The sequence below is a fragment of the Phasianus colchicus genome, chromosome 9, assembly GCF_987193195.1.
Source record: "Phasianus colchicus chromosome 9, bPhaCol1.hap1.1, whole genome shotgun sequence".
NCBI classification, from domain to species: domain Eukaryota; kingdom Metazoa; phylum Chordata; class Aves; order Galliformes; family Phasianidae; genus Phasianus; species Phasianus colchicus.
In genome coordinates this window covers 3,012,512-3,154,878 of record NC_143444.1, presented here as the reverse complement: position 1 = coordinate 3,154,878, position 142,367 = coordinate 3,012,512, and the positions used below count along the sequence as shown (strand labels likewise).

The 142,367-nt window shown below is 49.4% G+C and overlaps 5 protein-coding genes across 5 annotated transcripts in view; all 5 read right to left on the bottom strand.

The window, feature by feature from the left end:
* Positions 1-66,463: 66,463 nt before the first annotated feature.
* LOC149916744 (uncharacterized) lies at positions 66,464-81,605 on the bottom strand. Its single transcript, XM_090145766.1, has 6 exons — positions 81,227-81,605; positions 77,927-79,141; positions 76,455-76,525; positions 68,890-70,746; positions 68,562-68,631; positions 66,464-66,639 (listed from the first exon to the last, which is right to left on the bottom strand). The coding sequence occupies exons 1-6, from the start codon at positions 81,603-81,605 to the stop codon at positions 66,464-66,466; spliced, it is 3,768 nt and encodes a 1,255-aa protein (XP_090001892.1).
* Positions 81,606-82,157: 552 nt separating this feature from the next.
* LOC149916743 (uncharacterized) lies at positions 82,158-97,305 on the bottom strand. The gene is made up of 6 exons (XM_090145765.1): positions 96,927-97,305; positions 93,627-94,841; positions 92,155-92,225; positions 84,584-86,440; positions 84,256-84,325; positions 82,158-82,333 (listed from the first exon to the last, which is right to left on the bottom strand). Exons 1-6 carry the CDS (start codon positions 97,303-97,305, stop codon positions 82,158-82,160), a joined length of 3,768 nt encoding a protein of 1,255 aa, XP_090001891.1.
* A 552-nt stretch (positions 97,306-97,857) lies between these two features.
* On the bottom strand, positions 97,858-112,975 carry LOC149916742 (uncharacterized). Its single transcript, XM_090145764.1, has 6 exons — positions 112,597-112,975; positions 109,297-110,511; positions 107,852-107,922; positions 100,284-102,140; positions 99,956-100,025; positions 97,858-98,033 (listed from the first exon to the last, which is right to left on the bottom strand). The coding sequence occupies exons 1-6, from the start codon at positions 112,973-112,975 to the stop codon at positions 97,858-97,860; spliced, it is 3,768 nt and encodes a 1,255-aa protein (XP_090001890.1).
* A 552-nt stretch (positions 112,976-113,527) lies between these two features.
* On the bottom strand, positions 113,528-116,619 carry LOC149916741 (uncharacterized). The gene is made up of 3 exons (XM_090145763.1): positions 115,954-116,619; positions 115,626-115,695; positions 113,528-113,703 (listed from the first exon to the last, which is right to left on the bottom strand). Exons 1-3 carry the CDS (start codon positions 116,617-116,619, stop codon positions 113,528-113,530), a joined length of 912 nt encoding a protein of 303 aa, XP_090001889.1.
* An 11,666-nt stretch (positions 116,620-128,285) lies between these two features.
* The window catches only part of LOC149916740 (uncharacterized), a 15,121-nt gene continuing 1,039 nt past the window's right edge, over positions 128,286-142,367 (bottom strand). The window contains exons 2-6 of the mRNA XM_090145762.1: positions 139,728-140,942; positions 138,283-138,353; positions 130,712-132,568; positions 130,384-130,453; positions 128,286-128,461 (exon numbers count right to left, since the gene is read on the bottom strand). Of these exons, the coding sequence (XP_090001888.1) occupies positions 128,286-128,461; positions 130,384-130,453; positions 130,712-132,568; positions 138,283-138,353; positions 139,728-140,942 (3,389 nt within the window). The remainder of the gene's footprint in view (positions 128,462-130,383; positions 130,454-130,711; positions 132,569-138,282; positions 138,354-139,727; positions 140,943-142,367) is intronic.

Sequence of the window (142,367 nt, the reverse complement as noted above, 5' to 3'; positions counted from 1 at the left end):
CACTTCAACCAAGTCCAAGGTAGCACCTTTTGTATTCCAAGTTTAAGCCTCTGCTCAGAATACCAGTTTCTACTAATCTGTTTTACATATCCTACTTTGCATTCGTGTGTGTGTTTGTTGGGGGAGGTGGGAGGGGAAGAAAAAGAAAGAAGATAAGAAAAAGGAAAAAGGAAAAGGAAAAGAAAAAAAAAATAGAAACAACAACATCAAAAAAAAAAAAAAAATTCTGAGAGCACTGAGTGCTACTTCAACATCCTCTGTAGATTGACTTTGTGCCTCCGTGATTAACACTGATAATAACCACCAGCAATTTACTCCAGACTTTCAGCACAGCCTTTTGAAGACAGCTGGTACCAGAAGCAGGGACAATCCTTCTTTTTCTAATGAAAAAGACTAAGAATAAATCTGCACACTCTTTCTGAAGAACATATCCAGTCAGCAAAGATGCAAGATGTTCTCTGTCCTCTGCAAAACGATCCACATAGATGATCTTTCTGTAAAAACAACAGAAAAAGTACTTTCCCTCCCAGGTTATCCTGGCGGACTGGAGACTGGCAGATGTGATGCCCATCTTCCAAAAGGGCTGGAAAGATGATCTTGGTAGCTACAGACCTATCAGTGTCACCTCGGTGCCAGGGAAGGTTATGGAATGGATAATCTCAGGAGCCATCATGGACCAATTAAAGGTCAGCCAGGGGATCAGGCCCAGGCAGCATGGGCTCATGAATGGTCCATCCTGCTTCACAAACCTGATTTCATTCTATGACAAGGTGATTTGCTTAGTGGATGAAAGTAAGGCTGTCAGTGTGGTCTATCTGGACTTCAGTAAAGCCTTTGACACTGTCCCCCACAACATCCTTATGGAGAAGCTGGCTGCCCATGGTTTGGATGGGCATAAGCTTCGCTGGGTGAAACACTGGCTGGATGGCTGGGCCCAAAGTATTGTGGTCAGTGGAGTTAAATCTAGTTGGCTGCCAGTCACGAGCAGTGTCCCCCAGGGCTCGGTACTGGGGCCGCTCCCATTTGACACCTTTATTAATGATCCAGATGAGGGGATTGAGTGCACCCTCAGTAAGTTTGCAGACGACACCAAGTTGGGAGGGAGTGTTGATCTGCCTGAGGGGAGAAAGGCACTACTGAGGGACCTGGATAGACTGGATCGATGGGCCATTGTAAACTGTATGTGTTTCAACAGGGTCAAGTGTTGGGCCTGCATTTGGTCACAGCAACCCCAGACAACCCCACAGGCTTGGTGAGGAGTGGCTGGAAAGCTGCCTGGTGGAATAGGACCTTGGTGTACTGATGGACAGTGGGCTGAATATGAGCCAGCAGTGTGCCCAGGTGGCCAAGAAGGCCAGTGGCATCCTGGCTTGTATCAGGAATGGTGTGGTGAGCAGGACCAGGGAAGTCTTCCTGCCCCTGTATTTGACACTGGTGAGGCTTCACTTCGAGTGCTGTGTTCAGTTTTGGGCACCTCAGTACAGAAAGGACATGGAGGTGCTGGAGCAGGTCCAAAGAAGGGCAACAAGGCTGGGGAAGGGCTTGGAGAATATGGCCTTTGAGGAGAGACTGAAGGAACTGGGGCTGTTCAGTCTGGGGAAAAGGAGGCTGAGGGGAGACCTTATTGCTCTCTTCCAGTATCTGAAAGGTGATTGCAGCAGAGCGGGGCTGGTCTCTGCTCACTGGTGTCAGGTGACAGGAGGAGGGGAAATGGCCTCAAGTTGCACCATTAGGAAACACTTCTTTACAGAAGGGGTTGTTAAGCACTGAAATAGACTCCCCATGGAGGCGTTGAGTCACCATCCCTGGATGGGTTTAACAACCATCTGGATGTGGTGCTCAGGGACATGATTGAGTGGAGGGTTGTTAGAGTTAGGGTAGGATGGCCAGGTTGCAGTTGGATTTGATTATCTTGAAGGTCTTTTCCAACTTCAATGATTCTATGATTCTATGATTGATCTTGAACTCTGGGTTACCATGTAAGGTGTATCATATGTATGTGATATATCATAGCATGTTATAGAATGTTATTGGCAGGAGCATGTTCTATTGCAGTGGAAGGAATGACTGGAAGCTGTGCATTCATGCACTAATCACAAAAAATCAAGATTTTTTTGCTAGATCTGAAGACCAGAGGAGACCTTTCTGTTACACAACAATTTATTGTTACTTCCAGAAAACAAGGCACTAACTCTCTCATTTGCAAGTAGGCACCAGAAGTGATCCCCTGTCACCCATTTGCACAACAGAGAAGATCTGTTGTATCTGCGGAGGAGAGCATTCTCAGCTACTCAGATTTTCTCTGATTTTTACTTCATTAGATCCTTGTTTGTAAGAATACTCACAATTTCTTTTACAGAATTATTTTTTCTGTGCATTCTACCTATTCCTCCATTCCAGTTTCTCTCAGCAGTCAGTCTGTACTAATTCATATCTTTTGCACAGCTAAAGAATCAATGCAAAATATGTTCCCCCAGTTCAAAAAGAAATCTTATCTTCTCCTATGTTTTTTCTATAGAAAAAAAGAAACTGTCATCCTCTAATTAGTTGAAGTCTATTGTTTTATACAAGCATAGCTTTCCTCTTTATTGACTGTGGGGATCTCTAACAGATGTTGTCAATGACATTTTTAGGCTTTGGGGTAAAATCCTGTATCAAATTTATAGGACATATCATCATTTCAAGTTGTGACCTATTCCTTAAGCTCATTCTACAGAAGAGTTCAGTGTAAGGATTGTTGGACTGGATTCGAGTTTCTCATATGGATCAGGCAGATCCCAAAGAGAGCACCAGTGGGAGCTGGTCTGTGAATCCTTCCTTTTCCTCAGAGAAAAGTGAAATGAAGGACACAGGAGGAGTGCAGCTCAATTTCTGGATCTTCTTGAACAGTGAGCCTGGTGCCATCATTAGGACACTGTCCTGTAACCAGCAGGTTCTCTCCTAAAGACAAAAGATGATCTTTGGTTTCAGGGCTGCAACTTCTAGCTCTTATTTCGCTTGGAAGTTTCATATATCATCAACACATCAAGATGCACTGTTCACTGTTTAAAATCTCAGATTTTAAATAATTCAATGTTCAAAGCATTAAACAGATGCTTTTTTTTTTTTTTTTTCCTTTGCAATCTATTACTTTCAAGGTTGGTTATTTATCTCTTCATTGAGTGCCCATGGTAACATGATCTTAAGATGCACTTCAGCCTCACAACTGTTAAGGCTTACAATAGCTCATTTTGTAAAGCCTGGAATACCACAGTATCTCTTCCCATTTTCATCACTGTGTTGCTATATTAATTGTCACCACATTAATATGTGATATTGTATAAACCATAAAAGTTTATGAATGCATTGTCCCCATACATGCTGCAGAGCACCCCAGGGATCTTTAGAGTGAAGCAGTTTAGACATCAGCCTTTGCTCAAGGCTGTATTCAAAACCACAGCCAAGGCCTTGTCAGCAGAAACATTTAGTTATTTCACCTGCATATTAAAAACAGCAAGAAGATAGAAAAGCTTAATGGCTTTTGTAATCTCGCTGCAAATGCATACAGGAGAGATGCTTAAGTTTTAATACATTTTTTGCAAGGTCATTGACCTTAACTTGTTTGAACTTCTTTTTCTCCCCTCCATTTAAGATGGAAAATCAGCTTAAACTTTATTTTATGTCCTCACCTGAAGGGAAAAACACTAATAACGTGCCTTGTATACATAGGGATCAAGTGAACAATCTAATTTAAAATTTCAAGAACAACTGTCAGACGAAAAAAAGTTTCTGATGCTATTCCTGAAGGACAGTAGTCAGCCCTTGAACTCCGTAGGTGGTCTTCATTATGGCGCCTTGGCATACACCCAGATGCTGTGTCCTACAGATACCTCTTAAAAAATGTATGAGGGCCTAGAGAGCACAGCAGGGCAGCAGAAACCTCCTGAATTCTGCATATTAGCATATTCATTAAGCATAATCAATAATTAATATGTCACTCCAATGAAACATATGAGTTAAATTATTTTTTGGCCAAGAATATTCTGAAAAGATTCAAAAATATTCAGCCTTCAGTTTATTGTTCAAAGTTAATCTCAAAGCAGACATTCTGGTACTAACTGCTATCCAGTGTACGTCCTCTTTTCAACATAAGTCATAAGCCTTAAGACTTCTGAGTAACATTAGACATAAGACTTCCCAGCAGAAAGAGAGATTCCTCAACTGAAAATTTCAGCCTGCTGTTGATATCCTCCTCTTCTTAGCTCAAATAGGTCTCAGGGTCAACAGAGGAGGGCAGTGCAGCATACAGGTTGCAGGCAAATACTGGGTTCCACTAAGTGTAATTCCTCATGTCGGTTCACTTATATTTAGAAAAAGACCATCTCTATATAAGGAAAACTATATTCCAAAAAATTACAAAACAAAGCCTGCTTTTGTCATTGGAGTGCAGTGCAACACTCCTAGTGCAACACTGCTAGTGTGAAGCAAGCAGCAGTGTTAACGAGAAGTGCTACCAGCAGAGCATGCAAGAACTGTGAAATAACTTTAAGATGTTATGGGGCAGTGAAGTTCCTATTCATTTTAGAAGTGTTCATCTGAAAGCCTTTGTTATAATTTTGAAACAAAATAATGAATCAACATGGCTTTTTTTTTTTCTTTTTTTCTTTTTCTTTTTTTAATTAGTTAAATATATTATAAACACTTGCTGGAACAGAGGTCCAAATCCAGCCTTCCTCTTCTAAGTACAACAGCTCCCTTGATTCCATCTGCAGTACATGAGCCTTTTACTCACATATTTCTTGGCCATGAGCTATCTTGTACTTATAGCAGAAAAGTTAAAAATAAATATGCTTTTAATGCATTTTCCATCCTCCATTAAATCTTCATCTCTCTTGGTATGAAGTGAGAAGGGTAACAGAACAGCAAATTGCAAACTATTTTGGAGAAATGGTCAGTTTCTCTGCTATCAAGTAGAATAGAGGAGGGAAAAGATGAGATAAAAATGTCATTGCAAACATATTAATTTCCTGCTCTCTATTTGTTGCTTCCTCTGCATTTGTCTAGTAGGATTAAAATGATGTTCCCTCAAGTTTCCAAATCATATTATTACCACTTCAGAAATGTTACAGGACTGTGACATTCATAACAGTGTAAACTGTTTTTCAACAAATTCTGATTTAAAATGCAATTTGAGATGTTAAAATATGAGATGCAGAACGCTACAGAATGATTACATAATACACTCAGGTTTTTCCTCTAAAAATCCATTTCCATTGAACTATTAGCTTTTGAGAATGAAATGGTCTGAAAGACAATTTAATTTCCACAAGAATTATTGGTCTTTGCTTGAAATTGGATATTGGGTTCTGTCATAGATGATTAATTGAGGATGTGATGAATAGCATCAGATATGGAAGTTATACTTTGCATATATAAATAATATCAGAAGTTAGGCATTTTTTTCCATTAAATGTATATGTATATATATTTTGACAACTAGGAAACAAGAAGAACATGAGTGCATTGTCTAAAAATATGATTTATGACCAAAAAAAAAAAAAAATTAACAGTCTAGTCTTGTACCTGCTAAACAAGGCTGTGCTCTACAATACCTCTGCACTAAAACCTTTACATGAATAAACATTCTGAGCTTTGATGTTGATTATCTTTTTTGTTTTTTTAAGAATTTTATACTCTTAATTTGTTATTAGCAAAGTATTTTCAATCAGTTAACAAGATAACACCAATCAACACTGGAATCAACACTGGATTCTGAAACAGGGTAAATCATCACATGTGTCCAGAATCACATACCATATTTCTAAATGTTAACTAAAATAACAGAAACCTTCAGTCAGGAATTCTATTGGTATGCTAAAAATACCTTCTATTTGATAGATATTCCTTTTCAGTTAGCTGCAACTGACAGTGTTTAGCACTTCTTTTTTTCAATCACAGCACATTCAATATTTAATCACAAAAAAAAAAAAAAAAAAAAGATAAAAAACACTGCAATTTATCTTAAAAAAAAAAAAAAACAGAAAAAAAATCAAAAGAATAACCTACTAAAAAAATTTTGCTCTCTATGCCTTCTCCAGAACAAATTCCCCCATCTCATTCTCTTGTTCTACTTAATACACACTTTGCATATCAATGAAAAGCAAGAATCAATCAATAGCTCATTCCTGTCTCTATTAATTTCATGATTATGACTTACCGCCTTTAAGGCCAGAGTGGACTCATTTTTATAACCCAAATGGCACTTCATACATACTGCAGATCACACAGTGTCACCGAGTAATTTCCTTCCTGTAATCATAACTTCTCATATGACTGCATTTATTTATTAGCCAAAGATTCAATTCTGACTTAAAGATTTCCAGTTGCAGAAATTTTACCAGATGCCAAGATAAGCTATTCCCATGGTAAACTGTCACACTTGGTAAAATCTTGGATCTTATTCTTAAGGCTGAATTTTCTAGCTTCAGCACTTGAAATAAACAAAAAACTGTCTAGAGGAGGATAATAAATTGGGCATTTTAATGCATATGCTATTTTATGCATTGGGAATAGCTCTAGATGAAGCTTCTATAAAGAAAACACAGAATTACAAATGTCAATTTCAATAAATAACATATATGAAAAAAAAGGAGAAAAGTATCCTGAATGCAAATTAGTTATTCTTGTCCAATTTTCCCCACCATTCCCAGAGAGCCCAATCCATCATCTTTGGTGTCCTTTAAGTCAGAAGTAAAAGCCTACAAACCTTCCCCATCTCCCCACCTTTTATCTTTGATTCTCCCTTTTTAGTTTTTCTAGGAAAACTGATGGATGATCCCTCTGGAAGCAACCCACAAGTTGTAGCAGTATACAAAGTTATTGGCTGCTATCAGAAAAGAACAAAAAGATCCACAAACATGTCAGTAAAGAGCCTCTTCATCCCATTTTCAGGTAACAGCAAGATCCCAAGCTGAACCCAGGAGCCAGTCCATGAAAATGCTGCACCCACATTCTGCAGAGCCAGAGGGTCATTGTTGCACCCCATTCCAGTGAATCCATATGGAAAGTTTCAGATTCACTTCTCTGGAACGAAATTCCCGGTGAGAAAACCTCTGGTCTCCACCTCATGTTGGCCTTTGTGCAGGATTTTTTTTTTCCCACCTTCACAGAGATAGTTACAACAGAGGACAAGCTGCATAGCCATAGATGTATAAATAAATCCATACATAAGTAAATAAAAATGCGATGATGTCATAACAGTGTAAATTCACTTTTCTGTGATGCCAGCTGCTCCCACCCTGAATGTCATGCATGCCACGTGAGACCAGGACAGAGAGTTTGGAATCTGAGGCAGAAATACATACATGACATTAAGAGTTTCCATCAACATGATGTTTGATTAACAGAGAGGCGTAACAGATCCCACAGCATGGAAATGAAACGTAAAGCATTTATGCCATCAGATTCTTCAGACACTGAGTCAAACAAAAATATTTGTTAGTTACCTTGCTCAGAAATACCTAGATAGAAAAACTGTAACATTTATATCAAACAATTATACACAAGGTGTTTTTTTTTCAAAAGCCATAGCTACAAATTATAACTGTTTTGGCATAAATTGGAAGAGATGCTGTTCAAGAGATGCTGTTCAAGAGATGCTTTAGACTTTTTCTTTTACAGCCTCCCCATTCAAAATTTCTGTACCACATTCATTCATACATATGTTTCTATCTGGCACTCATCCACATTTCTGGGGAAAATGCATCTTTAATTTAAACATGAGGGCTAACACTAAACATGTATTTTTCATGGGCCTTCATGACCCATTAAACTTTCTTCAGATCCATTAGCATTTAATGGTTTGACTAGTTCCCACAGCAGTTACCTAATTGTCTCTAGGTAATTTATAAGCAAAGTCCACTGACTCTTTTATTTTGTCTGTAAGGGCAGAAGCTCTTTTGGAATTGCAGAAATGTTACTCTCATTTTCCCAGATAGGGCACCTGGGATTTTTTTCTGCTTGTGATGCAGAGATTTCAAACATCAGTACCAAAAAGTCATTATAGTCTCTGTGTATTTTTTATATATAAATATTGCAGATAGTTAAAAATATAAATTAGGGAAATGCTCGTGGAATTAAATTTTAAAGTGATAACTAGAAAAATGATTATATTACACCTCTGTAATTTAGTTAATAATCCCACTACTTTTCTTCAGCGTAAACTTGATAGCTATTTTCCAGTTATATTTTAGTCTCTTTCACTCCTTAATTAAACATTATGCAGCAATATATAGCAGTGCAAAACTCTGAGTTGTAATGATAATTGTAATTCATTAAATATTGATCGAATTAAATCTAAAATTGCTTGGATGCCATTCATTTTCTGAATATAAAATAAAATTCCATAACATGCAAATAACTTAGTAGCTGTATACGCAAACTAGTAAAGTATGAAGATGTAATATTCTTAGCAAAAAAAAAAAAAAGTTTTATTTAAATTAAAAACTGTAATTTGAACAAGATGATGATTTCCGATACTGCCCTTGAAAACTTGTTATCGGACTTCTGTCACCAGCAGCTTAATTCAGAATGCAGTGTAAAAAAAACCATGCATAAACGCTTCATCTGCACTTCAGAGTTAGTAAGTGCATATCAAACATCTGATTTTTGCAGATAAGATACTTACATGTAGCATTTCATGCAGAGGCCCCTTGCAGTTACCAAATGTTTCACATTTTAGTGTAATCATTTCACCTTCCTGTGTGGAAGCATCTGATCTAAGACCTGCTGTTTGCATTTTGACCAGGCTGTTGAGCCTCAAGCTGTATATTCTTACACCTACTGATGGCAGTACAAAAGTCTAACTGAGAACAGAGGATTTTAGCAGCTCTATTTGCTGAACATCAATTTCTTCCTTCTGCTTAGGTTTCTGCCTTGCCTGGGATACCTCAAGTGGGTAGGTCAGTGCTGGCGTTCTCATATGGGATTTACTAACCAGTGAGAACCTCCCAGCCTCCAACGTGACTCACAAGTCATGCATACAATGGTTCTTAGGACAAACAGGGCAAGGTGATCATTATTTTTCCCAGGACCTGTATATTGCTCCCACAATGGAGGAATAGCCATCCCAGTGGCAGCTGTGCACCTAACATGCCTTTATTTGCCTCACTTGCCCACTGGTATTGGATCTTCACACTGCTTCTTTTCCCACCATTTTTCCATTACCTTGTTACCTGAAAATTGTTTAGCACTGCCTAATTTAAGAGTCCTGTGTAAAAACCCATTGAGATCTTGAATGTAGTGTCATGGGAGAAGAATGAGTATTAATACTTAGCATACTTTATCACAAACATTTCTTCACATTTTCTGGAAACATCTGTTACTGGCATTATAAAGGAAGAAAAACTAAAATTAATATATTGTCCAACTTGTTTAAGTTGGGAATTTATGATTCTGTATTCTTTTTTGAGAGTCTGTTCACATAAACAGATATTGCTCAGAAACGACTGAGTAGAAATAGAGTGAGGAGAAATTGACCATCAACACAATTTTCAACATATGACATAATTCTATGCAGCTGAAGGGTCCTAGAGGAATTGTTATTATTTTGCTTGTTAGTTCTTAATTTCACTGTGGAGGTACATTGAAGTTACACTTTAAATTTGGGTCATTCTTTCCTTTTCAGAAGGTGACCAAACCTTTATGGACTACAGAAACCTTCCTTTAAGAAGGTCACTATTCAATATACTTTGAACAAAACAACACTATTTTAAAATTCACTTTCTCAGAAATACCCTGTCAGCTCTTATGGTTTACTGCTCGGAAGTCTCAAACTCATATTTAATATGGAAAGAAGGAAAATAAGGGAATCCAAGTATGCTACTGCACAGGATAACACACAAAGCTACCATATCTATGGCTGACCCCTTTCATGTTATCTATAAAGATAGGTGCTGTATTTTTTTCTTGATTTCTTTCTTAAGAAAGGAGCAATATGAACCATGCTGATGACATCTGCTTCCTATTCAGTACTTTTATCCTTCTTTGGAACTGTGCATGTGGGAATGTACAACATATTCCCCAGGACGATTTATCAGTCTGCTTGGGAAAGGACATATTTTGAATGTGTGATGCTGACTTTGATGCTAACTGCACTCTCTTGGATAAGAGACATGGCAACAGGCCCTGTGTTCTCTCAACTCAGATGCTTCACCTTCATGCTGCCTTCACAGACAGTCCAGATTCCTGGTCCCTGGCAGTGCTATCAGTGTTTTTAGCAAGGGCCAAGTCTGCCTGATCTGCACAACTCAGTTTACACACTCGCAGCAGTGGCCATTTTCCTCATCTAAGTTTATTTATTTTATTCTTTATTTGAACACATTTGAATGTTTGATGATAGCACAAAGCCAACACGTCAGTGTTTCAGTTAGGTTTTGCTGAGTCAAGTGTGAGATTTAAATCAAAAGCAGCTCTTGCCAAGGGTTTTGAAGGGAACCAGATGGGTAGTGGCCTTTGTCAGCACCTGGTACAGAGAGAGCCAGGACCTCAGAAAAAAAGACCCCAAAAGCATGCTCTTAAGCATTCCTTTACATTGTGTGAAATACATAACTGGGACACATTCAGTACTGATACCCCCTTTTGTAAAGCTGAGGGACTGCAATTGATCAACGGTAGTGCAGAAAGATGTAATAATCCACCTAGGTCCTGCCTCTGCCATGAGTGATTCATCCTACTCTGATGCTCTCTTTTGCCTAGAGCCTTGGGATGAGGGAATTTTAGGTTGAGCCCCAAAAGAGTTTTAAGCAGTCTCCCTATTGTAACAATTGCTTTGACGAATCAGTGGTCCTGAATTCTTCCTAAGATAAAAGGTTGTTCATAAGAGGCACCCCCACAGTTGGGAGTAGAGATGTTCTGTGCTGAAGGCAGAAAAGCAGCTGGCAAGGCTGAGCAACCAGCACACACAGCAGGAGCAGTCAATGGAGAGTGCGAAAGATGAGCAATAAGCATCTGATGTGAATTGGGAGCCAATTTTATAAAAAGACAAGTTTGGTAGTGAGAATGACAAGCACATGCACAATGAGAGTTGCTGAGAGTAAAATGCTTGACTGTTTGGCAAAATAGCATCTCTGGTGCATCTCCTTTCTAGCAACCTACTGCTAGGACTGGCTGTTGAAACTCAACAATGTTCTCATTTTTTATTTTTATTTTTTAACTGAGAAATTTTTAAAGAGAGATTTCAGTTTATTTCCTTGCAATTTTCATCAGCGATTCTGTGAAGAGCACAGTCTGATGAGATGCACAAACATTCAACAACTAGAGTAAAACCTTGGTATTCACAACCATTTTAACACAGATTTAATAGTCAATATTATGGAGTGGAAAAATAAGTTGTCAAGAAATTAATGTTTACATTATAAATTATTTTTAATATCTATATCAATTGCTGTTATACAGAATTTCACAGAGCTGTGACTTATGGCAGACTTGTACATACCTAGAGGGCAAGTAATACAACAGAGGTAACACAGCAGATTTCTGAGCAATGTCTTGAGCTCTGAATCAAAATTATTTTCTTGTTGGAAAGTTGTATGAACAATCACCACTACAACCTGTTTCTCAGAACAATAATTACATTTCAAAAAAGCAGTGAATATTTGCACTCCCAGCAAGTTTGTGGATGACACCAAGCAGAGCGATGCAGTCGATACATTGGAAGGAAGAGAAGCCATCCAGGGGGACCTGGACAGACTGGAGAAGTGGGCCCAAGAAAACCTAATGAGGTTCAATAATGCCAAATGCAGGGTGCTGCATTGGGTTGGGGCAATCCCAGGTATTTATACAGACTGAAGGAAGATCTCCTTGAGAGCAGCCCTGTGGAGAAGGACTTGGGGGTCCTGATAGACGAGAAGCTGGACATGAGCCAGCAGTGTGCGCTTGCAGCCCGGAAGGTCAACTGTGTGCTGGGCTGCATTAAAAAAGGGGTGGCCAGCAGGAAGAGGGAGGTGATTGTCCCCCTCTACTCAGCTGTTGTGAGGCCCCATCTGCAGCACTGCGTCCAGGCCTGGGGCCCCCAGCACAGGAAGGATGTGGAGCTCTTGGAGCGGGTCCAGAGGAGGGCACTGAGATGGTCAGAGGGCTGGAGCACCTCTGCTGTGAGGAAAGGTTGAGGAAACTGGGCTTGGTTAGCTTGGTGAAGAGAAGGCTCCGCAGAGATCTCACTGTGGCCTTCAGTACTTGAAGGGAGCATATAAACAGGAGGGGGAATGGCTGTTTGTGATGGTGGATAGTGACAGGACAAGGGGGAATGGTTTTAAACTGAGACAGGGGAGGTTTAGGTTGGATATTAGGAGGAAGTTTTTCTCACAGAGGGTGGTGAGGCACTGGAACAGGTTGCCCAAGGAGGCTGTGGATGCCCCATCCCTGCAGGCATTCAAGGCCAGGCTGGATGTGGCTCTGGGCAGCCTGGTCTGCTGGTTGGTGACCCTGTACACAGCAGGGGGTTGGAACTGGATGAGCAGTGTGCTCCTTTGCAACCCAGGCCATTCCAAGATTCTATGATTTATTTTCTCTGAGCAATGTCATAGCTAACACATGACAGCATTTATGCACTTCTTTTTTTGGCAAACCAGTGCTTAATACAGTTTTGTATATTTAGATCAGTAGATAAGCTAAAGGATGTCAATAAAGTCCTTGTACAGACACACGAGGGTTCATTCACATAGTGGTTACCGATCGTGTCAGCTACACAATCCTATAGCAGCTGAGAAATAATGAGATACAAGTCACAGGAAATCCATATTATGTAAGTTAAAATCTAGTATGTGAGTTTTAAAAAGGCTTATAAAAAGACTGCAAATCAAGATAGAAGGACTAGAAGGACTTGGATTTGGAATTTGTACTGAAAACATCATGTGAACTCAGTACATCTTTCAAATGACAACCAAAAGCTCTGCAATAAATTCATAGAATCATAGAATCACCACAATTGGAAAAGACCTCCAAGATCATCCAGTCCAACCATCTATCTACCACCAATATTTACCCACTAAACCATGTTCCTTAGTACCACCTCTACACAATTCTTGACGCAACCACCTCCCTGGGCAGCCCATTACAGCACCTGACCACTCTTTCAGAGAAGACATTCTTCTTAATGTCCAATCTGAAGTTCAAGATGGCATCATCAAAACTCAAAAAATTGTTCTGAAAGTGATAATGCAATGATGGCACTGATGAAGAAAAGCTTGGATCTACATTCATCTTCATGGTAGTTGGTAGCAGAGCAGAGAGTACATTTTCTGTTGTGCATTTCTTCTCTTTCATGTATTGGACTTCTTCTCTTTCTCCATGAAATGAGGACACTCAGAAAAACCTGGACAGCAAGATTAACAAATTACTACAGGAAAATATAATTCAAGGGAAAAAAAAAAAAGAATGCAAGTAATGTGCAGCAAACATCGTAATGGAAACTAGCAGATGTTTTCATTCAGACTACCATCTTCAACATGTACTAATGTTTGTCACAATTTATTTTTCTACTTTGCTATAAATTTTTTTATGATATCTTAGATGGAGGTACTTACTGATGATTAGATTTATGTCATATTCTCTTAAAACTCACAACTGGAGTCACTGTAGCAAAATAAATCCTGACAAACAACTAAATTTGATTTTATTTTTTACAGGTAAGTAGCAGATTCTTATTATAAATATAAAGTGGATTAAAAAAAAACCTCAAGTCTGCAAGTTACCTTTGTTGTGAAACATTGTAGGTACCGGATAGCATTTTTAAAGTTTAATTATACACAATGGGAAATAGGATACCTTTATAACAGAAAATAAACTTGATTAACTAAGGGGCTTCTGTAGGCTAAGTTATATGACCTGATTCTTGTTTACACGATGGTCTATTTATTTTATACTGACAGAAGATGTAATAAGTACTATAACAGAGCCTCAAATACTAGTATAAATTATACTAACACCAACTACAAGCCTGGTTAATATAGGGCTAAATCATCTTTTGAAATTATAATAGATTACAAAAGCTGAATATCTCATTTGTGTTAAAAAGCCTTCAGATAATAGAGGACCAGGCAGTGATGCATAACTAGTGAAATTATATCATACTCTGTATTAAAAACATGCATATATGACAAAAACCTTCAGCTGACAGGGTAGAAATACAGGAAGATCTTTATCAGTCTTGCTCAAGCAAATGAAACATCAAATACTAGGAAAGATTAAGATAATGAATACAAAAGCAAGTATTTTTTGCTTATGAATACTGAGGCCAATTTTTGTTACCAAAACTATCCATTTAAATAACTCAAGAATCTAAATTTGAGTTTGAAACAAAGCTTTAAAAAAAAAAAAAAAACTTAATTGAGAAAATATCCAAATTGATAGAAGATGTCCAGCGCAAGTTTCAGCCTACAAGTGAAAATTTTTAACAGCAGGTAACAGCAAGGTTGAATTAACTTTGACCATGGCCCAAGCAAGCTGAATATGGTATCAGGAAGCATTGAGGTACGTAATTTAAATAATGTATCAATGTGACATACACATGGACGAGTACTAATTCCATACCATTAATGACAGAAAGTCTGCCTATAAATTTTCATTCTAGGAAAAACATTGCTTTGAATTTTACACGTTACTTTGAAAACTGTTCTTTTAAAAAAATCTCTATTAAACTCATAGGCATAGAATATGTTTCAAAGGAACCCTACTCACGGGCTTTAACTTGCCTTCTGTAGAACTTTCACAGTTCAAATTATTTTCCGGTGCATTCTTGCCTATATATTTTCAACCTTCTTCAGTGCTCTTTTAACTGTTACATTATTTTCTGTTATTTCCTTTCTTACTAGAAGAGAGAGAAAAATGAAGAGATTTCAGTGAAAAAACATTTTTAAAGCTCACCTTTATTAATAGCAGAGATTATCACGCTAGGTTATCAATGTTCAACATCATTGTTTTGATTAAACATAATTCTAACATTCAATGGCAATAAAATAAGGATTTCCAAGACACCTTTCTGTGGATAATAGATAGAAATTCTAGAAATAGTTAATGGCTGGGTAGAATCATCTGTTTTATCCAGATTTTCCAGAGATACAGTATTGTGATATGTAGGATGATACATTGATGCCACTGAAGTTAAGCATTTATGTCCTAGGAAAGTACTGGCTTGTGTTTATCATTCACTGTAGTCTAGGAGTCTAATGGCAGACAGGTAATCTAACATGCATTAAAGACGTAAATTATGCAGTCATTTACAGACAAATCTGTTAAGCACTTTGGAAGACCATAATTTAAAAGCCATGACATAATCAAACCTTTCCACTCTTCACCACAGCTAATGCATTCAAATCCCAAACAGTAAATTTGTTAATATTGTCACATCCAGTTTATTCAATGCCGATTATCTGCCAGGGGCAAATCTTTACACTATCAATTCCACTGAGGCATCCTAGTTGTTTTACTGGTATGGAAGATTTTACCCTCGCAGCAGGGAACAGAAATATCTGAAATTTTAGCACTTTTTGAAAGAAAGAAAAAAGAACAGATTGTTCAGTTTTACTTTCCATGAGTGAGTTATAAATTCTGACAGGGGAAGGCTCAGTAATTTAAGTAACATTTCAATCATTAATCACTCAAAAGTATGGACAAGAGAGTTGAGAGTTGCATGAGGAAGAATCAAACTGTATTTGAAGTTTGTGCACAATTTGATAAAACTTTCATGCATCCAGGGAAGCATACGTGGGATCACGAACATTTCCATTTGTACATATACTTTTTTCTAAGCCACAATTTTAAATTTAAAATGACAAATTTAGCAAGCTTTCTAATGCTTGTATAAGCTGCATAAATACATGATCATTTCATACTTAAAATCCAGTTGTTCAAATTATGCTATACTTTCAGCAACCTTGAAAAACCCAGGTTATCATTTCTTTCAGAAAAGTACTTCAAGTGAAAAACAAACAAACAAACAAACAAAACAATCCAACAGTTAACCAGCTCATCTAGTGAAAAAACCTTGGAAGACAAGTGTGTGGATTAAAACCCCGCAGGTGCTGAGCACCACACAGTCATTCGCTCACTTTCCCTCTTCCCAGTGGGATGGGGGAGAATTGGAAAAAGTAGAACTTATAGGTTGAGATAAAACTATTTACTGAGATAGAGAAAATGAAAATAATAATAATTATGATTTATATATATATATATATGTTTACAACAGATGAAGCACAAGCAATTACTCACCACCTCCCATCTGGTGCCCAGCAAGCCGCTGAGCAGTGGAAGAGAATGAGATGCACTCCCTGGCTAAAGCAAATTTCCTCTGCCTGATATTTCCAGTACATGTACCAGAAAAGCATTGGCATTTAGATTATATTTCTGTTTTCTGACTATTAGAATATTCTGTAGTCAGAGCAAATATCCATTATAAATACATCTTACTAAGTTCGCCCATGGTCCTTCAGAAGGACCACATGCAAAATTAGTTGTACTGCTTCTGCTTGAGGATGCTCATGCAAATATTCTTACCTACAAGCAATTTCCAAAGCTCAGGATACCACAGTGGCTATGTTTTTTTCCTATTTATCTAGGATTTTTCTAGGATGAAGGGGTATGTTTTTTGTTTGTTTGTTTGTTCCTTTTTTGTTCCACTGAAAGTGAACAGAAGTAAACAAATACAGTTTCAGAACTGAGTATGGATCAAGACTCTGGAGAGTCTTCTTACCCAGAACAGAAATTCCTTTTGGTCAAGATGTCTCACTTTTGGTGTAGAAAGGTGTCAATTCCAGTTTTAGATCCTTGCTATTAAATTCCTAAAAGGTACACATTCATTAAATGTAACAAATATTCTTTGCAAGTTCTGGAACCTAAACTGATGAAAGCATTACTGATGATGTGGTCATCATTGTAACCTTCAGCTTATAATAGAATGTGTGATGCCATATAACTAAACTTACTTCCACTACAAGTGGGATTCCAGTGAATATGAGTTTTTCTACTGACATCCAAGGACTCTTGAGAAGATCAGAGATCCTCAGTGTGCTTTTTAAAAATAGTCATAGTTCTTCTTGATATATTAGGAATATGCCATTAACTTCTTTCTCAGGATGCTTTCCACAGATTTCACTTTAATACAAAATCTGAAGGTCTTCCTCATTTTTTACCATCTGATAGTTAAGTTAGTATAATAATAATTGAAAAGGACATACTAAACCTCTGAAGATCCTTCTTTTATTGTTGGCTATTAAGAAAGAGCCCCAGCAGACCTATTTCAAAAGAAATAGCAACTCTACATCATTAAACTCTACAAAAAGTGTTCACTGGGAGAACAGAAGCTATTACATCAGTGAGCAATTAAAACCCTCAAATATTTTTCTTCTCACTTTCCAATCACGTGCCAATATTTAAGCATCTGCCAGATAGCAGGTGGTTTGTAAATCATTATCTTTTTAAATTATGTTGCTAATGGCATGTGTGAAATGACTGAAAAATTACATGTTTCCCCTTCTCCTCCATTAAAGTAAAATAAATTGCTGCAATATATTATCTCAAGTTCAAGAGCCATCAAGCACAGACAACCTGTGTTTCCCACATTCCACCCTACTTTCTGGTAGAGCTGCCTTCCCTATTAATGGTGGACAATACATTATGTGATATTTGACTTTAATGACTTCCCTCTACAAGGAATAACTAAAGACAACTAAAAGCATCAACACCAACTGGTCTCTCAAATGGAACATGATCTATTAATTAGGAATGATCAGCTAATTCTTTGAACAATATTGGCAGACAGCAGATGCAATCTGTCTACGAAAACAGCGAAAGATCAGTGCAATAATATAGGGACTTCAATATAGAAACAGAACTACCAAGTTAAACAACACATAAATAGAACTGTCATTTTTGTTTACATCAGAGTGGTGAAGAATCTCATTATTTAAATATCAAAATATGGTCAAACCTCTTGATTTTTGCACAAAGTTCACAATGCTCACAATTGTTCCTTGTTCTCAAAATAACATAGCAAATAAGGAGTCTGCAAATCTCTGTTTCTGCAAGCTTAGTACAAAAAACCCTGTATTTTGGAAACTTATTCTTTCACTTGTACTGCCAACTGCTGAAACTTCTGAGGATTAAACTGCTTTGGAAGTCCTCAGTTTGACTGCTCAGATGATGGGCATGGAAACTTCTGTTTTACTTTTCCAAACAATCCTGCTGGGTGACAAGCAGGATGTTTGAGAACAGAAAGCAAGTATCCAGGATTTCCCTTTCTTCCTTGTCCAGAAGAAAACATATCTGGAGCCATGGAAGTCTCTCAGATGAAACTGGGAGAATGGTGCTTGGAGGTCTGGTATATATAAACATTTAAAAGTGGGGAGAAGCCTCCTACAGTGTATAACCATTCTGTTAGGAAACAATTTAATAGTCTTAAGAAATAGATGGCTTTTGGTGTCTTCACATATTATGAATAAAAGTGGCAAAAAGGACAGAGGGCCAAATGTAAAACTAAGTAGCCAGCAATTAAGGATTTGAACAGCAGGCTGACTTGGTTTTCTGTTGGTAAATAAATTTCAGACACTTCATTTATTTTCCCCATTCTAATTTAATATCACTTCTATTAAATGAATAGTTGCTTCAAAAATTCATACCATTTCCAGATCCTGAGCATTCTAGTTGATTCACATCTTCCAGATATTTTACATCAAGATTATTGCCAGTTAACATGACAGATGAGGAAAGCAAAAGTGTTCATAAATACTGGAGGATAGTTGTCATGTATTTTAGCTCAGTTGCCTTCTGACACAGCCAATAAAGACCAAACAATAGGAAAGATTTATTTCAGAAAGTGATGTTGGTCAATGAAAAAAGGGTGCTGCAGTGCAGACACAAACTCAAGTACCATGCAATACAGAGATTGACAGTTTCTATTTTGCTATCCAAAACAAACAGATAAAAATCATAAACAGTTCAAACTAGACTTATTTACTTACTTATTTATTTCATTTTAGAGGGCAGGATTGGTGCATTAGCAAAATCCTTGCAGCTTCTAATAACTTCATACAGATCTCACACTGTGAGTTAAAATAGCATAGCATCATTACTGATTACCATTATTTTTTGACTGCGTCCATCCTTTATTGCCTTCTCCTTATTACCTGGTAGCATCACAAGATCTGCTTCATTTACTTTAATCAAAAGTTCTCCACAAACATCTCCAGTTAGTACTTAGTCCAAATGAAGCACCCTGTCAAAATCTCTGATGACTCCACTAAACACAGCCCACACAGCACAAAGCCAAATAACAGCAAAATCATAAAATTGCTCTAATAAATCACAGAAAATGGGTTTTCTTCTAAGTATTTCCAGCTTTGTTAATTAAGTGAGCTTGGTTCAAGCTTGTTGAAAGTCTTCAGTGAATTTTAGAGCAAATCCATATATATTGCTTTTCTCAGGCTCACTGCATCACTGTGCATATTGAATTATTTATCTGGAAGGCACAAAGGAGTTCAATATCAGAAAGGATGTGTTTTAAGAGTCTTCTACAGTGCTTTAGTTCAGATTTTCTGTCTAAAACCCAAAGTTAATCATGGCCAAAGCCCTCTAATTTGATTTCTTCGCATCTTATAATAAAGGAATGTGAATGGTCAACTCAGTTCTTAAACCATAACCAAAAAAAGAATCTGCAAAGTGCAGATTCACTTTATTTCTGTATAGCCTTTACCATGGTCTCAAACAATGTGCTGATGAACAGTGAATGCACATCTGGATTTAAGCATGGAGGTACCACATTTTAAGTATATGTATACGATCCAGTAGTATCAAGAGGGGTCCATTATTCTTTCAAATCCCATAAACTGAAAAAGATGAAATAAAAATATGAATAGAAGATTCAGGAAAAAATCATTATGAAATCTTGCTACTGAGACAGTCCCATTTAACTCTTGCACTAGAGTGCTGTTAGCAGATGCAGTGATTCTGGAGATTTTTTTGAGCTGCAACCCCTAGATTTTCTTCCCATTTGCATACATGATCATGAAAGTAGCTGGCATCATGCAAGCAAACAATATATTAGATTTTGCCATGTTAGTTACAGCCTTTTCAGAAAGTTCTCTCTACATTTTTGCTGTATACAAAATTAACCTTAATGTTGTTGATTACATTATGGAGCTGTCACAGCTGATAATGGAAACAAATACTCAGTATAGAATTTACTTTTTGGGTACAATATGTAAAAGCTTTTAAGTAGCTAAAAATCCAGGAAGACTGTCTTTAAAAAGTACATTTTTCTTTCAGAAAAATGTGGACAAGCAACTAAAGGTTACATTTTTAGAGTCATTTACTGAACAAAATATGCAGACAGATTTTAGGGTAGGTGCCTACATTTTCCAGTGTATCTAAATTTGCATCTTTATTCACATGAACACCTTCAGAATCTTGTCCTTTATTATGTTTGAGAATGTAATTTCTGTTCCCCATTTGCTCAAGCTCTCTGAAATGTGTACCTGCTGTACAAGTAGTACTGTACAAGTGAAGAGCACTTGTAAAGCAGTTTAAAAGGTAGTTATACAAACTAAAACAAATAATGCTATAACAAGTACAACAGGACTGTTATTTAAGCTAAAATCACCGTTAGCATTACATTTTTACAAATAGTATCAAATTCCTGTATGTCTAAGATGGAATGTTCCTTAATATTTTCATCTTGAAGTTCTTTATGAGGTCTCTACATTAGCTCTAATGGACTGTTTCACCTTTTACTTTGAGGTTTCCTCAAAATGCTCAAAACATTTCAGTAAGAAATCCCTTCACAGGGAGGAGGACCAATATGAAATCACCCTGAAGTGCACCATATCACCCGCTACCAAGAACTGAGCCACAACACCATGGACTACTACAGCCTAGGTGCTGATGGCACATTTCACTGGAAGCTATCAAAAACATGCCAGTAGAGTATTTTTAAAAATATGGAAGCCCTGACTGGCAACAAGAAACAGTTTTGATATCCAAGGGTGACAGATTATTGTCATCATTACAAGAAGTGAAGTCCTTGATCCGTGTGTTAAGTGTAGTGATTAATACTATACTTTGGACAAACTAATGACTACTTTGCACTTATTTCAGCCTACAACCTTCTGTTCTGTACATCTGAAATTCCACTAACTCATTCTAGTTGCAGAGAAAGCAAAAAGCATGGCAACAATCTCACATGTTACCATATATATTCCAAAACTGAATTATTTTCTCTGGCAAGTATCAGAGAAGACACAAGAAGCGGAGTTGGGGTATAGTCAGGGAGGTTAAAATACTGAATATAATGAACAGCGCATGGACCTGGACTTAACCAGTGGTACTGTCAATTTTCATCATTCTTCATTCGCATTATAGAATCACAGAATTGCTCAGGTTGGAAAAGACCTTCAAGATAATCAAATCCAACTGCAACCTGGCCATCCTACCCTAACTCTAACAACCCTCCACTCAATCATGTCCCTGAGCACCACATCCAGATGGTTGTTAAACCCATCCAGGGATGGTGACTCAACGCCTCCATGGGGAGTCTATTTCAGTGCTTAACAACCCCTTCTGTAAAGAAGTGTTTCCTAATGGTGCAACTTGAGGCCATTTCCCCTCCTCCTGTCACCTGACACCAGTGAGCAGAGACCAGCCCCGCTCTGCTGCAATCACCTTTCAGATACTGGAAGAGAGCAATAAGGTCTCCCCTCAGCCTCCTTTTCCCCAGACTGAACAGCCCCAGTTCCTTCAGTCTCTCCTCAAAGGCCATATTCTCCAAGCCCTTCCCCAGCCTTGTTGCCCTTCTTTGGACCTGCTCCAGCACCTCCAAGTCCTTTCTGTACTGAGGTGCCCAAAACTGAACACAGCACTCGAAGTGAAGCCTCACCAGTGTCAAATACAGGGGCAGGAAGACTTCCCTGGTCCTGCTCACCACACCATTCCTGATACAAGCCAGGATGCCACTGGCCTTCTTGGCCACCTGGGCACACTGCTGGCTCATATTCAGCCCACTGTCCATCAGTACACCAAGGTCCTATTCCACCAGACAGCTTCCCAGCCGCTCCTCACCAAGCCTGTGGGGTTGTCTGGGGTTGCTGTGACCAAATGCAGGCCCAACACTTGACCCTGTTGAAACACATACAGTTTACAATGGCCCATCGATCCAGTCTATCCAGGTCCCTCAGTAGTGCCTTTCTCCCCTCAGGCAGATCAACACTCCCTCCCAACTTGGTGTCGTCTGCAAACTTACTGAGGGTGCACTCAATCCCCTCATCTGGATCATTAATAAAGGTGTCAAATGGGAGCGGCCCCAGTACCGAGCCCTGGGGGACACTGCTCGTGACTGGCAGCCAACTAGATTTAACTCCACTGACCACAATACTTTGGGCCCAGCCATCCAGCCAGTGTTTCACCCAGCGAAGCTTATGCCCATCCAAACCATGGGCAGCCAGCTTCTCCATAAGGATGTTGTGGGGGACAGTGTCAAAGACTTTACTGAAGTCCAGATAGACCACACTGACAGCCTTACATATTGACATCCACTCAGTGGTTTACCTTGTCATACAACGAAATCAGGTTTGTGAAGCAGGATGGACCATTCATGAGCCCATGCTGCCTGGGCCTGATCCCCTGGCTGACCTTTAATTGGTCCATGATGGCTCCTGAGATTATCCATTCCATAACCTTCCCTGGCACCGAGGTGACACTGATAGGTCTGTAGCTACCAAGATCATCTTTCCAGCCGTTTTGGAAGATGGGCATCACATCTGCCAGTCTCCACTCCACCAGGACATCCCCAGTTAGCCAGGATTGCTGAAGGATGATGGAGAGTGGCTTGGCAACCACATCTGCCAACTCCCTCAGCACAGTGGGGTGCAATCAGTCTGGCCCCATGGACTTGTGAGTGTTCACCTTTGAGAGAAGGTTGAAAACCATTTCATCATGGATTATGCAGGGCCTATTTTGTCCTCCATCCCTATCTTCCAGCACAATGGGCTGTGTGCTCAGGGAGACCAGTCTTACTATTAAAGACTGAGGCAAAGAAGGCATTAAGTACCTCAGCCTTATCCTGATCCTTGGTCACAGTGCTCCCCTTTGCATCCCACAAGGGATGGCAATTCTCTCTAGCCTTCCTCCTACTGTTGATGTATTTATAGAAATATTTATCGTTATCTTTAACCTTAATGTCCAAGTTCAGTTCAAGCTGGGCTTAGGCCTTCCTAACTTTCTCCATGCACAGCTTCACTACGCATTTGTAATCCTCTTAAGCTGCTTGCCCCCTTTGCCAAAGACCATAAACTTTCCTTTTGATCCTGAGTTCCAGCCTAAGGTCTCTGTTCAGCCAGACCGGTCTCCTTCCCTGTCAGCTCATCTTCTGTGACTTGACGATGGTCAGCTCCTGCACCTTAAAAATAACTTCCTTAAACTATTCCCAGCTTTCCTGGGTTCCCATGCCCTCTACAACTATCTCCCAAGGAAGCCTTTCAATCATGGTACAAAAGAGACCAAAGTCTGCCCTCCAGAAGTCCAAACTGGCAGTTCTGCTAACTCCTCTCCACGGTTCAACAAGCATTGAAAAATCTAGCATCTCATGATCACTTTGCCCCAGGCAGCCTCCTACCTTTGCATCCCCAACAATACCTTCTCTGTTAAGAAACAGCAGGTCCAGGATTTTACTTCCCCTTGTTGGCTCCTTCACCAGCTGTGTCAGGAATCTATCTCCCACACACTCTAAGAACCTCCAGGACTGTTCCCTTTCTGCTGTATTATAATTTTAGAAGATGTCTGAGAAGCTGAAGTCTCCCACAAGAACAAGGAGAGACTGCGAGACTTCATCAACTGTATAAAGTATTTTATCCACCTCTTCATCCTGTAGCAGACTCCCATGATAACGTCAGTCTTATTGTCCTTCTCTTTTATTCTGACCCATAAGCTCTCAACCCTATAAACACCATCATTAATTTCCATACATTCACATTTTTTTCTTAACACAGAGGGCCACACCACCACCTTTCCTTCCTTGCCTATCTCTTGAATAGTCAGTAGCCATCAATCACAGCACTCCAACATTGCGAGGCATCCCACCACGTTTTCTGTGATAGCGACTGTATCATATAACTTTCCAACTGCACAATGGCCTCCAGCTCCTCCTGTTTGTTACCCACGCTGCATGCATTAATGTATATGCACCCAGGCTGGGCCACCTTTTGAGTGGAAGAAGCCCTAATACCCTCTTGATCATACTCAGGTGTTTCTGCAGTAACCAACCTCACACCAACCCTCGTGTTCTTCCTGCAAAAAAGTGAGTCACCCTCCTCCTTCACCAGGACACAAGACTGTGGGATCTTACTAGCACATCCCTCTCCCACAAGAACTGGCATGTTACATACAAGCTCATTTCTAGTGACCCCAGTTTCATCCCCCAGCCCCCTGCATACCTAATTTAAAGTGCCATCAATGAACCTTGCCAACTCCCATCATAAAACCACCAGTGGGATAAGTTATTAAGCTATTCCCATTGGTTGCCAGCAAGCCTGGTCTCATGCAAATTGAGCCAAGGTCAAAAAAACCTAAAACCCTGCTGAGCACAGCAGGGTTGGAGCCAAATGTTAATCTTTTGGCCCATTCTGTTCAATCCCTCATCATTCCCCATAACTGGAGGGATACAGGAGAACACGACTTGTGCTCCCTAACCCCTGACCAGTCAGGTAAAGGCTCTGAAGTCCTTCTTCATAGTCTTTAGGGAAGTTCTCAGATTTCCTCACTGCCTACTGGAAACAACACTTGGGAATAAAAAACAGAGGGCCATACTTGAGAAAGAAGTTTCTCCCTTACATCTTTAACCCAGACCCCCAGGAGACAGCAGACCTCCCTGTGTAGTCTGCATATTGGGCCTTCTGCTCCTTCAGCAGAGAGTCGGCAATGACAACAACAACCCATCTTTTTTTCTTTGCTGAGGAGTTTTTAATGCTAAGGGTAGTCTGGCTAGACTTTGGTGACACCTCTAAGTTGGAAGAACCATCATCCCCACTGTTGTACAGTTTTCTCCACAGAGCACTGTACCTGTTCTGCAGGGACAGCTGGGGAGGCCAGGGAATCGCTGGGCAGGTGTGCCTGCATCACTGAGCAGGGACCTTTTTTCACTGCCCCTGTCCCCCACTTCATCACCATTCCATTCAAAATCACTTCACTTGCTAGAATTCAAACACTAAAAGTAGCAGTAAACTAGTATGGAGCACTCCAAGTAAACCTCTGCTTCTCATTTTTCAGCTGGTGTCATGCATTTTACTTCGAGATCACAAACTTCACAGTTGATTCCTTGTCTCTAACACTACATTTAGAGCCTTCTGCTCAGCTTGACAGAGTTCATCTCAAATGCTGTCTGAAACTCATTCTAGCACAGTTTTCATTAAGATGTACATGAAATAGATGAAATGGATTTTTTTTTCCTGAAATGTAGCAAAATTTGATCCTTGTACAGCTGAAGGCATCCAGGTTTAGGATTAAAAAAATGACTCAGAAGAGACTGCATTCTTCATTACCAAAGAATTTAAGAGAGATCTTGCTGATAAATTGAAGGACTCCTTGGTTTGGGTTTCTTTTTCAGTTCAGAGGAACTGTAAGACCCTCTCCTCCAAGAAAAAAAAGTATTTTAAGTCATTCTTTCATGTTAATAGATGCTTATAGCACATTCTCAATGCTCTCTTGAAATGTGGAAGGATGATTTTTAAGAGCTCAATTTTGATGATTTTTAATATTATGCACAAATTGCAGATGGTTTAATAGAGCAATTATTTTATAATTAAAATTTATGCCATGGAGCAATAATGAAATATCATAAATAACTTCAGTTGCAATGAGAAAATATTTTTTTATAAAACCACAAATATTTCAATAGATAATTATGTATTTCATAAACAGAATAAGGAGTTGTTTTTGCACAGTTCAATACTTCATCTGAAATAACACCTTGTGAGGAATAGACAACAGAGAGAAAAAGTTCAGCATACAATTTTCCTTCTTTTAGTAAAAAGCAAACTTGTCTCAAAAATCATCACATTCAATAACTGAAATAAATGGCTGTAGAAGTGAATGCAAGTCTAATTATGTACCACAGGTAGTAAATGTCATATTATGTTTCAGTGATTTTGCAGATAAAAGGTTCGTTTCTGTGCTATTTCCAGTATGATTTTATTACTAACACTAATAAATAAGAGAAAATATGTTCTGACTTTTAACAAAATAAAGCTTCTTAAAGCAGCAGTTCATTTTGGTTAATACAAAATCCTGTAAATAGGGACAAAATTAAAGTTTAAAATGTGAGGAAGCAAGATTCCTTCTGCTTAAACCACTACATAAATACACACTGTATTCCTTAAATGCTTACTAGCACTCTAATTCCTTCCAATAAAATTAATTGGCAATAAATTTCCCTGATGATTGTAAGATAAATTTAAAAGAATGAAATTCTTTTTTAAAAAAGCTTCCAGTGACTTTCCAGTATTTTTGAGGGAGACACTCTTCCCTTGCAGTCAACAAGCTACTATTATAATAGTATAGCTTTTTTTTTTTTATTTCCTTTTTCTTCTTACCATGAAGAATGTCTTTGCCTTTACCTAACTAAAAGTTAGTCTCCTAGATTATATAAACGAATATAGCAGCATTGGCTTTTACAGAGCTAAGCCAGTTTACAATTGATGATTTTCCCCTTGCTTGCACACCTAATTCAGTATTAATTAAAATAAAAAATAATTTAAAAAAAATCCCAATTAAAAATTTTACGTTCTCTCCAGCATTATCTTATTTTTACTGACGATACGTGCGTTACAGATGAAAGTCTGACGCTTAAGAAGAGTGACCTCAGGTAGAGGAAGGAAGAGGTCTGGAGGAGAGCTATGAAGATGATCAGAGGGCTGGAGCGCGTCTCCTGTGAAGAAAGATTGAGGGAATTGGGATTATTTAGAATGGAGAGGAGAAGGCTTCAGGGAGACCTCAATACCATCTTTCAGTACTTGAAAGGAGCTTACAAGCAGGAGCGGAACCAATCTTTTCTGCAGGTAGGTAGTGTAGGACAAGGGGGAATGGATTTAAACTGAAAGAAGGGAGGTTTAGATTAGACTTTAGGAAACAATTCTTCACTCAAGAGGGTGGTGAGGCACTGCAACAGACTGCCCAGAGAACTTGTGTATGCCCCATTCCTGGAGGCATTCTAGGTGAAGCTTGATGGATTCAACACTGCTACATTATTCCTGAATCCTGGCCATCCCAAATTCCCACAGACCATGGTATTGATGGTATTCTAATTTTTCTCCCTCACAAAAACCTGTAATGTTTAGCTGCCCTCTAATAAAAGTATTTTCCCAAAAGTGCCACCATTCTCTACCAAGAGAAAACCAAAATTGTTGTGATACTCAGAGCCCTTAAAGAACTGCTTACCCCCTTCCATTCAGGTGAGAAATGCCCCACCTTAGGAAATCTTCAGCGCCAGGAGGAACTGACCGCTCGCTCAGAATTCTACATTGGGTGGACAATTCAGACACGGCCATAGCCGCTTGTTTCTTCTCCTTGTCCTCCCGCACACACTGACAGCAGGTATTCCTGCGTTGCACTGACCTCCTCCGGACAGTGTGCAGTCCCGAGAGGATCTGAGCTTTCTGCATACCGAGGCACTGATGCAGGCAAAGGCTCAGGGTGTCCTGCAGGCCCAGGTTCTGTGGCCAGAAGCGACGCTGAGCGCACGGCATCTGCCTCACACACGGCGGTGTGGAGAAGGAGGCGTGGGATGGAGGTGGCGAAGTCGCCAGCAGCGTCCCCTGCAGCAGCGACTTCAAAGGCCGCCAGCGGCCCGGCCGAGCCCGGCCCTGCTGCTCTCCGCCCTCGGCCCTGGCAGTTAGTGCTGGCAGTTAGTGCTGGCAGTTAGTGCAGGCAGTGCTGGCAGTGCTGGCAGTTAGTGCTGGCAGTTAGTGCTGTTGGTGCAGGCAGTGCTGGCAGTTAGTGCTGGCAGTGTTGGCAATGCAGGCAGTTTCACCAGCGGAGGTTTAGGTTGGAACACAGGAAATCCTGTGTACAGAAGGGCGTGTTAAGCACTGGAACAGGCTCCCCAGGGCGGTGGTTGAGTCACCGTCCCTGAATGTGTTTAAAATCCATTTGGATGTGGTGCTCGGGGACATGATTCAGCGGTGGGTAGTTAGAGTGAGGGTAGGATGGTTAGGTTGTGGTTGGACTTGATGATCTTGAAGGCCTTTTCCAACCTGAGCAATTCCACGATTCTATGACCTGCGTAACCCGAATTGAGGGCTATACGCTTTTTAGAAGGGATAGGCAAGGTAGGAGAGGTTGGGAATTGCCGCCTACAACAAAAAGAGGACAGACTGCAAAGAGCTGCCTCTGAGAAATAGTCAGGCACACGTGGGGAGCCTGTGGGTTAAAACCAGGGACGAGACCAACAAAAGACAGCTGGTGGTCGGGGTCTACTACAGGCCACCGAATCAAGGGGAGCCTGCAGGTGTGACCTTCTTCCTTCAGCTGCAGGAGCTGTTGTGCTCCCAGGCTCTGATCCCTCTGGGGGATTTCAACCACCCAGATACCTGCTGGGGAATGAACATGGCGAGCTAGCTGCAAGTGATCCAGGAGACTCCTGGAGCCCAATAATGGTAACTTTCTGGTACCGGTCTTGGACAGGTCAGGACCAGAGGGGACCAGCTGGTCACCAGTGGTTGCCGAGTTTGGTGCTCATCCGTGCAGAGGAGGTGGTCGAAGATGTTAAGATTGGAGGCAGCCTGAGCTGCAGCAACCATTGATCTCCAGGAACATGGGCCTGGCAAAGAGTGGAGTCAAGACACTGAACTTCAGGAGAGTGAACTTCAGTGACCTGTTTAAGGAATGGTTGAATGAGATCTCCTAGGAAACTGTCCTTAGGCACAAAGGAACGGAACACAGCTGGCAGCACAGTTAAGAACATGCTTCTGAGAGCACGAGAGCTCTCCATCCTCCAGAATAAGAAATCAGGCAGGGGTGGCAGGAAACTCCGCTCAGCTGAGCACGGAGCTGCTGGGAAGGCGGAGGGAAAAGAAGGAAGCAGTGGAAGTGGGGATAGGTGGCCAGGGAAGAACAGAGGGATGTTGTTTGGATGTGCAGGAATGGCATCGGGAAGGCCAAGGCACGGACAGTATAAAGTTCAACAAGGGATGTGGAAAGAAAAAATAAAAAAAAAAAAAGAGTTTGTTGAAGTGCATTATGAGTAACTGGTACCAGGCATGGAAGGAGGGATGGGCAATCCTAATAGCCCAGAGCATATTCTGAAAATGTTGAGGGACCTTGATTCTTCTCTTGCCCAGAACCCACAGGCAATATGCGACTGGGTAGCAGCCTTAAGGGAAGAACAGAAATATCGCTGAAGAAAAGGGAAAGCGGTGGTTTGTGCAGTACTCAGGACACAGCTGGTCACACTCACAAGTACTATGGGCAGCCATGATTCTCAGGAGCCAGCATTATCTCCTCCTTGCAGGAGGTAGTAGGAAAATTACAAGAGCAGCTGGTTGAGGAGCAGCAGCAGTCTCAGCAGCCAGAAGCACTGATGAAGCGCTCGGGGAGGGAAGAGAAGAGGCCTTCTGCCTCTAGGCCAACTCTTAGACTACTGTAGGTAGCCCCGGCCCCACTTCCTTCCAAGACAACAAACATGAAGCCCAACCCTCTCCCTTTAGGAGCTAAGGAAGGTACAGCCCCCGTTGTAGCTGAACTATGCAATCAAGGGATAATAGCACCTGCAAACTCTCCTTGTAACTCTCCTGTATGGCCAGTGTGGAAGCCCTGTGGCAAATGGAGACTTAGAGTGGACTGCAGGCATCTGGGTGCCGAGACTGCCCCTTCAGCAAAAGCAGCCCCAAATGTTTCAGAATTGATTACTGCCCTACGGGAACAGGCTCATCCCTTTCTGGCTGCCATTGATGTCTAAGACAGCTGTTTTATGGTCCCCTTGAGGAAGGTGGAGGACAATCAATTTGCATTTACTTGGAGGAAGTGCAATGCACAGTCACCCGATTACCCCAGGGGTACAGACACTCGCCCACTCTGGCGCTCGGAGCATAGGCACAGAGGCTGGAGAAGCTCACGTTGGACCACGGTGTCTGGGTTTGTCTGTATACCGATGACATCCTCATATGGGGGAACGATGATGTCAACGTAGGGAGTACCCAGGCCTACGCAGTGAGACACCTGAGGAGCCCTGAGCCAGCCGGGACACTTTGGTCTCCTCTCGGTAGGTGCCTGGCCGTGCTCTCACCCCTACAGACACACCGGTGCTCTCCCACAAGGGCTGCCCCTTTCACAGCCCCTCACCCCGAACATCACAGCCCACCTCACACACACACCGGCTCAGCCAGCTCACATTTTGCAAGTCACAAATCACTCTCCCTTGCACGCCCACGCTCTCTGCACTTGCTGCCACCACCGACACATGGATCCATTGCCCCGTGCTCTGAGCCCAGTAGTCGCACTCAGAGACCAACCATGCATGAGTGACAGATGAGACAGCACTCAGGCAGGATAGAATAAATATAGCATTTAATCAGAATTCTACGTTGACAAGATGGAATCAGAATTCTGCATTGACAAGATGGAATCAAAATTCTTCACTGACATGATGGAATCAGAATTCTACATTGACAGGATGGAATCAATCTCTGGGGAGCTGCCTGGTGTTTGCAGCCTCGTGCCTCTCCTCCCGCTGTCCCCTGATGCAGCTGCAGGTGCAAATCCTGCGCAGAGCCCGAAGCACATTCCTGATAATAGCTGGCATCTGGCGGCGAGCTGCTGCTGTCTTCATCTCACCACATGAGGAACCAGAAATGCTTGGTGGCACAGAGGCTGCCTCAGCAGCTTCTTCCTCATGGTTCTCTTCCACACCCTCCATGGTATCAGGGCAAAAACAGGAGGGCGTGGGCATGCGCTCAGCCATCACTGCAGTGTCCCTGGCATCCGGCATGCTGTGAGCGGTGCTGGCATCACTGGCAGCATCGTCAATGATCGCTTCCTCTGCATACTTAATTCCAATACCCCAGCTTTGGGAATCACAAGAGGCAGGGAAGTGGCCATCCGCCCTCGATGTAGTGGCGCAGATGTCCAGCATGCCCCAAGCAGTGTCGGCAGCATTGGCACCATCATCTGCTGCTTGGAGCACGAGAAGCCTGGGCATGCCCACACTGTATGGCTCAGACTTGTTCCCAGTAGACAACATCTGCTCCCTTCTTGCCTCGTCACGGATTCTCCGGATTGCTGGGTGAATTGGAGGACATCCATAGACCTTCCAGTACATCTCTCCGAGATCTTGCAGAATTGATGGTTCTCCTAGAGATTGACTGGAGGACTCAGGCATGGCCATAGCTGGTTCTTCTCCTTCTTCTCCCTCACTCAATGACAGGAAGAAGGGTGCTTCGCTGGCCACCTCCGGAGAGTGCGCTGCTGTGAAACAGTCCGAGTCTTCCACATCTTCAGGCACAGATATAGGCAATGGCTCAAGGTGTCCTCTAAGCCCAGCACCTACATCCAGAAGCGAAGCTGAACGTGATATTTCTGCCTCATCAGACTGGGCAAGACATGCATTCTGCAGGTCACCAGATGACTGTCCTGCAGTTCCTGTCTCAACAACCTCTTCCGAATCATGGTGTACATCCCACATTCCCGCATCCCAGGATAGGAGGTCCCCTGCCACAGGAATGGGGCCCTCCACCATCGATGTTGTGGTGCAGGTGTCCAGCATACTCTGAACAGTGTCAGTAGCACTGGCACTGTCATGTGCTGCTTGGGGTCTTAGCAGCCTGAGGATGCTCTCATTGCATGGGCAGGAGATGTTCCAGGTGGACAACATCTGCTCCTTCCTTGCCTCATCCTGAATTCTACGAATTGCTGGGAAAATTGGAGAATATCCATAAGTCTCCCTGTAGAGCTCTCTGGGATCTTGCAGTCTTGATGGTTCCCCCTTAGCTTGTTTGGACAATTCCAGCACAGGCATAGCTTCTTCTTCTCCCTCGGACACTGACAAGCGGAGAGATGCTGCATCAGCATTCTCTACAGAGCGTGCAGCCTCGGAAGAATCTGAGCTTTCTGCATCTTCCAGCACTGATGCAGGCAGAGGCTCAAGGTGTTCTACAGGCCCTGGATCAGCATCCAGAAGAGATGGTGAACACACTGTGTGTGCCTCATCCGACTGGGCAAGACATGCACTCTGCAGGTCACCAGATGACTGTCCTGCAGATTCTGTCTCAGCAGCCTCTTCCGAATCATGCTGTTCATCCTGCACGCCAGCATCCCAGGATATGAACTCTCCTGGTGCAGGAATGGGGCCCTCCACCATCGATGTTGTGGTGCAGGTCTCCAGCATACTCTCAACAGTGTCGGTAGCACTGGCACTGTCATGTGCTGCTTGGGGTCTCAGCAGCCTGAGCATGCTCTCGTTGCTTGGCCAGGAGATGTTCCAGGTGGACAACATCTGCTCCTTCCTCGCCTCATTCTGAATTCTATGAATTGCTGGGAAAATTGGAGAATATCCATAGGTCTCCCCGTAGATCTCTCTGGCATCTTGCAGTTTTGGTGTTTCTCCCAGAGGTTCTTTGGACAATTCCAGCACAGGCATAGCTATTTCTTCTTCTCCTCCCTTGCATGCTGACAGGAGTGGTGCTGCATTGACCTCCTCTGGACAGTGCGTGGTCTCGTTTTCTGCATTTTCAGGCACTGATGCAGGCAATGGCTCAAGCTGTCCTGCAGGCCCAAGACCAGCGCCCAGAAGAGAAGCTGAACACACTGTCTCTGCCTCATCAGACAGGGCAAGACATGCATTCTGCAGGTCACCAGATGACTGTCTTGCAGTTCCTGTCTCAACAATCTCTTCTAAATCATGCGGTTCATCCCGCACTCCAGCATCCCAGGAGGGGAGCTCCCCTGGTGCAGGAAAGAGGCCCTCCACCATCACTGTTGTGGTGCAGGTGTCCAGCATACCCTGGGCACTGTTGGTAGCACTGGCACTGGCATGTGCTGCTTGGGGTCTTAGCAGCCTGAGCATGCTCAGATTTGGCCAGGAGATGTTCCAGCTGGACAACATCTGCTCCCTCCTTGCCTCATCCCGAATTCTCCAGATTGCTGGGTGTACTGGAGAACATCTGTAGGCCACCTGGTTGACCCCTCTGGGATCTTGCAGTCTCAGTGCTGCTCCCAGAGCTTGTTTGAAGGCTTCAGGCATGGTGGTGGCAGTTACGTCTCTTTCTCCCCCCTCACACACTCTTGGGAACAGCACTGCATTATTGGCCTCCTCTGGAGAGTGTGCAGCCTTGGGAGAATCTAGGTTGCCTGCATCTTCAGGCACTAATGCAGGCAGGGGCTCCTTGTCTTGCTCTTTGCCGCCTGCCTGCCCTTCTGGGCCCTTCTGAGCTGCTCTGGAAGATGGTGTAGTGGCAGCACGAGTGTCTGTGCTGCCCTCCTGAGCATCTCTCCAAGCTGCGTGGACTTTCCCAGCCTTGGTGGTCAGTCCCTGGGCCGTTCCTGCTGGTGTTCTCAGGCTGCTGGTAGGTGCTTGGCGCCCTGGTACTGCCAGCTGCACTCCGGCTCTTGGGCTTGCGGCTGCAGCACAGCTCAGGGACACCACGTAGTTCTGTCTGGGTCTGGCACTGCGACGCCCGAGAACAGCTGAGACTTCCAGGGCTGCACCCCGGCTCTCAGCCCCTGCTGTCCCGTCCTGGACATGCAAGGTTCCCGGAGGTCTCGGGGCAAGGACTGGGAGTCTGCTGCCCCTGATGCCCACGGCACGTGCTCTGCCACTTGGAGATGGTGTGGAAGAGGCTGCCGCTGGCAGAGCAGGCAGCTTGCAGACCCCAGAAGCTGCTGCTGCACGCCTGGGTGCTGCTGCCGGCAGCCCCGCCCGCCTTAAGCGAGGCAGCAAGGGTGGCTGAGGCTGTCTGCTTTGGCCACTGGCACCGCCGCCGGTCGCCGACTCCAGGAACTGCCGCCCGCCCGCCTGCAAGAGAAGCCGAGGAGAAAGGCCGAGTGAGCGCGGTCCTCGCCGCTCGCGCCGCACGCAGCACCGAGGGCAGCGCTCAGCCCGCGGGCGGCTGCCGCCCCGCTCCCCACAGCCGCACCGGCACAGGGCGGTCCCCACGCGGCGCGGGAAGACGTCCGGCCCCGCCTCCCTCGGGCTCCCTACCTGTGCGCGGCGGCTCCCGGAGGCCCGCGCGCTCTCCGGGCCGGGCAGCGGCGGCAGACGGACGCCGCGGAGGGACGAGCCCGGGCTCCGGCCGCCCGGCGGCACCACCTGCGGGGAGAAGGAGAACCGGGATGGAGGCGGCGAAGGCGCGGCCGGCGTCCCCCGCGGCGGCGACTTCGACGGCCGCCGGCGGCCCGGCCGAGCCCGAGCGCCTCCCTCCCCGGCCCGCACCTGTCGGCGGTCGCGCACGCGTGGCAGCCCCGCGTCGGGCTGGCGGTCGTCCTTCTTCTCCCGCTCCTCGCTCATCGCCGCGTCCTCGCGCAGACGCTCGGTCGCACGCACCCGGGGGAGCCGCGTCCTCCTCGCGGAGCCGCTCTCCCGAGAGTGAGCGGCACTCTCTCCGGGGGACTCCGGCCCCTCGCGGCGGCCCCGCGTCACAATGGCCTTGGGGCGCGACGCCGGCCCGCGTCACAGAGCCCCGGCGGGCTCCGCAGCGCACTGCGGCAGCCCTCCGCGCCCGCCTGGGCAGCCGGCTGCCCGGGGCTCGGCGTCGTCCTGACGACGGCGGGCCACTGGCGGCACGTCGCGGCAGCGTGTGGGGCACGGAGCGCTGCAGGCAGGGGCCGCTGCAGGCTCTCCCTGGGACGGTGGGCCTGGATACGGCGGGGCACGCAGTGCTGCCGGCCTCCGTGCTGCTTCGTGGCCGTCTGCGCTGGGCAGGCCCTCCCTGGGATGGCTTGCACGCCCTCGCTCTCTGCACTTGCTGGCACCAGCGACACACGGATCCATTGCCCCGTGCTCTGAGCCCAGCACTCAGCCAGGAGAGAATAAAGACAACACTGAATCAGAATTCTACATCTACAGGACTGGGTTTGTCATCTCCAGGAGCTGCCTGGTGTTTGCAGCTTCGTGCCTCTCCTCTCGCTGTCCCCTGATGCAGCTGCAGGTGCAAACCCTGCGCAGAACTGGGAGCACATTCCTGATGACAGCTGGCATCCGGCGGCGAGCCGCTGCGTGTGGTGCGGCTGCGGAACCTGAGGGGGACAGAGAGCTGTAGGCAAGGGGCAGAGGCGAGGCCCTGCCTGCTCTGTACATGGGTTTTCCCTGGGAAAATGAGCCTGCATATGGCAGGGCGCACACCGCTGCTGGCCTCCGTGCCAGTTGGTGGGACATTTGAGCTGGGCAGGCCCTCCCTGGGATGGCTTTCTGTCTGGGGACGTCCCTAGGCCATCCTCCGGTGCCTCTCTGAAGCACCTGGGGCTCTGTGCAGGTCCTCTGTCCTCTGCAGAAACCTTGGCAGCATGTGGTCTGGCAGCGGTTGCTATGGGAGACAGATAGCAATAGGCAAGGGGCAGGGTGGGCACCAGGCAAGGACCTGCGTGCTCCCCTAGCACAGCTTTTCCCTGGGAGGGAAAGCTGTCCTGGGCACAGCAGAATGGTGCGCATGGAGTGCTGCCAGCCTCCGAGCTGCTCACAGGGCTGATCAGGCTCAGCAGGCTCTCCATTTGGGGACATATCTGGGACATCTTCTGATGTCTCTCTGATACGACTGGAGTTCTGTGCACCTCCTCTGGCCTCTGCGGAAACCTGTGAGGGGAGAGCAAAACCAGCCCTGTAGGTTCCTTGCCAGCAATACTCCAAGTTCCAGGTTATCTTCTCCTGGTTTGTCAATCATGCCCCTCACATGAAGGTAAGCCGGGGTAACCCCGGATGTCCATCTTTCTGCATGGAGCTGGATGGAAAGAAGACAGTACCAGGCATCTCCCCACAGTGCACACTCCAGTACAGCTCCTGTCTTTGCCTTCATTTCACACTTGGTCCTGACCACATGGACTTCCCTCACCTTGTGCTTGAAATTGACTGTACTTTCTGCTCCTTTGCATGCAGATGAATGTCCCTCAGGTCTGGGTCCTGCAGCCACAGGGGAAGCTGAAGGCATGGTCTTCATCTCACCATATGAAGAACCAGAAATGCTTGGTGGCACACTGGCTGCCTCAGCAGCTTCTTCCTCATGGCTGTCTTCCCATTCTTCTTCCACACCCTCCACAGTATCAGGGCAAAAACAGGAGAGTGTGGGCGTGCTCTCAGCCATCACTGCAGTGTTCCTGGTATCCATATCCAGCATGCCGTGATCAGTGCTGGCATCGCTGGCAGCACTGTCAATGGTCTCTTACTGTGTGTACTTAATTCTAATATCCTGGCTTTGGGAAGCACAAGATGCAGGGAAGTGGCCATCCACCCTCGATGTCATGTTGCAGAGGTCCAGCATGCCCCAAGCAGTGTCGGCAGCACTGGCCCCGTCATCTGCTGCTTGGAGCACGAGAAGCCTGGGCGTGCCCACACTGTATGGCTCAGACACGTTCCTTACAGTGGACTACAGGCATCTGGAGGCCAAGACTGCCCCTTCAGCAAAAGCTGCCCCAAATGTTTCAGAATTGATTACTGCCCTACAGGAACAGGCTCATCCCTTTCTGGCTGCCATTGATGCCTAAGACAGCTGTTTTATGGTCCCCTTGAAGAAGGTGGAGGACAATCAATTTTGCATTTACTTGGAGGGAGTGCAATGCACAGTCACCTGATTACCCCAGGGGTACAGACACTCGCCCACTCTGGCGCTTGGAGCATAGGCACAGAAGCTGGAGAAGCTCACGTTGGACCACGGTGTCCGGATTTATCTGTATACTGATGATATCCTCATAAGGGGGAATGATGATGTCAATGTAGGGAATACCCAAGCCTTTGCAGTGAGACACCTGAGGAGCCCTGATCCAGCTGGGACACTCCTGGTCTCCTCTAGGTAGGTGTCTGGCCGTGCCACCCACCACCATGGAATTTCCCTGGGAGGACTGGCCTGGATATGGCAGCGCATGGAACGCTGTCAGCCTCCATGCCACTTGGTGGGCCATCTGAGCTTGACAGGTCCCTCCCTGGGATTGTTTTCTGTCTGGGGATGTACCTGGGCCATCCTCCGGTGCATCTCTGAAGCACACGGAGCTCTGTGCACGTTCTTCAGCCTCTGCAGAAACCTGTGTGAAGAGAACAAAACCACACACCTGTATGCCACTGGCTGGTGATGGTGTGGGTGCCAGGGGTCCAGGGGAGGGATCCCCTTTCCAGGCCCCTTTGATTGAAGGCAAGGCAGGAATAACAGAGGGGCTGTCCACCCTAATGCATGGAGCTGGTTGGAAAGGAGACAGCATCTCCAGGCATCTCCCCACAGCGCACACTCCAGGCACCACTCCTGCCTCTGCCTCCAATTCATGCCTGGTGCTGACCTTGCTCACCTCATGCTGAGGGCCCACATCTTCTGCTCCCTCACATGCTGACACATGCTCCTCAGTCATGGGATCTGCAGCTACAGATGAAGCTGAAGAAATGGCCTCCACCTCACCAGATGGCTCATCGGATGTGCTGGATGTGATGCTGACTGCCTCTGATGCAGCATCTTCCTCAGAGTCACATCCCCAGTCTTCCTCCACATTCTCCAGTGTTGAAGGGCAAGGACAGGAGGGCGGGTGCATGCCCTCATCTCTCACTGCATTGTCTCTGGCATCCAGCGTGCCCTCAGCAGTGCTGGCAGCACTGTCGCTGTCATCACTGGACTCTTCCAGTATAACTGGCAGTCTAACAGTCCACTTTCTGGAGTCACCAGAGTCAAGAAACCAGTTACCAGCCCGGGATGTCGTGGGCCAGATACCTGGCATGCCCTGACGAGCGCCAACATTATTGAATGCGTCACCTCTTGCCTGGAGCCTTCGCTGCCTGGGGCTTCTCACATTCCTTGGCCAGGAAATATTCCAGTGTGACAACATCTGCTCGTTTCTGTCCTCCTCACGAATTCTCCGCATTGCTGGGATCATAGGAGAGTACCCAGAGGGCTCCCTGTTGATCTCGCTGGGATCTGGCAGTCTCCGTGCTTCTCCCAGACCTTGTCCGGAGGATTCAGGCATGGCCATAGCTGATTCTTCTCTTTCTCCTCCCTTGGACATTGGCAAGGGGAGCGATACTGCATCAGTCTCCTCTGCAGAGCTTGCAGCCTCGGAAGAATCTGAGCTTTCTGCATCTTCCAGCACTGATACAGGTAAAGGCTCAAGGTGCCCTGCAGGCCCTGGCTCAGCATCCAGAAGAGATGGTGAACACACAGCGTGTACCTCACCAGATGGGGCAAGAGATGCAACTTGCAGGGTGCCAGATGACTGTCCTGCCGTTTCTATCTCTGCAGCCTCTTCCAACTCTAGCTGCGAGTCCTGGACTATAACACCTCTGGCTGAGGAATCATCAGAAGCAGAAAACTGGCCCTCAGCCCTCGATGTCACACTGCAGACGCTCAGCGTGCCCTGAGCACTGTCAGCTGCACTGGCACTGTCTTCTGTTGCTTGGGGCCTTAGCAGCGGGGGCACGCTCATGCTATTTGGCCAGGAGATGTTCCAGTGTGGCAGCATCTGGTCCTTCTTCGCCTCATCCCGGATTCTCTGGATTGCTGGGTGAACTGGAGGATATCCATATGCCTCCCCATAGACCTCTCTGGGATCTTGCAACCTCTGTTCTTCTCCCAGAGACTGGTTGGAGAATTCAGGCATGGTGGTAGCCGTTTCTTCTTCTTCTCCCTCGCATGCTCTCCAGAAAAAAGGTGCTGCATTGGCCTCCTCTGGAAAGTATTCAGCCTTGGAAGAAGTTGAGTGTTCCCCATCTTCAGGACCTGTTACAGCCAAAGCCTCAAGGTGTCCTCCAGGCCCAGGGTCCGCAGCCAGAAGAGAAGCCGAAGGCATGCTGCCTGCCTCATCAGGTGAGGCAAGAGATGCGCTCCACAGTTTGCCAGGTGAACATCCTGCGGATTCCCTCTCAGCAGTCTCTTCTAATTCTTGCAGCTCAACCTGCACTCCAGCATCCCTGGTTCGGGAACCACCAGAGGCAGGAATCTGAGCCTCAGCCCTCGATGTCGCGGAGCGTACGCCCAGGTTTCCCTGAGCAGTGTTGGCAGCACTGGGCCTGGGCACGCTCACAGAGTTTGCCCACCGTGTGTTGCAACTGGACAACATCTGCGGTGTGTGCTGAGGTCTCGGGGCAAGTACTGGGAGTCTGCTGCCTCTAATGCCACGTCCTCCTCGCCGAGCCGCTCTCCCGAGAGTATGTAGATTTTCCTATTTAAACTTACACATTCACTGTCTAAATGCAAAGACTGACTGTGAAATATCACTTTGTTTAATTACCCTAAGTTTGCACATTGACTAGTGAGGCAAACAAAATGAAGCATTCCAAAACTGTGCTTATCAGAATGTTAAAATATCTTTCAAATTAAGATGGCGTATGAGACTTGGCCTTTTGATCTTTGAAACTACTCACCACTTACAAAGAAAAGGAAGCTATAACTGGAAAAACGGGTTATTTCTTTATCAAGGAGTTTAGATCCTCAAAGAGGCACCAAGTAGAGCTTTTTAATTAAGCTTGCTAAACAAATGCCTAATCTTTCTGTGCGAGTATTTGTTTTGCAGTAAGCAGCCCTTTTTGCCCTTCTTAAACATTGATTCATATCAGAGGCACTGCAAACACTGTATTTTAAGAAGATCATTAAGCCTGATTATTAAGACTGGGAGCAACACACAGAGCCACAGCAATTGTTGTAGCTGTTCCCAGGCTTCTTTGGAGAATCCTCGTGGCTGCTCTGGGTGATAGCTTGCTCCTGGCTGGCTGGAAGAGACTACACCTTTTATCCACAGATGGTACTAGTGGGTCTCAAACCCTCATTCAGCAATCAGCTGGTGAAGAGACAGACAACCAGGCAAATGAGGGCAGCAAGGAAAGACAGTGTGCAGCCTTCAGCAGTGCTTGCAGCGTGGCCACAGGGACACAGCAACTCTGCTGAAAGCTACACAGCATGAAGATGTGCTACGTGTTGTGACCACCGTGGGCTGGAGAAACAGTATGCCTTTAGCACATAGTAGATTTTAACCCAGAAGCACATCCCAAGAGAGGATGTGGTTGACCAGATGTTGTTTGAAGGGTATTTGGGGTGGCCTCATCTCAGGGAGTTGTGCTGTGGTCAGAGTGCAGAGGGACCACGTGAAGAAGCTGTAGGAAGTGGCAATCGCTGAGGAAGACAAACAAGGGTATGAACAATCCATTTAGATACCTCACCCTCTGTTTCAAGGGAAGAGGAAAGCAGGAGACATATGACAGGCCGGCCCCTACAGACCGTGGGCACCACACGGAGCAGATCTCCATTGCAGCCATGAAGCAGCCCATGGTAGGCGCGGCCTGCAGGAGGCCGCAGCCATGTTGTGCCCACAGGAGCAGCCCCGGGCCGGAGCTGCGGCCATGGAGAAGGGCCGCGGTGGGGCAGGAGGGCTGGGCCAGCTGCTGCTCTTGAAGAGGAGAGTGTGGTGTTGAAGCTCTGGGGAAGTGCTGCCCGTGGGGCAGTTTCTACAGGATGGACTCCGGGGTACGGAGCCACTTTAGAGTAGCGCTTGAAGAGCTGCAGTCTGTCAGAAGCCCGTGAGGGATTGGTTTAGAAAAGATGGCTGCCGTGAGAGGGACCCTGTGTGGTGCAACATCAGAGCTTTAGGGACCGACCATAGCCCCAGTTCCCTGCTCCACTTAAGGGGACGACTTGGAAGAGAATGAGTGAATGGGAAAATGTTTTTAGTTTGCTTCTAGTTCCTCAGTGCTCTAGTCTGCTATTAACAGACAGAAACTTACATTCGTCCCCTAACTTGAGTCTGTTTTGCACACGATGGTCCTTGGTGAGAGATCTCCCTGTCCTTATCTCAACTGAAGCTCTCCTTCATTGTATTTTCATCCCTGTTCCTTTAAGAAGGGAGAGTGAAAGAGCAGCATGGTGGAGTGCAGCCAGCCAGCCCCGTTAAGCATACACACGTCTCCTGAATAGCCATGGCACTAGAGTGAAAATCTTATTCAGTGTATAAATTGAGACCACCATGGCTGGTAGTTAAAATCCTGCCAGCACACTCTCTTGTGTTTTGGAAAAAAAGGCTGTTTTTTTTTTTCTCCTGGAAATTTGTTCAGATATATTACTTAAAAACTTATTTCATTTGAAACCTGCAATAGTTTCAGATGCCTATATTGGCATTTTTTCTATTAATAGGAAATATATTGTCACTGGACTATATAGGAAGTGGGAAATAGTGTCACTGGATTTTTGTCTTCTATAAAATGTAAATAGTAATTGTATATAAATGTAAATATATAATAGCATAATATGTGGAATAATGGAAATGTCTATAAAATGTAAATATTTATATGAAGATATAAATTTGGCAGCAAAGTAGACATGGCAGTAATTTTTTGAGAATTGTTTGCTCATACATCTACATAATACAACAAAAATGTTAGTGCTTGTATGACAGCAAATTTTAAGTCCAAATCTGGAAATTCACTTATTTGAAAAGATGGGATGGGGGAGAGAATCAGAAAAAAAATGATTTGGTTGAGATAAAAACTGTTTACTAAGGCAGAAAAATAAGAGAGAAATTACAGTAGTGCTAATAATACATGCATACGTATATATACTTACAAAACAAATGATTCACAAGCAATTATCATCTGCCAGTCTCTCCCAAAGCAGTGGCTGCCCATCTCAGTCAAACCCGTCAGTTTTGAGGTTTTTTTCACCATGTCATACGGTATGGATTACCCTTGTGGCCTGTTTCATTAGAAAATGAAAAGCATGATGCAGCTCCCTTACTAGGGGTTCTGAAGGAGCAGTTAAGGTATAAAGAAAATAGCGATACTGTCGCCCATAGTTTGCCTCAAGAAAAAATCTACCCTCTAGAAGGATTGAAAGAAATGAAGGCAAGGCTAGACAAATTAGAGGCCTCTCCAGCCCAGATGCACCCTTTGATAAAAACCGAATATGCATTCAATAACAGGGAGGATCTAGATCCTCAAATGAATGTTAAAGGAATTCCCTTCTCAGCCACTGAACTAGCAAAATTGAAAAAAGATTTCAGCCGCTCTCCAAAGGAGTCAGAAAATGAGTATGTATGGAGGGTTAGTCTCACTGGTGGAGACCAGATACAGCTAATGGAAAAGGAAGCGGGAGGTTACTGGGGACCAGGAGTATTTTTAAGTACTGGCAACAATGGTGCTCCCTGGTCCTTAACACAGAGGGCTGCCTATTGGGCAGGTGGTCTCAATCCTCTAGAAAAGGGATACCCTCTTGCTATTACTGGAACAGTCGACCAGTTAGTAGAGAGCGTTCAAAAGGCTGCTTGTCTCCAAATGATGTATGATAGAAAGCTGCAGCCACACCACGAATCACCTATGATGATGCCTGTTGATCCTGAGAGAATGACTGCTTTAATTAGGGGGCCTCCAGAGTCATTGAAACCCATAGGCATACAACTGCAAGGAAAGATACAAGCTATGTGTCAGGGAGAGAGAACCCGGGCAGCGTTAGAAGGAACTGTAACATCTAACCATCTGCAGTCAGGGGACGTATGGGCGTGGAAGAAGGCTGTCCAAGAGTTAATCAACTATGGAAGAAAATATGGGTCAGTGATTTCTTCCGCCAGTAAATTTGAGCCAAGGGAAGTAAGACTTGCAGCGGTCAGCCTTGCCCCCAGGCCACCTAGCCCAAAGCTCAGTGGGACTGGAAGGGTTTCATTGTCAGTAAAAACAGATAGGCGGAATATTGATCATAAAGGTAATTGTCTCTGGACACTGGGCTGGCAAAAGGGTGTCCTGTGAGATCTGATGAATGGATTACCCACTGTCAGGTTAGAGAAATTAGTTAAGTGGTGGCCAGAACAAAAGCTCAAGACCTGGAAAGCAAAACCTGAGCAGCTATCCAATAAAAAACTGATGTCTTCGCCCCTCCCAAGTGACCGGGGTGGGGGCAGTGAAGGGTGGATGCATTAGAAAGCTTACCACAAAGGGAAACCAGATCCTCCATTTAACACCTTGTGTCTAAAGGCCTCACCACTCTTGCCAATTACCCCTGTGAGTCATGATCCAGAGGCTGATAAGCCAGGGAAACACTCTTATCTCCCTGGCCAGCCTGTGCGATTGACTCAGCTAACATGAGGCCAGTTCCCTAACCTTAACAGAATCCCTTACCAAATATCCTTGGAAGGCTAAAGACACCCCGAAAAAAGTAATATGAAATCAACACTTCCTCAATTGTTCCCTCATTTTTTAACCATATTTACAAAGCCCAAAAAGGGCAAGTTGGTTCTTGTTTTATTTTACAGAAGATCCCCGTGGGCACTTGACAGAAAGGCTAATTTTAAGGCTGATTTTAACCGTTTGTGTTTTGTGACAGAAATACTGAAGATTTGATCATGCTAGAATACTGAGTATACCTCTTAATTACATTTTTTTGGTTGCAATCATATTGTGTTTTGCATTGTTGTGAGTGTGGGTGGTGATTGATATCAGTCCTTGGATCTGTTAAATTTCACAACTGGGTTCAGAGTTCTTACAGGTCATCCTGGCTTACTGGTACTCCCTGCACAGTGATACCATTTCTTTTGACCCCTTCTTTCACCCCTTTTTTTCAAACTGATTATGATTTGCATGTGACTCCTCCACAGTGTTTCCAAATTCCTAACAAACTGGGAAATGAATCAAGAGGCCCATCTAATATCTGTTAGATGTGGGCACAAAAGAAATCTATCGTAAAGCCTTTTGCACTGATGCTTTTCAGTGTCACACGAGTCCAGGAGTTCCATCCAAAACATGGTTGTTGGAAAGTGTCTAAGTTTTGATAAGAGATGTGTATGTTTCTGGGATTACTCCTCTTGATGGTTTATACTGTGGACTATCCTGCACACACTATCCTGTGAAAAATTCTGTAGACTGTAGCAATACTTGAACTTGCCAAACTAAGATTTATATCTCTCAGCATTTGAATTGCTTTGGAAATGTTCAAGTGGAGAGTTCTCGTGATACTAAATCATCTTAGAAAACATTACATGGCAAGTCCACATATTGTCAAATTGGACTAGATACGCTTTTGATGAATTCACTGAAGTGTAATATTGTATGGGTGTTCATAAACACCACAACCTCTACTGAAGAATTCCCATCTGGATCTTGGCTTACACTGGGAGTTCCTGGGTGGGGAAAGCAGCTGACACAAATAGCTCTATTTGTTTTACTTACTGATTTAATATTATTGGCTATTGTTAAAGGTATGGTTATTGCCAAATGTACAGTTGTCTCTTTTCACTTTCTAATTTTTATTCATTATGGAACGTTCGTGTCACCACTCCTGAAGAGTCACAGGTGGTGTCTGTGGCAAATTGAATGACTCTAATTGTTGTCTAAAAATGGAATGATAATGAAAAAGTTGCTAAACAAATTGCCCACGGGAGAAACGTATCCTTTTTCGTGTGCTGTTGCAACTCTTATGTTTGTTTCTTGTATGGCTCCATGTTTGATTCAACTTTTATACAAGGAGTTGTATCCTCCATGTACTTTGTAACCACTTCAACTGATGATGAACAAGTCCAACAAATCAGGGCAACCTCTGTAACCAAGCCCAAGAAATTCTTCATAACAACTGTAACATTTAACCCCCCTTCCCACTCCTCTTTTCCCTTATGCTTACTTTTTTTTTTTTTCTTACTTTCTTTTTTCTCTTTTCCTCACCACCATGGAGGGTCACTTATGCTTCATTTCAAGCAATCTTTGAGCCACGTGGTGGTGTGAGAATTCTTTGATTTTTTTTTTTTTTTTTTTTTTTGGCTCAAAGCTTGCTTCCTGAGGTATTTCTTGTGATAAGGCTGCCTTGTCTAGGAGATGAGTGATGGGTGTTGCTGTGTGGCAATCAACATCACTGTGTGGACAATTTTAGCTGTTTGCCTTTGGTAGGGAGTGCTCAGGACTGCTTACTGGTGGAAGATATAGCCTGTGACCAAATAACTCCAGCTTGCTATGAGACTGGGCGATGATACCATTGTATCCTGTGAAGGCAAGATACAAGTGGGCACCTCCCTGCTCCCTCTTATCTACTGGCAAGGCCCAGAAGAAAGGAACAAAAGGGGTTCTTTCTGAGATCCCAAAGCCAGAAGCTGCCACTCCAAAGAGAGCTGACTTTGGACTTATAAATAAGTTTGTACTACCACTGAAAAGTTGCCATCATCGCTGTAGTCACTGTCATCGCCAACAGAACAACAATGCTCGGCAACCCACCACTACTGAAGATCAGTGACTGAACTATCATGCTGGATCCATGGTGGTGACTATCTCCCTCTTGCTTCCTATAAAGACTCCTTTCTTCCAGGAAACATTCCAGGCCAGGCTTGATCCAGAGGCAGAAGAGACGGATGCAGAGGTAGGGAACCCAGTCCACCTTGGGGGGTGGAAACAAGGTTGGAAAAAGGTGATCTTTGAGATCCCATCAAACCCATCCCTAGAGGTGTTCAAGGCCAGATTGGATGGGGCCCTGGGCAATCTGGACTAGTATTAAATGGGGAGGTTGGTGGCCCTGCCTGTGGCAGGAGGATTGGAGATTCATGAACTGTGCAATCAAGGGATAATAGCATCTGCAAACTTTCCTTATAACTCTCCTGTATGGACAGTGTGGAAGTCTAACGGCAAATGGAGACCTAGAGTGGACTAAAGGCGTCTGGACTAAAGGACTGCCCCTTCAGCAAAAGCTGCCCCAAATGGGCCTTCTAGGTAGGTGTCTGGCCGTGCTCTCACCCCTACAGGCACAGCGGTGCTCTCCCACCAGGGCTGCCCCTTTCAGAGCCCCTCACCCCCTTCATCGCAGCCCACCTCACACACACACCGGCTCAGCCAGCTCACACTTTGCAAGTCACAAATCACTCTCCCTTGCACGCCCACGCTCTCTGCACTTGCTGCCACCACCGACACATGGATCCATTGCCCCGTGCTCTGAGCCCAGTAGTCGCACTCAGAGACCAACCATGCATGAGTGACAGATCAGACAGCACTCAGGCAGGATAGAATAAAGATGGCATTTAATCAGAATTCTATGTTGACAGGATGGAATCAGAATTCTGCATTGACAAGATGGAATCAGAATTCTACGTTGACAGGATGGAATCAGAATTCGACATTGACAAAATGGAATCAGAATTCTATGTAGACATGATGGAATCAGAATTCTATGTTGACAAGATGGAATCAGAATTCTACGTTGACAGGATGGAATCATAATTTGACACTGACAAGATGGAATTAGGCATCTCTGGGGTGCTGCCTGGTGTTTGCAGCCTCGTGCTTCTCCTCTTGCTGTCCCCTGATGCAGCTGCAGGTGCAAATCCTGCGCAGAGCCCGGAGCACATTCCTGATGACAGCTGGCATCCGGCGGCGAGCTGCTGCTGTCTTCATCTTACCAGCTGAGGAATGAGAAATGCTTGGTGGCACACTGACTGCCTCAGCAGCTTCTTCCTCACGGTTGTCCTCCCATTCTTCTTCCACACCCACCATGGTATCAGGGCAAAAACAGGAGGGCGTGGGCATGCTCTCAGCCATCACTGCAGTGTCCCTGGCATCCAGCATGCTGTGAGCGGTGCTGGCATCACTGGCAGCATCGTCAATGATCGCTTCCTCTGCATACTTAATTCCAATACCCCAGCTTTGGGAATCACAAGAGGCAGGAAAGTGGCCATCTGCCCTCGATGTAGTGGCGCAGATGTCCAGCATGCCCCAAGCAGTGTCGGCAGCATTGGCACCATCATCTGCTGCTTGGAGCACGAGAAGCCTGGGCATGCCCACACTGTATGGCTCAGACTTGTTCCCAGTAGACAACATCTGCTCCCTTCTTGCCTCGTCACGGATTCTCCGGATTGCTGGGTGAATTGGAGGACATCCATAGACCTTCCAGTACATCTCTCCGAGATCTTGCAGAATTGATGGTTCTCCTAGAGATTGACTGGAGGACTCAGGCATGGCCATAGCTGGTTCTTCTCCTTCTTCTCCCTCACTCAATGACAGGAAGAAGGGTGCTTCGCTGGCCACCTCCGGAGAGTGCGCTGCTGTGAAACAGTCCGAGTCTTCCACATCTTCAGGCACAGATATAGGCAATGGCTCAAGGTGTCCTCTAAGCCCAGCACCTACATCCAGAAGCGAAGCTGAACGTGATATTTCTGCCTCATCAGACTGGGCAAGACATGCATTCTGCAGGTCACCAGATGACTGTCCTGCAGTTCCTGTCTCAACAACCTCTTCCGAATCATGGTGTACATCCCACATTCCCGCATCCCAGGATAGGAGGTCCCCTGCCACAGGAATGGGGCCCTCCACCATTGATGTTGTGGTGCAGGTGTCCAGCATACTCTGAACAGTGTCAGTAGCACTGGCACTGTCATGTGCTGCTTGGGGTCTTAGCAGCCTGAGGATGCTCTCATTGCATGGGCAGGAGATGTTCCAGGTGGACAACATCTGCTCCTTCCTTGCCTCATCCTGAATTCTACGAATTGCTGGGAAAATTGGAGAATATCCATAAGTCTCCCTGTAGAGCTCTCTGGGATCTTGCAGTCTTGATGGTTCCTCCTTAGCTTGTTTGGACAATTCCAGCACAGGCATAGCTTCTTCTTCTCCCTCGGACACTGACAAGCGGAGAGATGCTGCATCAGCATTCTCTACAGAGCGTGCAGCCTCGGAAGAATCTGAGCTTTCTGCATCTTCCAGCACTGATGCAGGCAGAGGCTCAAGGTGTTCTACAGGCCCTGGATCAGCATCCAGAAGAGATGGTGAACACACTGTGTGTGCCTCATCCGACTGGGCAAGACATGCACTCTGCAGGTCACCAGATGACTGTCCTGCAGATTCTGTCTCAGCAGCCTCTTCCGAATCATGCTGTTCATCCTGCACGCCAGCATCCCAGGATATGAACTCTCCTGGTGCAGGAATGGGGCCCTCCACCATCGATGTTGTGGTGCAGGTCTCCAGCATACTCTCAACAGTGTCGGTAGCACTGGCACTGTCATGTGCTGCTTGGGGTCTCAGCAGCCTGAGCATGCTCTCGTTGCTTGGCCAGGAGATGTTCCAGGTGGACAACATCTGCTCCTTCCTCGCCTCATTCTGAATTCTATGAATTGCTGGGAAAATTGGAGAATATCCATAGGTCTCCCCGTAGATCTCTCTGGCATCTTGCAGTTTTGGTGTTTCTCCCAGAGGTTCTTTGGACAATTCCAGCACAGGCATAGCTATTTCTTCTTCTCCTCCCTTGCATGCTGACAGGAGTGGTGCTGCATTGACCTCCTCTGGACAGTGCGTGGTCTCGTTTTCTGCATTTTCAGGCACTGATGCAGGCAATGGCTCAAGCTGTCCTGCAGGCCCAAGACCAGCGCCCAGAAGAGAAGCTGAACACACTGTCTCTGCCTCATCAGACAGGGCAAGACATGCATTCTGCAGGTCACCAGATGACTGTCTTGCAGTTCCTGTCTCAACAATCTCTTCTAAATCATGCGGTTCATCCCGCACTCCAGCATCCCAGGAGGGGAGCTCCCCTGGTGCAGGAAAGAGGCCCTCCACCATCAATGTTGTGGTGCAGGTGTCCAGCATACCCTGAGCACTGTTGGTAGCACTGGCACTGGCATGTGCTGCTTGGGGTCTTAGCAGCCTGAGCATGCTCAGATTTGGCCAGGAGATGTTCCAGCTGGACAACATCTGCTCCCTCCTTGCCTCATCCCGAATTCTCCAGATTGCTGGGTGTACTGGAGAACATCTGTAGGCCACCTGGTTGACCCCTCTGGGATCTTGCAGTCTCAGTGCTGCTCCCAGAGCTTGTTTGAAGGCTTCAGGCATGGTGGTGGCAGTTACGTCTCTTTCTCCCCCCTCACACACTCTTGGGAACAGCACTGCATTATTGGCCTCCTCTGGAGAGTGTGCAGCCTTGGGAGAATCTAGGTTGCCTGCATCTTCAGGCACTAATGCAGGCAGGGGCTCCTTGTCTTGCTCTTTGCCGCCTGCCTGCCCTTCTGGGCCCTTCTGAGCTGCTCTGGAAGATGGTGTAGTGGCAGCACGAGTGTCTGTGCTGCCCTCCTGAGCATCTCTCCAAGCTGCGTGGACTTTCCCAGTCTTGGTGGTCAGTCCCTGGGCCGTTCCTGCTGGTGTTCTCAGGCTGCTGGTAGGTGCTTGGCGCCCTGGTACTGCCAGCTGCACTCCGGCTCTTGGGCTTGCGGCTGCAGCACAGCTCAGGGACACCACGTAGTTCTGTCTGGGTCTGGCACTGCGACGCCCGAGAACAGCTGAGACTTCCAGGGCTGCACCCCGGCTCTCAGCCCCTGCTGTCCCGTCCTGGACATGCAAGGTTCCCGGAGGTCTCGGGGCAAGGACTGGGAGTCTGCTGCCCCTGATGCCCACGGCACGTGCTCTGCCACTTGGAGATGGTGTGGAAGAGGCTGCCGCTGGCAGAGCAGGCAGCTTGCAGACCCCAGAAGCTGCTGCTGCACGCCTGGGTGCTGCTGCCGGCAGCCCCGCCCGCCTTAAGCGAGGCAGCAAGGGTGGCTGAGGCTGTCTGCTTTGGCCACTGGCACCGCCGCCGGTCGCCGACTCCAGGAACTGCCGCCCGCCCGCCTGCAAGAGAAGCCGAGGAGAAAGGCCGAGTGAGCGCGGTCCTCGCCGCTCGCGCCGCACGCAGCACCGAGGGCAGCGCTCAGCCCGCGGGCGGCTGCCGCCCCGCTCCCCACAGCCGCACCGGCACAGGGCGGTCCCCACGCGGCGCGGGAAGACGTCCGGCCCCGCCTCCCTCGGGCTCCCTACCTGTGCGCGGCGGCTCCCGGAGGCCCGCGCGCTCTCCGGGCCGGGCAGCGGCGGCAGACGGACGCCGCGGAGGGACGAGCCCGGGCTCCGGCCGCCCGGCGGCACCACCTGCGGGGAGAAGGAGAACCGGGATGGAGGCGGCGAAGGCGCGGCCGGCGTCCCCCGCGGCGGCGACTTCGACGGCCGCCGGCGGCCCGGCCGAGCCCGAGCGCCTCCCTCCCCGGCCCGCACCTGTCGGCGGTCGCGCACGCGTGGCAGCCCCGCGTCGGGCTGGCGGTCGTCCTTCTTCTCCCGCTCCTCGCTCATCGCCGCGTCCTCGCGCAGACGCTCGGTCGCACGCACCCGGGGGAGCCGCGTCCTCCTCGCGGAGCCGCTCTCCCGAGAGTGAGCGGCACTCTCTCCGGGGGACTCCGGCCCCTCGCGGCGGCCCCGCGTCACAATGGCCTTGGGGCGCGACGCCGGCCCGCGTCACAGAGCCCCGGCGGGCTCCGCAGCGCACTGCGGCAGCCCTCCGCGCCCGCCTGGGCAGCCGGCTGCCCGGGGCTCGGCGTCGTCCTGACGACGGCGGGCCACTGGCGGCACGTCGCGGCAGCGTGTGGGGCACGGAGCGCTGCAGGCAGGGGCCGCTGCAGGCTCTCCCTGGGACGGTGGGCCTGGATACGGCGGGGCACGCAGTGCTGCCGGCCTCCGTGCTGCTTCGTGGCCGTCTGCGCTGGGCAGGCCCTCCCTGGGATGGCTTGCACGCCCTCGCTCTCTGCACTTGCTGGCACCAGCGACACACGGATCCATTGCCCCGTGCTCTGAGCCCAGCACTCAGCCAGGAGAGAATAAAGACAACACTGAATCAGAATTCTACATCTACAGGACTGGGTTTGTCATCTCCAGGAGCTGCCTGGTGTTTGCAGCTTCGTGCCTCTCCTCTCGCTGTCCCCTGATGCAGCTGCAGGTGCAAACCCTGCGCAGAACTGGGAGCACATTCCTGATGACAGCTGGCATCCGGCGGCGAGCCGCTGCGTGTGGTGCGGCTGCGGAACCTGAGGGGGACAGAGAGCTGTAGGCAAGGGGCAGAGGCGAGGCCCTGCCTGCTCTGTACATGGGTTTTCCCTGGGAAAATGAGCCTGCATATGGCAGGGCGCACACCGCTGCTGGCCTCCGTGCCAGTTGGTGGGACATTTGAGCTGGGCAGGCCCTCCCTGGGATGGCTTTCTGTCTGGGGACGTCCCTAGGCCATCCTCCGGTGCCTCTCTGAAGCACCTGGGGCTCTGTGCAGGTCCTCTGTCCTCTGCAGAAACCTTGGCAGCATGTGGTCTGGCAGCGGTTGCTATGGGAGACAGATAGCAATAGGCAAGGGGCAGGGTGGGCACCAGGCAAGGACCTGCGTGCTCCCCTAGCACAGCTTTTCCCTGGGAGGGAAAGCTGTCCTGGGCACAGCAGAATGGTGCGCATGGAGTGCTGCCAGCCTCCGAGCTGCTCACAGGGCTGATCAGGCTCAGCAGGCTCTCCATTTGGGGACATATCTGGGACATCTTCTGATGTCTCTCTGATACGACTGGAGTTCTGTGCACCTCCTCTGGCCTCTGCGGAAACCTGTGAGGGGAGAGCAAAACCAGCCCTGTAGGTTCCTTGCCAGCAATACTCCAAGTTCCAGGTTATCTTCTCCTGGTTTGTCAATCATGCCCCTCACATGAAGGTAAGCCGGGGTAACCCCGGATGTCCATCTTTCTGCATGGAGCTGGATGGAAAGAAGACAGTACCAGGCATCTCCCCACAGTGCACACTCCAGTACAGCTCCTGTCTTTGCCTTCATTTCACACTTGGTCCTGACCACATGGACTTCCCTCACCTTGTGCTTGAAATTGACTGTACTTTCTGCTCCTTTGCATGCAGATGAATGTCCCTCAGGTCTGGGTCCTGCAGCCACAGGGGAAGCTGAAGGCATGGTCTTCATCTCACCATATGAAGAACCAGAAATGCTTGGTGGCACACTGGCTGCCTCAGCAGCTTCTTCCTCATGGCTGTCTTCCCATTCTTCTTCCACACCCTCCACAGTATCAGGGCAAAAACAGGAGAGTGTGGGCGTGCTCTCAGCCATCACTGCAGTGTTCCTGGTATCCATATCCAGCATGCCGTGATCAGTGCTGGCATCGCTGGCAGCACTGTCAATGGTCTCTTACTGTGTGTACTTAATTCTAATATCCTGGCTTTGGGAAGCACAAGATGCAGGGAAGTGGCCATCCACCCTCGATGTCATGTTGCAGAGGTCCAGCATGCCCCAAGCAGTGTCGGCAGCACTGGCCCCGTCATCTGCTGCTTGGAGCACGAGAAGCCTGGGCGTGCCCACACTGTATGGCTCAGACACGTTCCTTACAGTGGACTACAGGCATCTGGAGGCCAAGACTGCCCCTTCAGCAAAAGCTGCCCCAAATGTTTCAGAATTGATTACTGCCCTACAGGAACAGGCTCATCCCTTTCTGGCTGCCATTGATGCCTAAGACAGCTGTTTTATGGTCCCCTTGAAGAAGGTGGAGGACAATCAATTTTGCATTTACTTGGAGGGAGTGCAATGCACAGTCACCTGATTACCCCAGGGGTACAGACACTCGCCCACTCTGGCGCTTGGAGCATAGGCACAGAAGCTGGAGAAGCTCACGTTGGACCACGGTGTCCGGATTTATCTGTATACTGATGATATCCTCATAAGGGGGAATGATGATGTCAATGTAGGGAATACCCAAGCCTTTGCAGTGAGACACCTGAGGAGCCCTGATCCAGCTGGGACACTCCTGGTCTCCTCTAGGTAGGTGTCTGGCCGTGCCACCCACCACCATGGAATTTCCCTGGGAGGACTGGCCTGGATATGGCAGCGCATGGAACGCTGTCAGCCTCCATGCCACTTGGTGGGCCATCTGAGCTTGACAGGTCCCTCCCTGGGATTGTTTTCTGTCTGGGGATGTACCTGGGCCATCCTCCGGTGCATCTCTGAAGCACACGGAGCTCTGTGCACGTTCTTCAGCCTCTGCAGAAACCTGTGTGAAGAGAACAAAACCACACACCTGTATGCCACTGGCTGGTGATGGTGTGGGTGCCAGGGGTCCAGGGGAGGGATCCCCTTTCCAGGCCCCTTTGATTGAAGGCAAGGCAGGAATAACAGAGGGGCTGTCCACCCTAATGCATGGAGCTGGTTGGAAAGGAGACAGCATCTCCAGGCATCTCCCCACAGCGCACACTCCAGGCACCACTCCTGCCTCTGCCTCCAATTCATGCCTGGTGCTGACCTTGCTCACCTCATGCTGAGGGCCCACATCTTCTGCTCCCTCACATGCTGACACATGCTCCTCAGTCATGGGATCTGCAGCTACAGATGAAGCTGAAGAAATGGCCTCCACCTCACCAGATGGCTCATCGGATGTGCTGGATGTGATGCTGACTGCCTCTGATGCAGCATCTTCCTCAGAGTCACATCCCCAGTCTTCCTCCACATTCTCCAGTGTTGAAGGGCAAGGACAGGAGGGCGGCTGCATGCCCTCATCTCTCACTGCATTGTCTCTGGCATCCAGCGTGCCCTCAGCAGTGCTGGCAGCACTGTCGCTGTCATCACTGGACTCTTCCAGTATAACTGGCAGTCTAACAGTCCACTTTCTGGAGTCACCAGAGTCAAGAAACCAGTTACCAGCCCGGGATGTCGTGGGCCAGATACCTGGCATGCCCTGACGAGCGCCAACATTATTGAATGCGTCACCTCTTGCCTGGAGCCTTCGCTGCCTGGGGCTTCTCACATTCCTTGGCCAGGAAATATTCCAGTGTGACAACATCTGCTCGTTTCTGTCCTCCTCACGAATTCTCCGCATTGCTGGGATCATAGGAGAGTACCCAGAGGGCTCCCTGTTGATCTCGCTGGGATCTGGCAGTCTCCGTGCTTCTCCCAGACCTTGTCCGGAGGATTCAGGCATGGCCATAGCTGATTCTTCTCTTTCTCCTCCCTTGGACATTGGCAAGGGGAGCGATACTGCATCAGTCTCCTCTGCAGAGCTTGCAGCCTCGGAAGAATCTGAGCTTTCTGCATCTTCCAGCACTGATACAGGTAAAGGCTCAAGGTGCCCTGCAGGCCCTGGCTCAGCATCCAGAAGAGATGGTGAACACACAGCGTGTACCTCATCAGATGGGGCAAGAGATGCAACTTGCAGGGTGCCAGATGACTGTCCTGCCGTTTCTATCTCTGCAGCCTCTTCCAACTCTAGCTGCGAGTCCTGGACTATAACACCTCTGGCTGAGGAATCATCAGAAGCAGAAAACTGGCCCTCAGCCCTCGATGTCACACTGCAGACGCTCAGCGTGCCCTGAGCACTGTCAGCTGCACTGGCACTGTCTTCTGTTGCTTGGGGCCTTAGCAGCGGGGGCACGCTCATGCTATTTGGCCAGGAGATGTTCCAGTGTGGCAGCATCTGGTCCTTCTTCGCCTCATCCCGGATTCTCTGGATTGCTGGGTGAACTGGAGGATATCCATATGCCTCCCCGTAGACCTCTCTGGGATCTTGCAACCTCTGTTCTTCTCCCAGAGACTGGTTGGAGAATTCAGGCATGGTGGTAGCCGTTTCTTCTTCTTCTCCCTCGCATGCTCTCCAGAAAAAAGGTGCTGCATTGGCCTCCTCTGGAAAGTATTCAGCCTTGGAAGAAGTTGAGTGTTCCCCATCTTCAGGACCTGTTACAGCCAAAGCCTCAAGGTGTCCTCCAGGCCCAGGGTCCGCAGCCAGAAGAGAAGCCGAAGGCATGCTGCCTGCCTCATCAGGTGAGGCAAGAGATGCGCTCCACAGTTTGCCAGGTGAACATCCTGCGGATTCCCTCTCAGCAGTCTCTTCTAATTCTTGCAGCTCAACCTGCACTCCAGCATCCCTGGTTCGGGAACCACCAGAGGCAGGAATCTGAGCCTCAGCCCTCGATGTCGCGGAGCGTACGCCCAGGTTTCCCTGAGCAGTGTTGGCAGCACTGGGCCTGGGCACGCTCACAGAGTTTGCCCACCGTGTGTTGCAACTGGACAACATCTGCGGTGTGTGCTGAGGTCTCGGGGCAAGTACTGGGAGTCTGCTGCCTCTAATGCCACGTCCTCCTCGCCGAGCCGCTCTCCCGAGAGTATGTAGATTTTCCTATTTAAACTTACACATTCACTGTCTAAATGCAAAGACTGACTGTGAAATATCACTTTGTTTAATTACCCTAAGTTTGCACATTGACTAGTGAGGCAAACAAAATGAAGCATTCCAAAACTGTGCTTATCAGAATGTTAAAATATCTTTCAAATTAAGATGGCGTATGAGACTTGGCCTTTTGATCTTTGAAACTACTCACCACTTACAAAGAAAAGGAAGCTATAACTGGAAAAACGGGTTATTTCTTTATCAAGGAGTTTAGATCCTCAAAGAGGCACCAAGTAGAGCTTTTTAATTAAGCTTGCTAAACAAATGCCTAATCTTTCTGTGCGAGTATTTGTTTTGCAGTAAGCAGCCCTTTTTGCCCTTCTTAAACATTGATTCATATCAGAGGCACTGCAAACACTGTATTTTAAGAAGATCATTAAGCCTGATTATTAAGACTGGGAGCAACACACAGAGCCACAGCAATTGTTGTAGCTGTTCCCAGGCTTCTTTGGAGAATCCTCGTGGCTGCTCTGGGTGATAGCTTGCTCCTGGCTGGCTGGAAGAGACTACACCTTTTATCCACAGATGGTACTAGTGGGTCTCAAACCCTCATTCAGCAATCAGCTGGTGAAGAGACAGACAACCAGGCAAATGAGGGCAGCAAGGAAAGACAGTGTGCAGCCTTCAGCAGTGCTTGCAGCGTGGCCACAGGGACACAGCAACTCTGCTGAAAGCTACACAGCATGAAGATGTGCTACGTGTTGTGACCACCGTGGGCTGGAGAAACAGTATGCCTTTAGCACATAGTAGATTTTAACCCAGAAGCACATCCCAAGAGAGGATGTGGTTGACCAGATGTTGTTTGAAGGGTATTTGGGGTGGCCTCATCTCAGGGAGTTGTGCTGTGGTCAGAGTGCAGAGGGACCACGTGAAGAAGCTGTAGGAAGTGGCAATCGCTGAGGAAGACAAACAAGGGTATGAACAGTCCATTTAGATACCTCACCCTCTGTTTCAAGGGAAGAGGAAAGCAGGAGACATATGACAGGCCGGCCCCTACAGACCGTGGGCACCACACGGAGCAGATCTCCATTGCAGCCATGAAGCAGCCCATGGTAGGCGCGGCCTGCAGGAGGCCGCAGCCATGTTGTGCCCACAGGAGCAGCCCCGGGCCGGAGCTGCGGCCATGGAGAAGGGCCGCGGTGGGGCAGGAGGGCTGGGCCAGCTGCTGCTCTTGAAGAGGAGAGTGTGGTGTTGAAGCTCTGGGGAAGTGCTGCCCGTGGGGCAGTTTCTACAGGATGGACTCCGGGGTACGGAGCCACTTTAGAGTAGCGCTTGAAGAGCTGCAGTCTGTCAGAAGCCCGTGAGGGATTGGTTTAGAAAAGATGGCTGCCGTGAGAGGGACCCTGTGTGGTGCAACATCAGAGCTTTAGGGACCGACCATAGCCCCAGTTCCCTGCTCCACTTAAGGGGACGACTTGGAAGAGAATGAGTGAATGGGAAAATGTTTTTAGTTTGCTTCTAGTTCCTCAGTGCTCTAGTCTGCTATTAACAGACAGAAACTTACATTCGTCCCCTAACTTGAGTCTGTTTTGCACACGATGGTCCTTGGTGAGAGATCTCCCTGTCCTTATCTCAACTGAAGCTCTCCTTCATTGTATTTTCATCCCTGTTCCTTTAAGAAGGGAGAGTGAAAGAGCAGCATGGTGGAGTGCAGCCAGCCAGCCCCGTTAAGCATACACACGTCTCCTGAATAGCCATGGCACTAGAGTGAAAATCTTATTCAGTGTATAAATTGAGACCACCATGGCTGGTAGTTAAAATCCTGCCAGCACACTCTCTTGTGTTTTGGAAAAAAAGGCTGTTTTTTTTTTTCTCCTGGAAATTTGTTCAGATATATTACTTAAAAACTTATTTCATTTGAAACCTGCAATAGTTTCAGATGCCTATATTGGCATTTTTTCTATTAATAGGAAATATATTGTCACTGGACTATATAGGAAGTGGGAAATAGTGTCACTGGATTTTTGTCTTCTATAAAATGTAAATAGTAATTGTATATAAATGTAAATATATAATAGCATAATATGTGGAATAATGGAAATGTCTATAAAATGTAAATATTTATATGAAGATATAAATTTGGCAGCAAAGTAGACATGGCAGTAATTTTTTGAGAATTGTTTGCTCATACATCTACATAATACAACAAAAATGTTAGTGCTTGTATGACAGCAAATTTTAAGTCCAAATCTGGAAATTCACTTATTTGAAAAGATGGGATGGGGGAGAGAATCAGAAAAAAAATGATTTGGTTGAGATAAAAACTGTTTACTAAGGCAGAAAAATAAGAGAGAAATTACAGTAGTGCTAATAATACATGCATACGTATATATACTTACAAAACAAATGATTCACAAGCAATTATCATCTGCCAGTCTCTCCCAAAGCAGTGGCTGCCCATCTCAGTCAAACCCGTCAGTTTTGAGGTTTTTTTCACCATGTCATACGGTATGGATTACCCTTGTGGCCTGTTTCATTAGAAAATGAAAAGCATGATGCAGCTCCCTTACTAGGGGTTCTGAAGGAGCAGTTAAGGTATAAAGAAAATAGCGATACTGTCGCCCATAGTTTGCCTCAAGAAAAAATCTACCCTCTAGAAGGATTGAAAGAAATGAAGGCAAGGCTAGACAAATTAGAGGCCTCTCCAGCCCAGATGCACCCTTTGATAAAAACCGAATATGCATTCAATAACAGGGAGGATCTAGATCCTCAAATGAATGTTAAAGGAATTCCCTTCTCAGCCACTGAACTAGCAAAATTGAAAAAAGATTTCAGCCGCTCTCCAAAGGAGTCAGAAAATGAGTATGTATGGAGGGTTAGTCTCACTGGTGGAGACCAGATACAGCTAATGGAAAAGGAAGCGGGAGGTTACTGGGGACCAGGAGTATTTTTAACTACTGGCAACAATGGTGCTCCCTGGTCCTTAACACAGAGGGCTGCCTATTGGGCAGGTGGTCTCAATCCTCTAGAAAAGGGATACCCTCTTGCTATTACTGGAACAGTCGACCAGTTAGTAGAGAGCGTTCAAAAGGCTGCTTGTCTCCAAATGATGTATGATAGAAAGCTGCAGCCACACCACGAATCACCTATGATGATGCCTGTTGATCCTGAGAGAATGACTGCTTTAATTAGGGGGCTTCCAGAGTCATTGAAACCCATAGGCATACAACTGCAAGGAAAGATACAAGCTATGTGTCAGGGAGAGAGAACCCGGGCAGCGTTAGAAGGAACTGTAACATCTAACCATCTGCAGTCAGGGGACGTATGGGCGTGGAAGAAGGCTGTCCAAGAGTTAATCAACTATGGAAGAAAATATGGGTCAGTGATTTCTTCCGCCAGTAAATTTGAGCCAAGGGAAGTAAGACTTGCAGCGGTCAGCCTTGCCCCCAGGCCACCTAGCCCAAAGCTCAGTGGGACTGGAAGGGTTTCATTGTCAGTAAAAACAGATAGGCGGAATATTGATCATAAAGGTAATTGTCTCTGGACACTGGGCTGGCAAAAGGGTGTCCTGTGAGATCTGATGAATGGATTACCCACTGTCAGGTTAGAGAAATTAGTTAAGTGGTGGCCAGAACAAAAGCTCAAGACCTGGAAAGCAAAACCTGAGCAGCTATCCAATAAAAAACTGATGTCTTCGCCCCTCCCAAGTGACCGGGGTGGGGGCAGTGAAGGGTGGATGCATTAGAAAGCTTACCACAAAGGGAAACCAGATCCTCCATTTAACACCTTGTGTCTAAAGGCCTCACCACTCTTGCCAATTACCCCTGTGAGTCATGATCCAGAGGCTGATAAGCCAGGGAAACACTCTTATCTCCCTGGCCAGCCTGTGCGATTGACTCAGCTAACATGAGGCCAGTTCCCTAACCTTAACAGAATCCCTTACCAAATATCCTTGGAAGGCTAAAGACACCCCGAAAAAAGTAATATGAAATCAACACTTCCTCAATTGTTCCCTCATTTTTTAACCATATTTACAAAGCCCAAAAAGGGCAAGTTGGTTCTTGTTTTATTTTACAGAAGATCCCCGTGGGCACTTGACAGAAAGGCTAATTTTAAGGCTGATTTTAACCGTTTGTGTTTTGTGACAGAAATACTGAAGATTTGATCATGCTAGAATACTGAGTATACCTCTTAATTACATTTTTTTGGTTGCAATCATATTGTGTTTTGCATTGTTGTGAGTGTGGGTGGTGATTGATATCAGTCCTTGGATCTGTTAAATTTCACAACTGGGTTCAGAGTTCTTACAGGTCATCCTGGCTTACTGGTACTCCCTGCACAGTGATACCATTTCTTTTGACCCCTTCTTTCACCCCTTTTTTTCAAACTGATTATGATTTGCATGTGACTCCTCCACAGTGTTTCCAAATTCCTAACAAACTGGGAAATGAATCAAGAGGCCCATCTAATATCTGTTAGATGTGGGCACAAAAGAAATCTATCGTAAAGCCTTTTGCACTGATGCTTTTCAGTGTCACACGAGTCCAGGAGTTCCATCCAAAACATGGTTGTTGGAAAGTGTCTAAGTTTTGATAAGAGATGTGTATGTTTCTGGGATTACTCCTCTTGATGGTTTATACTGTGGACTATCCTGCACACACTATCCTGTGAAAAATTCTGTAGACTGTAGCAATACTTGAACTTGCCAAACTAAGATTTATATCTCTCAGCATTTGAATTGCTTTGGAAATGTTCAAGTGGAGAGTTCTCGTGATACTAAATCATCTTAGAAAACATTACATGGCAAGTCCACATATTGTCAAATTGGACTAGATACGCTTTTGATGAATTCACTGAAGTGTAATATTGTATGGGTGTTCATAAACACCACAACCTCTACTGAAGAATTCCCATCTGGATCTTGGCTTACACTGGGAGTTCCTGGGTGGGGAAAGCAGCTGACACAAATAGCTCTATTTGTTTTACTTACTGATTTAATATTATTGGCTATTGTTAAAGGTATGGTTATTGCCAAATGTACAGTTGTCTCTTTTCACTTTCTAATTTTTATTCATTATGGAACGTTCGTGTCACCACTCCTGAAGAGTCACAGGTGGTGTCTGTGGCAAATTGAATGACTCTAATTGTTGTCTAAAAATGGAATGATAATGAAAAAGTTGCTAAACAAATTGCCCACGGGAGAAACGTATCCTTTTTCGTGTGCTGTTGCAACTCTTATGTTTGTTTCTTGTATGGCTCCATGTTTGATTCAACTTTTATACAAGGAGTTGTATCCTCCATGTACTTTGTAACCACTTCAACTGATGATGAACAAGTCCAACAAATCAGGGCAACCTCTGTAACCAAGCCCAAGAAATTCTTCATAACAACTGTAACATTTAACCCCCCTTCCCACTCCTCTTTTCCCTTATGCTTACTTTTTTTTTTTTTTCTTACTTTCTTTTTTCTCTTTTCCTCACCACCATGGAGGGTCACTTATGCTTCATTTCAAGCAATCTTTGAGCCACGTGGTGGTGTGAGAATTCTTTGATTTTTTTTTTTTTTTTTTTTTTTTTGGCTCAAAGCTTGCTTCCTGAGGTATTTCTTGTGATAAGGCTGCCTTGTCTAGGAGATGAGTGATGGGTGTTGCTGTGTGGCAATCAACATCACTGTGTGGACAATTTTAGCTGTTTGCCTTTGGTAGGGAGTGCTCAGGACTGCTTACTGGTGGAAGATATAGCCTGTGACCAAATAACTCCAGCTTGCTATGAGACTGGGCGATGATACCATTGTATCCTGTGAAGGCAAGATACAAGTGGGCACCTCCCTGCTCCCTCTTATCTACTGGCAAGGCCCAGAAGAAAGGAACAAAAGGGGTTCTTTCTGAGATCCCAAAGCCAGAAGCTGCCACTCCAAAGAGAGCTGACTTTGGACTTATAAATAAGTTTGTACTACCACTGAAAAGTTGCCATCATCGCTGTAGTCACTGTCATCGCCAACAGAACAACAATGCTCGGCAACCCACCACTACTGAAGATCAGTGACTGAACTATCATGCTGGATCCATGGTGGTGACTATCTCCCTCTTGCTTCCTATAAAGACTCCTTTCTTCCAGGAAACATTCCAGGCCAGGCTTGATCCAGAGGCAGAAGAGACGGATGCAGAGGTAGGGAACCCAGTCCACCTTGGGGGGTGGAAACAAGGTTGGAAAAAGGTGATCTTTGAGATCCCATCAAACCCATCCCTAGAGGTGTTCAAGGCCAGATTGGATGGGGCCCTGGGCAATCTGGACTAGTATTAAATGGGGAGGTTGGTGGCCCTGCCTGTGGCAGGAGGATTGGAGATTCATGAACTGTGCAATCAAGGGATAATAGCATCTGCAAACTTTCCTTATAACTCTCCTGTATGGACAGTGTGGAAGTCTAACGGCAAATGGAGACCTAGAGTGGACTAAAGGCGTCTGGACTAAAGGACTGCCCCTTCAGCAAAAGCTGCCCCAAATGGGCCTTCTAGGTAGGTGTCTGGCCGTGCTCTCACCCCTACAGGCACAGCGGTGCTCTCCCACCAGGGCTGCCCCTTTCAGAGCCCCTCACCCCCTTCATCGCAGCCCACCTCACACACACACCGGCTCAGCCAGCTCACACTTTGCAAGTCACAAATCACTCTCCCTTGCACGCCCACGCTCTCTGCACTTGCTGCCACCACCGACACATGGATCCATTGCCCCGTGCTCTGAGCCCAGTAGTCGCACTCAGAGACCAACCATGCATGAGTGACAGATCAGACAGCACTCAGGCAGGATAGAATAAAGATGGCATTTAATCAGAATTCTATGTTGACAGGATGGAATCAGAATTCTGCATTGACAAGATGGAATCAGAATTCTACGTTGACAGGATGGAATCAGAATTCGACATTGACAAAATGGAATCAGAATTCTATGTAGACATGATGGAATCAGAATTCTATGTTGACAAGATGGAATCAGAATTCTACGTTGACAGGATGGAATCATAATTTGACACTGACAAGATGGAATTAGGCATCTCTGGGGTGCTGCCTGGTGTTTGCAGCCTCGTGCTTCTCCTCTTGCTGTCCCCTGATGCAGCTGCAGGTGCAAATCCTGCGCAGAGCCCGGAGCACATTCCTGATGACAGCTGGCATCCGGCGGCGAGCTGCTGCTGTCTTCATCTTACCAGCTGAGGAATGAGAAATGCTTGGTGGCACACTGACTGCCTCAGCAGCTTCTTCCTCACGGTTGTCCTCCCATTCTTCTTCCACACCCACCATGGTATCAGGGCAAAAACAGGAGGGCGTGGGCATGCTCTCAGCCATCACTGCAGTGTCCCTGGCATCCAGCATGCTGTGAGCGGTGCTGGCATCACTGGCAGCATCGTCAATGATCGCTTCCTCTGCATACTTAATTCCAATACCCCAGCTTTGGGAATCACAAGAGGCAGGAAAGTGGCCATCTGCCCTCGATGTAGTGGCGCAGATGTCCAGCATGCCCCAAGCAGTGTCGGCAGCATTGGCACCATCATCTGCTGCTTGGAGCACGAGAAGCCTGGGCATGCCCACACTGTATGGCTCAGACTTGTTCCCAGTAGACAACATCTGCTCCCTTCTTGCCTCGTCACGGATTCTCCGGATTGCTGGGTGAATTGGAGGACATCCATAGACCTTCCAGTACATCTCTCCGAGATCTTGCAGAATTGATGGTTCTCCTAGAGATTGACTGGAGGACTCAGGCATGGCCATAGCTGGTTCTTCTCCTTCTTCTCCCTCACTCAATGACAGGAAGAAGGGTGCTTCGCTGGCCACCTCCGGAGAGTGCGCTGCTGTGAAACAGTCCGAGTCTTCCACATCTTCAGGCACAGATATAGGCAATGGCTCAAGGTGTCCTCTAAGCCCAGCACCTACATCCAGAAGCGAAGCTGAACGTGATATTTCTGCCTCATCAGACTGGGCAAGACATGCATTCTGCAGGTCACCAGATGACTGTCCTGCAGTTCCTGTCTCAACAACCTCTTCCGAATCATGGTGTACATCCCACATTCCCGCATCCCAGGATAGGAGGTCCCCTGCCACAGGAATGGGGCCCTCCACCATCGATGTTGTGGTGCAGGTGTCCAGCATACTCTGAACAGTGTCAGTAGCACTGGCACTGTCATGTGCTGCTTGGGGTCTTAGCAGCCTGAGGATGCTCTCATTGCATGGGCAGGAGATGTTCCAGGTGGACAACATCTGCTCCTTCCTTGCCTCATCCTGAATTCTACGAATTGCTGGGAAAATTGGAGAATATCCATAAGTCTCCCTGTAGAGCTCTCTGGGATCTTGCAGTCTTGATGGTTCCCCCTTAGCTTGTTTGGACAATTCCAGCACAGGCATAGCTGCTTCTTCTCCCTCGGACACTGACAAGCGGAGAGATGCTGCATCAGCATTCTCTACAGAGCGTGCAGCCTCGGAAGAATCTGAGCTTTCTGCATCTTCCAGCACTGATGCAGGCAGAGGCTCAAGGTGTTCTACAGGCCCTGGATCAGCATCCAGAAGAGATGGTGAACACACTGTGTGTGCCTCATCCGACTGGGCAAGACATGCACTCTGCAGGTCACCAGATGACTGTCCTGCAGATTCTGTCTCAGCAGCCTCTTCCGAATCATGCTGTTCATCCTGCACGCCAGCATCCCAGGATATGAACTCTCCTGGTGCAGGAATGGGGCCCTCCACCATCGATGTTGTGGTGCAGGTCTCCAGCATACTCTCAACAGTGTCGGTAGCACTGGCACTGTCATGTGCTGCTTGGGGTCTCAGCAGCCTGAGCATGCTCTCGTTGCTTGGCCAGGAGATGTTCCAGGTGGACAACATCTGCTCCTTCCTCGCCTCATTCTGAATTCTATGAATTGCTGGGAAAATTGGAGAATATCCATAGGTCTCCCCGTAGATCTCTCTGGCATCTTGCAGTTTTGGTGTTTCTCCCAGAGGTTCTTTGGACAATTCCAGCACAGGCATAGCTATTTCTTCTTCTCCTCCCTTGCATGCTGACAGGAGTGGTGCTGCATTGACCTCCTCTGGACAGTGCGTGGTCTCGTTTTCTGCATTTTCAGGCACTGATGCAGGCAATGGCTCAAGCTGTCCTGCAGGCCCAAGACCAGCGCCCAGAAGAGAAGCTGAACACACTGTCTCTGCCTCATCAGACAGGGCAAGACATGCATTCTGCAGGTCACCAGATGACTGTCTTGCAGTTCCTGTCTCAACAATCTCTTCTAAATCATGCGGTTCATCCCGCACTCCAGCATCCCAGGAGGGGAGCTCCCCTGGTGCAGGAAAGAGGCCCTCCACCATCACTGTTGTGGTGCAGGTGTCCAGCATACCCTGGGCACTGTTGGTAGCACTGGCACTGGCATGTGCTGCTTGGGGTCTTAGCAGCCTGAGCATGCTCAGATTTGGCCAGGAGATGTTCCAGCTGGACAACATCTGCTCCCTCCTTGCCTCATCCCGAATTCTCCAGATTGCTGGGTGTACTGGAGAACATCTGTAGGCCACCTGGTTGACCCCTCTGGGATCTTGCAGTCTCAGTGCTGCTCCCAGAGCTTGTTTGAAGGCTTCAGGCATGGTGGTGGCAGTTACGTCTCTTTCTCCCCCCTCACACACTCTTGGGAACAGCACTGCATTATTGGCCTCCTCTGGAGAGTGTGCAGCCTTGGGAGAATCTAGGTTGCCTGCATCTTCAGGCACTAATGCAGGCAGGGGCTCCTTGTCTTGCTCTTTGCCGCCTGCCTGCCCTTCTGGGCCCTTCTGAGCTGCTCTGGAAGATGGTGTAGTGGCAGCACGAGTGTCTGTGCTGCCCTCCTGAGCATCTCTCCAAGCTGCGTGGACTTTCCCAGCCTTGGTGGTCAGTCCCTGGGCCGTTCCTGCTGGTGTTCTCAGGCTGCTGGTAGGTGCTTGGCGCCCTGGTACTGCCAGCTGCACTCCGGCTCTTGGGCTTGCGGCTGCAGCACAGCTCAGGGACACCACGTAGTTCTGTCTGGGTCTGGCACTGCGACGCCCGAGAACAGCTGAGACTTCCAGGGCTGCACCCCGGCTCTCAGCCCCTGCTGTCCCGTCCTGGACATGCAAGGTTCCCGGAGGTCTCGGGGCAAGGACTGGGAGTCTGCTGCCCCTGATGCCCACGGCACGTGCTCTGCCACTTGGAGATGGTGTGGAAGAGGCTGCCGCTGGCAGAGCAGGCAGCTTGCAGACCCCAGAAGCTGCTGCTGCACGCCTGGGTGCTGCTGCCGGCAGCCCCGCCCGCCTTAAGCGAGGCAGCAAGGGTGGCTGAGGCTGTCTGCTTTGGCCACTGGCACCGCCGCCGGTCGCCGACTCCAGGAACTGCCGCCCGCCCGCCTGCAAGAGAAGCCGAGGAGAAAGGCCGAGTGAGCGCGGTCCTCGCCGCTCGCGCCGCACGCAGCACCGAGGGCAGCGCTCAGCCCGCGGGCGGCTGCCGCCCCGCTCCCCACAGCCGCACCGGCACAGGGCGGTCCCCACGCGGCGCGGGAAGACGTCCGGCCCCGCCTCCCTCGGGCTCCCTACCTGTGCGCGGCGGCTCCCGGAGGCCCGCGCGCTCTCCGGGCCGGGCAGCGGCGGCAGACGGACGCCGCGGAGGGACGAGCCCGGGCTCCGGCCGCCCGGCGGCACCACCTGCGGGGAGAAGGAGAACCGGGATGGAGGCGGCGAAGGCGCGGCCGGCGTCCCCCGCGGCGGCGACTTCGACGGCCGCCGGCGGCCCGGCCGAGCCCGAGCGCCTCCCTCCCCGGCCCGCACCTGTCGGCGGTCGCGCACGCGTGGCAGCCCCGCGTCGGGCTGGCGGTCGTCCTTCTTCTCCCGCTCCTCGCTCATCGCCGCGTCCTCGCGCAGACGCTCGGTCGCACGCACCCGGGGGAGCCGCGTCCTCCTCGCGGAGCCGCTCTCCCGAGAGTGAGCGGCACTCTCTCCGGGGGACTCCGGCCCCTCGCGGCGGCCCCGCGTCACAATGGCCTTGGGGCGCGACGCCGGCCCGCGTCACAGAGCCCCGGCGGGCTCCGCAGCGCACTGCGGCAGCCCTCCGCGCCCGCCTGGGCAGCCGGCTGCCCGGGGCTCGGCGTCGTCCTGACGACGGCGGGCCACTGGCGGCACGTCGCGGCAGCGTGTGGGGCACGGAGCGCTGCAGGCAGGGGCCGCTGCAGGCTCTCCCTGGGACGGTGGGCCTGGATACGGCGGGGCACGCAGTGCTGCCGGCCTCCGTGCTGCTTCGTGGCCGTCTGCGCTGGGCAGGCCCTCCCTGGGATGGCTTGCACGCCCTCGCTCTCTGCACTTGCTGGCACCAGCGACACACGGATCCATTGCCCCGTGCTCTGAGCCCAGCACTCAGCCAGGAGAGAATAAAGACAACACTGAATCAGAATTCTACATCTACAGGACTGGGTTTGTCATCTCCAGGAGCTGCCTGGTGTTTGCAGCTTCGTGCCTCTCCTCTCGCTGTCCCCTGATGCAGCTGCAGGTGCAAACCCTGCGCAGAACTGGGAGCACATTCCTGATGACAGCTGGCATCCGGCGGCGAGCCGCTGCGTGTGGTGCGGCTGCGGAACCTGAGGGGGACAGAGAGCTGTAGGCAAGGGGCAGAGGCGAGGCCCTGCCTGCTCTGTACATGGGTTTTCCCTGGGAAAATGAGCCTGCATATGGCAGGGCGCACACCGCTGCTGGCCTCCGTGCCAGTTGGTGGGACATTTGAGCTGGGCAGGCCCTCCCTGGGATGGCTTTCTGTCTGGGGACGTCCCTAGGCCATCCTCCGGTGCCTCTCTGAAGCACCTGGGGCTCTGTGCAGGTCCTCTGTCCTCTGCAGAAACCTTGGCAGCATGTGGTCTGGCAGCGGTTGCTATGGGAGACAGATAGCAATAGGCAAGGGGCAGGGTGGGCACCAGGCAAGGACCTGCGTGCTCCCCTAGCACAGCTTTTCCCTGGGAGGGAAAGCTGTCCTGGGCACAGCAGAATGGTGCGCATGGAGTGCTGCCAGCCTCCGAGCTGCTCACAGGGCTGATCAGGCTCAGCAGGCTCTCCATTTGGGGACATATCTGGGACATCTTCTGATGTCTCTCTGATACGACTGGAGTTCTGTGCACCTCCTCTGGCCTCTGCGGAAACCTGTGAGGGGAGAGCAAAACCAGCCCTGTAGGTTCCTTGCCAGCAATACTCCAAGTTCCAGGTTATCTTCTCCTGGTTTGTCAATCATGCCCCTCACATGAAGGTAAGCCGGGGTAACCCCGGATGTCCATCTTTCTGCATGGAGCTGGATGGAAAGAAGACAGTACCAGGCATCTCCCCACAGTGCACACTCCAGTACAGCTCCTGTCTTTGCCTTCATTTCACACTTGGTCCTGACCACATGGACTTCCCTCACCTTGTGCTTGAAATTGACTGTACTTTCTGCTCCTTTGCATGCAGATGAATGTCCCTCAGGTCTGGGTCCTGCAGCCACAGGGGAAGCTGAAGGCATGGTCTTCATCTCACCATATGAAGAACCAGAAATGCTTGGTGGCACACTGGCTGCCTCAGCAGCTTCTTCCTCATGGCTGTCTTCCCATTCTTCTTCCACACCCTCCACAGTATCAGGGCAAAAACAGGAGAGTGTGGGCGTGCTCTCAGCCATCACTGCAGTGTTCCTGGTATCCATATCCAGCATGCCGTGATCAGTGCTGGCATCGCTGGCAGCACTGTCAATGGTCTCTTACTGTGTGTACTTAATTCTAATATCCTGGCTTTGGGAAGCACAAGATGCAGGGAAGTGGCCATCCACCCTCGATGTCATGTTGCAGAGGTCCAGCATGCCCCAAGCAGTGTCGGCAGCACTGGCCCCGTCATCTGCTGCTTGGAGCACGAGAAGCCTGGGCGTGCCCACACTGTATGGCTCAGACACGTTCCTTACAGTGGACTACAGGCATCTGGAGGCCAAGACTGCCCCTTCAGCAAAAGCTGCCCCAAATGTTTCAGAATTGATTACTGCCCTACAGGAACAGGCTCATCCCTTTCTGGCTGCCATTGATGCCTAAGACAGCTGTTTTATGGTCCCCTTGAAGAAGGTGGAGGACAATCAATTTTGCATTTACTTGGAGGGAGTGCAATGCACAGTCACCTGATTACCCCAGGGGTACAGACACTCGCCCACTCTGGCGCTTGGAGCATAGGCACAGAAGCTGGAGAAGCTCACGTTGGACCACGGTGTCCGGATTTATCTGTATACTGATGATATCCTCATAAGGGGGAATGATGATGTCAATGTAGGGAATACCCAAGCCTTTGCAGTGAGACACCTGAGGAGCCCTGATCCAGCTGGGACACTCCTGGTCTCCTCTAGGTAGGTGTCTGGCCGTGCCACCCACCACCATGGAATTTCCCTGGGAGGACTGGCCTGGATATGGCAGCGCATGGAACGCTGTCAGCCTCCATGCCACTTGGTGGGCCATCTGAGCTTGACAGGTCCCTCCCTGGGATTGTTTTCTGTCTGGGGATGTACCTGGGCCATCCTCCGGTGCATCTCTGAAGCACACGGAGCTCTGTGCACGTTCTTCAGCCTCTGCAGAAACCTGTGTGAAGAGAACAAAACCACACACCTGTATGCCACTGGCTGGTGATGGTGTGGGTGCCAGGGGTCCAGGGGAGGGATCCCCTTTCCAGGCCCCTTTGATTGAAGGCAAGGCAGGAATAACAGAGGGGCTGTCCACCCTAATGCATGGAGCTGGTTGGAAAGGAGACAGCATCTCCAGGCATCTCCCCACAGCGCACACTCCAGGCACCACTCCTGCCTCTGCCTCCAATTCATGCCTGGTGCTGACCTTGCTCACCTCATGCTGAGGGCCCACATCTTCTGCTCCCTCACATGCTGACACATGCTCCTCAGTCATGGGATCTGCAGCTACAGATGAAGCTGAAGAAATGGCCTCCACCTCACCAGATGGCTCATCGGATGTGCTGGATGTGATGCTGACTGCCTCTGATGCAGCATCTTCCTCAGAGTCACATCCCCAGTCTTCCTCCACATTCTCCAGTGTTGAAGGGCAAGGACAGGAGGGCGGGTGCATGCCCTCATCTCTCACTGCATTGTCTCTGGCATCCAGCGTGCCCTCAGCAGTGCTGGCAGCACTGTCGCTGTCATCACTGGACTCTTCCAGTATAACTGGCAGTCTAACAGTCCACTTTCTGGAGTCACCAGAGTCAAGAAACCAGTTACCAGCCCGGGATGTCGTGGGCCAGATACCTGGCATGCCCTGACGAGCGCCAACATTATTGAATGCGTCACCTCTTGCCTGGAGCCTTCGCTGCCTGGGGCTTCTCACATTCCTTGGCCAGGAAATATTCCAGTGTGACAACATCTGCTCGTTTCTGTCCTCCTCACGAATTCTCCGCATTGCTGGGATCATAGGAGAGTACCCAGAGGGCTCCCTGTTGATCTCGCTGGGATCTGGCAGTCTCCGTGCTTCTCCCAGACCTTGTCCAGAGGATTCAGGCATGGCCATAGCTGATTCTTCTCTTTCTCCTCCCTTGGACATTGGCAAGGGGAGCGATACTGCATCAGTCTCCTCTGCAGAGCTTGCAGCCTCGGAAGAATCTGAGCTTTCTGCATCTTCCAGCACTGATACAGGTAAAGGCTCAAGGTGCCCTGCAGGCCCTGGCTCAGCATCCAGAAGAGATGGTGAACACACAGCGTGTACCTCATCAGATGGGGCAAGAGATGCAACTTGCAGGGTGCCAGATGACTGTCCTGCCGTTTCTATCTCTGCAGCCTCTTCCAACTCTAGCTGCGAGTCCTGGACTATAACACCTCTGGCTGAGGAATCATCAGAAGCAGAAAACTGGCCCTCAGCCCTCGATGTCACACTGCAGACGCTCAGCGTGCCCTGAGCACTGTCAGCTGCACTGGCACTGTCTTCTGTTGCTTGGGGCCTTAGCAGCGGGGGCACGCTCATGCTATTTGGCCAGGAGATGTTCCAGTGTGGCAGCATCTGGTCCTTCTTCGCCTCATCCCGGATTCTCTGGATTGCTGGGTGAACTGGAGGATATCCATATGCCTCCCCGTAGACCTCTCTGGGATCTTGCAACCTCTGTTCTTCTCCCAGAGACTGGTTGGAGAATTCAGGCATGGTGGTAGCCGTTTCTTCTTCTTCTCCCTCGCATGCTCTCCAGAAAAAAGGTGCTGCATTGGCCTCCTCTGGAAAGTATTCAGCCTTGGAAGAAGTTGAGTGTTCCCCATCTTCAGGACCTGTTACAGCCAAAGCCTCAAGGTGTCCTCCAGGCCCAGGGTCCGCAGCCAGAAGAGAAGCCGAAGGCATGCTGCCTGCCTCATCAGGTGAGGCAAGAGATGCGCTCCACAGTTTGCCAGGTGAACATCCTGCGGATTCCCTCTCAGCAGTCTCTTCTAATTCTTGCAGCTCAACCTGCACTCCAGCATCCCTGGTTCGGGAACCACCAGAGGCAGGAATCTGAGCCTCAGCCCTCGATGTCGCGGAGCGTACGCCCAGGTTTCCCTGAGCAGTGTTGGCAGCACTGGGCCTGGGCACGCTCACAGAGTTTGCCCACCGTGTGTTGCAACTGGACAACATCTGCGGTGTGTGCTGAGGTCTCGGGGCAAGTACTGGGAGTCTGCTGCCTCTAATGCCACGTCCTCCTCGCCGAGCCGCTCTCCCGAGAGTATGTAGATTTTCCTATTTAAACTTACACATTCACTGTCTAAATGCAAAGACTGACTGTGAAATATCACTTTGTTTAATTACCCTAAGTTTGCACATTGACTAGTGAGGCAAACAAAATGAAGCATTCCAAAACTGTGCTTATCAGAATGTTAAAATATCTTTCAAATTAAGATGGCGTTATGAGACTTGGCCTTTTGATCTTTGAAACTACTCACCACTTACAAAGAAAAGGAAGCTATAACTGGAAAAACGGGTTATTTCTTTATCAAGGAGTTTAGATCCTCAAAGAGGCACCAAGTAGAGCTTTTTAATTAAGCTTGCTAAACAAATGCCTAATCTTTCTGTGCGAGTATTTGTTTTGCAGTAAGCAGCCCTTTTTGCCCTTCTTAAACATTGATTCATATCAGAGGCACTGCAAACACTGTATTTTAAGAAGATCATTAAGCCTGATTATTAAGACTGGGAGCAACACACAGAGCCACAGCAATTGTTGTAGCTGTTCCCAGGCTTCTTTGGAGAATCCTCGTGGCTGCTCTGGGTGATAGCTTGCTCCTGGCTGGCTGGAAGAGACTACACCTTTTATCCACAGATGGTACTAGTGGGTCTCAAACCCTCATTCAGCAATCAGCTGGTGAAGAGACAGACAACCAGGCAAATGAGGGCAGCAAGGAAAGACAGTGTGCAGCCTTCAGCAGTGCTTGCAGCGTGGCCACAGGGACACAGCAACTCTGCTGAAAGCTACACAGCATGAAGATGTGCTACGTGTTGTGACCACCGTGGGCTGGAGAAACAGTATGCCTTTAGCACATAGTAGATTTTAACCCAGAAGCACATCCCAAGAGAGGATGTGGTTGACCAGATGTTGTTTGAAGGGTATTTGGGGTGGCCTCATCTCAGGGAGTTGTGCTGTGGTCAGAGTGCAGAGGGACCACGTGAAGAAGCTGTAGGAAGTGGCAATCGCTGAGGAAGACAAACAAGGGTATGAACAGTCCATTTAGATACCTCACCCTCTGTTTCAAGGGAAGAGGAAAGCAGGAGACATATGACAGGCCGGCCCCTACAGACCGTGGGCACCACACGGAGCAGATCTCCATTGCAGCCATGAAGCAGCCCATGGTAGGCGCGGCCTGCAGGAGGCCGCAGCCATGTTGTGCCCACAGGAGCAGCCCCGGGCCGGAGCTGCGGCCATGGAGAAGGGCCGCGGTGGGGCAGGAGGGCTGGGCCAGCTGCTGCTCTTGAAGAGGAGAGTGTGGTGTTGAAGCTCTGGGGAAGTGCTGCCCGTGGGGCAGTTTCTACAGGATGGACTCCGGGGTACGGAGCCACTTTAGAGTAGCGCTTGAAGAGCTGCAGTCTGTCAGAAGCCCGTGAGGGATTGGTTTAGAAAAGATGGCTGCCGTGAGAGGGACCCTGTGTGGTGCAACATCAGAGCTTTAGGGACCGACCATAGCCCCAGTTCCCTGCTCCACTTAAGGGGACGACTTGGAAGAGAATGAGTGAATGGGAAAATGTTTTTAGTTTGCTTCTAGTTCCTCAGTGCTCTAGTCTGCTATTAACAGACAGAAACTTACATTCGTCCCCTAACTTGAGTCTGTTTTGCACACGATGGTCCTTGGTGAGAGATCTCCCTGTCCTTATCTCAACTGAAGCTCTCCTTCATTGTATTTTCATCCCTGTTCCTTTAAGAAGGGAGAGTGAAAGAGCAGCATGGTGGAGTGCAGCCAGCCAGCCCCGTTAAGCATACACACGTCTCCTGAATAGCCATGGCACTAGAGTGAAAATCTTATTCAGTGTATAAATTGAGACCACCATGGCTGGTAGTTAAAATCCTGCCAGCACACTCTCTTGTGTTTTGGAAAAAAAGGCTGTTTTTTTTTTTCTCCTGGAAATTTGTTCAGATATATTACTTAAAAACTTATTTCATTTGAAACCTGCAATAGTTTCAGATGCCTATATTGGCATTTTTTCTATTAATAGGAAATATATTGTCACTGGACTATATAGGAAGTGGGAAATAGTGTCACTGGATTTTTGTCTTCTATAAAATGTAAATAGTAATTGTATATAAATGTAAATATATAATAGCATAATATGTGGAATAATGGAAATGTCTATAAAATGTAAATATTTATATGAAGATATAAATTTGGCAGCAAAGTAGACATGGCAGTAATTTTTTGAGAATTGTTTGCTCATACATCTACATAATACAACAAAAATGTTAGTGCTTGTATGACAGCAAATTTTAAGTCCAAATCTGGAAATTCACTTATTTGAAAAGATGGGATGGGGGAGAGAATCAGAAAAAAAATGATTTGGTTGAGATAAAAACTGTTTACTAAGGCAGAAAAATAAGAGAGAAATTACAGTAGTGCTAATAATACATGCATACGTATATATACTTACAAAACAAATGATTCACAAGCAATTATCATCTGCCAGTCTCTCCCAAAGCAGTGGCTGCCCATCTCAGTCAAACCCGTCAGTTTTGAGGTTTTTTTCACCATGTCATACGGTATGGATTACCCTTGTGGCCTGTTTCATTAGAAAATGAAAAGCATGATGCAGCTCCCTTACTAGGGGTTCTGAAGGAGCAGTTAAGGTATAAAGAAAATAGCGATACTGTCGCCCATAGTTTGCCTCAAGAAAAAATCTACCCTCTAGAAGGATTGAAAGAAATGAAGGCAAGGCTAGACAAATTAGAGGCCTCTCCAGCCCAGATGCACCCTTTGATAAAAACCGAATATGCATTCAATAACAGGGAGGATCTAGATCCTCAAATGAATGTTAAAGGAATTCCCTTCTCAGCCACTGAACTAGCAAAATTGAAAAAAGATTTCAGCCGCTCTCCAAAGGAGTCAGAAAATGAGTATGTATGGAGGGTTAGTCTCACTGGTGGAGACCAGATACAGCTAATGGAAAAGGAAGCGGGAGGTTACTGGGGACCAGGAGTATTTTTAACTACTGGCAACAATGGTGCTCCCTGGTCCTTAACACAGAGGGCTGCCTATTGGGCAGGTGGTCTCAATCCTCTAGAAAAGGGATACCCTCTTGCTATTACTGGAACAGTCGACCAGTTAGTAGAGAGCGTTCAAAAGGCTGCTTGTCTCCAAATGATGTATGATAGAAAGCTGCAGCCACACCACGAATCACCTATGATGATGCCTGTTGATCCTGAGAGAATGACTGCTTTAATTAGGGGGCTTCCAGAGTCATTGAAACCCATAGGCATACAACTGCAAGGAAAGATACAAGCTATGTGTCAGGGAGAGAGAACCCGGGCAGCGTTAGAAGGAACTGTAACATCTAACCATCTGCAGTCAGGGGACGTATGGGCGTGGAAGAAGGCTGTCCAAGAGTTAATCAACTATGGAAGAAAATATGGGTCAGTGATTTCTTCCGCCAGTAAATTTGAGCCAAGGGAAGTAAGACTTGCAGCGGTCAGCCTTGCCCCCAGGCCACCTAGCCCAAAGCTCAGTGGGACTGGAAGGGTTTCATTTTCAGTAAAAACAGATAGGCGGAATATTGATCATAAAGGTAATTGTCTCTGGACACTGGGCTGGCAAAAGGGTGTCCTGTGAGATCTGATGAATGGATTACCCACTGTCAGGTTAGAGAAATTAGTTAAGTGGTGGCCAGAACAAAAGCTCAAGACCTGGAAAGCAAAACCTGAGCAGCTATCCAATAAAAAACTGATGTCTTCGCCCCTCCCAAGTGACCGGGGTGGGGGCAGTGAAGGGTGGATGCATTAGAAAGCTTACCACAAAGGGAAACCAGATCCTCCATTTAACACCTTGTGTCTAAAGGCCTCACCACTCTTGCCAATTACCCCTGTGAGTCATGATCCAGAGGCTGATAAGCCAGGGAAACACTCTTATCTCCCTGGCCAGCCTGTGCGATTGACTCAGCTAACATGAGGCCAGTTCCCTAACCTTAACAGAATCCCTTACCAAATATCCTTGGAAGGCTAAAGACACCCCGAAAAAAGTAATATGAAATCAACACTTCCTCAATTGTTCCCTCATTTTTTAACCATATTTACAAAGCCCAAAAAGGGCAAGTTGGTTCTTGTTTTATTTTACAGAAGATCCCCGTGGGCACTTGACAGAAAGGCTAATTTTAAGGCTGATTTTAACCGTTTGTGTTTTGTGACAGAAATACTGAAGATTTGATCATGCTAGAATACTGAGTATACCTCTTAATTACATTTTTTTGGTTGCAATCATATTGTGTTTTGCATTGTTGTGAGTGTGGGTGGTGATTGATATCAGTCCTTGGATCTGTTAAATTTCACAACTGGGTTCAGAGTTCTTACAGGTCATCCTGGCTTACTGGTACTCCCTGCACAGTGATACCATTTCTTTTGACCCCTTCTTTCACCCCTTTTTTTCAAACTGATTATGATTTGCATGTGACTCCTCCACAGTGTTTCCAAATTCCTAACAAACTGGGAAATGAATCAAGAGGCCCATCTAATATCTGTTAGATGTGGGCACAAAAGAAATCTATCGTAAAGCCTTTTGCACTGATGCTTTTCAGTGTCACACCAGTCCAGGAGTTCCATCCAAAACATGGTTGTTGGAAAGTGTCTAAGTTTTGATAAGAGATGTGTATGTTTCTGGGATTACTCCTCTTGATGGTTTATACTGTGGACTATCCTGCACACACTATCCTGTGAAAAATTCTGTAGACTGTAGCAATACTTGAACTTGCCAAACTAAGATTTATATCTCTCAGCATTTGAATTGCTTTGGAAATGTTCAAGTGGAGAGTTCTCGTGATACTAAATCATCTTAGAAAACATTACATGGCAAGTCCACATATTGTCAAATTGGACTAGATACGCTTTTGATGAATTCACTGAAGTGTAATATTGTATGGGTGTTCATAAACACCACAACCTCTACTGAAGAATTCCCATCTGGATCTTGGCTTACACTGGGAGTTCCTGGGTGGGGAAAGCAGCTGACACAAATAGCTCTATTTGTTTTACTTACTGATTTAATATTATTGGCTATTGTTAAAGGTATGGTTATTGCCAAATGTACAGTTGTCTCTTTTCACTTTCTAATTTTTATTCATTATGGAACGTTCGTGTCACCACTCCTGAAGAGTCACAGGTGGTGTCTGTGGCAAATTGAATGACTCTAATTGTTGTCTAAAAATGGAATGATAATGAAAAAGTTGCTAAACAAATTGCCCACGGGAGAAACGTATCCTTTTTCGTGTGCTGTTGCAACTCTTATGTTTGTTTCTTGTATGGCTCCATGTTTGATTCAACTTTTATACAAGGAGTTGTATCCTCCATGTACTTTGTAACCACTTCAACTGATGATGAACAAGTCCAACAAATCAGGGCAACCTCTGTAACCAAGCCCAAGAAATTCTTCATAACAACTGTAACATTTAACCCCCCTTCCCACTCCTCTTTTCCCTTATGCTTACTTTTTTTTTTTTTTCTTACTTTCTTTTTTCTCTTTTCCTCACCACCATGGAGGGTCACTTATGCTTCATTTCAAGCAATCTTTGAGCCACGTGGTGGTGTGAGAATTCTTTGATTTTTTTTTTTTTTTTGGCTCAAAGCTTGCTTCCTGAGGTATTTCTTGTGATAAGGCTGCCTTGTCTAGGAGATGAGTGATGGGTGTTGCTGTGTGGCAATCAACATCACTGTGTGGACAATTTTAGCTGTTTGCCTTTGGTAGGGAGTGCTCAGGACTGCTTACTGGTGGAAGATATAGCCTGTGACCAAATAACTCCAGCTTGCTATGAGACTGGGCGATGATACCATTGTATCCTGTGAAGGCAAGATACAAGTGGGCACCTCCCTGCTCCCTCTTATCTACTGGCAAGGCCCAGAAGAAAGGAACAAAAGGGGTTCTTTCTGAGATCCCAAAGCCAGAAGCTGCCACTCCAAAGAGAGCTGACTTTGGACTTATAAATAAGTTTGTACTACCACTGAAAAGTTGCCATCATCGCTGTAGTCACTGTCATCGCCAACAGAACAACAATGCTCGGCAACCCACCACTACTGAAGATCAGTGACTGAACTATCATGCTGGATCCATGGTGGTGACTATCTCCCTCTTGCTTCCTATAAAGACTCCTTTCTTCCAGGAAACATTCCAGGCCAGGCTTGATCCAGAGGCAGAAGAGACGGATGCAGAGGTAGGGAACCCAGTCCACCTTGGGGGGTGGAAACAAGGTTGGAAAAAGGTGATCTTTGAGATCCCATCAAACCCATCCCTAGAGGTGTTCAAGGCCAGATTGGATGGGGCCCTGGGCAATCTGGACTAGTATTAAATGGGGAGGTTGGTGGCCCTGCCTGTGGCAGGAGGATTGGAGATTCATGAACTGTGCAATCAAGGGATAATAGCATCTGCAAACTTTCCTTATAACTCTCCTGTATGGACAGTGTGGAAGTCTAACGGCAAATGGAGACCTAGAGTGGACTAAAGGCGTCTGGACTAAAGGACTGCCCCTTCAGCAAAAGCTGCCCCAAATGGGCCTTCTAGGTAGGTGTCTGGCCGTGCTCTCACCCCTACAGGCACAGCGGTGCTCTCCCACCAGGGCTGCCCCTTTCAGAGCCCCTCACCCCCTTCATCGCAGCCCACCTCACACACACACCGGCTCAGCCAGCTCACACTTTGCAAGTCACAAATCACTCTCCCTTGCACGCCCACGCTCTCTGCACTTGCTGCCACCACCGACACATGGATCCATTGCCCCGTGCTCTGAGCCCAGTAGTCGCACTCAGAGACCAACCATGCATGAGTGACAGATCAGACAGCACTCAGGCAGGATAGAATAAAGATGGCATTTAATCAGAATTCTATGTTGACAGGATGGAATCAGAATTCTGCATTGACAAGATGGAATCAGAATTCTACGTTGACAGGATGGAATCAGAATTCGACATTGACAAAATGGAATCAGAATTCTATGTAGACATGATGGAATCAGAATTCTATGTTGACAAGATGGAATCAGAATTCTACGTTGACAGGATGGAATCATAATTTGACACTGACAAGATGGAATTAGGCATCTCTGGGGTGCTGCCTGGTGTTTGCAGCCTCGTGCTTCTCCTCTTGCTGTCCCCTGATGCAGCTGCAGGTGCAAATCCTGCGCAGAGCCCGGAGCACATTCCTGATGACAGCTGGCATCCGGCGGCGAGCTGCTGCTGTCTTCATCTTACCAGCTGAGGAATGAGAAATGCTTGGTGGCACACTGACTGCCTCAGCAGCTTCTTCCTCACGGTTGTCCTCCCATTCTTCTTCCACACCCACCATGGTATCAGGGCAAAAACAGGAGGGCGTGGGCATGCTCTCAGCCATCACTGCAGTGTCCCTGGCATCCAGCATGCTGTGAGCGGTGCTGGCATCACTGGCAGCATCGTCAATGATCGCTTCCTCTGCATACTTAATTCCAATACCCCAGCTTTGGGAATCACAAGAGGCAGGAAAGTGGCCATCTGCCCTCGATGTAGTGGCGCAGATGTCCAGCATGCCCCAAGCAGTGTCGGCAGCATTGGCACCATCATCTGCTGCTTGGAGCACGAGAAGCCTGGGCATGCCCACACTGTATGGCTCAGACTTGTTCCCAGTAGACAACATCTGCTCCCTTCTTGCCTCGTCACGGATTCTCCGGATTGCTGGGTGAATTGGAGGACATCCATAGACCTTCCAGTACATCTCTCCGAGATCTTGCAGAATTGATGGTTCTCCTAGAGATTGACTGGAGGACTCAGGCATGGCCATAGCTGGTTCTTCTCCTTCTTCTCCCTCACTCAATGACAGGAAGAAGGGTGCTTCGCTGGCCACCTCCGGAGAGTGCGCTGCTGTGAAACAGTCCGAGTCTTCCACATCTTCAGGCACAGATATAGGCAATGGCTCAAGGTGTCCTCTAAGCCCAGCACCTACATCCAGAAGCGAAGCTGAACGTGATATTTCTGCCTCATCAGACTGGGCAAGACATGCATTCTGCAGGTCACCAGATGACTGTCCTGCAGTTCCTGTCTCAACAACCTCTTCCGAATCATGGTGTACATCCCACATTCCCGCATCCCAGGATAGGAGGTCCCCTGCCACAGGAATGGGGCCCTCCACCATCGATGTTGTGGTGCAGGTGTCCAGCATACTCTGAACAGTGTCAGTAGCACTGGCACTGTCATGTGCTGCTTGGGGTCTTAGCAGCCTGAGGATGCTCTCATTGCATGGGCAGGAGATGTTCCAGGTGGACAACATCTGCTCCTTCCTTGCCTCATCCTGAATTCTACGAATTGCTGGGAAAATTGGAGAATATCCATAAGTCTCCCTGTAGAGCTCTCTGGGATCTTGCAGTCTTGATGGTTCCCCCTTAGCTTGTTTGGACAATTCCAGCACAGGCATAGCTTCTTCTTCTCCCTCGGACACTGACAAGCGGAGAGATGCTGCATCAGCATTCTCTACAGAGCGTGCAGCCTCGGAAGAATCTGAGCTTTCTGCATCTTCCAGCACTGATGCAGGCAGAGGCTCAAGGTGTTCTACAGGCCCTGGATCAGCATCCAGAAGAGATGGTGAACACACTGTGTGTGCCTCATCCGACTGGGCAAGACATGCACTCTGCAGGTCACCAGATGACTGTCCTGCAGATTCTGTCTCAGCAGCCTCTTCCGAATCATGCTGTTCATCCTGCACGCCAGCATCCCAGGATATGAACTCTCCTGGTGCAGGAATGGGGCCCTCCACCATCGATGTTGTGGTGCAGGTCTCCAGCATACTCTCAACAGTGTCGGTAGCACTGGCACTGTCATGTGCTGCTTGGGGTCTCAGCAGCCTGAGCATGCTCTCGTTGCTTGGCCAGGAGATGTTCCAGGTGGACAACATCTGCTCCTTCCTCGCCTCATTCTGAATTCTATGAATTGCTGGGAAAATTGGAGAATATCCATAGGTCTCCCCGTAGATCTCTCTGGCATCTTGCAGTTTTGGTGTTTCTCCCAGAGGTTCTTTGGACAATTCCAGCACAGGCATAGCTATTTCTTTTTCTCCTCCCTTGCATGCTGACAGGAGTGGTGCTGCATTGACCTCCTCTGGACAGTGCGTGGTCTCGTTTTCTGCATTTTCAGGCACTGATGCAGGCAATGGCTCAAGCTGTCCTGCAGGCCCAAGACCAGCGCCCAGAAGAGAAGCTGAACACACTGTCTCTGCCTCATCAGACAGGGCAAGACATGCATTCTGCAGGTCACCAGATGACTGTCTTGCAGTTCCTGTCTCAACAATCTCTTCTAAATCATGCGGTTCATCCCGCACTCCAGCATCCCAGGAGGGGAGCTCCCCTGGTGCAGGAAAGAGGCCCTCCACCATCACTGTTGTGGTGCAGGTGTCCAGCATACCCTGGGCACTGTTGGTAGCACTGGCACTGGCATGTGCTGCTTGGGGTCTTAGCAGCCTGAGCATGCTCAGATTTGGCCAGGAGATGTTCCAGCTGGACAACATCTGCTCCCTCCTTGCCTCATCCCGAATTCTCCAGATTGCTGGGTGTACTGGAGAACATCTGTAGGCCACCTGGTTGACCCCTCTGGGATCTTGCAGTCTCAGTGCTGCTCCCAGAGCTTGTTTGAAGGCTTCAGGCATGGTGGTGGCAGTTACGTCTCTTTCTCCCCCCTCACACACTCTTGGGAACAGCACTGCATTATTGGCCTCCTCTGGAGAGTGTGCAGCCTTGGGAGAATCTAGGTTGCCTGCATCTTCAGGCACTAATGCAGGCAGGGGCTCCTTGTCTTGCTCTTTGCCGCCTGCCTGCCCTTCTGGGCCCTTCTGAGCTGCTCTGGAAGATGGTGTAGTGGCAGCACGAGTGTCTGTGCTGCCCTCCTGAGCATCTCTCCAAGCTGCGTGGACTTTCCCAGCCTTGGTGGTCAGTCCCTGGGCCGTTCCTGCTGGTGTTCTCAGGCTGCTGGTAGGTGCTTGGCGCCCTGGTACTGCCAGCTGCACTCCGGCTCTTGGGCTTGCGGCTGCAGCACAGCTCAGGGACACCACGTAGTTCTGTCTGGGTCTGGCACTGCGACGCCCGAGAACAGCTGAGACTTCCAGGGCTGCACCCCGGCTCTCAGCCCCTGCTGTCCCGTCCTGGACATGCAAGGTTCCCGGAGGTCTCGGGGCAAGGACTGGGAGTCTGCTGCCCCTGATGCCCACGGCACGTGCTCTGCCACTTGGAGATGGTGTGGAAGAGGCTGCCGCTGGCAGAGCAGGCAGCTTGCAGACCCCAGAAGCTGCTGCTGCACGCCTGGGTGCTGCTGCCGGCAGCCCCGCCCGCCTTAAGCGAGGCAGCAAGGGTGGCTGAGGCTGTCTGCTTTGGCCACTGGCACCGCCGCCGGTCGCCGACTCCAGGAACTGCCGCCCGCCCGCCTGCAAGAGAAGCCGAGGAGAAAGGCCGAGTGAGCGCGGTCCTCGCCGCTCGCGCCGCACGCAGCACCGAGGGCAGCGCTCAGCCCGCGGGCGGCTGCCGCCCCGCTCCCCACAGCCGCACCGGCACAGGGCGGTCCCCACGCGGCGCGGGAAGACGTCCGGCCCCGCCTCCCTCGGGCTCCCTACCTGTGCGCGGCGGCTCCCGGAGGCCCGCGCGCTCTCCGGGCCGGGCAGCGGCGGCAGACGGACGCCGCGGAGGGACGAGCCCGGGCTCCGGCCGCCCGGCGGCACCACCTGCGGGGAGAAGGAGAACCGGGATGGAGGCGGCGAAGGCGCGGCCGGCGTCCCCCGCGGCGGCGACTTCGACGGCCGCCGGCGGCCCGGCCGAGCCCGAGCGCCTCCCTCCCCGGCCCGCACCTGTCGGCGGTCGCGCACGCGTGGCAGCCCCGCGTCGGGCTGGCGGTCGTCCTTCTTCTCCCGCTCCTCGCTCATCGCCGCGTCCTCGCGCAGACGCTCGGTCGCACGCACCCGGGGGAGCCGCGTCCTCCTCGCGGAGCCGCTCTCCCGAGAGTGAGCGGCACTCTCTCCGGGGGACTCCGGCCCCTCGCGGCGGCCCCGCGTCACAATGGCCTTGGGGCGCGACGCCGGCCCGCGTCACAGAGCCCCGGCGGGCTCCGCAGCGCACTGCGGCAGCCCTCCGCGCCCGCCTGGGCAGCCGGCTGCCCGGGGCTCGGCGTCGTCCTGACGACGGCGGGCCACTGGCGGCACGTCGCGGCAGCGTGTGGGGCACGGAGCGCTGCAGGCAGGGGCCGCTGCAGGCTCTCCCTGGGACGGTGGGCCTGGATACGGCGGGGCACGCAGTGCTGCCGGCCTCCGTGCTGCTTCGTGGCCGTCTGCGCTGGGCAGGCCCTCCCTGGGATGGCTTGCACGCCCTCGCTCTCTGCACTTGCTGGCACCAGCGACACACGGATCCATTGCCCCGTGCTCTGAGCCCAGCACTCAGCCAGGAGAGAATAAAGACAACACTGAATCAGAATTCTACATCTACAGGACTGGGTTTGTCATCTCCAGGAGCTGCCTGGTGTTTGCAGCTTCGTGCCTCTCCTCTCGCTGTCCCCTGATGCAGCTGCAGGTGCAAACCCTGCGCAGAACTGGGAGCACATTCCTGATGACAGCTGGCATCCGGCGGCGAGCCGCTGCGTGTGGTGCGGCTGCGGAACCTGAGGGGGACAGAGAGCTGTAGGCAAGGGGCAGAGGCGAGGCCCTGCCTGCTCTGTACATGGGTTTTCCCTGGGAAAATGAGCCTGCATATGGCAGGGCGCACACCGCTGCTGGCCTCCGTGCCAGTTGGTGGGACATTTGAGCTGGGCAGGCCCTCCCTGGGATGGCTTTCTGTCTGGGGACGTCCCTAGGCCATCCTCCGGTGCCTCTCTGAAGCACCTGGGGCTCTGTGCAGGTCCTCTGTCCTCTGCAGAAACCTTGGCAGCATGTGGTCTGGCAGCGGTTGCTATGGGAGACAGATAGCAATAGGCAAGGGGCAGGGTGGGCACCAGGCAAGGACCTGCGTGCTCCCCTAGCACAGCTTTTCCCTGGGAGGGAAAGCTGTCCTGGGCACAGCAGAATGGTGCGCATGGAGTGCTGCCAGCCTCCGAGCTGCTCACAGGGCTGATCAGGCTCAGCAGGCTCTCCATTTGGGGACATATCTGGGACATCTTCTGATGTCTCTCTGATACGACTGGAGTTCTGTGCACCTCCTCTGGCCTCTGCGGAAACCTGTGAGGGGAGAGCAAAACCAGCCCTGTAGGTTCCTTGCCAGCAATACTCCAAGTTCCAGGTTATCTTCTCCTGGTTTGTCAATCATGCCCCTCACATGAAGGTAAGCCGGGGTAACCCCGGATGTCCATCTTTCTGCATGGAGCTGGATGGAAAGAAGACAGTACCAGGCATCTCCCCACAGTGCACACTCCAGTACAGCTCCTGTCTTTGCCTTCATTTCACACTTGGTCCTGACCACATGGACTTCCCTCACCTTGTGCTTGAAATTGACTGTACTTTCTGCTCCTTTGCATGCAGATGAATGTCCCTCAGGTCTGGGTCCTGCAGCCACAGGGGAAGCTGAAGGCATGGTCTTCATCTCACCATATGAAGAACCAGAAATGCTTGGTGGCACACTGGCTGCCTCAGCAGCTTCTTCCTCATGGCTGTCTTCCCATTCTTCTTCCACACCCTCCACAGTATCAGGGCAAAAACAGGAGAGTGTGGGCGTGCTCTCAGCCATCACTGCAGTGTTCCTGGTATCCATATCCAGCATGCCGTGATCAGTGCTGGCATCGCTGGCAGCACTGTCAATGGTCTCTTACTGTGTGTACTTAATTCTAATATCCTGGCTTTGGGAAGCACAAGATGCAGGGAAGTGGCCATCCACCCTCGATGTCATGTTGCAGAGGTCCAGCATGCCCCAAGCAGTGTCGGCAGCACTGGCCCCGTCATCTGCTGCTTGGAGCACGAGAAGCCTGGGCGTGCCCACACTGTATGGCTCAGACACGTTCCTTACAGTGGACTACAGGCATCTGGAGGCCAAGACTGCCCCTTCAGCAAAAGCTGCCCCAAATGTTTCAGAATTGATTACTGCCCTACAGGAACAGGCTCATCCCTTTCTGGCTGCCATTGATGCCTAAGACAGCTGTTTTATGGTCCCCTTGAAGAAGGTGGAGGACAATCAATTTTGCATTTACTTGGAGGGAGTGCAATGCACAGTCACCTGATTACCCCAGGGGTACAGACACTCGCCCACTCTGGCGCTTGGAGCATAGGCACAGAAGCTGGAGAAGCTCACGTTGGACCACGGTGTCCGGATTTATCTGTATACTGATGATATCCTCATAAGGGGGAATGATGATGTCAATGTAGGGAATACCCAAGCCTTTGCAGTGAGACACCTGAGGAGCCCTGATCCAGCTGGGACACTCCTGGTCTCCTCTAGGTAGGTGTCTGGCCGTGCCACCCACCACCATGGAATTTCCCTGGGAGGACTGGCCTGGATATGGCAGCGCATGGAACGCTGTCAGCCTCCATGCCACTTGGTGGGCCATCTGAGCTTGACAGGTCCCTCCCTGGGATTGTTTTCTGTCTGGGGATGTACCTGGGCCATCCTCCGGTGCATCTCTGAAGCACACGGAGCTCTGTGCACGTTCTTCAGCCTCTGCAGAAACCTGTGTGAAGAGAACAAAACCACACACCTGTATGCCACTGGCTGGTGATGGTGTGGGTGCCAGGGGTCCAGGGGAGGGATCCCCTTTCCAGGCCCCTTTGATTGAAGGCAAGGCAGGAATAACAGAGGGGCTGTCCACCCTAATGCATGGAGCTGGTTGGAAAGGAGACAGCATCTCCAGGCATCTCCCCACAGCGCACACTCCAGGCACCACTCCTGCCTCTGCCTCCAATTCATGCCTGGTGCTGACCTTGCTCACCTCATGCTGAGGGCCCACATCTTCTGCTCCCTCACATGCTGACACATGCTCCTCAGTCATGGGATCTGCAGCTACAGATGAAGCTGAAGAAATGGCCTCCACCTCACCAGATGGCTCATCGGATGTGCTGGATGTGATGCTGACTGCCTCTGATGCAGCATCTTCCTCAGAGTCACATCCCCAGTCTTCCTCCACATTCTCCAGTGTTGAAGGGCAAGGACAGGAGGGCGGGTGCATGCCCTCATCTCTCACTGCATTGTCTCTGGCATCCAGCGTGCCCTCAGCAGTGCTGGCAGCACTGTCGCTGTCATCACTGGACTCTTCCAGTATAACTGGCAGTCTAACAGTCCACTTTCTGGAGTCACCAGAGTCAAGAAACCAGTTACCAGCCCGGGATGTCGTGGGCCAGATACCTGGCATGCCCTGACGAGCGCCAACATTATTGAATGCGTCACCTCTTGCCTGGAGCCTTCGCTGCCTGGGGCTTCTCACATTCCTTGGCCAGGAAATATTCCAGTGTGACAACATCTGCTCGTTTCTGTCCTCCTCACGAATTCTCCGCATTGCTGGGATCATAGGAGAGTACCCAGAGGGCTCCCTGTTGATCTCGCTGGGATCTGGCAGTCTCCGTGCTTCTCCCAGACCTTGTCCGGAGGATTCAGGCATGGCCATAGCTGATTCTTCTCTTTCTCCTCCCTTGGACATTGGCAAGGGGAGCGATACTGCATCAGTCTCCTCTGCAGAGCTTGCAGCCTCGGAAGAATCTGAGCTTTCTGCATCTTCCAGCACTGATACAGGTAAAGGCTCAAGGTGCCCTGCAGGCCCTGGCTCAGCATCCAGAAGAGATGGTGAACACACAGCGTGTACCTCATCAGATGGGGCAAGAGATGCAACTTGCAGGGTGCCAGATGACTGTCCTGCCGTTTCTATCTCTGCAGCCTCTTCCAACTCTAGCTGCGAGTCCTGGACTATAACACCTCTGGCTGAGGAATCATCAGAAGCAGAAAACTGGCCCTCAGCCCTCGATGTCACACTGCAGACGCTCAGCGTGCCCTGAGCACTGTCAGCTGCACTGGCACTGTCTTCTGTTGCTTGGGGCCTTAGCAGCGGGGGCACGCTCATGCTATTTGGCCAGGAGATGTTCCAGTGTGGCAGCATCTGGTCCTTCTTCGCCTCATCCCGGATTCTCTGGATTGCTGGGTGAACTGGAGGATATCCATATGCCTCCCCATAGACCTCTCTGGGATCTTGCAACCTCTGTTCTTCTCCCAGAGACTGGTTGGAGAATTCAGGCATGGTGGTAGCCGTTTCTTCTTCTTCTCCCTCGCATGCTCTCCAGAAAAAAGGTGCTGCATTGGCCTCCTCTGGAAAGTATTCAGCCTTGGAAGAAGTTGAGTGTTCCCCATCTTCAGGACCTGTTACAGCCAAAGCCTCAAGGTGTCCTCCAGGCCCAGGGTCCGCAGCCAGAAGAGAAGCCGAAGGCATGCTGCCTGCCTCATCAGGTGAGGCAAGAGATGCGCTCCACAGTTTGCCAGGTGAACATCCTGCGGATTCCCTCTCAGCAGTCTCTTCTAATTCTTGCAGCTCAACCTGCACTCCAGCATCCCTGGTTCGGGAACCACCAGAGGCAGGAATCTGAGCCTCAGCCCTCGATGTCGCGGAGCGTACGCCCAGGTTTCCCTGAGCAGTGTTGGCAGCACTGGGCCTGGGCACGCTCACAGAGTTTGCCCACCGTGTGTTGCAACTGGACAACATCTGCGGTGTGTGCTGAGGTCTCGGGGCAAGTACTGGGAGTCTGCTGCCTCTAATGCCACGTCCTCCTCGCCGAGCCGCTCTCCCGAGAGTATGTAGATTTTCCTATTTAAACTTACACATTCACTGTCTAAATGCAAAGACTGACTGTGAAATATCACTTTGTTTAATTACCCTAAGTTTGCACATTGACTAGTGAGGCAAACAAAATGAAGCATTCCAAAACTGTGCTTATCAGAATGTTAAAATATCTTTCAAATTAAGATGGCGTATGAGACTTGGCCTTTTGATCTTTGAAACTACTCACCACTTACAAAGAAAAGGAAGCTATAACTGGAAAAACGGGTTATTTCTTTATCAAGGAGTTTAGATCCTCAAAGAGGCACCAAGTAGAGCTTTTTAATTAAGCTTGCTAAACAAATGCCTAATCTTTCTGTGCGAGTATTTGTTTTGCAGTAAGCAGCCCTTTTTGCCCTTCTTAAACATTGATTCATATCAGAGGCACTGCAAACACTGTATTTTAAGAAGATCATTAAGCCTGATTATTAAGACTGGGAGCAACACACAGAGCCACAGCAATTGTTGTAGCTGTTCCCAGGCTTCTTTGGAGAATCCTCGTGGCTGCTCTGGGTGATAGCTTGCTCCTGGCTGGCTGGAAGAGACTACACCTTTTATCCACAGATGGTACTAGTGGGTCTCAAACCCTCATTCAGCAATCAGCTGGTGAAGAGACAGACAACCAGGCAAATGAGGGCAGCAAGGAAAGACAGTGTGCAGCCTTCAGCAGTGCTTGCAGCGTGGCCACAGGGACACAGCAACTCTGCTGAAAGCTACACAGCATGAAGATGTGCTACGTGTTGTGACCACCGTGGGCTGGAGAAACAGTATGCCTTTAGCACATAGTAGATTTTAACCCAGAAGCACATCCCAAGAGAGGATGTGGTTGACCAGATGTTGTTTGAAGGGTATTTGGGGTGGCCTCATCTCAGGGAGTTGTGCTGTGGTCAGAGTGCAGAGGGACCACGTGAAGAAGCTGTAGGAAGTGGCAATCGCTGAGGAAGACAAACAAGGGTATGAACAGTCCATTTAGATACCTCACCCTCTGTTTCAAGGGAAGAGGAAAGCAGGAGACATATGACAGGCCGGCCCCTACAGACCGTGGGCACCACACGGAGCAGATCTCCATTGCAGCCATGAAGCAGCCCATGGTAGGCGCGGCCTGCAGGAGGCCGCAGCCATGTTGTGCCCACAGGAGCAGCCCCGGGCCGGAGCTGCGGCCATGGAGAAGGGCCGCGGTGGGGCAGGAGGGCTGGGCCAGCTGCTGCTCTTGAAGAGGAGAGTGTGGTGTTGAAGCTCTGGGGAAGTGCTGCCCGTGGGGCAGTTTCTACAGGATGGACTCCGGGGTACGGAGCCACTTTAGAGTAGCGCTTGAAGAGCTGCAGTCTGTCAGAAGCCCGTGAGGGATTGGTTTAGAAAAGATGGCTGCCGTGAGAGGGACCCTGTGTGGTGCAACATCAGAGCTTTAGGGACCGACCATAGCCCCAGTTCCCTGCTCCACTTAAGGGGACGACTTGGAAGAGAATGAGTGAATGGGAAAATGTTTTTAGTTTGCTTCTAGTTCCTCAGTGCTCTAGTCTGCTATTAACAGACAGAAACTTACATTCGTCCCCTAACTTGAGTCTGTTTTGCACACGATGGTCCTTGGTGAGAGATCTCCCTGTCCTTATCTCAACTGAAGCTCTCCTTCATTGTATTTTCATCCCTGTTCCTTTAAGAAGGGAGAGTGAAAGAGCAGCATGGTGGAGTGCAGCCAGCCAGCCCCGTTAAGCATACACACGTCTCCTGAATAGCCATGGCACTAGAGTGAAAATCTTATTCAGTGTATAAATTGAGACCACCATGGCTGGTAGTTAAAATCCTGCCAGCACACTCTCTTGTGTTTTGGAAAAAAAGGCTGGTTTTTTTTTTCTCCTGGAAATTTGTTCAGATATATTACTTAAAAACTTATTTCATTTGAAACCTGCAATAGTTTCAGATGCCTATATTGGCATTTTTTCTATTAATAGGAAATATATTGTCACTGGACTATATAGGAAGTGGGAAATAGTGTCACTGGATTTTTGTCTTCTATAAAATGTAAATAGTAATTGTATATAAATGTAAATATATAATAGCATAATATGTGGAATAATGGAAATGTCTATAAAATGTAAATATTTATATGAAGATATAAATTTGGCAGCAGAGTAGACATGGCAGTAATTTTTTGAGAATTGTTTGCTCATACATCTACATAATACAACAAAAATGTTAGTGCTTGTATGACAGCAAATTTTAAGTCCAAATCTGGAAATTCACTTATTTGAAAAGATGGGATGGGGGAGAGAATCAGAAAAAAAATGATTTGGTTGAGATAAAAACTGTTTACTAAGGCAGAAAAATAAGAGAGAAATTACAGTAGTGCTAATAATACATGCATACGTATATATACTTACAAAACAAATGATTCACAAGCAATTATCATCTGCCAGTCTCTCCCAAAGCAGTGGCTGCCCATCTCAGTCAAACCCGTCAGTTTTGAGGTTTTTTTCACCATGTCATACGGTATGGATTACCCTTGTGGCCTGTTTCATTAGAAAATGAAAAGCATGACGCAGCTCCCTTACTAGGGGTTCTGAAGGAGCAGTTAAGGTATAAAGAAAATAGCGATACTGTCGCCCATAGTTTGCCTCAAGAAAAAATCTACCCTCTAGAAGGATTGAAAGAAATGAAGGCAAGGCTAGACAAATTAGAGGCCTCTCCAGCCCAGATGCACCCTTTGATAAAAACCGAATATGCATTCAATAACAGGGAGGATCTAGATCCTCAAATGAATGTTAAAGGAATTCCCTTCTCAGCCACTGAACTAGCAAAATTGAAAAAAGATTTCAGCCGCTCTCCAAAGGAGTCAGAAAATGAGTATGTATGGAGGGTTAGTCTCACTGGTGGAGACCAGATACAGCTAATGGAAAAGGAAGCGGGAGGTTACTGGGGACCAGGAGTATTTTTAACTACTGGCAACAATGGTGCTCCCTGGTCCTTAACACAGAGGGCTGCCTATTGGGCAGGTGGTCTCAATCCTCTAGAAAAGGGATACCCTCTTGCTATTACTGGAACAGTCGACCAGTTAGTAGAGAGCGTTCAAAAGGCTGCTTGTCTCCAAATGATGTATGATAGAAAGCTGCAGCCACACCACGAATCACCTATGATGATGCCTGTTGATCCTGAGAGAATGACTGCTTTAATTAGGGGGCTTCCAGAGTCATTGAAACCCATAGGCATACAACTGCAAGGAAAGATACAAGCTATGTGTCAGGGAGAGAGAACCCGGGCAGCGTTAGAAGGAACTGTAACATCTAACCATCTGCAGTCAGGGGACGTATGGGCGTGGAAGAAGGCTGTCCAAGAGTTAATCAACTATGGAAGAAAATATGGGTCAGTGATTTCTTCCGCCAGTAAATTTGAGCCAAGGGAAGTAAGACTTGCAGCGGTCAGCCTTGCCCCCAGGCCACCTAGCCCAAAGCTCAGTGGGACTGGAAGGGTTTCATTTTCAGTAAAAACAGATAGGCGGAATATTGATCATAAAGGTAATTGTCTCTGGACACTGGGCTGGCAAAAGGGTGTCCTGTGAGATCTGATGAATGGATTACCCACTGTCAGGTTAGAGAAATTAGTTAAGTGGTGGCCAGAACAAAAGCTCAAGACCTGGAAAGCAAAACCTGAGCAGCTATCCAATAAAAAACTGATGTCTTCGCCCCTCCCAAGTGACCGGGGTGGGGGCAGTGAAGGGTGGATGCATTAGAAAGCTTACCACAAAGGGAAACCAGATCCTCCATTTAACACCTTGTGTCTAAAGGCCTCACCACTCTTGCCAATTACCCCTGTGAGTCATGATCCAGAGGCTGATAAGCCAGGGAAACACTCTTATCTCCCTGGCCAGCCTGTGCGATTGACTCAGCTAACATGAGGCCAGTTCCCTAACCTTAACAGAATCCCTTACCAAATATCCTTGGAAGGCTAAAGACACCCCGAAAAAAGTAATATGAAATCAACACTTCCTCAATTGTTCCCTCATTTTTTAACCATATTTACAAAGCCCAAAAAGGGCAAGTTGGTTCTTGTTTTATTTTACAGAAGATCCCCGTGGGCACTTGACAGAAAGGCTAATTTTAAGGCTGATTTTAACCGTTTGTGTTTTGTGACAGAAATACTGAAGATTTGATCATGCTAGAATACTGAGTATACCTCTTAATTACATTTTTTTGGTTGCAATCATATTGTGTTTTGCATTGTTGTGAGTGTGGGTGGTGATTGATATCAGTCCTTGGATCTGTTAAATTTCACAACTGGGTTCAGAGTTCTTACAGGTCATCCTGGCTTACTGGTACTCCCTGCACAGTGATACCATTTCTTTTGACCCCTTCTTTCACCCCTTTTTTTCAAACTGATTATGATTTGCATGTGACTCCTCCACAGTGTTTCCAAATTCCTAACAAACTGGGAAATGAATCAAGAGGCCCATCTAATATCTGTTAGATGTGGGCACAAAAGAAATCTATCGTAAAGCCTTTTGCACTGATGCTTTTCAGTGTCACACCAGTCCAGGAGTTCCATCCAAAACATGGTTGTTGGAAAGTGTCTAAGTTTTGATAAGAGATGTGTATGTTTCTGGGATTACTCCTCTTGATGGTTTATACTGTGGACTATCCTGCACACACTATCCTGTGAAAAATTCTGTAGACTGTAGCAATACTTGAACTTGCCAAACTAAGATTTATATCTCTCAGCATTTGAATTGCTTTGGAAATGTTCAAGTGGAGAGTTCTCGTGATACTAAATCATCTTAGAAAACATTACATGGCAAGTCCACATATTGTCAAATTGGACTAGATACGCTTTTGATGAATTCACTGAAGTGTAATATTGTATGGGTGTTCATAAACACCACAACCTCTACTGAAGAATTCCCATCTGGATCTTGGCTTACACTGGGAGTTCCTGGGTGGGGAAAGCAGCTGACACAAATAGCTCTATTTGTTTTACTTACTGATTTAATATTATTGGCTATTGTTAAAGGTATGGTTATTGCCAAATGTACAGTTGTCTCTTTTCACTTTCTAATTTTTATTCATTATGGAACGTTCGTGTCACCACTCCTGAAGAGTCACAGGTGGTGTCTGTGGCAAATTGAATGACTCTAATTGTTGTCTAAAAATGGAATGATAATGAAAAAGTTGCTAAACAAATTGCCCACGGGAGAAACGTATCCTTTTTCGTGTGCTGTTGCAACTCTTATGTTTGTTTGTTGTATGGCTCCATGTTTGATTCAACTTTTATACAAGGAGTTGTATCCTCCATGTACTTTGTAACCACTTCAACTGATGATGAACAAGTCCAACAAATCAGGGCAACCTCTGTAACCAAGCCCAAGAAATTCTTCATAACAACTGTAACATTTAACCCCCCTTCCCACTCCTCTTTTCCCTTATGCTTACTTTTTTTTTTTTTTCTTACTTTCTTTTTTCTCTTTTCCTCACCACCATGGAGGGTCACTTATGCTTCATTTCAAGCAATCTTTGAGCCACGTGGTGGTGTGAGAATTCTTTGATTTTTTTTTTTTTTTTTTTTTTTGGCTCAAAGCTTGCTTCCTGAGGTATTTCTTGTGATAAGGCTGCCTTGTCTAGGAGATGAGTGATGGGTGTTGCTGTGTGGCAATCAACATCACTGTGTGGACAATTTTAGCTGTTTGCCTTTGGTAGGGAGTGCTCAGGACTGCTTACTGGTGGAAGATATAGCCTGTGACCAAATAACTCCAGCTTGCTATGAGACTGGGCGATGATACCATTGTATCCTGTGAAGGCAAGATACAAGTGGGCACCTCCCTGCTCCCTCTTATCTACTGGCAAGGCCCAGAAGAAAGGAACAAAAGGGGTTCTTTCTGAGATCCCAAAGCCAGAAGCTGCCACTCCAAAGAGAGCTGACTTTGGACTTATAAATAAGTTTGTACTACCACTGAAAAGTTGCCATCATCGCTGTAGTCACTGTCATCGCCAACAGAACAACAATGCTCGGCAACCCACCACTACTGAAGATCAGTGACTGAACTATCATGCTGGATCCATGGTGGTGACTATCTCCCTCTTGCTTCCTATAAAGACTCCTTTCTTCCAGGAAACATTCCAGGCCAGGCTTGATCCAGAGGCAGAAGAGACGGATGCAGAGGTAGGGAACCCAGTCCACCTTGGGGGGTGGAAACAAGGTTGGAAAAAGGTGATCTTTGAGATCCCATCAAACCCATCCCTAGAGGTGTTCAAGGCCAGATTGGATGGGGCCCTGGGCAATCTGGACTAGTATTAAATGGGGAGGTTGGTGGCCCTGCCTGTGGCAGGAGGATTGGAGATTCATGAACTGTGCAATCAAGGGATAATAGCATCTGCAAACTTTCCTTATAACTCTCCTGTATGGACAGTGTGGAAGTCTAACGGCAAATGGAGACCTAGAGTGGACTAAAGGCGTCTGGACTAAAGGACTGCCCCTTCAGCAAAAGCTGCCCCAAATGGGCCTTCTAGGTAGGTGTCTGGCCGTGCTCTCACCCCTACAGGCACAGCGGTGCTCTCCCACCAGGGCTGCCCCTTTCAGAGCCCCTCACCCCCTTCATCGCAGCCCACCTCACACACACACCGGCTCAGCCAGCTCACACTTTGCAAGTCACAAATCACTCTCCCTTGCACGCCCACGCTCTCTGCACTTGCTGCCACCACCGACACATGGATCCATTGCCCCGTGCTCTGAGCCCAGTAGTCGCACTCAGAGACCAACCATGCATGAGTGACAGATCAGACAGCACTCAGGCAGGATAGAATAAAGATGGCATTTAATCAGAATTCTATGTTGACAGGATGGAATCAGAATTCTGCATTGACAAGATGGAATCAGAATTCTACGTTGACAGGATGGAATCAGAATTCGACATTGACAAAATGGAATCAGAATTCTATGTAGACATGATGGAATCAGAATTCTATGTTGACAAGATGGAATCAGAATTCTACGTTGACAGGATGGAATCATAATTTGACACTGACAAGATGGAATTAGGCATCTCTGGGGTGCTGCCTGGTGTTTGCAGCCTCGTGCTTCTCCTCTTGCTGTCCCCTGATGCAGCTGCAGGTGCAAATCCTGCGCAGAGCCCGGAGCACATTCCTGATGACAGCTGGCATCCGGCGGCGAGCTGCTGCTGTCTTCATCTTACCAGCTGAGGAATGAGAAATGCTTGGTGGCACACTGACTGCCTCAGCAGCTTCTTCCTCACGGTTGTCCTCCCATTCTTCTTCCACACCCACCATGGTATCAGGGCAAAAACAGGAGGGCGTGGGCATGCTCTCAGCCATCACTGCAGTGTCCCTGGCATCCAGCATGCTGTGAGCGGTGCTGGCATCACTGGCAGCATCGTCAATGATCGCTTCCTCTGCATACTTAATTCCAATACCCCAGCTTTGGGAATCACAAGAGGCAGGAAAGTGGCCATCTGCCCTCGATGTAGTGGCGCAGATGTCCAGCATGCCCCAAGCAGTGTCGGCAGCATTGGCACCATCATCTGCTGCTTGGAGCACGAGAAGCCTGGGCATGCCCACACTGTATGGCTCAGACTTGTTCCCAGTAGACAACATCTGCTCCCTTCTTGCCTCGTCACGGATTCTCCGGATTGCTGGGTGAATTGGAGGACATCCATAGACCTTCCAGTACATCTCTCCGAGATCTTGCAGAATTGATGGTTCTCCTAGAGATTGACTGGAGGACTCAGGCATGGCCATAGCTGGTTCTTCTCCTTCTTCTCCCTCACTCAATGACAGGAAGAAGGGTGCTTCGCTGGCCACCTCCGGAGAGTGCGCTGCTGTGAAACAGTCCGAGTCTTCCACATCTTCAGGCACAGATATAGGCAATGGCTCAAGGTGTCCTCTAAGCCCAGCACCTACATCCAGAAGCGAAGCTGAACGTGATATTTCTGCCTCATCAGACTGGGCAAGACATGCATTCTGCAGGTCACCAGATGACTGTCCTGCAGTTCCTGTCTCAACAACCTCTTCCGAATCATGGTGTACATCCCACATTCCCGCATCCCAGGATAGGAGGTCCCCTGCCACAGGAATGGGGCCCTCCACCATCGATGTTGTGGTGCAGGTGTCCAGCATACTCTGAACAGTGTCAGTAGCACTGGCACTGTCATGTGCTGCTTGGGGTCTTAGCAGCCTGAGGATGCTCTCATTGCATGGGCAGGAGATGTTCCAGGTGGACAACATCTGCTCCTTCCTTGCCTCATCCTGAATTCTACGAATTGCTGGGAAAATTGGAGAATATCCATAAGTCTCCCTGTAGAGCTCTCTGGGATCTTGCAGTCTTGATGGTTCCCCCTTAGCTTGTTTGGACAATTCCAGCACAGGCATAGCTTCTTCTTCTCCCTCGGACACTGACAAGCGGAGAGATGCTGCATCAGCATTCTCTACAGAGCGTGCAGCCTCGGAAGAATCTGAGCTTTCTGCATCTTCCAGCACTGATGCAGGCAGAGGCTCAAGGTGTTCTACAGGCCCTGGATCAGCATCCAGAAGAGATGGTGAACACACTGTGTGTGCCTCATCCGACTGGGCAAGACATGCACTCTGCAGGTCACCAGATGACTGTCCTGCAGATTCTGTCTCAGCAGCCTCTTCCGAATCATGCTGTTCATCCTGCACGCCAGCATCCCCGGATATGAACTCTCCTGGTGCAGGAATGGGGCCCTCCACCATCGATGTTGTGGTGCAGGTCTCCAGCATACTCTCAACAGTGTCGGTAGCACTGGCACTGTCATGTGCTGCTTGGGGTCTCAGCAGCCTGAGCATGCTCTCGTTGCTTGGCCAGGAGATGTTCCAGGTGGACAACATCTGCTCCTTCCTCGCCTCATTCTGAATTCTATGAATTGCTGGGAAAATTGGAGAATATCCATAGGTCTCCCCGTAGATCTCTCTGGCATCTTGCAGTTTTGGTGTTTCTCCCAGAGGTTCTTTGGACAATTCCAGCACAGGCATAGCTATTTCTTCTTCTCCTCCCTTGCATGCTGACAGGAGTGGTGCTGCATTGACCTCCTCTGGACAGTGCGTGGTCTCGTTTTCTGCATTTTCAGGCACTGATGCAGGCAATGGCTCAAGCTGTCCTGCAGGCCCAAGACCAGCGCCCAGAAGAGAAGCTGAACACACTGTCTCTGCCTCATCAGACAGGGCAAGACATGCATTCTGCAGGTCACCAGATGACTGTCTTGCAGTTCCTGTCTCAACAATCTCTTCTAAATCATGCGGTTCATCCCGCACTCCAGCATCCCAGGAGGGGAGCTCCCCTGGTGCAGGAAAGAGGCCCTCCACCATCACTGTTGTGGTGCAGGTGTCCAGCATACCCTGAGCACTGTTGGTAGCACTGGCACTGGCATGTGCTGCTTGGGGTCTTAGCAGCCTGAGCATGCTCAGATTTGGCCAGGAGATGTTCCAGCTGGACAACATCTGCTCCCTCCTTGCCTCATCCCGAATTCTCCAGATTGCTGGGTGTACTGGAGAACATCTGTAGGCCACCTGGTTGACCCCTCTGGGATCTTGCAGTCTCAGTGCTGCTCCCAGAGCTTGTTTGAAGGCTTCAGGCATGGTGGTGGCAGTTACGTCTCTTTCTCCCCCCTCACACACTCTTGGGAACAGCACTGCATTATTGGCCTCCTCTGGAGAGTGTGCAGCCTTGGGAGAATCTAGGTTGCCTGCATCTTCAGGCACTAATGCAGGCAGGGGCTCCTTGTCTTGCTCTTTGCCGCCTGCCTGCCCTTCTGGGCCCTTCTGAGCTGCTCTGGAAGATGGTGTAGTGGCAGCACGAGTGTCTGTGCTGCCCTCCTGAGCATCTCTCCAAGCTGCGTGGACTTTCCCAGCCTTGGTGGTCAGTCCCTGGGCCGTTCCTGCTGGTGTTCTCAGGCTGCTGGTAGGTGCTTGGCGCCCTGGTACTGCCAGCTGCACTCCGGCTCTTGGGCTTGCGGCTGCAGCACAGCTCAGGGACACCACGTAGTTCTGTCTGGGTCTGGCACTGCGACGCCCGAGAACAGCTGAGACTTCCAGGGCTGCACCCCGGCTCTCAGCCCCTGCTGTCCCGTCCTGGACATGCAAGGTTCCCGGAGGTCTCGGGGCAAGGACTGGGAGTCTGCTGCCCCTGATGCCCACGGCACGTGCTCTGCCACTTGGAGATGGTGTGGAAGAGGCTGCCGCTGGCAGAGCAGGCAGCTTGCAGACCCCAGAAGCTGCTGCTGCACGCCTGGGTGCTGCTGCCGGCAGCCCCGCCCGCCTTAAGCGAGGCAGCAAGGGTGGCTGAGGCTGTCTGCTTTGGCCACTGGCACCGCCGCCGGTCGCCGACTCCAGGAACTGCCGCCCGCCCGCCTGCAAGAGAAGCCGAGGAGAAAGGCCGAGTGAGCGCGGTCCTCGCCGCTCGCGCCGCACGCAGCACCGAGGGCAGCGCTCAGCCCGCGGGCGGCTGCCGCCCCGCTCCCCACAGCCGCACCGGCACAGGGCGGTCCCCACGCGGCGCGGGAAGACGTCCGGCCCCGCCTCCCTCGGGCTCCCTACCTGTGCGCGGCGGCTCCCGGAGGCCCGCGCGCTCTCCGGGCCGGGCAGCGGCGGCAGACGGACGCCGCGGAGGGACGAGCCCGGGCTCCGGCCGCCCGGCGGCACCACCTGCGGGGAGAAGGAGAACCGGGATGGAGGCGGCGAAGGCGCGGCCGGCGTCCCCCGCGGCGGCGACTTCGACGGCCGCCGGCGGCCCGGCCGAGCCCGAGCGCCTCCCTCCCCGGCCCGCACCTGTCGGCGGTCGCGCACGCGTGGCAGCCCCGCGTCGGGCTGGCGGTCGTCCTTCTTCTCCCGCTCCTCGCTCATCGCCGCGTCCTCGCGCAGACGCTCGGTCGCACGCACCCGGGGGAGCCGCGTCCTCCTCGCGGAGCCGCTCTCCCGAGAGTGAGCGGCACTCTCTCCGGGGGACTCCGGCCCCTCGCGGCGGCCCCGCGTCACAATGGCCTTGGGGCGCGACGCCGGCCCGCGTCACAGAGCCCCGGCGGGCTCCGCAGCGCACTGCGGCAGCCCTCCGCGCCCGCCTGGGCAGCCGGCTGCCCGGGGCTCGGCGTCGTCCTGACGACGGCGGGCCACTGGCGGCACGTCGCGGCAGCGTGTGGGGCACGGAGCGCTGCAGGCAGGGGCCGCTGCAGGCTCTCCCTGGGACGGTGGGCCTGGATACGGCGGGGCACGCAGTGCTGCCGGCCTCCGTGCTGCTTCGTGGCCGTCTGCGCTGGGCAGGCCCTCCCTGGGATGGCTTGCACGCCCTCGCTCTCTGCACTTGCTGGCACCAGCGACACACGGATCCATTGCCCCGTGCTCTGAGCCCAGCACTCAGCCAGGAGAGAATAAAGACAACACTGAATCAGAATTCTACATCTACAGGACTGGGTTTGTCATCTCCAGGAGCTGCCTGGTGTTTGCAGCTTCGTGCCTCTCCTCTCGCTGTCCCCTGATGCAGCTGCAGGTGCAAACCCTGCGCAGAACTGGGAGCACATTCCTGATGACAGCTGGCATCCGGCGGCGAGCCGCTGCGTGTGGTGCGGCTGCGGAACCTGAGGGGGACAGAGAGCTGTAGGCAAGGGGCAGAGGCGAGGCCCTGCCTGCTCTGTACATGGGTTTTCCCTGGGAAAATGAGCCTGCATATGGCAGGGCGCACACCGCTGCTGGCCTCCGTGCCAGTTGGTGGGACATTTGAGCTGGGCAGGCCCTCCCTGGGATGGCTTTCTGTCTGGGGACGTCCCTAGGCCATCCTCCGGTGCCTCTCTGAAGCACCTGGGGCTCTGTGCAGGTCCTCTGTCCTCTGCAGAAACCTTGGCAGCATGTGGTCTGGCAGCGGTTGCTATGGGAGACAGATAGCAATAGGCAAGGGGCAGGGTGGGCACCAGGCAAGGACCTGCGTGCTCCCCTAGCACAGCTTTTCCCTGGGAGGGAAAGCTGTCCTGGGCACAGCAGAATGGTGCGCATGGAGTGCTGCCAGCCTCCGAGCTGCTCACAGGGCTGATCAGGCTCAGCAGGCTCTCCATTTGGGGACATATCTGGGACATCTTCTGATGTCTCTCTGATACGACTGGAGTTCTGTGCACCTCCTCTGGCCTCTGCGGAAACCTGTGAGGGGAGAGCAAAACCAGCCCTGTAGGTTCCTTGCCAGCAATACTCCAAGTTCCAGGTTATCTTCTCCTGGTTTGTCAATCATGCCCCTCACATGAAGGTAAGCCGGGGTAACCCCGGATGTCCATCTTTCTGCATGGAGCTGGATGGAAAGAAGACAGTACCAGGCATCTCCCCACAGTGCACACTCCAGTACAGCTCCTGTCTTTGCCTTCATTTCACACTTGGTCCTGACCACATGGACTTCCCTCACCTTGTGCTTGAAATTGACTGTACTTTCTGCTCCTTTGCATGCAGATGAATGTCCCTCAGGTCTGGGTCCTGCAGCCACAGGGGAAGCTGAAGGCATGGTCTTCATCTCACCATATGAAGAACCAGAAATGCTTGGTGGCACACTGGCTGCCTCAGCAGCTTCTTCCTCATGGCTGTCTTCCCATTCTTCTTCCACACCCTCCACAGTATCAGGGCAAAAACAGGAGAGTGTGGGCGTGCTCTCAGCCATCACTGCAGTGTTCCTGGTATCCATATCCAGCATGCCGTGATCAGTGCTGGCATCGCTGGCAGCACTGTCAATGGTCTCTTACTGTGTGTACTTAATTCTAATATCCTGGCTTTGGGAAGCACAAGATGCAGGGAAGTGGCCATCCACCCTCGATGTCATGTTGCAGAGGTCCAGCATGCCCCAAGCAGTGTCGGCAGCACTGGCCCCGTCATCTGCTGCTTGGAGCACGAGAAGCCTGGGCGTGCCCACACTGTATGGCTCAGACACGTTCCTTACAGTGGACTACAGGCATCTGGAGGCCAAGACTGCCCCTTCAGCAAAAGCTGCCCCAAATGTTTCAGAATTGATTACTGCCCTACAGGAACAGGCTCATCCCTTTCTGGCTGCCATTGATGCCTAAGACAGCTGTTTTATGGTCCCCTTGAAGAAGGTGGAGGACAATCAATTTTGCATTTACTTGGAGGGAGTGCAATGCACAGTCACCTGATTACCCCAGGGGTACAGACACTCGCCCACTCTGGCGCTTGGAGCATAGGCACAGAAGCTGGAGAAGCTCACGTTGGACCACGGTGTCCGGATTTATCTGTATACTGATGATATCCTCATAAGGGGGAATGATGATGTCAATGTAGGGAATACCCAAGCCTTTGCAGTGAGACACCTGAGGAGCCCTGATCCAGCTGGGACACTCCTGGTCTCCTCTAGGTAGGTGTCTGGCCGTGCCACCCACCACCATGGAATTTCCCTGGGAGGACTGGCCTGGATATGGCAGCGCATGGAACGCTGTCAGCCTCCATGCCACTTGGTGGGCCATCTGAGCTTGACAGGTCCCTCCCTGGGATTGTTTTCTGTCTGGGGATGTACCTGGGCCATCCTCCGGTGCATCTCTGAAGCACACGGAGCTCTGTGCACGTTCTTCAGCCTCTGCAGAAACCTGTGTGAAGAGAACAAAACCACACACCTGTATGCCACTGGCTGGTGATGGTGTGGGTGCCAGGGGTCCAGGGGAGGGATCCCCTTTCCAGGCCCCTTTGATTGAAGGCAAGGCAGGAATAACAGAGGGGCTGTCCACCCTAATGCATGGAGCTGGTTGGAAAGGAGACAGCATCTCCAGGCATCTCCCCACAGCGCACACTCCAGGCACCACTCCTGCCTCTGCCTCCAATTCATGCCTGGTGCTGACCTTGCTCACCTCATGCTGAGGGCCCACATCTTCTGCTCCCTCACATGCTGACACATGCTCCTCAGTCATGGGATCTGCAGCTACAGATGAAGCTGAAGAAATGGCCTCCACCTCACCAGATGGCTCATCGGATGTGCTGGATGTGATGCTGACTGCCTCTGATGCAGCATCTTCCTCAGAGTCACATCCCCAGTCTTCCTCCACATTCTCCAGTGTTGAAGGGCAAGGACAGGAGGGCGGGTGCATGCCCTCATCTCTCACTGCATTGTCTCTGGCATCCAGCGTGCCCTCAGCAGTGCTGGCAGCACTGTCGCTGTCATCACTGGACTCTTCCAGTATAACTGGCAGTCTAACAGTCCACTTTCTGGAGTCACCAGAGTCAAGAAACCAGTTACCAGCCCGGGATGTCGTGGGCCAGATACCTGGCATGCCCTGACGAGCGCCAACATTATTGAATGCGTCACCTCTTGCCTGGAGCCTTCGCTGCCTGGGGCTTCTCACATTCCTTGGCCAGGAAATATTCCAGTGTGACAACATCTGCTCGTTTCTGTCCTCCTCACGAATTCTCCGCATTGCTGGGATCATAGGAGAGTACCCAGAGGGCTCCCTGTTGATCTCGCTGGGATCTGGCAGTCTCCGTGCTTCTCCCAGACCTTGTCCGGAGGATTCAGGCATGGCCATAGCTGATTCTTCTCTTTCTCCTCCCTTGGACATTGGCAAGGGGAGCGATACTGCATCAGTCTCCTCTGCAGAGCTTGCAGCCTCGGAAGAATCTGAGCTTTCTGCATCTTCCAGCACTGATACAGGTAAAGGCTCAAGGTGCCCTGCAGGCCCTGGCTCAGCATCCAGAAGAGATGGTGAACACACAGCGTGTACCTCATCAGATGGGGCAAGAGATGCAACTTGCAGGGTGCCAGATGACTGTCCTGCCGTTTCTATCTCTGCAGCCTCTTCCAACTCTAGCTGCGAGTCCTGGACTATAACACCTCTGGCTGAGGAATCATCAGAAGCAGAAAACTGGCCCTCAGCCCTCGATGTCACACTGCAGACGCTCAGCGTGCCCTGAGCACTGTCAGCTGCACTGGCACTGTCTTCTGTTGCTTGGGGCCTTAGCAGCAGGGGCACGCTCATGCTATTTGGCCAGGAGATGTTCCAGTGTGGCAGCATCTGGTCCTTCTTCGCCTCATCCCGGATTCTCTGGATTGCTGGGTGAACTGGAGGATATCCATATGCCTCCCCGTAGACCTCTCTGGGATCTTGCAACCTCTGTTCTTCTCCCAGAGACTGGTTGGAGAATTCAGGCATGGTGGTAGCCGTTTCTTCTTCTTCTCCCTCGCATGCTCTCCAGAAAAAAGGTGCTGCATTGGCCTCCTCTGGAAAGTATTCAGCCTTGGAAGAAGTTGAGTGTTCCCCATCTTCAGGACCTGTTACAGCCAAAGCCTCAAGGTGTCCTCCAGGCCCAGGGTCCGCAGCCAGAAGAGAAGCCGAAGGCATGCTGCCTGCCTCATCAGGTGAGGCAAGAGATGCGCTCCACAGTTTGCCAGGTGAACATCCTGCGGATTCCCTCTCAGCAGTCTCTTCTAATTCTTGCAGCTCAACCTGCACTCCAGCATCCCTGGTTCGGGAACCACCAGAGGCAGGAATCTGAGCCTCAGCCCTCGATGTCGCGGAGCGTACGCCCAGGTTTCCCTGAGCAGTGTTGGCAGCACTGGGCCTGGGCACGCTCACAGAGTTTGCCCACCGTGTGTTGCAACTGGACAACATCTGCGGTGTGTGCTGAGGTCTCGGGGCAAGTACTGGGAGTCTGCTGCCTCTAATGCCACGTCCTCCTCGCCGAGCCGCTCTCCCGAGAGTATGTAGATTTTCCTATTTAAACTTACACATTCACTGTCTAAATGCAAAGACTGACTGTGAAATATCACTTTGTTTAATTACCCTAAGTTTGCACATTGACTAGTGAGGCAAACAAAATGAAGCATTCCAAAACTGTGCTTATCAGAATGTTAAAATATCTTTCAAATTAAGATGGCGTATGAGACTTGGCCTTTTGATCTTTGAAACTACTCACCACTTACAAAGAAAAGGAAGCTATAACTGGAAAAACGGGTTATTTCTTTATCAAGGAGTTTAGATCCTCAAAGAGGCACCAAGTAGAGCTTTTTAATTAAGCTTGCTAAACAAATGCCTAATCTTTCTGTGCGAGTATTTGTTTTGCAGTAAGCAGCCCTTTTTGCCCTTCTTAAACATTGATTCATATCAGAGGCACTGCAAACACTGTATTTTAAGAAGATCATTAAGCCTGATTATTAAGACTGGGAGCAACACACAGAGCCACAGCAATTGTTGTAGCTGTTCCCAGGCTTCTTTGGAGAATCCTCGTGGCTGCTCTGGGTGATAGCTTGCTCCTGGCTGGCTGGAAGAGACTACACCTTTTATCCACAGATGGTACTAGTGGGTCTCAAACCCTCATTCAGCAATCAGCTGGTGAAGAGACAGACAACCAGGCAAATGAGGGCAGCAAGGAAAGACAGTGTGCAGCCTTCAGCAGTGCTTGCAGCGTGGCCACAGGGACACAGCAACTCTGCTGAAAGCTACACAGCATGAAGATGTGCTACGTGTTGTGACCACCGTGGGCTGGAGAAACAGTATGCCTTTAGCACATAGTAGATTTTAACCCAGAAGCACATCCCAAGAGAGGATGTGGTTGACCAGATGTTGTTTGAAGGGTATTTGGGGTGGCCTCATCTCAGGGAGTTGTGCTGTGGTCAGAGTGCAGAGGGACCACGTGAAGAAGCTGTAGGAAGTGGCAATCGCTGAGGAAGACAAACAAGGGTATGAACAGTCCATTTAGATACCTCACCCTCTGTTTCAAGGGAAGAGGAAAGCAGGAGACATATGACAGGCCGGCCCCTACAGACCGTGGGCACCACACGGAGCAGATCTCCATTGCAGCCATGAAGCAGCCCATGGTAGGCGCGGCCTGCAGGAGGCCGCAGCCATGTTGTGCCCACAGGAGCAGCCCCGGGCCGGAGCTGCGGCCATGGAGAAGGGCCGCGGTGGGGCAGGAGGGCTGGGCCAGCTGCTGCTCTTGAAGAGGAGAGTGTGGTGTTGAAGCTCTGGGGAAGTGCTGCCCGTGGGGCAGTTTCTACAGGATGGACTCCGGGGTACGGAGCCACTTTAGAGTAGCGCTTGAAGAGCTGCAGTCTGTCAGAAGCCCGTGAGGGATTGGTTTAGAAAAGATGGCTGCCGTGAGAGGGACCCTGTGTGGTGCAACATCAGAGCTTTAGGGACCGACCATAGCCCCAGTTCCCTGCTCCACTTAAGGGGACGACTTGGAAGAGAATGAGTGAATGGGAAAATGTTTTTAGTTTGCTTCTAGTTCCTCAGTGCTCTAGTCTGCTATTAACAGACAGAAACTTACATTCGTCCCCTAACTTGAGTCTGTTTTGCACACGATGGTCCTTGGTGAGAGATCTCCCTGTCCTTATCTCAACTGAAGCTCTCCTTCATTGTATTTTCATCCCTGTTCCTTTAAGAAGGGAGAGTGAAAGAGCAGCATGGTGGAGTGCAGCCAGCCAGCCCCGTTAAGCATACACACGTCTCCTGAATAGCCATGGCACTAGAGTGAAAATCTTATTCAGTGTATAAATTGAGACCACCATGGCTGGTAGTTAAAATCCTGCCAGCACACTCTCTTGTGTTTTGGAAAAAAAGGCTGGTTTTTTTTTTCTCCTGGAAATTTGTTCAGATATATTACTTAAAAACTTATTTCATTTGAAACCTGCAATAGTTTCAGATGCCTATATTGGCATTTTTTCTATTAATAGGAAATATATTGTCACTGGACTATATAGGAAGTGGGAAATAGTGTCACTGGATTTTTGTCTTCTATAAAATGTAAATAGTAATTGTATATAAATGTAAATATATAATAGCATAATATGTGGAATAATGGAAATGTCTATAAAATGTAAATATTTATATGAAGATATAAATTTGGCAGCAAAGTAGACATGGCAGTAATTTTTTGAGAATTGTTTGCTCATACATCTACATAATACAACAAAAATGTTAGTGCTTGTATGACAGCAAATTTTAAGTCCAAATCTGGAAATTCACTTATTTGAAAAGATGGGATGGGGGAGAGAATCAGAAAAAAAATGATTTGGTTGAGATAAAAACTGTTTACTAAGGCAGAAAAATAAGAGAGAAATTACAGTAGTGCTAATAATACATGCATACGTATATATACTTACAAAACAAATGATTCACAAGCAATTATCATCTGCCAGTCTCTCCCAAAGCAGTGGCTGCCCATCTCAGTCAAACCCGTCAGTTTTGAGGTTTTTTTCACCATGTCATACGGTATGGATTACCCTTGTGGCCTGTTTCATTAGAAAATGAAAAGCATGATGCAGCTCCCTTACTAGGGGTTCTGAAGGAGCAGTTAAGGTATAAAGAAAATAGCGATACTGTCGCCCATAGTTTGCCTCAAGAAAAAATCTACCCTCTAGAAGGATTGAAAGAAATGAAGGCAAGGCTAGACAAATTAGAGGCCTCTCCAGCCCAGATGCACCCTTTGATAAAAACCGAATATGCATTCAATAACAGGGAGGATCTAGATCCTCAAATGAATGTTAAAGGAATTCCCTTCTCAGCCACTGAACTAGCAAAATTGAAAAAAGATTTCAGCCGCTCTCCAAAGGAGTCAGAAAATGAGTATGTATGGAGGGTTAGTCTCACTGGTGGAGACCAGATACAGCTAATGGAAAAGGAAGCGGGAGGTTACTGGGGACCAGGAGTATTTTTAACTACTGGCAACAATGGTGCTCCCTGGTCCTTAACACAGAGGGCTGCCTATTGGGCAGGTGGTCTCAATCCTCTAGAAAAGGGATACCCTCTTGCTATTACTGGAACAGTCGACCAGTTAGTAGAGAGCGTTCAAAAGGCTGCTTGTCTCCAAATGATGTATGATAGAAAGCTGCAGCCACACCACGAATCACCTATGATGATGCCTGTTGATCCTGAGAGAATGACTGCTTTAATTAGGGGGCTTCCAGAGTCATTGAAACCCATAGGCATACAACTGCAAGGAAAGATACAAGCTATGTGTCAGGGAGAGAGAACCCGGGCAGCGTTAGAAGGAACTGTAACATCTAACCATCTGCAGTCAGGGGACGTATGGGCGTGGAAGAAGGCTGTCCAAGAGTTAATCAACTATGGAAGAAAATATGGGTCAGTGATTTCTTCCGCCAGTAAATTTGAGCCAAGGGAAGTAAGACTTGCAGCGGTCAGCCTTGCCCCCAGGCCACCTAGCCCAAAGCTCAGTGGGACTGGAAGGGTTTCATTGTCAGTAAAAACAGATAGGCGGAATATTGATCATAAAGGTAATTGTCTCTGGACACTGGGCTGGCAAAAGGGTGTCCTGTGAGATCTGATGAATGGATTACCCACTGTCAGGTTAGAGAAATTAGTTAAGTGGTGGCCAGAACAAAAGCTCAAGACCTGGAAAGCAAAACCTGAGCAGCTATCCAATAAAAAACTGATGTCTTCGCCCCTCCCAAGTGACCGGGGTGGGGGCAGTGAAGGGTGGATGCATTAGAAAGCTTACCACAAAGGGAAACCAGATCCTCCATTTAACACCTTGTGTCTAAAGGCCTCACCACTCTTGCCAATTACCCCTGTGAGTCATGATCCAGAGGCTGATAAGCCAGGGAAACACTCTTATCTCCCTGGCCAGCCTGTGCGATTGACTCAGCTAACATGAGGCCAGTTCCCTAACCTTAACAGAATCCCTTACCAAATATCCTTGGAAGGCTAAAGACACCCCGAAAAAAGTAATATGAAATCAACACTTCCTCAATTGTTCCCTCATTTTTTAACCATATTTACAAAGCCCAAAAAGGGCAAGTTGGTTCTTGTTTTATTTTACAGAAGATCCCCGTGGGCACTTGACAGAAAGGCTAATTTTAAGGCTGATTTTAACCGTTTGTGTTTTGTGACAGAAATACTGAAGATTTGATCATGCTAGAATACTGAGTATACCTCTTAATTACATTTTTTTGGTTGCAATCATATTGTGTTTTGCATTGTTGTGAGTGTGGGTGGTGATTGATATCAGTCCTTGGATCTGTTAAATTTCACAACTGGGTTCAGAGTTCTTACAGGTCATCCTGGCTTACTGGTACTCCCTGCACAGTGATACCATTTCTTTTGACCCCTTCTTTCACCCCTTTTTTTCAAACTGATTATGATTTGCATGTGACTCCTCCACAGTGTTTCCAAATTCCTAACAAACTGGGAAATGAATCAAGAGGCCCATCTAATATCTGTTAGATGTGGGCACAAAAGAAATCTATCGTAAAGCCTTTTGCACTGATGCTTTTCAGTGTCACACCAGTCCAGGAGTTCCATCCAAAACATGGTTGTTGGAAAGTGTCTAAGTTTTGATAAGAGACGTGTATGTTTTTGGGATTACTCCTCTTGATGGTTTATACTGTGGACTATCCTGCACACACTATCCTGTGAAAAATTCTGTAGACTGTAGCAATACTTGAACTTGCCAAACTAAGATTTATATCTCTCAGCATTTGAATTGCTTTGGAAATGTTCAAGTGGAGAGTTCTCATGATACTAAATCATCTTAGAAAACATTACATGGCAAGTCCACATATTGTCAAATTGGACTAGATACGCTTTTGATGAATTCACTGAAGTGTAATATTGTATGGGTGTTCATAAACACCACAACCTCTACTGAAGAATTCCCATCTGGATCTTGGCTTACACTGGGAGTTCCTGGGTGGGGAAAGCAGCTGACACAAATAGCTCTATTTGTTTTACTTACTGATTTAATATTATTGGCTATTGTTAAAGGTATGGTTATTGCCAAATGTACAGTTGTCTCTTTTCACTTTCTAATTTTTATTCATTATGGAACGTTCGTGTCACCACTCCTGAAGAGTCACAGGTGGTGTCTGTGGCAAATTGAATGACTCTAATTGTTGTCTAAAAATGGAATGATAATGAAAAAGTTGCTAAACAAATTGCCCACGGGAGAAACGTATCCTTTTTCGTGTGCTGTTGCAACTCTTATGTTTGTTTGTTGTATGGCTCCATGTTTGATTCAACTTTTATACAAGGAGTTGTATCCTCCATGTACTTTGTAACCACTTCAACTGATGATGAACAAGTCCAACAAATCAGGGCAACCTCTGTAACCAAGCCCAAGAAATTCTTCATAACAACTGTAACATTTAACCCCCCTTCCCACTCCTCTTTTCCCTTATGCTTACTTTTTTTTTTTTTCTTACTTTCTTTTTTCTCTTTTCCTCACCACCATGGAGGGTCACTTATGCTTCATTTCAAGCAATCTTTGAGCCACGTGGTGGTGTGAGAATTCTTTGATTTTTTTTTTTTTTTTTTTTTGGCTCAAAGCTTGCTTCCTGAGGTATTTCTTGTGATAAGGCTGCCTTGTCTAGGAGATGAGTGATGGGTGTTGCTGTGTGGCAATCAACATCACTGTGTGGACAATTTTAGCTGTTTGCCTTTGGTAGGGAGTGCTCAGGACTGCTTACTGGTGGAAGATATAGCCTGTGACCAAATAACTCCAGCTTGCTATGAGACTGGGCGATGATACCATTGTATCCTGTGAAGGCAAGATACAAGTGGGCACCTCCCTGCTCCCTCTTATCTACTGGCAAGGCCCAGAAGAAAGGAACAAAAGGGGTTCTTTCTGAGATCCCAAAGCCAGAAGCTGCCACTCCAAAGAGAGCTGACTTTGGACTTATAAATAAGTTTGTACTACCACTGAAAAGTTGCCATCATCGCTGTAGTCACTGTCATCGCCAACAGAACAACAATGCTCGGCAACCCACCACTACTGAAGATCAGTGACTGAACTATCATGCTGGATCCATGGTGGTGACTATCTCCCTCTTGCTTCCTATAAAGACTCCTTTCTTCCAGGAAACATTCCAGGCCAGGCTTGATCCAGAGGCAGAAGAGACGGATGCAGAGGTAGGGAACCCAGTCCACCTTGGGGGGTGGAAACAAGGTTGGAAAAAGGTGATCTTTGAGATCCCATCAAACCCATCCCTAGAGGTGTTCAAGGCCAGATTGGATGGGGCCCTGGGCAATCTGGACTAGTATTAAATGGGGAGGTTGGTGGCCCTGCCTGTGGCAGGAGGATTGGAGATTCATGAACTGTGCAATCAAGGGATAATAGCATCTGCAAACTTTCCTTATAACTCTCCTGTATGGACAGTGTGGAAGTCTAACGGCAAATGGAGACCTAGAGTGGACTAAAGGCGTCTGGACTAAAGGACTGCCCCTTCAGCAAAAGCTGCCCCAAATGGGCCTTCTAGGTAGGTGTCTGGCCGTGCTCTCACCCCTACAGGCACAGCGGTGCTCTCCCACCAGGGCTGCCCCTTTCAGAGCCCCTCACCCCCTTCATCGCAGCCCACCTCACACACACACCGGCTCAGCCAGCTCACACTTTGCAAGTCACAAATCACTCTCCCTTGCACGCCCACGCTCTCTGCACTTGCTGCCACCACTGACACATGGATCCATTGCCCCGTGCTCTGAGCCCAGTAGTCGCACTCAGAGACCAACCATGCATGAGTGACAGATCAGACAGCACTCAGGCAGGATAGAATAAAGATGGCATTTAATCAGAATTCTATGTTGACAGGATGGAATCAGAATTCTGCATTGACAAGATGGAATCAGAATTCTACGTTGACAGGATGGAATCAGAATTCGACATTGACAAAATGGAATCAGAATTCTATGTAGACATGATGGAATCAGAATTCTATGTTGACAAGATGGAATCATAATTTGACACTGACAAGATGGAATTAGGCATCTCTGGGGTGCTGCCTGGTGTTTGCAGCCTCGTGCTTCTCCTCTTGCTGTCCCCTGATGCAGCTGCAGGTGCAAATCCTGCGCAGAGCCCGGAGCACATTCCTGATGACAGCTGGCATCCGGCGGCGAGCCGCTGCTGTCTTCATCTTACCAGCTGAGGAATGAGAAATGCTTGGTGGCACACTGACTGCCTCAGCAGCTTCTTCCTCACGGTTGTCCTCCCATTCTTCTTCCACACCCACCATGGTATCAGGGCAAAAACAGGAGGGCGTGGGCATGCTCTCAGCCATCACTGCAGTGTCCCTGGCATCCAGCATGCTGTGAGCGGTGCTGGCATCACTGGCAGCATCGTCAATGATCGCTTCCTCTGCATACTTAATTCCAATACCCCAGCTTTGGGAATCACAAGAGGCAGGAAAGTGGCCATCTGCCCTCGATGTAGTGGCGCAGATGTCCAGCATGCCCCAAGCAGTGTCGGCAGCATTGGCACCATCATCTGCTGCTTGGAGCACGAGAAGCCTGGGCATGCCCACACTGTATGGCTCAGACTTGTTCCCAGTAGACAACATCTGCTCCCTTCTTGCCTCGTCACGGATTCTCCGGATTGCTGGGTGAATTGGAGGACATCCATAGACCTTCCAGTACATCTCTCCGAGATCTTGCAGAATTGATGGTTCTCCTAGAGATTGACTGGAGGACTCAGGCATGGCCATAGCTGGTTCTTCTCCTTCTTCTCCCTCACTCAATGACAGGAAGAAGGGTGCTTCGCTGGCCACCTCCGGAGAGTGCGCTGCTGTGAAACAGTCCGAGTCTTCCACATCTTCAGGCACAGATATAGGCAATGGCTCAAGGTGTCCTCTAAGCCCAGCACCTACATCCAGAAGCGAAGCTGAACGTGATATTTCTGCCTCATCAGACTGGGCAAGACATGCATTCTGCAGGTCACCAGATGACTGTCCTGCAGTTCCTGTCTCAACAACCTCTTCCGAATCATGGTGTACATCCCACATTCCCGCATCCCAGGATAGGAGGTCCCCTGCCACAGGAATGGGGCCCTCCACCATCGATGTTGTGGTGCAGGTGTCCAGCATACTCTGAACAGTGTCAGTAGCACTGGCACTGTCATGTGCTGCTTGGGGTCTTAGCAGCCTGAGGATGCTCTCATTGCATGGGCAGGAGATGTTCCAGGTGGACAACATCTGCTCCTTCCTTGCCTCATCCTGAATTCTACGAATTGCTGGGAAAATTGGAGAATATCCATAAGTCTCCCTGTAGAGCTCTCTGGGATCTTGCAGTCTTGATGGTTCCCCCTTAGCTTGTTTGGACAATTCCAGCACAGGCATAGCTTCTTCTTCTCCCTCGGACACTGACAAGCGGAGAGATGCTGCATCAGCATTCTCTACAGAGCGTGCAGCCTCGGAAGAATCTGAGCTTTCTGCATCTTCCAGCACTGATGCAGGCAGAGGCTCAAGGTGTTCTACAGGCCCTGGATCAGCATCCAGAAGAGATGGTGAACACACTGTGTGTGCCTCATCCGACTGGGCAAGACATGCACTCTGCAGGTCACCAGATGACTGTCCTGCAGATTCTGTCTCAGCAGCCTCTTCCGAATCATGCTGTTCATCCTGCACGCCAGCATCCCCGGATATGAACTCTCCTGGTGCAGGAATGGGGCCCTCCACCATCGATGTTGTGGTGCAGGTCTCCAGCATACTCTCAACAGTGTCGGTAGCACTGGCACTGTCATGTGCTGCTTGGGGTCTCAGCAGCCTGAGCATGCTCTCGTTGCTTGGCCAGGAGATGTTCCAGGTGGACAACATCTGCTCCTTCCTCGCCTCATTCTGAATTCTATGAATTGCTGGGAAAATTGGAGAATATCCATAGGTCTCCCCGTAGATCTCTCTGGCATCTTGCAGTTTTGGTGTTTCTCCCAGAGGTTCTTTGGACAATTCCAGCACAGGCATAGCTATTTCTTCTTCTCCTCCCTTGCATGCTGACAGGAGTGGTGCTGCATTGACCTCCTCTGGACAGTGCGTGGTCTCGTTTTCTGCATTTTCAGGCACTGATGCAGGCAATGGCTCAAGCTGTCCTGCAGGCCCAAGACCAGCGCCCAGAAGAGAAGCTGAACACACTGTCTCTGCCTCATCAGACAGGGCAAGACATGCATTCTGCAGGTCACCAGATGACTGTCTTGCAGTTCCTGTCTCAACAATCTCTTCTAAATCATGCGGTTCATCCCGCACTCCAGCATCCCAGGAGGGGAGCTCCCCTGGTGCAGGAAAGAGGCCCTCCACCATCACTGTTGTGGTGCAGGTGTCCAGCATACCCTGAGCACTGTTGGTAGCACTGGCACTGGCATGTGCTGCTTGGGGTCTTAGCAGCCTGAGCATGCTCAGATTTGGCCAGGAGATGTTCCAGCTGGACAACATCTGCTCCCTCCTTGCCTCATCCCGAATTCTCCAGATTGCTGGGTGTACTGGAGAACATCTGTAGGCCACCTGGTTGACCCCTCTGGGATCTTGCAGTCTCAGTGCTGCTCCCAGAGCTTGTTTGAAGGCTTCAGGCATGGTGGTGGCAGTTACGTCTCTTTCTCCCCCCTCACACACTCTTGGGAACAGCACTGCATTATTGGCCTCCTCTGGAGAGTGTGCAGCCTTGGGAGAATCTAGGTTGCCTGCATCTTCAGGCACTAATGCAGGCAGGGGCTCCTTGTCTTGCTCTTTGCCGCCTGCCTGCCCTTCTGGGCCCTTCTGAGCTGCTCTGGAAGATGGTGTAGTGGCAGCACGAGTGTCTGTGCTGCCCTCCTGAGCATCTCTCCAAGCTGCGTGGACTTTCCCAGCCTTGGTGGTCAGTCCCTGGGCCGTTCCTGCTGGTGTTCTCAGGCTGCTGGTAGGTGCTTGGCGCCCTGGTACTGCCAGCTGCACTCCGGCTCTTGGGCTTGCGGCTGCAGCACAGCTCAGGGACACCACGTAGTTCTGTCTGGGTCTGGCACTGCGACGCCCGAGAACAGCTGAGACTTCCAGGGCTGCACCCCGGCTCTCAGCCCCTGCTGTCCCATCCTGGACATGCAAGGTTCCCGGAGGTCTCGGGGCAAGGACTGGGAGTCTGCTGCCCCTGATGCCCACGGCACGTGCTCTGCCACTTGGAGATGGTGTGGAAGAGGCTGCCGCTGGCAGAGCAGGCAGCTTGCAGACCCCAGAAGCTGCTGCTGCACGCCTGGGTGCTGCTGCCGGCAGCCCCGCCCGCCTTAAGCGAGGCAGCAAGGGTGGCTGAGGCTGTCTGCTTTGGCCACTGGCACCGCCGCCGGTCGCCGACTCCAGGAACTGCCGCCCGCCCGCCTGCAAGAGAAGCCGAGGAGAAAGGCCGAGTGAGCGCGGTCCTCGCCGCTCGCGCCGCACGCAGCACCGAGGGCAGCGCTCAGCCCGCGGGCGGCTGCCGCCCCGCTCCCCACAGCCGCACCGGCACAGGGCGGTCCCCACGCGGCGCGGGAAGACGTCCGGCCCCGCCTCCCTCGGGCTCCCTACCTGTGCGCGGCGGCTCCCGGAGGCCCGCGCGCTCTCCGGGCCGGGCAGCGGCGGCAGACGGACGCCGCGGAGGGACGAGCCCGGGCTCCGGCCGCCCGGCGGCACCACCTGCGGGGAGAAGGAGAACCGGGATGGAGGCGGCGAAGGCGCGGCCGGCGTCCCCCGCGGCGGCGACTTCGACGGCCGCCGGCGGCCCGGCCGAGCCCGAGCGCCTCCCTCCCCGGCCCGCACCTGTCGGCGGTCGCGCACGCGTGGCAGCCCCGCGTCGGGCTGGCGGTCGTCCTTCTTCTCCCGCTCCTCGCTCATCGCCGCGTCCTCGCGCAGACGCTCGGTCGCACGCACCCGGGGGAGCCGCGTCCTCCTCGCGGAGCCGCTCTCCCGAGAGTGAGCGGCACTCTCTCCGGGGGACTCCGGCCCCTCGCGGCGGCCCCGCGTCACAATGGCCTTGGGGCGCGACGCCGGCCCGCGTCACAGAGCCCCGGCGGGCTCCGCAGCGCACTGCGGCAGCCCTCCGCGCCCGCCTGGGCAGCCGGCTGCCCGGGGCTCGGCGTCGTCCTGACGACGGCGGGCCACTGGCGGCACGTCGCGGCAGCGTGTGGGGCACGGAGCGCTGCAGGCAGGGGCCGCTGCAGGCTCTCCCTGGGACGGTGGGCCTGGATACGGCGGGGCACGCAGTGCTGCCGGCCTCCGTGCTGCTTCGTGGCCGTCTGCGCTGGGCAGGCCCTCCCTGGGATGGCTTGCACGCCCTCGCTCTCTGCACTTGCTGGCACCAGCGACACACGGATCCATTGCCCCGTGCTCTGAGCCCAGCACTCAGCCAGGAGAGAATAAAGACAACACTGAATCAGAATTCTACATCTACAGGACTGGGTTTGTCATCTCCAGGAGCTGCCTGGTGTTTGCAGCTTCGTGCCTCTCCTCTCGCTGTCCCCTGATGCAGCTGCAGGTGCAAACCCTGCGCAGAACTGGGAGCACATTCCTGATGACAGCTGGCATCCGGCGGCGAGCCGCTGCGTGTGGTGCGGCTGCGGAACCTGAGGGGGACAGAGAGCTGTAGGCAAGGGGCAGAGGCGAGGCCCTGCCTGCTCTGTACATGGGTTTTCCCTGGGAAAATGAGCCTGCATATGGCAGGGCGCACACCGCTGCTGGCCTCCGTGCCAGTTGGTGGGACATTTGAGCTGGGCAGGCCCTCCCTGGGATGGCTTTCTGTCTGGGGACGTCCCTAGGCCATCCTCCGGTGCCTCTCTGAAGCACCTGGGGCTCTGTGCAGGTCCTCTGTCCTCTGCAGAAACCTTGGCAGCATGTGGTCTGGCAGCGGTTGCTATGGGAGACAGATAGCAATAGGCAAGGGGCAGGGTGGGCACCAGGCAAGGACCTGCGTGCTCCCCTAGCACAGCTTTTCCCTGGGAGGGAAAGCTGTCCTGGGCACAGCAGAATGGTGCGCATGGAGTGCTGCCAGCCTCCGAGCTGCTCACAGGGCTGATCAGGCTCAGCAGGCTCTCCATTTGGGGACATATCTGGGACATCTTCTGATGTCTCTCTGATACGACTGGAGTTCTGTGCACCTCCTCTGGCCTCTGCGGAAACCTGTGAGGGGAGAGCAAAACCAGCCCTGTAGGTTCCTTGCCAGCAATACTCCAAGTTCCAGGTTATCTTCTCCTGGTTTGTCAATCATGCCCCTCACATGAAGGTAAGCCGGGGTAACCCCGGATGTCCATCTTTCTGCATGGAGCTGGATGGAAAGAAGACAGTACCAGGCATCTCCCCACAGTGCACACTCCAGTACAGCTCCTGTCTTTGCCTTCATTTCACACTTGGTCCTGACCACATGGACTTCCCTCACCTTGTGCTTGAAATTGACTGTACTTTCTGCTCCTTTGCATGCAGATGAATGTCCCTCAGGTCTGGGTCCTGCAGCCACAGGGGAAGCTGAAGGCATGGTCTTCATCTCACCATATGAAGAACCAGAAATGCTTGGTGGCACACTGGCTGCCTCAGCAGCTTCTTCCTCATGGCTGTCTTCCCATTCTTCTTCCACACCCTCCACAGTATCAGGGCAAAAACAGGAGAGTGTGGGCGTGCTCTCAGCCATCACTGCAGTGTTCCTGGTATCCATATCCAGCATGCCGTGATCAGTGCTGGCATCGCTGGCAGCACTGTCAATGGTCTCTTACTGTGTGTACTTAATTCTAATATCCTGGCTTTGGGAAGCACAAGATGCAGGGAAGTGGCCATCCACCCTCGATGTCATGTTGCAGAGGTCCAGCATGCCCCAAGCAGTGTCGGCAGCACTGGCCCCGTCATCTGCTGCTTGGAGCACGAGAAGCCTGGGCGTGCCCACACTGTATGGCTCAGACACGTTCCTTACAGTGGACTACAGGCATCTGGAGGCCAAGACTGCCCCTTCAGCAAAAGCTGCCCCAAATGTTTCAGAATTGATTACTGCCCTACAGGAACAGGCTCATCCCTTTCTGGCTGCCATTGATGCCTAAGACAGCTGTTTTATGGTCCCCTTGAAGAAGGTGGAGGACAATCAATTTTGCATTTACTTGGAGGGAGTGCAATGCACAGTCACCTGATTACCCCAGGGGTACAGACACTCGCCCACTCTGGCGCTTGGAGCATAGGCACAGAAGCTGGAGAAGCTCACGTTGGACCACGGTGTCCGGATTTATCTGTATACTGATGATATCCTCATAAGGGGGAATGATGATGTCAATGTAGGGAATACCCAAGCCTTTGCAGTGAGACACCTGAGGAGCCCTGATCCAGCTGGGACACTCCTGGTCTCCTCTAGGTAGGTGTCTGGCCGTGCCACCCACCACCATGGAATTTCCCTGGGAGGACTGGCCTGGATATGGCAGCGCATGGAACGCTGTCAGCCTCCATGCCACTTGGTGGGCCATCTGAGCTTGACAGGTCCCTCCCTGGGATTGTTTTCTGTCTGGGGATGTACCTGGGCCATCCTCCGGTGCATCTCTGAAGCACACGGAGCTCTGTGCACGTTCTTCAGCCTCTGCAGAAACCTGTGTGAAGAGAACAAAACCACACACCTGTATGCCACTGGCTGGTGATGGTGTGGGTGCCAGGGGTCCAGGGGAGGGATCCCCTTTCCAGGCCCCTTTGATTGAAGGCAAGGCAGGAATAACAGAGGGGCTGTCCACCCTAATGCATGGAGCTGGTTGGAAAGGAGACAGCATCTCCAGGCATCTCCCCACAGCGCACACTCCAGGCACCACTCCTGCCTCTGCCTCCAATTCATGCCTGGTGCTGACCTTGCTCACCTCATGCTGAGGGCCCACATCTTCTGCTCCCTCACATGCTGACACATGCTCCTCAGTCATGGGATCTGCAGCTACAGATGAAGCTGAAGAAATGGCCTCCACCTCACCAGATGGCTCATCGGATGTGCTGGATGTGATGCTGACTGCCTCTGATGCAGCATCTTCCTCAGAGTCACATCCCCAGTCTTCCTCCACATTCTCCAGTGTTGAAGGGCAAGGACAGGAGGGCGGGTGCATGCCCTCATCTCTCACTGCATTGTCTCTGGCATCCAGCGTGCCCTCAGCAGTGCTGGCAGCACTGTCGCTGTCATCACTGGACTCTTCCAGTATAACTGGCAGTCTAACAGTCCACTTTCTGGAGTCACCAGAGTCAAGAAACCAGTTACCAGCCCGGGATGTCGTGGGCCAGATACCTGGCATGCCCTGACGAGCGCCAACATTATTGAATGCGTCACCTCTTGCCTGGAGCCTTCGCTGCCTGGGGCTTCTCACATTCCTTGGCCAGGAAATATTCCAGTGTGACAACATCTGCTCGTTTCTGTCCTCCTCACGAATTCTCCGCATTGCTGGGATCATAGGAGAGTACCCAGAGGGCTCCCTGTTGATCTCGCTGGGATCTGGCAGTCTCCGTGCTTCTCCCAGACCTTGTCCGGAGGATTCAGGCATGGCCATAGCTGATTCTTCTCTTTCTCCTCCCTTGGACATTGGCAAGGGGAGCGATACTGCATCAGTCTCCTCTGCAGAGCTTGCAGCCTCGGAAGAATCTGAGCTTTCTGCATCTTCCAGCACTGATACAGGTAAAGGCTCAAGGTGCCCTGCAGGCCCTGGCTCAGCATCCAGAAGAGATGGTGAACACACAGCGTGTACCTCATCAGATGGGGCAAGAGATGCAACTTGCAGGGTGCCAGATGACTGTCCTGCCATTTCTATCTCTGCAGCCTCTTCCAACTCTAGCTGCGAGTCCTGGACTATAACACCTCTGGCTGAGGAATCATCAGAAGCAGAAAACTGGCCCTCAGCCCTCGATGTCACACTGCAGACGCTCAGCGTGCCCTGAGCACTGTCAGCTGCACTGGCACTGTCTTCTGTTGCTTGGGGCCTTAGCAGCGGGGGCACGCTCATGCTATTTGGCCAGGAGATGTTCCAGTGTGGCAGCATCTGGTCCTTCTTCGCCTCATCCCGGATTCTCTGGATTGCTGGGTGAACTGGAGGATATCCATATGCCTCCCCGTAGACCTCTCTGGGATCTTGCAACCTCTGTTCTTCTCCCAGAGACTGGTTGGAGAATTCAGGCATGGTGGTAGCCGTTTCTTCTTCTTCCCCCTCGCATGCTCTCCAGAAAAAAGGTGCTGCATTGCTGTATTTTAAGAAGATCATTAAGCCTGATTATTAAGACTGGGAGCAACACACAGAGCCACAGCAATTGTTGTAGCTGTTCCCAGGCTTCTTTGGAGAATCCTCGTGGCTGCTCTGGGTGATAGCTTGCTCCTGGCTGGCTGGAAGAGACTACACCTTTTATCCACAGATGGTACTAGTGGGTCTCAAACCCTCATTCAGCAATCAGCTGGTGAAGAGACAGACAACCAGGCAAATGAGGGCAGCAAGGAAAGACAGTGTGCAGCCTTCAGCAGTGCTTGCAGCGTGGCCACAGGGACACAGCAACTCTGCTGAAAGCTACACAGCATGAAGATGTGCTACGTGTTGTGACCACCGTGGGCTGGAGAAACAGTATGCCTTTAGCACATAGTAGATTTTAACCCAGAAGCACATCCCAAGAGAGGATGTGGTTGACCAGATGTTGTTTGAAGGGTATTTGGGGTGGCCTCATCTCAGGGAGTTGTGCTGTGGTCAGAGTGCAGAGGGACCACGTGAAGAAGCTGTAGGAAGTGGCAATCGCTGAGGAAGACAAACAAGGGTATGAACAGTCCATTTAGATACCTCACCCTCTGTTTCAAGGGAAGAGGAAAGCAGGAGACATATGACAGGCCGGCCCCTACAGACCGTGGGCACCACACGGAGCAGATCTCCATTGCAGCCATGAAGCAGCCCATGGTAGGCGCGGCCTGCAGGAGGCCGCAGCCATGTTGTGCCCACAGGAGCAGCCCCGGGCCGGAGCTGCGGCCATGGAGAAGGGCCGCGGTGGGGCAGGAGGGCTGGGCCAGCTGCTGCTCTTGAAGAGGAGAGTGTGGTGTTGAAGCTCTGGGGAAGTGCTGCCCGTGGGGCAGTTTCTACAGGATGGACTCCGGGGTACGGAGCCACTTTAGAGTAGCGCTTGAAGAGCTGCAGTCTGTCAGAAGCCCGTGAGGGATTGGTTTAGAAAAGATGGCTGCCGTGAGAGGGACCCTGTGTGGTGCAACATCAGAGCTTTAGGGACCGACCATAGCCCCAGTTCCCTGCTCCACTTAAGGGGACGACTTGGAAGAGAATGAGTGAATGGGAAAATGTTTTTAGTTTGCTTCTAGTTCCTCAGTGCTCTAGTCTGCTATTAACAGACAGAAACTTACATTCGTCCCCTAACTTGAGTCTGTTTTGCACACGATGGTCCTTGGTGAGAGATCTCCCTGTCCTTATCTCAACTGAAGCTCTCCTTCATTGTATTTTCATCCCTGTTCCTTTAAGAAGGGAGAGTGAAAGAGCAGCATGGTGGAGTGCAGCCAGCCAGCCCCGTTAAGCATACACACGTCTCCTGAATAGCCATGGCACTAGAGTGAAAATCTTATTCAGTGTATAAATTGAGACCACCATGGCTGGTAGTTAAAATCCTGCCAGCACACTCTCTTGTGTTTTGGAAAAAAAGGCTGGTTTTTTTTTTCTCCTGGAAATTTGTTCAGATATATTACTTAAAAACTTATTTCATTTGAAACCTGCAATAGTTTCAGATGCCTATATTGGCATTTTTTCTATTAATAGGAAATATATTGTCACTGGACTATATAGGAAGTGGGAAATAGTGTCACTGGATTTTTGTCTTCTATAAAATGTAAATAGTAATTGTATATAAATGTAAATATATAATAGCATAATATGTGGAATAATGGAAATGTCTATAAAATGTAAATATTTATATGAAGATATAAATTTGGCAGCAGAGTAGACATGGCAGTAATTTTTTGAGAATTGTTTGCTCATACATCTACATAATACAACAAAAATGTTAGTGCTTGTATGACAGCAAATTTTAAGTCCAAATCTGGAAATTCACTTATTTGAAAAGATGGGATGGGGGAGAGAATCAGAAAAAAAATGATTTGGTTGAGATAAAAACTGTTTACTAAGGCAGAAAAATAAGAGAGAAATTACAGTAGTGCTAATAATACATGCATACGTATATATACTTACAAAACAAATGATTCACAAGCAATTATCATCTGCCAGTCTCTCCCAAAGCAGTGGCTGCCCATCTCAGTCAAACCCGTCAGTTTTGAGGTTTTTTTCACCATGTCATACGGTATGGATTACCCTTGTGGCCTGTTTCATTAGAAAATGAAAAGCATGACGCAGCTCCCTTACTAGGGGTTCTGAAGGAGCAGTTAAGGTATAAAGAAAATAGCGATACTGTCGCCCATAGTTTGCCTCAAGAAAAAATCTACCCTCTAGAAGGATTGAAAGAAATGAAGGCAAGGCTAGACAAATTAGAGGCCTCTCCAGCCCAGATGCACCCTTTGATAAAAACCGAATATGCATTCAATAACAGGGAGGATCTAGATCCTCAAATGAATGTTAAAGGAATTCCCTTCTCAGCCACTGAACTAGCAAAATTGAAAAAAGATTTCAGCCGCTCTCCAAAGGAGTCAGAAAATGAGTATGTATGGAGGGTTAGTCTCACTGGTGGAGACCAGATACAGCTAATGGAAAAGGAAGCGGGAGGTTACTGGGGACCAGGAGTATTTTTAACTACTGGCAACAATGGTGCTCCCTGGTCCTTAACACGGAGGGCTGCCTATTGGGCAGGTGGTCTCAATCCTCTAGAAAAGGGATACCCTCTTGCTATTACTGGAACAGTCGACCAGTTAGTAGAGAGCGTTCAAAAGGCTGCTTGTCTCCAAATGATGTATGATAGAAAGCTGCAGCCACACCACGAATCACCTATGATGATGCCTGTTGATCCTGAGAGAATGACTGCTTTAATTAGGGGGCTTCCAGAGTCATTGAAACCCATAGGCATACAACTGCAAGGAAAGATACAAGCTATGTGTCAGGGAGAGAGAACCCGGGCAGCGTTAGAAGGAACTGTAACATCTAACCATCTGCAGTCAGGGGACGTATGGGCGTGGAAGAAGGCTGTCCAAGAGTTAATCAACTATGGAAGAAAATATGGGTCAGTGATTTCTTCCGCCAGTAAATTTGAGCCAAGGGAAGTAAGACTTGCAGCGGTCAGCCTTGCCCCCAGGCCACCTAGCCCAAAGCTCAGTGGGACTGGAAGGGTTTCATTGTCAGTAAAAACAGATAGGCGGAATATTGATCATAAAGGTAATTGTCTCTGGACACTGGGCTGGCAAAAGGGTGTCCTGTGAGATCTGATGAATGGATTACCCACTGTCAGGTTAGAGAAATTAGTTAAGTGGTGGCCAGAACAAAAGCTCAAGACCTGGAAAGCAAAACCTGAGCAGCTATCCAATAAAAAACTGATGTCTTCGCCCCTCCCAAGTGACCGGGGTGGGGGCAGTGAAGGGTGGATGCATTAGAAAGCTTACCACAAAGGGAAACCAGATCCTCCATTTAACACCTTGTGTCTAAAGGCCTCACCACTCTTGCCAATTACCCCTGTGAGTCATGATCCAGAGGCTGATAAGCCAGGGAAACACTCTTATCTCCCTGGCCAGCCTGTGCGATTGACTCAGCTAACATGAGGCCAGTTCCCTAACCTTAACAGAATCCCTTACCAAATATCCTTGGAAGGCTAAAGACACCCCGAAAAAAGTAATATGAAATCAACACTTCCTCAATTGTTCCCTCATTTTTTAACCATATTTACAAAGCCCAAAAAGGGCAAGTTGGTTCTTGTTTTATTTTACAGAAGATCCCCGTGGGCACTTGACAGAAAGGCTAATTTTAAGGCTGATTTTAACCGTTTGTGTTTTGTGACAGAAATACTGAAGATTTGATCATGCTAGAATACTGAGTATACCTCTTAATTACATTTTTTTGGTTGCAATCATATTGTGTTTTGCATTGTTGTGAGTGTGGGTGGTGATTGATATCAGTCCTTGGATCTGTTAAATTTCACAACTGGGTTCAGAGTTCTTACAGGTCATCCTGGCTTACTGGTACTCCCTGCACAGTGATACCATTTCTTTTGACCCCTTCTTTCACCCCTTTTTTTCAAACTGATTATGATTTGCATGTGACTCCTCCACAGTGTTTCCAAATTCCTAACAAACTGGGAAATGAATCAAGAGGCCCATCTAATATCTGTTAGATGTGGGCACAAAAGAAATCTATCGTAAAGCCTTTTGCACTGATGCTTTTCAGTGTCACACCAGTCCAGGCGTTCCATCCAAAACATGGTTGTTGGAAAGTGTCTAAGTTTTGATAAGAGATGTGTATGTTTCTGGGATTACTCCTCTTGATGGTTTATACTGTGGACTATCCTGCACACACTATCCTGTGAAAAATTCTGTAGACTGTAGCAATACTTGAACTTGCCAAACTAAGATTTATATCTCTCAGCATTTGAATTGCTTTGGAAATGTTCAAGTGGAGAGTTCTCGTGATACTAAATCATCTTAGAAAACATTACATGGCAAGTCCACATATTGTCAAATTGGACTAGATACGCTTTTGATGAATTCACTGAAGTGTAATATTGTATGGGTGTTCATAAACACCACAACCTCTACTGAAGAATTCCCATCTGGATCTTGGCTTACACTGGGAGTTCCTGGGTGGGGAAAGCAGCTGACACAAATAGCTCTATTTGTTTTACTTACTGATTTAATATTATTGGCTATTGTTAAAGGTATGGTTATTGCCAAATGTACAGTTGTCTCTTTTCACTTTCTAATTTTTATTCATTATGGAACGTTCGTGTCACCACTCCTGAAGAGTCACAGGTGGTGTCTGTGGCAAATTGAATGACTCTAATTGTTGTCTAAAAATGGAATGATAATGAAAAAGTTGCTAAACAAATTGCCCACGGGAGAAACGTATCCTTTTTCGTGTGCTGTTGCAACTCTTATGTTTGTTTCTTGTATGGCTCCATGTTTGATTCAACTTTTATACAAGGAGTTGTATCCTCCATGTACTTTGTAACCACTTCAACTGATGATGAACAAGTCCAACAAATCAGGGCAACCTCTGTAACCAAGCCCAAGAAATTCTTCATAACAACTGTAACATTTAACCCCCCTTCCCACTCCTCTTTTCCCTTATGCTTACTTTTTTTTTTTTTTCTTACTTTCTTTTTTCTCTTTTCCTCACCACCATGGAGGGTCACTTATGCTTCATTTCAAGCAATCTTTGAGCCACGTGGTGGTGTGAGAATTCTTTGATTTTTTTTTTTTTTTTGGCTCAAAGCTTGCTTCCTGAGGTATTTCTTGTGATAAGGCTGCCTTGTCTAGGAGATGAGTGATGGGTGTTGCTGTGTGGCAATCAACATCACTGTGTGGACAATTTTAGCTGTTTGCCTTTGGTAGGGAGTGCTCAGGACTGCTTACTGGTGGAAGATATAGCCTGTGACCAAATAACTCCAGCTTGCTATGAGACTGGGCGATGATACCATTGTATCCTGTGAAGGCAAGATACAAGTGGGCACCTCCCTGCTCCCTCTTATCTACTGGCAAGGCCCAGAAGAAAGGAACAAAAGGGGTTCTTTCTGAGATCCCAAAGCCAGAAGCTGCCACTCCAAAGAGAGCTGACTTTGGACTTATAAATAAGTTTGTACTACCACTGAAAAGTTGCCATCATCGCTGTAGTCACTGTCATCGCCAACAGAACAACAATGCTCGGCAACCCACCACTACTGAAGATCAGTGACTGAACTATCATGCTGGATCCATGGTGGTGACTATCTCCCTCTTGCTTCCTATAAAGACTCCTTTCTTCCAGGAAACATTCCAGGCCAGGCTTGATCCAGAGGCAGAAGAGACGGATGCAGAGGTAGGGAACCCAGTCCACCTTGGGGGGTGGAAACAAGGTTGGAAAAAGGTGATCTTTGAGATCCCATCAAACCCATCCCTAGAGGTGTTCAAGGCCAGATTGGATGGGGCCCTGGGCAATCTGGACTAGTATTAAATGGGGAGGTTGGTGGCCCTGCCTGTGGCAGGAGGATTGGAGATTCATGAACTGTGCAATCAAGGGATAATAGCATCTGCAAACTTTCCTTATAACTCTCCTGTATGGACAGTGTGGAAGTCTAACGGCAAATGGAGACCTAGAGTGGACTAAAGGCGTCTGGACTAAAGGACTGCCCCTTCAGCAAAAGCTGCCCCAAATGGGCCTTCTAGGTAGGTGTCTGGCCGTGCTCTCACCCCTACAGGCACAGCGGTGCTCTCCCACCAGGGCTGCCCCTTTTAGAGCCCCTCACCCCCTTCATCGCAGCCCACCTCACACACACACCGGCTCAGCCAGCTCACACTTTGCAAGTCACAAATCACTCTCCCTTGCACGCCCACGCTCTCTGCACTTGCTGCCACCACTGACACATGGATCCATTGCCCCGTGCTCTGAGCCCAGTAGTCGCACTCAGAGACCAACCATGCATGAGTGACAGATCAGACAGCACTCAGGCAGGATAGAATAAAGATGGCATTTAATCAGAATTCTATGTTGACAGGATGGAATCAGAATTCTGCATTGACAAGATGGAATCAGAATTCTACGTTGACAGGATGGAATCAGAATTCGACATTGACAAAATGGAATCAGAATTCTATGTAGACATGATGGAATCAGAATTCTATGTTGACAAGATGGAATCATAATTTGACACTGACAAGATGGAATTAGGCATCTCTGGGGTGCTGCCTGGTGTTTGCAGCCTCGTGCTTCTCCTCTTGCTGTCCCCTGATGCAGCTGCAGGTGCAAATCCTGCGCAGAGCCCGGAGCACATTCCTGATGACAGCTGGCATCCGGCGGCGAGCCGCTGCTGTCTTCATCTTACCAGCTGAGGAATGAGAAATGCTTGGTGGCACACTGACTGCCTCAGCAGCTTCTTCCTCACGGTTGTCCTCCCATTCTTCTTCCACACCCACCATGGTATCAGGGCAAAAACAGGAGGGCGTGGGCATGCTCTCAGCCATCACTGCAGTGTCCCTGGCATCCAGCATGCTGTGAGCGGTGCTGGCATCACTGGCAGCATCGTCAATGATCGCTTCCTCTGCATACTTAATTCCAATACCCCAGCTTTGGGAATCACAAGAGGCAGGAAAGTGGCCATCTGCCCTCGATGTAGTGGCGCAGATGTCCAGCATGCCCCAAGCAGTGTCGGCAGCATTGGCACCATCATCTGCTGCTTGGAGCACGAGAAGCCTGGGCATGCCCACACTGTATGGCTCAGACTTGTTCCCAGTAGACAACATCTGCTCCCTTCTTGCCTCGTCACGGATTCTCCGGATTGCTGGGTGAATTGGAGGACATCCATAGACCTTCCAGTACATCTCTCCGAGATCTTGCAGAATTGATGGTTCTCCTAGAGATTGACTGGAGGACTCAGGCATGGCCATAGCTGGTTCTTCTCCTTCTTCTCCCTCACTCAATGACAGGAAGAAGGGTGCTTCGCTGGCCACCTCCGGAGAGTGCGCTGCTGTGAAACAGTCCGAGTCTTCCACATCTTCAGGCACAGATATAGGCAATGGCTCAAGGTGTCCTCTAAGCCCAGCACCTACATCCAGAAGCGAAGCTGAACGTGATATTTCTGCCTCATCAGACTGGGCAAGACATGCATTCTGCAGGTCACCAGATGACTGTCCTGCAGTTCCTGTCTCAACAACCTCTTCCGAATCATGGTGTACATCCCACATTCCCGCATCCCAGGATAGGAGGTCCCCTGCCACAGGAATGGGGCCCTCCACCATCGATGTTGTGGTGCAGGTGTCCAGCATACTCTGAACAGTGTCAGTAGCACTGGCACTGTCATGTGCTGCTTGGGGTCTTAGCAGCCTGAGGATGCTCTCATTGCATGGGCAGGAGATGTTCCAGGTGGACAACATCTGCTCCTTCCTTGCCTCATCCTGAATTCTACGAATTGCTGGGAAAATTGGAGAATATCCATAAGTCTCCCTGTAGAGCTCTCTGGGATCTTGCAGTCTTGATGGTTCCCCCTTAGCTTGTTTGGACAATTCCAGCACAGGCATAGCTTCTTCTTCTCCCTCGGACACTGACAAGCGGAGAGATGCTGCATCAGCATTCTCTACAGAGCGTGCAGCCTCGGAAGAATCTGAGCTTTCTGCATCTTCCAGCACTGATGCAGGCAGAGGCTCAAGGTGTTCTACAGGCCCTGGATCAGCATCCAGAAGAGATGGTGAACACACTGTGTGTGCCTCATCCGACTGGGCAAGACATGCACTCTGCAGGTCACCAGATGACTGTCCTGCAGATTCTGTCTCAGCAGCCTCTTCCGAATCATGCTGTTCATCCTGCACGCCAGCATCCCCGGATATGAACTCTCCTGGTGCAGGAATGGGGCCCTCCACCATCGATGTTGTGGTGCAGGTCTCCAGCATACTCTCAACAGTGTCGGTAGCACTGGCACTGTCATGTGCTGCTTGGGGTCTCAGCAGCCTGAGCATGCTCTCGTTGCTTGGCCAGGAGATGTTCCAGGTGGACAACATCTGCTCCTTCCTCGCCTCATTCTGAATTCTATGAATTGCTGGGAAAATTGGAGAATATCCATAGGTCTCCCCGTAGATCTCTCTGGCATCTTGCAGTTTTGGTGTTTCTCCCAGAGGTTCTTTGGACAATTCCAGCACAGGCATAGCTATTTCTTCTTCTCCTCCCTTGCATGCTGACAGGAGTGGTGCTGCATTGACCTCCTCTGGACAGTGCGTGGTCTCGTTTTCTGCATTTTCAGGCACTGATGCAGGCAATGGCTCAAGCTGTCCTGCAGGCCCAAGACCAGCGCCCAGAAGAGAAGCTGAACACACTGTCTCTGCCTCATCAGACAGGGCAAGACATGCATTCTGCAGGTCACCAGATGACTGTCTTGCAGTTCCTGTCTCAACAATCTCTTCTAAATCATGCGGTTCATCCCGCACTCCAGCATCCCAGGAGGGGAGCTCCCCTGGTGCAGGAAAGAGGCCCTCCACCATCACTGTTGTGGTGCAGGTGTCCAGCATACCCTGAGCACTGTTGGTAGCACTGGCACTGGCATGTGCTGCTTGGGGTCTTAGCAGCCTGAGCATGCTCAGATTTGGCCAGGAGATGTTCCAGCTGGACAACATCTGCTCCCTCCTTGCCTCATCCCGAATTCTCCAGATTGCTGGGTGTACTGGAGAACATCTGTAGGCCACCTGGTTGACCCCTCTGGGATCTTGCAGTCTCAGTGCTGCTCCCAGAGCTTGTTTGAAGGCTTCAGGCATGGTGGTGGCAGTTACGTCTCTTTCTCCCCCCTCACACACTCTTGGGAACAGCACTGCATTATTGGCCTCCTCTGGAGAGTGTGCAGCCTTGGGAGAATCTAGGTTGCCTGCATCTTCAGGCACTAATGCAGGCAGGGGCTCCTTGTCTTGCTCTTTGCCGCCTGCCTGCCCTTCTGGGCCCTTCTGAGCTGCTCTGGAAGATGGTGTAGTGGCAGCACGAGTGTCTGTGCTGCCCTCCTGAGCATCTCTCCAAGCTGCGTGGACTTTCCCAGCCTTGGTGGTCAGTCCCTGGGCCGTTCCTGCTGGTGTTCTCAGGCTGCTGGTAGGTGCTTGGCGCCCTGGTACTGCCAGCTGCACTCCGGCTCTTGGGCTTGCGGCTGCAGCACAGCTCAGGGACACCACGTAGTTCTGTCTGGGTCTGGCACTGCGACGCCCGAGAACAGCTGAGACTTCCAGGGCTGCACCCCGGCTCTCAGCCCCTGCTGTCCCGTCCTGGACATGCAAGGTTCCCGGAGGTCTCGGGGCAAGGACTGGGAGTCTGCTGCCCCTGATGCCCACGGCACGTGCTCTGCCACTTGGAGATGGTGTGGAAGAGGCTGCCGCTGGCAGAGCAGGCAGCTTGCAGACCCCAGAAGCTGCTGCTGCACGCCTGGGTGCTGCTGCCGGCAGCCCCGCCCGCCTTAAGCGAGGCAGCAAGGGTGGCTGAGGCTGTCTGCTTTGGCCACTGGCACCGCCGCCGGTCGCCGACTCCAGGAACTGCCGCCCGCCCGCCTGCAAGAGAAGCCGAGGAGAAAGGCCGAGTGAGCGCGGTCCTCGCCGCTCGCGCCGCACGCAGCACCGAGGGCAGCGCTCAGCCCGCGGGCGGCTGCCGCCCCGCTCCCCACAGCCGCACCGGCACAGGGCGGTCCCCACGCGGCGCGGGAAGACGTCCGGCCCCGCCTCCCTCGGGCTCCCTACCTGTGCGCGGCGGCTCCCGGAGGCCCGCGCGCTCTCCGGGCCGGGCAGCGGCGGCAGACGGACGCCGCGGAGGGACGAGCCCGGGCTCCGGCCGCCCGGCGGCACCACCTGCGGGGAGAAGGAGAACCGGGATGGAGGCGGCGAAGGCGCGGCCGGCGTCCCCCGCGGCGGCGACTTCGACGGCCGCCGGCGGCCCGGCCGAGCCCGAGCGCCTCCCTCCCCGGCCCGCACCTGTCGGCGGTCGCGCACGCGTGGCAGCCCCGCGTCGGGCTGGCGGTCGTCCTTCTTCTCCCGCTCCTCGCTCATCGCCGCGTCCTCGCGCAGACGCTCGGTCGCACGCACCCGGGGGAGCCGCGTCCTCCTCGCGGAGCCGCTCTCCCGAGAGTGAGCGGCACTCTCTCCGGGGGACTCCGGCCCCTCGCGGCGGCCCCGCGTCACAATGGCCTTGGGGCGCGACGCCGGCCCGCGTCACAGAGCCCCGGCGGGCTCCGCAGCGCACTGCGGCAGCCCTCCGCGCCCGCCTGGGCAGCCGGCTGCCCGGGGCTCGGCGTCGTCCTGACGACGGCGGGCCACTGGCGGCACGTCGCGGCAGCGTGTGGGGCACGGAGCGCTGCAGGCAGGGGCCGCTGCAGGCTCTCCCTGGGACGGTGGGCCTGGATACGGCGGGGCACGCAGTGCTGCCGGCCTCCGTGCTGCTTCGTGGCCGTCTGCGCTGGGCAGGCCCTCCCTGGGATGGCTTGCACGCCCTCGCTCTCTGCACTTGCTGGCACCAGCGACACACGGATCCATTGCCCCGTGCTCTGAGCCCAGCACTCAGCCAGGAGAGAATAAAGACAACACTGAATCAGAATTCTACATCTACAGGACTGGGTTTGTCATCTCCAGGAGCTGCCTGGTGTTTGCAGCTTCGTGCCTCTCCTCTCGCTGTCCCCTGATGCAGCTGCAGGTGCAAACCCTGCGCAGAACTGGGAGCACATTCCTGATGACAGCTGGCATCCGGCGGCGAGCCGCTGCGTGTGGTGCGGCTGCGGAACCTGAGGGGGACAGAGAGCTGTAGGCAAGGGGCAGAGGCGAGGCCCTGCCTGCTCTGTACATGGGTTTTCCCTGGGAAAATGAGCCTGCATATGGCAGGGCGCACACCGCTGCTGGCCTCCGTGCCAGTTGGTGGGACATTTGAGCTGGGCAGGCCCTCCCTGGGATGGCTTTCTGTCTGGGGACGTCCCTAGGCCATCCTCCGGTGCCTCTCTGAAGCACCTGGGGCTCTGTGCAGGTCCTCTGTCCTCTGCAGAAACCTTGGCAGCATGTGGTCTGGCAGCGGTTGCTATGGGAGACAGATAGCAATAGGCAAGGGGCAGGGTGGGCACCAGGCAAGGACCTGCGTGCTCCCCTAGCACAGCTTTTCCCTGGGAGGGAAAGCTGTCCTGGGCACAGCAGAATGGTGCGCATGGAGTGCTGCCAGCCTCCGAGCTGCTCACAGGGCTGATCAGGCTCAGCAGGCTCTCCATTTGGGGACATATCTGGGACATCTTCTGATGTCTCTCTGATACGACTGGAGTTCTGTGCACCTCCTCTGGCCTCTGCGGAAACCTGTGAGGGGAGAGCAAAACCAGCCCTGTAGGTTCCTTGCCAGCAATACTCCAAGTTCCAGGTTATCTTCTCCTGGTTTGTCAATCATGCCCCTCACATGAAGGTAAGCCGGGGTAACCCCGGATGTCCATCTTTCTGCATGGAGCTGGATGGAAAGAAGACAGTACCAGGCATCTCCCCACAGTGCACACTCCAGTACAGCTCCTGTCTTTGCCTTCATTTCACACTTGGTCCTGACCACATGGACTTCCCTCACCTTGTGCTTGAAATTGACTGTACTTTCTGCTCCTTTGCATGCAGATGAATGTCCCTCAGGTCTGGGTCCTGCAGCCACAGGGGAAGCTGAAGGCATGGTCTTCATCTCACCATATGAAGAACCAGAAATGCTTGGTGGCACACTGGCTGCCTCAGCAGCTTCTTCCTCATGGCTGTCTTCCCATTCTTCTTCCACACCCTCCACAGTATCAGGGCAAAAACAGGAGAGTGTGGGCGTGCTCTCAGCCATCACTGCAGTGTTCCTGGTATCCATATCCAGCATGCCGTGATCAGTGCTGGCATCGCTGGCAGCACTGTCAATGGTCTCTTACTGTGTGTACTTAATTCTAATATCCTGGCTTTGGGAAGCACAAGATGCAGGGAAGTGGCCATCCACCCTCGATGTCATGTTGCAGAGGTCCAGCATGCCCCAAGCAGTGTCGGCAGCACTGGCCCCGTCATCTGCTGCTTGGAGCACGAGAAGCCTGGGCGTGCCCACACTGTATGGCTCAGACACGTTCCTTACAGTGGACTACAGGCATCTGGAGGCCAAGACTGCCCCTTCAGCAAAAGCTGCCCCAAATGTTTCAGAATTGATTACTGCCCTACAGGAACAGGCTCATCCCTTTCTGGCTGCCATTGATGCCTAAGACAGCTGTTTTATGGTCCCCTTGAAGAAGGTGGAGGACAATCAATTTTGCATTTACTTGGAGGGAGTGCAATGCACAGTCACCTGATTACCCCAGGGGTACAGACACTCGCCCACTCTGGCGCTTGGAGCATAGGCACAGAAGCTGGAGAAGCTCACGTTGGACCACGGTGTCCGGATTTATCTGTATACTGATGATATCCTCATAAGGGGGAATGATGATGTCAATGTAGGGAATACCCAAGCCTTTGCAGTGAGACACCTGAGGAGCCCTGATCCAGCTGGGACACTCCTGGTCTCCTCTAGGTAGGTGTCTGGCCGTGCCACCCACCACCATGGAATTTCCCTGGGAGGACTGGCCTGGATATGGCAGCGCATGGAACGCTGTCAGCCTCCATGCCACTTGGTGGGCCATCTGAGCTTGACAGGTCCCTCCCTGGGATTGTTTTCTGTCTGGGGATGTACCTGGGCCATCCTCCGGTGCATCTCTGAAGCACACGGAGCTCTGTGCACGTTCTTCAGCCTCTGCAGAAACCTGTGTGAAGAGAACAAAACCACACACCTGTATGCCACTGGCTGGTGATGGTGTGGGTGCCAGGGGTCCAGGGGAGGGATCCCCTTTCCAGGCCCCTTTGATTGAAGGCAAGGCAGGAATAACAGAGGGGCTGTCCACCCTAATGCATGGAGCTGGTTGGAAAGGAGACAGCATCTCCAGGCATCTCCCCACAGCGCACACTCCAGGCACCACTCCTGCCTCTGCCTCCAATTCATGCCTGGTGCTGACCTTGCTCACCTCATGCTGAGGGCCCACATCTTCTGCTCCCTCACATGCTGACACATGCTCCTCAGTCATGGGATCTGCAGCTACAGATGAAGCTGAAGAAATGGCCTCCACCTCACCAGATGGCTCATCGGATGTGCTGGATGTGATGCTGACTGCCTCTGATGCAGCATCTTCCTCAGAGTCACATCCCCAGTCTTCCTCCACATTCTCCAGTGTTGAAGGGCAAGGACAGGAGGGCGGGTGCATGCCCTCATCTCTCACTGCATTGTCTCTGGCATCCAGCGTGCCCTCAGCAGTGCTGGCAGCACTGTCGCTGTCATCACTGGACTCTTCCAGTATAACTGGCAGTCTAACAGTCCACTTTCTGGAGTCACCAGAGTCAAGAAACCAGTTACCAGCCCGGGATGTCGTGGGCCAGATACCTGGCATGCCCTGACGAGCGCCAACATTATTGAATGCGTCACCTCTTGCCTGGAGCCTTCGCTGCCTGGGGCTTCTCACATTCCTTGGCCAGGAAATATTCCAGTGTGACAACATCTGCTCGTTTCTGTCCTCCTCACGAATTCTCCGCATTGCTGGGATCATAGGAGAGTACCCAGAGGGCTCCCTGTTGATCTCGCTGGGATCTGGCAGTCTCCGTGCTTCTCCCAGACCTTGTCCGGAGGATTCAGGCATGGCCATAGCTGATTCTTCTCTTTCTCCTCCCTTGGACATTGGCAAGGGGAGCGATACTGCATCAGTCTCCTCTGCAGAGCTTGCAGCCTCGGAAGAATCTGAGCTTTCTGCATCTTCCAGCACTGATACAGGTAAAGGCTCAAGGTGCCCTGCAGGCCCTGGCTCAGCATCCAGAAGAGATGGTGAACACACAGCGTGTACCTCATCAGATGGGGCAAGAGATGCAACTTGCAGGGTGCCAGATGACTGTCCTGCCGTTTCTATCTCTGCAGCCTCTTCCAACTCTAGCTGCGAGTCCTGGACTATAACACCTCTGGCTGAGGAATCATCAGAAGCAGAAAACTGGCCCTCAGCCCTCGATGTCACACTGCAGACGCTCAGCGTGCCCTGAGCACTGTCAGCTGCACTGGCACTGTCTTCTGTTGCTTGGGGCCTTAGCAGCGGGGGCACGCTCATGCTATTTGGCCAGGAGATGTTCCAGTGTGGCAGCATCTGGTCCTTCTTCGCCTCATCCCGGATTCTCTGGATTGCTGGGTGAACTGGAGGATATCCATATGCCTCCCCGTAGACCTCTCTGGGATCTTGCAACCTCTGTTCTTCTCCCAGAGACTGGTTGGAGAATTCAGGCATGGTGGTAGCCGTTTCTTCTTCTTCTCCCTCGCATGCTCTCCAGAAAAAAGGTGCTGCATTGGCCTCCTCTGGAAAGTATTCAGCCTTGGAAGAAGTTGAGTGTTCCCCATCTTCAGGACCTGTTACAGCCAAAGCCTCAAGGTGTCCTCCAGGCCCAGGGTCCGCAGCCAGAAGAGAAGCCGAAGGCATGCTGCCTGCCTCATCAGGTGAGGCAAGAGATGCGCTCCACAGTTTGCCAGGTGAACATCCTGCGGATTCCCTCTCAGCAGTCTCTTCTAATTCTTGCAGCTCAACCTGCACTCCAGCATCCCTGGTTCGGGAACCACCAGAGGCAGGAATCTGAGCCTCAGCCCTCGATGTCGCGGAGCGTACGCCCAGGTTTCCCTGAGCAGTGTTGGCAGCACTGGGCCTGGGCACGCTCACAGAGTTTGCCCACCGTGTGTTGCAACTGGACAACATCTGCGGTGTGTGCTGAGGTCTCGGGGCAAGTACTGGGAGTCTGCTGCCTCTAATGCCACGTCCTCCTCGCCGAGCCGCTCTCCCGAGAGTATGTAGATTTTCCTATTTAAACTTACACATTCACTGTCTAAATGCAAAGACTGACTGTGAAATATCACTTTGTTTAATTACCCTAAGTTTGCACATTGACTAGTGAGGCAAACAAAATGAAGCATTCCAAAACTGTGCTTATCAGAATGTTAAAATATCTTTCAAATTAAGATGGCGTTATGAGACTTGGCCTTTTGATCTTTGAAACTACTCACCACTTACAAAGAAAAGGAAGCTATAACTGGAAAAACGGGTTATTTCTTTATCAAGGAGTTTAGATCCTCAAAGAGGCACCAAGTAGAGCTTTTTAATTAAGCTTGCTAAACAAATGCCTAATCTTTCTGTGCGAGTATTTGTTTTGCAGTAAGCAGCCCTTTTTGCCCTTCTTAAACATTGATTCATATCAGAGGCACTGCAAACACTGTATTTTAAGAAGATCATTAAGCCTGATTATTAAGACTGGGAGCAACACACAGAGCCACAGCAATTGTTGTAGCTGTTCCCAGGCTTCTTTGGAGAATCCTCGTGGCTGCTCTGGGTGATAGCTTGCTCCTGGCTGGCTGGAAGAGACTACACCTTTTATCCACAGATGGTACTAGTGGGTCTCAAACCCTCATTCAGCAATCAGCTGGTGAAGAGACAGACAACCAGGCAAATGAGGGCAGCAAGGAAAGACAGTGTGCAGCCTTCAGCAGTGCTTGCAGCGTGGCCACAGGGACACAGCAACTCTGCTGAAAGCTACACAGCATGAAGATGTGCTACGTGTTGTGACCACCGTGGGCTGGAGAAACAGTATGCCTTTAGCACATAGTAGATTTTAACCCAGAAGCACATCCCAAGAGAGGATGTGGTTGACCAGATGTTGTTTGAAGGGTATTTGGGGTGGCCTCATCTCAGGGAGTTGTGCTGTGGTCAGAGTGCAGAGGGACCACGTGAAGAAGCTGTAGGAAGTGGCAATCGCTGAGGAAGACAAACAAGGGTATGAACAGTCCATTTAGATACCTCACCCTCTGTTTCAAGGGAAGAGGAAAGCAGGAGACATATGACAGGCCGGCCCCTACAGACCGTGGGCACCACACGGAGCAGATCTCCATTGCAGCCATGAAGCAGCCCATGGTAGGCGCGGCCTGCAGGAGGCCGCAGCCATGTTGTGCCCACAGGAGCAGCCCCGGGCCGGAGCTGCGGCCATGGAGAAGGGCCGCGGTGGGGCAGGAGGGCTGGGCCAGCTGCTGCTCTTGAAGAGGAGAGTGTGGTGTTGAAGCTCTGGGGAAGTGCTGCCCGTGGGGCAGTTTCTACAGGATGGACTCCGGGGTACGGAGCCACTTTAGAGTAGCGCTTGAAGAGCTGCAGTCTGTCAGAAGCCCGTGAGGGATTGGTTTAGAAAAGATGGCTGCCGTGAGAGGGACCCTGTGTGGTGCAACATCAGAGCTTTAGGGACCGACCATAGCCCCAGTTCCCTGCTCCACTTAAGGGGACGACTTGGAAGAGAATGAGTGAATGGGAAAATGTTTTTAGTTTGCTTCTAGTTCCTCAGTGCTCTAGTCTGCTATTAACAGACAGAAACTTACATTCGTCCCCTAACTTGAGTCTGTTTTGCACACGATGGTCCTTGGTGAGAGATCTCCCTGTCCTTATCTCAACGGAAGCTCTCCTTCATTGTATTTTCATCCCTGTTCCTTTAAGAAGGGAGAGTGAAAGAGCAGCATGGTGGAGTGCAGCCAGCCAGCCCCGTTAAGCATACACACGTCTCCTGAATAGCCATGGCACTAGAGTGAAAATCTTATTCAGTGTATAAATTGAGACCACCATGGCTGGTAGTTAAAATCCTGCCAGCACACTCTCTTGTGTTTTGGAAAAAAAGGCTGTTTTTTTTTTTCTCCTGGAAATTTGTTCAGATATATTACTTAAAAACTTATTTCATTTGAAACCTGCAATAGTTTCAGATGCCTATATTGGCATTTTTTCTATTAATAGGAAATATATTGTCACTGGACTATATAGGAAGTGGGAAATAGTGTCACTGGATTTTTGTCTTCTATAAAATGTAAATAGTAATTGTATATAAATGTAAATATATAATAGCATAATATGTGGAATAATGGAAATGTCTATAAAATGTAAATATTTATATGAAGATATAAATTTGGCAGCAGAGTAGACATGGCAGTAATTTTTTGAGAATTGTTTGCTCATACATCTACATAATACAACAAAAATGTTAGTGCTTGTATGACAGCAAATTTTAAGTCCAAATCTGGAAATTCACTTATTTGAAAAGATGGGATGGGGGAGAGAATCAGAAAAAAAATGATTTGGTTGAGATAAAAACTGTTTACTAAGGCAGAAAAATAAGAGAGAAATTACAGTAGTGCTAATAATACATGCATACGTATATATACTTACAAAACAAATGATTCACAAGCAATTATCATCTGCCAGTCTCTCCCAAAGCAGTGGCTGCCCATCTCAGTCAAACCCGTCAGTTTTGAGGTTTTTTTCACCATGTCATACGGTATGGATTACCCTTGTGGCCTGTTTCATTAGAAAATGAAAAGCATGACGCAGCTCCCTTACTAGGGGTTCTGAAGGAGCAGTTAAGGTATAAAGAAAATAGCGATACTGTCGCCCATAGTTTGCCTCAAGAAAAAATCTACCCTCTAGAAGGATTGAAAGAAATGAAGGCAAGGCTAGACAAATTAGAGGCCTCTCCAGCCCAGATGCACCCTTTGATAAAAACCGAATATGCATTCAATAACAGGGAGGATCTAGATCCTCAAATGAATGTTAAAGGAATTCCCTTCTCAGCCACTGAACTAGCAAAATTGAAAAAAGATTTCAGCCGCTCTCCAAAGGAGTCAGAAAATGAGTATGTATGGAGGGTTAGTCTCACTGGTGGAGACCAGATACAGCTAATGGAAAAGGAAGCGGGAGGTTACTGGGGACCAGGAGTATTTTTAACTACTGGCAACAATGGTGCTCCCTGGTCCTTAACACAGAGGGCTGCCTATTGGGCAGGTGGTCTCAATCCTCTAGAAAAGGGATACCCTCTTGCTATTACTGGAACAGTCGACCAGTTAGTAGAGAGCGTTCAAAAGGCTGCTTGTCTCCAAATGATGTATGATAGAAAGCTGCAGCCACACCACGAATCACCTATGATGATGCCTGTTGATCCTGAGAGAATGACTGCTTTAATTAGGGGGCTTCCAGAGTCATTGAAACCCATAGGCATACAACTGCAAGGAAAGATACAAGCTATGTGTCAGGGAGAGAGAACCCGGGCAGCGTTAGAAGGAACTGTAACATCTAACCATCTGCAGTCAGGGGACGTATGGGCGTGGAAGAAGGCTGTCCAAGAGTTAATCAACTATGGAAGAAAATATGGGTCAGTGATTTCTTCCGCCAGTAAATTTGAGCCAAGGGAAGTAAGACTTGCAGCGGTCAGCCTTGCCCCCAGGCCACCTAGCCCAAAGCTCAGTGGGACTGGAAGGGTTTCATTTTCAGTAAAAACAGATAGGCGGAATATTGATCATAAAGGTAATTGTCTCTGGACACTGGGCTGGCAAAAGGGTGTCCTGTGAGATCTGATGAATGGATTACCCACTGTCAGGTTAGAGAAATTAGTTAAGTGGTGGCCAGAACAAAAGCTCAAGACCTGGAAAGCAAAACCTGAGCAGCTATCCAATAAAAAACTGATGTCTTCGCCCCTCCCAAGTGACCGGGGTGGGGGCAGTGAAGGGTGGATGCATTAGAAAGCTTACCACAAAGGGAAACCAGATCCTCCATTTAACACCTTGTGTCTAAAGGCCTCACCACTCTTGCCAATTACCCCTGTGAGTCATGATCCAGAGGCTGATAAGCCAGGGAAACACTCTTATCTCCCTGGCCAGCCTGTGCGATTGACTCAGCTAACATGAGGCCAGTTCCCTAACCTTAACAGAATCCCTTACCAAATATCCTTGGAAGGCTAAAGACACCCCGAAAAAAGTAATATGAAATCAACACTTCCTCAATTGTTCCCTCATTTTTTAACCATATTTACAAAGCCCAAAAAGGGCAAGTTGGTTCTTGTTTTATTTTACAGAAGATCCCCGTGGGCACTTGACAGAAAGGCTAATTTTAAGGCTGATTTTAACCGTTTGTGTTTTGTGACAGAAATACTGAAGATTTGATCATGCTAGAATACTGAGTATACCTCTTAATTACATTTTTTTGGTTGCAATCATATTGTGTTTTGCATTGTTGTGAGTGTGGGTGGTGATTGATATCAGTCCTTGGATCTGTTAAATTTCACAACTGGGTTCAGAGTTCTTACAGGTCATCCTGGCTTACTGGTACTCCCTGCACAGTGATACCATTTCTTTTGACCCCTTCTTTCACCCCTTTTTTTCAAACTGATTATGATTTGCATGTGACTCCTCCACAGTGTTTCCAAATTCCTAACAAACTGGGAAATGAATCAAGAGACCCATCTAATATCTGTTAGATGTGGGCACAAAAGAAATCTATCGTAAAGCCTTTTGCACTGATGCTTTTCAGTGTCACACCAGTCCAGGCGTTCCATCCAAAACATGGTTGTTGGAAAGTGTCTAAGTTTTGATAAGAGATGTGTATGTTTCTGGGATTACTCCTCTTGATGGTTTATACTGTGGACTATCCTGCACACACTATCCTGTGAAAAATTCTGTAGACTGTAGCAATACTTGAACTTGCCAAACTAAGATTTATATCTCTCAGCATTTGAATTGCTTTGGAAATGTTCAAGTGGAGAGTTCTCGTGATACTAAATCATCTTAGAAAACATTACATGGCAAGTCCACATATTGTCAAATTGGACTAGATACGCTTTTGATGAATTCACTGAAGTGTAATATTGTATGGGTGTTCATAAACACCACAACCTCTACTGAAGAATTCCCATCTGGATCTTGGCTTACACTGGGAGTTCCTGGGTGGGGAAAGCAGCTGACACAAATAGCTCTATTTGTTTTACTTACTGATTTAATATTATTGGCTATTGTTAAAGGTATGGTTATTGCCAAATGTACAGTTGTCTCTTTTCACTTTCTAATTTTTATTCATTATGGAACGTTCGTGTCACCACTCCTGAAGAGTCACAGGTGGTGTCTGTGGCAAATTGAATGACTCTAATTGTTGTCTAAAAATGGAATGATAATGAAAAAGTTGCTAAACAAATTGCCCACGGGAGAAACGTATCCTTTTTCCTGTGCTGTTGCAACTCTTATGTTTGTTTGTTGTATGGCTCCATGTTTGATTCAACTTTTATACAAGGAGTTGTATCCTCCATGTACTTTGTAACCACTTCAACTGATGATGAACAAGTCCAACAAATCAGGGCAACCTCTGTAACCAAGCCCATGAAATTCTTCATAACAACTGTAACATTTAACCCCCCTTCCCACTCCTCTTTTCCCTTATGCTTACTTTTTTTTTTTTTCTTACTTTCTTTTTTCTCTTTTCCTCACCACCATGGAGGGTCACTTATGCTTCATTTCAAGCAATCTTTGAGCCACGTGGTGGTGTGAGAATTCTTTGATTTTTTTTTTTTTTTTTTTTTTTGGCTCAAAGCTTGCTTCCTGAGGTATTTCTTGTGATAAGGCTGCCTTGTCTAGGAGATGAGTGATGGGTGTTGCTGTGTGGCAATCAACATCACTGTGTGGACAATTTTAGCTGTTTGCCTTTGGTAGGGAGTGCTCAGGACTGCTTACTGGTGGAAGATATAGCCTGTGACCAAATAACTCCAGCTTGCTATGAGACTGGGCGATGATACCATTGTATCCTGTGAAGGCAAGATACAAGTGGGCACCTCCCTGCTCCCTCTTATCTACTGGCAAGGCCCAGAAGAAAGGAACAAAAGGGGTTCTTTCTGAGATCCCAAAGCCAGAAGCTGCCACTCCAAAGAGAGCTGACTTTGGACTTATAAATAAGTTTGTACTACCACTGAAAAGTTGCCATCATCGCTGTAGTCACTGTCATCGCCAACAGAACAACAATGCTCGGCAACCCACCACTACTGAAGATCAGTGACTGAACTATCATGCTGGATCCATGGTGGTGACTATCTCCCTCTTGCTTCCTATAAAGACTCCTTTCTTCCAGGAAACATTCCAGGCCAGGCTTGATCCAGAGGCAGAAGAGACGGATGCAGAGGTAGGGAACCCAGTCCACCTTGGGGGGTGGAAACAAGGTTGGAAAAAGGTGATCTTTGAGATCCCATCAAACCCATCCCTAGAGGTGTTCAAGGCCAGATTGGATGGGGCCCTGGGCAATCTGGACTAGTATTAAATGGGGAGGTTGGTGGCCCTGCCTGTGGCAGGAGGATTGGAGATTCATGAACTGTGCAATCAAGGGATAATAGCATCTGCAAACTTTCCTTATAACTCTCCTGTATGGACAGTGTGGAAGTCTAACGGCAAATGGAGACCTAGAGTGGACTAAAGGCGTCTGGACTAAAGGACTGCCCCTTCAGCAAAAGCTGCCCCAAATGGGCCTTCTAGGTAGGTGTCTGGCCGTGCTCTCACCCCTACAGGCACAGCGGTGCTCTCCCACCAGGGCTGCCCCTTTTAGAGCCCCTCACCCCCTTCATCGCAGCCCACCTCACACACACACCGGCTCAGCCAGCTCACACTTTGCAAGTCACAAATCACTCTCCCTTGCACGCCCACGCTCTCTGCACTTGCTGCCACCACTGACACATGGATCCATTGCCCCGTGCTCTGAGCCCAGTAGTCGCACTCAGAGACCAACCATGCATGAGTGACAGATCAGACAGCACTCAGGCAGGATAGAATAAAGATGGCATTTAATCAGAATTCTATGTTGACAGGATGGAATCAGAATTCTGCATTGACAAGATGGAATCAGAATTCTACGTTGACAGGATGGAATCAGAATTCGACATTGACAAAATGGAATCAGAATTCTATGTAGACATGATGGAATCAGAATTCTATGTTGACAAGATGGAATCATAATTTGACACTGACAAGATGGAATTAGGCATCTCTGGGGTGCTGCCTGGTGTTTGCAGCCTCGTGCTTCTCCTCTTGCTGTCCCCTGATGCAGCTGCAGGTGCAAATCCTGCGCAGAGCCCGGAGCACATTCCTGATGACAGCTGGCATCCGGCGGCGAGCCGCTGCTGTCTTCATCTTACCAGCTGAGGAATGAGAAATGCTTGGTGGCACACTGACTGCCTCAGCAGCTTCTTCCTCACGGTTGTCCTCCCATTCTTCTTCCACACCCACCATGGTATCAGGGCAAAAACAGGAGGGCGTGGGCATGCTCTCAGCCATCACTGCAGTGTCCCTGGCATCCAGCATGCTGTGAGCGGTGCTGGCATCACTGGCAGCATCGTCAATGATCGCTTCCTCTGCATACTTAATTCCAATACCCCAGCTTTGGGAATCACAAGAGGCAGGAAAGTGGCCATCTGCCCTCGATGTAGTGGCGCAGATGTCCAGCATGCCCCAAGCAGTGTCGGCAGCATTGGCACCATCATCTGCTGCTTGGAGCACGAGAAGCCTGGGCATGCCCACACTGTATGGCTCAGACTTGTTCCCAGTAGACAACATCTGCTCCCTTCTTGCCTCGTCACGGATTCTCCGGATTGCTGGGTGAATTGGAGGACATCCATAGACCTTCCAGTACATCTCTCCGAGATCTTGCAGAATTGATGGTTCTCCTAGAGATTGACTGGAGGACTCAGGCATGGCCATAGCTGGTTCTTCTCCTTCTTCTCCCTCACTCAATGACAGGAAGAAGGGTGCTTCGCTGGCCACCTCCGGAGAGTGCGCTGCTGTGAAACAGTCCGAGTCTTCCACATCTTCAGGCACAGATATAGGCAATGGCTCAAGGTGTCCTCTAAGCCCAGCACCTACATCCAGAAGCGAAGCTGAACGTGATATTTCTGCCTCATCAGACTGGGCAAGACATGCATTCTGCAGGTCACCAGATGACTGTCCTGCAGTTCCTGTCTCAACAACCTCTTCCGAATCATGGTGTACATCCCACATTCCCGCATCCCAGGATAGGAGGTCCCCTGCCACAGGAATGGGGCCCTCCACCATCGATGTTGTGGTGCAGGTGTCCAGCATACTCTGAACAGTGTCAGTAGCACTGGCACTGTCATGTGCTGCTTGGGGTCTTAGCAGCCTGAGGATGCTCTCATTGCATGGGCAGGAGATGTTCCAGGTGGACAACATCTGCTCCTTCCTTGCCTCATCCTGAATTCTACGAATTGCTGGGAAAATTGGAGAATATCCATAAGTCTCCCTGTAGAGCTCTCTGGGATCTTGCAGTCTTGATGGTTCCCCCTTAGCTTGTTTGGACAATTCCAGCACAGGCATAGCTTCTTCTTCTCCCTCGGACACTGACAAGCGGAGAGATGCTGCATCAGCATTCTCTACAGAGCGTGCAGCCTCGGAAGAATCTGAGCTTTCTGCATCTTCCAGCACTGATGCAGGCAGAGGCTCAAGGTGTTCTACAGGCCCTGGATCAGCATCCAGAAGAGATGGTGAACACACTGTGTGTGCCTCATCCGACTGGGCAAGACATGCACTCTGCAGGTCACCAGATGACTGTCCTGCAGATTCTGTCTCAGCAGCCTCTTCCGAATCATGCTGTTCATCCTGCACGCCAGCATCCCCGGATATGAACTCTCCTGGTGCAGGAATGGGGCCCTCCACCATCGATGTTGTGGTGCAGGTCTCCAGCATACTCTCAACAGTGTCGGTAGCACTGGCACTGTCATGTGCTGCTTGGGGTCTCAGCAGCCTGAGCATGCTCTCGTTGCTTGGCCAGGAGATGTTCCAGGTGGACAACATCTGCTCCTTCCTCGCCTCATTCTGAATTCTATGAATTGCTGGGAAAATTGGAGAATATCCATAGGTCTCCCCGTAGATCTCTCTGGCATCTTGCAGTTTTGGTGTTTCTCCCAGAGGTTCTTTGGACAATTCCAGCACAGGCATAGCTATTTCTTCTTCTCCTCCCTTGCATGCTGACAGGAGTGGTGCTGCATTGACCTCCTCTGGACAGTGCGTGGTCTCGTTTTCTGCATTTTCAGGCACTGATGCAGGCAATGGCTCAAGCTGTCCTGCAGGCCCAAGACCAGCGCCCAGAAGAGAAGCTGAACACACTGTCTCTGCCTCATCAGACAGGGCAAGACATGCATTCTGCAGGTCACCAGATGACTGTCTTGCAGTTCCTGTCTCAACAATCTCTTCTAAATCATGCGGTTCATCCCGCACTCCAGCATCCCAGGAGGGGAGCTCCCCTGGTGCAGGAAAGAGGCCCTCCACCATCACTGTTGTGGTGCAGGTGTCCAGCATACCCTGAGCACTGTTGGTAGCACTGGCACTGGCATGTGCTGCTTGGGGTCTTAGCAGCCTGAGCATGCTCAGATTTGGCCAGGAGATGTTCCAGCTGGACAACATCTGCTCCCTCCTTGCCTCATCCCGAATTCTCCAGATTGCTGGGTGTACTGGAGAACATCTGTAGGCCACCTGGTTGACCTCTCTGGGATCTTGCAGTCTCAGTGCTGCTCCCAGAGCTTGTTTGAAGGCTTCAGGCATGGTGGTGGCAGTTACGTCTCTTTCTCCCCCCTCACACACTCTTGGGAACAGCACTGCATTATTGGCCTCCTCTGGAGAGTGTGCAGCCTTGGGAGAATCTAGGTTGCCTGCATCTTCAGGCACTAATGCAGGCAGGGGCTCCTTGTCTTGCTCTTTGCCGCCTGCCTGCCCTTCTGGGCCCTTCTGAGCTGCTCTGGAAGATGGTGTAGTGGCAGCACGAGTGT

Coding starts and splice junctions, on each gene's coding strand:
- LOC149916744 (XM_090145766.1), bottom strand. CDS start 81,605: ATGAGCGAGGAGCGGGAGAAGAAGGACGACCGCCAGCCCGACGCGGGG. Junction 76,526..77,926: donor CATTTCTCATTCCTCAGCTG/GTAAGATGAAGA, acceptor TTGCCTTCACAG/GATACAATGGTATCATCGCC. Junction 70,747..76,454: donor ACAGGCTATATCTTCCACCA/GTAAGCAGTCCT, acceptor AAGTTTAAATAG/GAAAATCTACATACTCTCGG.
- LOC149916743 (XM_090145765.1), bottom strand. CDS start 97,305: ATGAGCGAGGAGCGGGAGAAGAAGGACGACCGCCAGCCCGACGCGGGG. Junction 86,441..92,154: donor ACAGGCTATATCTTCCACCA/GTAAGCAGTCCT, acceptor AAGTTTAAATAG/GAAAATCTACATACTCTCGG. Junction 84,326..84,583: donor ATGTGGGCCCTCAGCATGAG/GTGAGCAAGGTC, acceptor CTCTTCACACAG/GTTTCTGCAGAGGCTGAAGA.
- LOC149916742 (XM_090145764.1), bottom strand. CDS start 112,975: ATGAGCGAGGAGCGGGAGAAGAAGGACGACCGCCAGCCCGACGCGGGG. Junction 110,512..112,596: donor CGCCCTGTGCCGGTGCGGCT/GTGGGGAGCGGG, acceptor TCCGCTTGTCAG/TGTCCGAGGGAGAAGAAGAA. Junction 102,141..107,851: donor ACAGGCTATATCTTCCACCA/GTAAGCAGTCCT, acceptor AAGTTTAAATAG/GAAAATCTACATACTCTCGG.
- LOC149916741 (XM_090145763.1), bottom strand. CDS start 116,619: ATGCCTGAATCCTCCGGACAAGGTCTGGGAGAAGCACGGAGACTGCCA. Junction 115,696..115,953: donor ATGTGGGCCCTCAGCATGAG/GTGAGCAAGGTC, acceptor CTCTTCACACAG/GTTTCTGCAGAGGCTGAAGA. Junction 113,704..115,625: donor TGCACCGGAGGATGGCCCAG/GTACATCCCCAG, acceptor TGTCCCCCTCAG/GTTCCGCAGCCGCACCACAC.